Source organism: Sceloporus occidentalis, unplaced genomic scaffold (assembly GCF_023333645.1).
Source record: "Sceloporus occidentalis isolate IW3139 unplaced genomic scaffold, rSceOcc1.0.p SCAF_113, whole genome shotgun sequence".
Classification (NCBI taxonomy): domain Eukaryota; kingdom Metazoa; phylum Chordata; class Lepidosauria; order Squamata; family Phrynosomatidae; genus Sceloporus; species Sceloporus occidentalis.
This window is the reverse complement of record NW_028317093.1, coordinates 7,831-152,009: the sequence shown is the minus strand read 5'-3', so window position 1 is coordinate 152,009 and position 144,179 is coordinate 7,831. Positions and strand designations below refer to the sequence as shown.

General features: G+C 40.0%; 4 protein-coding genes across 4 annotated transcripts in view; 2 read left to right on the top strand and 2 right to left on the bottom strand.

Moving 5' to 3' along the window:
* The window catches only part of LOC149282505 (ficolin-1-like), a 14,937-nt gene extending 5,907 nt beyond the window's left edge, over positions 1-9,030 (top strand). The window contains exons 3-6 of the mRNA XM_089498095.1: positions 6,970-7,097; positions 7,732-7,856; positions 8,068-8,207; positions 8,789-9,030. Of these exons, the coding sequence (XP_089354221.1) occupies positions 6,970-7,097; positions 7,732-7,856; positions 8,068-8,207; positions 8,789-9,030 (635 nt within the window). The remainder of the gene's footprint in view (positions 1-6,969; positions 7,098-7,731; positions 7,857-8,067; positions 8,208-8,788) is intronic.
* Positions 9,031-10,899: 1,869 nt separating this feature from the next.
* On the bottom strand, positions 10,900-29,433 carry LOC149282504 (E3 ubiquitin-protein ligase HUWE1-like). Its single transcript, XM_089498094.1, has 14 exons — positions 29,350-29,433; positions 28,094-28,139; positions 18,063-18,190; positions 17,595-17,676; positions 17,351-17,506; positions 17,014-17,259; positions 16,776-16,893; positions 14,919-15,059; positions 14,469-14,756; positions 14,175-14,280; positions 13,892-14,009; positions 13,610-13,791; positions 11,155-11,345; positions 10,900-11,002 (listed from the first exon to the last, which is right to left on the bottom strand). Exons 1-14 carry the CDS (start codon positions 29,431-29,433, stop codon positions 10,900-10,902), a joined length of 1,989 nt encoding a protein of 662 aa, XP_089354220.1.
* A 25,002-nt stretch (positions 29,434-54,435) lies between these two features.
* LOC149282503 (BET1 homolog) lies at positions 54,436-56,155 on the top strand. The gene is made up of 3 exons (XM_089498134.1): positions 54,436-54,564; positions 55,125-55,181; positions 56,000-56,155. The coding sequence occupies exons 1-3, from the start codon at positions 54,436-54,438 to the stop codon at positions 56,153-56,155; spliced, it is 342 nt and encodes a 113-aa protein (XP_089354260.1).
* An 8,988-nt stretch (positions 56,156-65,143) lies between these two features.
* On the bottom strand, positions 65,144-131,198 carry LOC149282502 (putative acyl-CoA dehydrogenase 6). Its single transcript, XM_089498085.1, has 9 exons — positions 131,148-131,198; positions 114,400-114,520; positions 85,674-85,803; positions 81,016-81,122; positions 79,226-79,393; positions 77,529-77,702; positions 74,884-75,045; positions 74,153-74,303; positions 65,144-65,237 (listed from the first exon to the last, which is right to left on the bottom strand). The coding sequence occupies exons 1-9, from the start codon at positions 131,196-131,198 to the stop codon at positions 65,144-65,146; spliced, it is 1,158 nt and encodes a 385-aa protein (XP_089354211.1).
* Between the last annotated feature and the right edge of the window lie 12,981 nt (positions 131,199-144,179).

Below are 144,179 nucleotides of genomic sequence, written 5' to 3'. Positions count from 1 at the left end.
ATCTTCCGGGTACCGCTGGGGAGTTATGTCTCCTGCATCCCCTCCCTGGTGCTCCTGCTGCCGTTGAGGAGGGAGGTCAGGTTCCTCCTGTCCCGGAATTAGGTTCTGCCGCTGGGGAGATGGACCGGCTGTTCCACCTCCCTGCTTCTGCTGCTGAGGCGGGTCGGCCGCTGTATCTCCCTGAATTCCTGCAGCTTTGGTGTGTGCTGGGCAGAGGCCAGCGATGCCCTGCCCTGTTGCCAGCGCTTCAGCTGGGGTTAGGGCATCTTCTGAATCCGCCACTCCGCTGTACTTCCGAAGTCCGGATCCTGAAGACTATCCCATAATAATCCTGGGCCACCAAAGTCATAGCCCTCTGGAGAACATTCTTCTCTGTATACCACTGCAGAGCCCTATAGTAATTTTCCAGCTCTACCTCCTGTTGGACCAGCTTGTCCAATTCGGATACCCATTGCTCCTGGGGTTGCTGTCCCAGGAATGACATGCGTAGTTCCCGCTGGTCTCTAATCTTTTGTTCGGAGCTTGGAAGACACTGACCCCGGCATATAACAGCCCTCTGCCATAGTGACTGTCGAACCAGTTGCCTCAGATTCTGGTATTGTTCTGTAGGCAGAGTAGTGGTGTAGCAAGAGAGGATGACCCACAGCAGCCCCTGGTAAAGCTTGTTCACAGATCTCCAGGTCTTCATTTCTGATTATATTGCCATTAGAGGTAATAACACAATCAAAGGAAAGGTTATCTGTGGTGCAATCATAGGCCAAATTAGGACTGGATGCTGAAGAAGTTGATGAGAAGGTATGATTCAGTGCTTTCTCTTTCCATGTACCAGGGGTCACATAGCTGCCCTGTACCCAGGGCACTACTGGGGGCAGGGGGGTAGTACCAGAACTGCACTGGTTCAAAACAGGAGAAGCAGACTTGGTATGGGAAGCACTGATGGAAGGCCCCTTCCTCCTCAGAGATGGAATAGGGTCATGCATCTTTGCTATCAGTCCAGAGGAGATATTAGGGGCTATGGTAGTCTATGGTGCATCACACTTTGCTGAGGTAAGAGTGATAGGAGTTGCAATCATGGCTGAACAGAAAGCAATAGGAAGTTCATCCATATGGGAGCAACCCACACTGCCACAGACTGTAGAATCACAGAAGCTGCATTCCATCACAGAACAGTCATCAGGCTTCAGCTGGACATCCACTGGAGTTTGAGAAGCATCAGGAATCACCAGGGGTGGTATATACTCCATGGGTTCACTGTCCTGGGGAATAAAGCTACTTCCCCTTTTAGGAGAGCTCTGTGCTTGTGACGTAGACTGTTCAATCAGTACAGAGGGTTTGGGAGGTTTCAGAGGACATTGGGTGATCCAGTGTCCCTTTTTGCCACAGTAAAAGCAAGCCTCATCATCACGCCTTTGTTGCAATTCGGTTGTGGTAAGGGGTTCACGTTTCCTAGAAGATTCCTTTTTCATACTGGTAACAGGCTTGTTGGATTTCTCAGGTGATGTAACAGATGTAGGTGAATGGTCTTCATGGGGACGCAAAGCAGGGAGTCTGCTTGGAAGGACGCAAAGCAGGGAGTCCGCTTGATCAGGACACACAGCAGGGAGTCCGCTTGATCAGGACACACAGCAGGGAGTCCGCTTGATCAGGACACACAGCAGGGAGTCCGCTTGATCAGGACACACAGCAGGGAGTCCGCTTGATCAGGACACACAGCAGGGAGTCCGCTTGATCAGGACACACAGCAGGGAGTCCGCTTGATCAGGACACAAAGCAGGGAACCAGGAACAGTACAGGTGCCGAGCCACAGCAGGAAGATCCATAGACTTCAATACAAAGGCCCTGACTGAAGTGCAGGGCAGGTTCATAAAGGCAGGGTAATCACAGGTAACAAGGCCCAGCTGGATGTATTGGCTAGGGCTCAACCCAGGTAACAAGGCACACCTGAGTTCTGAGTGCTCCAGAGGGCGGCCACTAGTGGTAGCGGATTTAAACACCACAGGTATAAAAAAAGCCATGGTTCAGGCAGAGAAAAAGTGGTTCCTGACAATAGCATTAAACATGGACATAGCATTGCACATAGAGATAACATTAAACATGGAGATACCATTAAACATTGACACTGCCTTATACATGGATAAAGCATTAAACATGGACATAGCATTTGTGACAGTGTAAACCCCAGGGAGATGCTTAGTGTGGCATTTGGGTACAGGTGCTATCCAGATTGTAAATATGGGTCCCTGGGGTGGAGCAATTGGAGAGCAGGGTGGGCCAATGCTCCGTTTCCCCATGCTGTGGAAATTCCATGCCGAGTTTTCCAGGAGGCAAGAAATCTGCAGGATCCGGTCCGGGATTCCTATGGGGCCGGCATCAGGCACAGGTGCTGGACATTAAAAGCCCCTGGAGCTGGACACTCAGAGAGACTGTTGGGGGAAGAGGTAGTTCCCTGTGCTCCTAGGGCAAGGAGAGGCCCTGAAGAAGACAATCCCTGAGCCAAGTGAGGCAATACCTGCCTGGACGTTTTGTGTGTTGTCTGGGGGAGGTTTTCCAGAGCCTGGCGTAGCTGGGTCTGGCTGGGAGGTTGAGGTAGTGGGTGATTAGGCTGGTCAGTCTGGACCAGCATAGTTCAGTTAGAGAGGGCTCCAATTGGGAGCTAGGTTTTCTTTTGCAGGTTTCACAGATATGCAATACTTTTATCCAGCAAAAAGAAACTTCACGTCCTGATCATCAATAAGTCGTCACAAACACATCAAGGCCATCCTCCATAAGCATATGTATTTCAGCCAGCAATACACAAGGGCACATACCATGCAACAGTCAAACAGTGGTTTTTGGGGATTAAGCGGTTAAAAATAAGGCGTGTTTTTTATTTTTTTTTCGTTTTTTTTTTTGGTTCCTGCTTTCTGCCCACAGACCATAGCAGTGCTTTGCCCGCATCCTCCACCATATGTGACAAACCCTATAGCATGAGGGCCATACATGTCACTTTTAGGGGTCCTAAGCACAGTCCTCTAGGGCAATTAGAGCCAGGAACAGCAGCTCATTTTTTTTTGTTGGTTCCTGCTTTCTGCCCACAGACCATAGCAGTGCTTTGCCCGCATCCTCCACCATATGTGACAAACCCTATAGCATGAGGGCCATACATGTCACTTTTAGGGGTCCTAAGCACAGTCCTCTAGGGCAATTAGAGCCAGGAACAGCAGCTCATTTTTTTTTTGTTGGTTCCTGCTTTCTGCCCACAGACCATAGCAGTGCTTTGCCCGCATCCTCCACCATATGTGACAAACCCTATAGCATGAGGGCCATACATGTCACTTTTAGGGGTCCTAAGCACAGTCCTCTAGGGCAATTAGAGCCAGGAACAGCAGCTCATTTTTTTGTTTGTTTTTTTTTCTTTTTTTTTCCTCCTTATTTTAACCGCTTAAACCCCAAAAACCGCTGTTTGACTGTTGCACGGTATGTGCCCTTGTGTATTGCTGGCTGAAATACATATGCTTATGGAGGATGGCCTTGATGTGTTTGTGACGACTTATTGATGATCCGGACGTGAAGTTTCTTTTTGCTGGATAAAAGTATTGCATATCTGTGAAACCCGCAAAAGAAAACCTAGCTCCCTATTGGAGCCCTCTCTAACTGAACTATGCTGGTGCAGACTGACCAGCCTAATCACCCACTACCTCAACCTCCCAGCCAGACCCAGCTACGCCAGGCTCTGGAAAACCTCCCCTAGACAACACACAAAACGTCCAGGCAGGTATTGCCTCACTTGGCTCAGGGACTGTCTTCTTCAGGGCCTCTCGTTGCCCTGGGAGCACAGGGAACTTCCTCTTCCCCCAACAGTCTCTCTGAGTATCAAGCTCCAGGGGTTTTTAATGTCCAGCACCTGTGCCTAATGCCGGCCCCATTGGAATCCCGGACCGGATCCTGCAGATTTCTTGCCTACTGGAAAACTCGGCATGGCATTTCCACAGCATGGGGAAACGGAGCATTGGCCCACCCTGCTCTCCAATTGCTCCACCCCAGGGACCCATATTTACGATCTGGATAGCACCTGTACCCAAATGCCACACTAAGCATCTCCCTGGGGTTTACACTGTCACACATTACACATAGAGATAACATTAAATATGGACATAGCATTAAACATGGACATAACACTACTCATTGAGATAGCATTAAACATGGAGATAACATGCAACACATCGGAAGGATTTTATTTTGAAATATAACTATTTCTGGTGTGAACACCAGTTTTACCGCCATTCATGCGGGACAGCCAGGCTCGTGCCGAGTTACGCCAACCTTTTCGTAGCCGAATGGGAAGCAGAACAGATATGGCACAACAATCCATTTGAAGCAGACCTGGTGCTGTGGAAGAGATATATATCGATGATGTGTTAATTATATGGAGGGGAACACTGGATAAATTACATCAATTTATAGAATACATCAACTAGAACCAATACAACCTAAAATTTACTTTCAACATACTAAAGCAAAGTGTTGAATTCTTGGATGTGGAACTATTCACAGAAGGCAATGCTCCAGAAATTATAAAAATGCTACCGATGCCAATGGTTTCATTGATTACACAAGCTGTCATTACCCAGCATGGTTAGATAACATCCCCACGGCACAGATGATGAGAATAAGGAGGAACTGTACACGGGACCAGGACTTTATTAAACACACCACAGATATTAAAAGTAAATTTAGGGAGAAACACTATCCAATAGAGTTATTAGCGAGAAGTCAACAGAAAGTGGAACAAATGGATAGATCTCATCTACTAAAAGGAAAGCCCAAACATAATATGAACAAGAAAGATTTAAGTTTTTCATTCATTAAGGAATATAATACTAAGGCTCACCACATTAAAAAGATATTGCGGAAACACTGGCATGTCCTGAAGAGCGATGACATTTTAGGTCCCCTCTTACTGGAAAAACCTCAAATCATATACAAAAAAACACAAATAATTTGAAAAACATTTTCCTCCCAACAAAGAAAACAGAAATTAATTTTAATACCTGTGACGGCCCCGGGTGTGACGGCCCCGGGTTAATCGGTACCGTCTGTAATAATTATTACAGACGGTACCGATTAACCCGGGGCTGTCACAATACCTTTCTGGGCAAGAAACCCATTGTTTTTTTCCCATGCGGTAGGTGCAAGATGTGCACCTACCTACCAAGGAAAACGAACAGTTTTATCAGTAATAGGACAGGGACTACATACGAAATTAAGAAATTCATCACCTGCACCACCAAATTTGTAATTTATTTATTACAATGTCCATGTGGTGCACAGTATGGGGGAAGAACAATCAGACCACTTAAAGGAAGAATTTAGGAACATCTTGGGAACATTAAGAATTCAAGCATTAAACACGGTGTCCCGCGATACTGTAATTCATGTCCTGTTTTCTCAATTAATCAATTTTGAATCATGGGAATAGACATTGTATATGTATTATTTGTATTATACATAATTCCAATATTTCGTATTTTGTATTATTGTTTGGCACTTTTCCACCCTTATTGCTCTCTTTTCCCTGGATTCATATAGACATTTATGTATAAACAAAACCCATAGTATGTTTAGTTATAGTTCATATATCCACGTTTAATGTTTTCTCATTCATGCAATCAAATACTTAAACGTTTACATCCTATAGCGTTTATACTACCTTCATGTTAATCCGTCTTCAAATGTCATTGCTTAACATCTGCACTTCACAGCACAGCAGGACACTAGGACCCGATGCAACACCAAGAAAAGAGACAGCCCTACGGAGAAGGAGAAGCCGTTTCTATGGGGACGCGTATAAACAGAATGACGCCAGTACGCACATCCAGCCTCCAATACGTCCTCACGTATTGTGGAATGACGTAACAGCGCCACCTAGTGTACATGTGCGTACAACACGTCCTCATGTTCTGGGACACAACGTTGCACCGCCATCTAGCGTACATGGAAGAAAATACAACGAATTAACACATAAAAAGAGTGGAAGAAGCGATCAAATACTTTTTTCCTGAGGAAGCCATTAAAGCCGAAACGCGTTGAGGAAAGACTTTTTATTTCACTTAATCGTTTGAATTTTACAGATTTATATTTTATATATCTTAAAGTACTTTTTTAAAATTTAAATAAAAGGGATATTCCCATAATAAATCTATATTTTTAAATATAAGCAGCAGTTGTTTATTCTCTGGGGGTGGTTTTCCCGCTCCCTGGCTGGAAGAAGTTGCCGCACTGTATCACAGCGTTCGGGGGATTGGACCTGAAATTCCACGACATTTGGAGAAGGGATCCTGGACACCGTGGGCTTCCCCTACCCCCCCTCCCTGAGTGCACCTTGCACATAATTGTATGTGCATTGGATTCCGTGAGTGCAACCATTTACTACCTTTTTCACGAGCTGCTATGAGACGGGAATGAGAAACAGACACAAATCTTCAGCACTGTTGTGAGTGCAACTAACGCAATATAATTAACACCGTATCGTCTGAACGGTCTACACTATTGTTGTTTCGTTTGTTTTTCTTACATGAGCGCCCCCTATTGAAATTGAACCTATACTTTACAACACCTGGAGAGAGTTGTTTTTAAGGAGGCAGCTGTGAGAAAACAAAAGGGAAGTATTTTTAGAGATTTCCTTATTTAGCACACACTATTTTTGGGACACACCGGTTCTCCTCACAATCTTTTTACTAAAGCACACACACCCAGGCACTCACACTAACACAACCAGACAATCAGAGTGTTTTAATGCCCGTTCATTGGATCCGTTTTATCGTTATTTTATTGTTTATTGGATGAATCCACGTAACGTACTTATTACCTCTGTATTCTATATTCTTCCTGTTATACAGCAAACTCACCGTTATTATTGCTTACTTATTGGGTTTGAATCCAAATAAATGCAACTATTTGACGTATTGTGTTTTTAATTCTCGCTTTTAGCTCCGAGGAACTGTAAGGAGGTTCTGGATCAGGGAAGCGTTCTAAGCGACTGGTACGCAATATACCCGGATGGCAACCGGCCCCTGAAGGTGTTGTGTGATATGCACACCGACGGCGGAGGCTGGATCGTAAGTGCTCAGCAGGGAAGATGAAATATGTAGAAAATATCTTTACAATATATATTCCATTTACCGTTTGATCCAATGCTCTTCATTCATAAAAATCTCACAATGGTATATAATCAGTACGAAAATTTAACGTATTTAATAAATATAATATTATAATGTAATATATATTAATAAATATATTCTATTTAATATATGAAGTGTGTCAAATATCATATAGATATAAAACATATTTGTATAATAAATCGTCAATATGTGACCCCCCCCAAAAACACAATTGTGATGTAAAAAAAAAAAAAAAAGGAAAGTGATAAAAGCCAAGAAATAGTTATACTTATATCTATATGTCCATCCTTCTTTGAAGATAGACAATTCCCTCTAGGAATATATGTATATATAGGGGAGAAAAATGTTTTAGCACAAAAATAAAAAAAAAATAATAAATCTGGTTCTACAATGGTCATTGTCGGTGATTAAAAAAAAATTTTTTTCATGACAGTTTTCAAGATACTTGGGGGAAAAAATAATTAAAGTAAAAAAATATATACCGTATTGCTTTTCCGGTTGGCATGTTAATGAATGTATTTATAAACGGGGGATGTCTGATCTCAGTGTTTTGTTTTTTTATTTTGTGCAGGTTTTCCAGAGACGGTGGGACAGCTCGGTGGATTTTTTCGGGGACTGGTATTCCTATAAGATGGGGTTTGGCAGCACTTTGAACGAGTTTTGGTTGGGAAATGATAATCTTCATATGCTGACCAGGTGATCTTTTTACATAAAATTTTAGGCCTATGATTTCTTCTGTACATCTCGTTTTTGGCACCTGAAGCGTTCTGTACATTTCCCGGGCTCTCCCGTTTAACGGATAGATGTCGGCTCAATTACCTATTCACAGACAAAATATGCTTTAATATACATCAGTTATATTTTTTTTAGTAGCTTATTTTAACACGGCTCCCGTTTCCACCTTTTTTTCAGGCACGTGGGAATTACGCATCGACCTACAGGACTTTGAAGCGAAAAAATATTTTGCCAAATACGCGTCTTTCAAAATTTTAGGAGAGTCTGAACATTACAAATTGCTATTAGGAGCTTACACCACGGGTAACGCAGGTATGGCACGACCCTGTATAACACCACGGGTAACGCAGGTACGGCACGGCCCTGTATAACACCACGGGTAACGCAGGTACGGCACGGCCCTGTATAACACCACGGGTAACGCAGGTACGCCACAGCCCTGTATAACACCATGGGTAACGCAGGTACAGCATGGCCCGGTATAACACCACGGGTAACGCAGGTACGCCACAGCCCGTATAACACCATGGCCCGGTATAACACCATGGGCAACGCAGGAACGCTACGGCCCGGTATAACACCATGGGTAACGCAGGCATCGCCCGGCCCAGCGCTACAGGTAACGCAGGTACGCCACGGCCAGGCATTTAAGGACATGCGCTGCCATAAAGCAGGTCGCACCTTAATTCAAACACTTGCTTTAGGTAAATATCATGATCTCCTACAATGGCGACCTTCAAGTGGGTGTCTCCATCGCTGTAGGAGAATAAATGATGCGCTGCATCTGTTTTACGGGAATCCCTCATGTATCTTCCCCAAGATCATTGATCTCCGGATGATGATATTCTTTGGTTCCAGCACCTGGTTAAATGGTTTTGTTTTACCTGCTTTAGGAAACTCCCTGGATGTTCATGCCGACATGCCCTTCTCCACCAAGGACAGAGATTCCAGTCCAGGCAAACGTGCGAATACGTATTACGGAGGCTGGTGGTATAACAGCTGCCATCACTCAAACCTGAACGGACGGTATCTGCAGGGGCAGCACAGCAGCTACACCCACGGCATCGACTGGGTACAAGCTAAAGGCTTTCATTACTCATTCAAATATTCAGAAATGAAGGCTAGGCCCGTATAACGCAGGAGGAGACGGACAGAACCAAGTCCTACACGCATCGTCTATTTTAAGCCTTTCGCCTATCCACCTACACTAAAAAGTATATGTAACTACAGCACAACATGGCCCCCCTGTGCCCCTGCCTATCCGAGTTTACATTTCTTCAATGTATTAATCTTTACTGGGAGGCATTTCCACGTACCTACCACATTCTCACTACATGAAAGACTCCAGCAACACAACAAATCTCAAAATAAACGTCTGGTGCGTTAGAAGCATGACTTTTGTTTTGTTTTTTTCTCAACTGTACCCATAGAGGGGATAGGAAAAAATGTTTTGGCTATAAAATGTCCATTTGTCACTTTTAGTCCTGTAGAAGGTTTAAGCACCCCCCCATAGTTATACAGGCGCATGCACTCTACACAGAACGGCTGACGGAGGAGAGCATTAAATGTAACCATTTCACAGATCTAGCTCAGGTTTTCCCGTAGAACTTGGTCCCGTGTAACACCGGAGGAGGGATATCACGGAGCCGGGGATTGCAGAGCTCATGTATAGTCCCAGGTTAAAAGGCATTACAATAAAGCCCTTTAGAAAATCGTGGCTTTCGACATGGAGTTTTTAAGTTTAAACGATTGTGGCAGACTTAAAAATTCTCTGCACACGACATCAGAAAATACTTTAAACGATAGCACGGAAATAAGGGGGCTGGAGATGGCACGATACGTTTATTCCAACAAAGACAAAACATAACCTGTTGGTTTTCAAACTAAACCTTTATTCAAACACTTGCTTTAATTACTCCTGAATGGTCTAGTTGACACAAGTGCTTAATCCCTATATCTTGTGCACAGCGTGTGAGATGTGTACCAGGAACGACAGGCTGAGAATAAGGTCTGGCAGAACTGCCGGGTTTGCTCAATCCGACCACTACCTGCAACCTCCTTCCCTAATCACAGCGCAGCCCCCCCTTTAACAGTCTCGGCCTTCCTAGTATCTGAAGACTTACAGAGAAACCTTGTATTAGGTTTAAAAATTTTCTTCATTTTTATTTTGATTTCAGAAAATAAAAAAAAAAATAAAAAAATCCCAACACAAAAAATAAGTCTAGCAATCCAAACTCAAAATCCAATTAGAAGGGAAAAGACTGAATAAATATAACGGGGAGAAACAAAATGGGGGGGGGTATTGAACAGAATTAACTTGGGCTGAACCGATTCAAAATTTTGATTTTTCCCATGACTTGCTGTGCCTTTTAAACTCTTTCGTCTGCCCGCCATCTTTTCCGCCCCATCCAATACTCTGAGCACCAACCGAAAGAGGGGCATTAAGAAAAACTGTATCAATAAGGTTCAGTGGTTTATTTACAGGTAAACACCTCTGTATTTTATTTGAAGCTGAAAAGAAAAAAAAATAGCGTTGGAAATAGTGGCTATTTCTTAACGAGAGTGCTCTAGGTTTCCGATTTGCGTCTTTCCCCCCCCCTCCATTCACATCTTTATTTTAACGTTTCCACCAGCTTCTTTTTACCCTGCTATCTGAACTTTACTTTTTGAAAAAGTTGAGCATCACAACTCATCCTTAAGCAAACTGAAAAGCAAAACAGAAAAAAATATATATTTATATACTTATATATAATTTCCCCCCTGCTTCTCTCCGTTCTCCGTGTCCTTCAGAGCGGCATTTTTATTCATTTTTTTTTTTTAATTATTTTTCCCAAATCTCAGCGCAACAAGTTCACCATCGGAAGGGATCTGAGACAGGCGGCATCTTCAGAAGGCAAGTTCCTCTTCGTGGTGCCAGCAGGGTGAGCAAGATTGATGCATGGCTTGAATTTTTTTTTCTCTCACTAAAGTCCAGTAATAGAAAAGAATGCACGGTAAGGGCGTCCTAAGCCAGGCCAAATCCTTCTGAGCACTCCTGGATGGCCAACAGCAGCATGTGACGTAACTTTTCATAGCTTTCGTACGCTGGGAGGTCCAGCTGGTTGAAACTAAGAAAATATGGATAATTTAAAGCCAGACGTACAACATATATCGTGAAAAGTTAAAATTAATAACGGTCAAAATTAATAATGTATACGATTACAGAGTCACCCACGGACATTCTAGAATACAGATGAGTAGTCCCTCATTTTTCTCTTACCAAGTATGGGCAGAAGGCAGTCTATCTGTAGATCGATCATCCCGGTGTATTTGGAATTTCTGGATGCCGTTCATTCCTTCTAGAGCAGCGAAGCCCTGCAGGGGAACTTTAGAGGTTCCAGTTACAAACTGAAGGAACTTGGCCCGGTCAGCCTGGTCGAAGGAGCGCAGCGCTCTCCAAAACCACTGAATCTGTGAGAGAAGACAGCACAGAATAGTTTGACATTTACAACCGTACCATAAAATACACGAGAGGAAAAGCTTCGAACGTCTAGAACCAGTTTTAATAGCAGCCAGGATTGAGCATCGACAGTAATTTGGGTCACTTCCACATCCCTGGCGATAAGATTGGCTCAAGATAACGGCGAGTTCAGATGAACCTGACTTTAAAGACTTCAGGTGGTTTCCTGGCTTGACTAACCTTCAGGAAGATACTAAAGTACTGAAAGCGGAAGAGCATTAAACTAAAGAGTCGTTGCTGATTTATGGCAGAATTTCAACAAATCGGCACAGATTACCGTATTTGCTCGATTATAAGACGACCCTGATTATAAGACGACCCCCCAAAATCTGAATATTAACTTAGGAAAAAAAGAAAAAGCCTGAATATAAGACGACCCTAAAGGAAAAAAGTTTTACCAGTAAATGTTAATTCATGTAAACTATTTTTTTTAATAAAAGCTATGATTGAGAAAAATATTTTTTTTGTTTTTATTTCTTGTATTTTCCAACCTGTCCCCCAGTTACGCACATCTGCCCCCAGGCTTGCCACTCCAATATGGCACTGTGGCCCATGATATGCCTTTTAACCCTCTATATGCCACTGTGCCCCATGGTATGCCTTTTGACCCCCTATGTGCCACTCTGCCTCCAGAAATGCCTTATACCCCTATATGCCACTCTGCCTCCAGAAATGCCTTATACCCCTATATCCCATTCTGGCATTTAGGGGGTTAAAATGCATATTATGGGGCAGAGTGGCATATAGGGAGGTATAAGGCATTTCAGGAGGCAGAGTGGCATTAAGGGAGTTAAAAGGCATTGTATAGAGCACTCTGCCTCCAGAAATGCCTTATACCCCTATATGCCACTCTGGCATTTAGGGGGTTAAAATGCATATTATGGGGCAGAGTGGCATATAGGTGTATAAGGCATTTCAGGAGGCAGAGTGCTCTATTAAATGCCCCCTTAACGCCACTCCAGAAATGCCCTATGCCCCCATTTAACACACACACACACACACACACACACACCCTATACCCCCATTTAACTAACACACACACACACACACACTCTCCCCTCCCCTCCCCTCTCAGCCCTCTCTTACCGGTGCTTCCAGCCGGGGCAGCGGGTTGACGTCGCCTTCTGCTGCAGCCGGAAGGAGGTGGAGTTGGCAGCGGGGGTTTGTATGCGTCCGTCGCGTATACTTTCCCCGGCTGTCAGAGATCAGAGTTCCCCGCACCGGTGCGGGGAACTCTGATCTCTGACAGTCGGGGAAGGTTTGCGCGACGGACGCAGACAACCCCCGCTGCTAGCCACACCTCCTTCCGGCTGCAGCGGACGTTGTCTACGCGGATCGCGTAGACGTCAACCCGCTGCCCCGGCAATACAGCAGGAAGCACCGGTAAGTGTGTGTATGATGGGGGGGGGGGTGAGACAGGAGGATCCAGGTCCCCTGCAGCGGTGCGGGGGATCTGGATCTTAGTCTCCTAATCATACTCTATTTGAGGTCTGATTAGAAGACGACCCCGATTAGAAGACGAGGGGTATTTTTCAGAGCATTTGCTCTGAAAAAAACCTCGTCTTATAATCGAGCAAATACGGTAATAAAGGCTTGTGTTTCCAAAGCAGTATGAAAACTTGCATTACTGGTGTTAGGGACAGACCTCGGACATATGACTAGTGAATACGATCAATGTTCCATCTAATTTTTCTTAGTTGGCGTGCGCAGAAAATTTCTCTTGTGCAAAAATTTTCACAGAGCAAAAATTTTGTGCGCACAATATCTGTGCCGCATAAAGTTTCAAAAAATATATTATTTTTTTCTTTTTATATACTTTTGTACGCACAATTTTTGGACGTGTGCGCTCTCTTAAAAAGCTATGTGCGCGCGCACAAGCGCACGGCTTAGAGGGAACACTGAATACGACAGACAGAAAGTCTCTAGTTCTGTACTGCCACCGACAGCCTAAGCAGCAATCTGTGTCAGGTAGGTTTATCATCCCCTCGTTGGAAGAATGTATAAAAAAGTACTCAGAGGGTTAGGGTTACTCAGAGTACTTTAATATGCTTTTATTATCATAGGGGTGTCAGTGATACTGTCCCTTTAAGCAGACCATAACTAAGGCAACATGCTGCTTACTAAGGGAGCTTTAAATTAATTTCCCAGACCAATCATGAATACAAAAATAGTTAATTTGTCAAACATATCTCAATCACTGGAACTCAGTTCTTACCTGGATGGAGTTGGACTGGTACTTGTGATACTCTGTATTGGATTTCAGATCGTCAATGTCTATTGTGGGCAGGCCGGAAATAAGTAGCTCCAGTTCCTGCTCCGTGAAGATGGAGATAAGACATTTGGGAATGATCTCATAGAATCCTTCCAGGAAAGCGGCCAGCTGCTTGCGAATGGCACCTGACGCAGAAAGACATTGCCCAAGCCGATTACAAAAACAAGCAGCGGAGAAAGCATCAAGCTTAAACAATCACCAGGAAGCACAAAGCCATTGATGTACCTGTCATCTTCATCTGGCACACAAGGTGAACGTATTCCTTCTTGTTATCTTCAGTTACTAGAATGTTTGCCCCATTAGGCTTCAGATCACGAACTTCACATACTCCAAACTCTTGAACCTGGACAAACGGAGCAAAAAAACACCAAAAAGGGACACAATCAGCGCAGAATGTGAGGACAGAAAAAAGGATCTCACACGGTTGAAAATCATTTTAAAGACCAGTGCAGATAGCTGTTGAAGCGACACTTCCCACCATTGCATCTTTATCTGCATGCGCGCTTACCTCGGTGCTAAACGTCAAGTCATATCCCAGTGTGGAGACATAATTCTCGAGCAAGTAGACAAGACCTTGGTAGAAATGGTAATCTTCACTTTCCATGTCTGTGTACCTGGACCAAAGACACAGAACTGTAGATCACATTCAAATAGAACTCTCCGCTACGATGCGTTTGAGGGACGATACTCCACTTTTAATTTTAATGCCACAGTCCGTTTAAAAAGCTGCTTGGCGGACCCATCCTAACCCACCAGACACACTAATGCACAATGCGAGTTATGTGCAGATGGTCAAACTTACCGGACAGACTTGCCAAGGATGTGCTTGTAGAAGGACCACGTGAAGTAACACTCCAGCAGTCTATTGTCATATACTGCTTTAGCCACAATACGACCCACAAACTTGAAGTAGCTGAGGTGGTTGGGGTTACAGTGCGATGAAGGGTTGATGGTGTAAGTGACACGGTCACCAGGAGATGTGCGGAACAGTGCATACATGGGATTGAACATCTCTCTGGAGATGATCATATACCATTCCCGGAGCAGCCCACCGGCATCCTGACCTTCCTCACCTTCAAACACTATGTACCTACAAAGAGTAAAGAGGAAACTTTGCTGCAGGGTCCATTAGAATATAAACGGCAAATGAAAGATAAAAGCTCCCTACTAAGGGTCACCACCGCATTAGATGATGGTTATCAACCACGTCCCACAACAGAAATCCCCTCCATTTTCACACTAGGACACTTACAATCTGTTCTTCATTTCTTCAGGAGATTTTCGGTGAAGTTCTCTGTACGAGTCTTCAAACACATGGTCGAGTCGTACATGAACAGCCATGTCTTCTTTGCACAGCCCTTCATCGAGACGCTCAAGCTCCTGGCGGAAATATCTGTGCAGGGAAGCAGAAACATCTTGTAGCAGCTTAAGCTTCCACAATTATCAAATCAAACACTAAAGCTCACTATTTATATATCACATCAATGTAGCAGGTGTAATAATGAATTGTATAAATGTGGCATATTTACAAATAAATACAACTTTAAAGTAGGGCTGCAACTAACGATTATTTTCATAATCGATTAGTTGGCCGATTACTTTTTCGATTAATCGATTAATCGGATAAAAAAAAAATGTTTTCATTTATTTTAAATTATTTAATAAAGTAACATAGGATGTTAAAAACAAACGGCAGAATAATTTTTTTTTCTTGTTTTTATTTCCCCAACCTGCCCCCCAGTTATGCATATTTGAGCCCAGGATTGCCACACTGCCCTCCCCGACATGCCACACTGCACTCCCCACATATGCCTTATACCCCCAGATATGTAACTCCGTCCTCCTCAGGTATGCCGTATACCCCCCTGATATCTCATAGTGCCCTCATAGGATTTGCAGACTCGTTCACAGACAATACTTTTATAAATAAATACAGGATTAATCTTCACTGCCCCCAGGATTTAGATTCCCCTCAGTTTGCCCCCCTTTACCTCTAACTGCACCTTAAGTTAACTTTATTAAATTAATTAAATTAACCCTCAGTCCTCAGCATTAAATTAATCCTGAAGAGAAGACCCCATTAACCAAAACTACCCTAAATTAACCCTGAAGACCCCATCAACCACAACTGCCCCTAAATTAACCCATTAACTATAACTGCCCCTAAATTAACCCTAAACACCCCATCAACCACAACTGCCCCTAAATTAACCCTAAACACCCCATCAATCACCACTGCCCCTAAATTAACCCTAAACACCACATTAACTATAACTGCCCCTAAATTAACCCTAAACACCCCATTAACTATAACTGCCCCTAAATAAACCCTAAACACCCCATTAACTATAACTGCCCCTAAATTAACCCTAAACACCCCATTAACTATAACTGCCCCTAAGTTAACCCTAAACACCCCATTAACTATAACTGCCCCTAAGTTAACCCTAAACACCCCATTAACAATAACTGCCCCTAAGTTAACCCTAAACACCCCATTAACTATAACTGCCCCTAAGTTAACCCTAAACACCCCATTAACTATAACTGCCCCTAAGTTAACCCTAAACACCCCATTAACTATAACTGCCCCTAAATTAACCCCCACCTCCCCTAACTTTCAGCAGCCCAAATATTAATTTTATACTCACAGTTAGATGAGTGTCACAGCCATGGCGATGCTAAGGAAATGGGCGGAGCCAATCTGCCGTTTGGCTCCGCCCCTTTCTTCCCTGCAGTCACTGCCGATTGGCCCCGCCCCTTTCTTTCTCCAGCAGCGATTGCAGGGAGGGACTGGAAAAAGGAAGTGGGCGGGCCAATCGGCAGTGACTGCAGGGAGGAACTGTAAGTAGCAACTGCTGCTGTGACTCCTGTGAGTCACACTAACGGATTATAACGCGAGGGGTATTTTTCAGAGCATTTGCTCTGAAAAAACCCTCATTTTATAATAGATAAAAATCGATTCAACTAATCGATAATGAAATTCGTTGGCAACGAATTTCATTATCGATTATCATCGATTTTATCGATTAGTTGTTGCAACCCTACTTTAAAGCGCGTAAGACACTTCTTGCTAGTATTCTTAAAACCCAAGGTACGATATACTTACTTGTGTTTCACATCAAAGTCCAAAACTCTGATATAGTCCACCAGAACAGCAAAGGGACCATCGGCAAGGTGGGTGGTAGACTGTCGTAGGATCTGGTTTAACACAGTGCGATGGGTCTCTTTAAATAAATAAAGAAATAACGTTAGATCAGTATAAAAGGTATTTGGCTTTAAGTCTCAAATAACATCTAATAACCTTCTACCTTTTCTACCAAGTACATAAAACTTAAGGTTCTTACCTGCAAAGCGCAGAAACTTCTGTGTGTCAGGAGGCAGGCTGGATGAGATGTGCATAGATGAAGGTTCCCGAGAAAAAAAGGGGTCCAAGGAAGAAGGGGTTGCAGGCGTAAGCGGGGCCGGGGACAATGGAGGTGGCTCATCTTTAATGTGAGCTAGCTGGCTCTCCCTCGTGTCTCGTACTGGAGGCTTGCTTTCCCTTTCTGTTGCATGGACAAGGAAAAAGGCTTCTACTGCTGGTTGGAGGACTACAGAAGGAGAAAAACCAAGAACATGAACAATGAAGACTCATTCCATGGAAGAGAAATCGAAGAGTGTGAGCTGCGTAGCTTTGGTTACCCAGAACAGCATGCTGGTCATGAGACTCCTCCAGCTCTTTCAGGCACTCTCCCAGCATGTCCCACAACTCATCAAGGCTGAGCTGTTCACTCAGCAGCGGTAACTCTGGCAGCCGCTCTTCCTCTTTCTTCTCTGCAGCCTGAGAGCCTTCAGAAGCTAAAACAAGCACACAAGGTTACATTACATCGACTACCTGTTACACCCTGAACAAGTAAACATGGTTTGTCCCTGACCGCGCATTGACCAACTGACTGCGTGTCCTGTGTGGCCGGAGAGGGCTGGTCCACATCCATTGGAGACTCTTCTCTGCGAGCCGAACCCTCCGCCTGAACAAAATAAAGACTGATCACTTGGCTGACGAGGACAGCAAGCCTAGCCACATAAAATCAGGAGAGATGAGGCGGATGAAAAGTTTAGTTTAAAAACGCACAAGAATAAGCGGCAACTGATCACATGCATCCCACAAGAGGAACATCTCACATCGCCAGAAGCCGTGTACTAACCTGCTTCTGCTAAGCTTGGAAGAACATGCATAGGGCAAGCTAGGGATAAGCGTGACAAGGACAAGTCTCACGTGTACATAAAGATGGCGACAAACCAAGAGGCAGGAAAAAGGTGGGGTAGATTAAGGGATGAATAACAGCGTTCAAATTAAAAGGAGGGAGAAACAAACTAAAGGATGGATGTTCTGCCAGCCAGTCATCATGCTAACCGTTGCAGTTTGCAGCTGTCTTCGTGCCCTTTGACCCTCACGTACCATTTGCATAATGGCATCAGCCTCGGCCTCCAGCTGCTGCACAGCTGCCTGGATGCTGCTAGCCGAGGCCAGACTGGCAGCCCCTGCAAGAAGAGAAGAGCGGAGAGGTCATGCAGTGCCTTCTATATTAATCCGCCAGGTGCGTGAGAGACACCTCTACAAACACCTACTTTCCAGCAAAACAGAGTAAACGTGCCCACTGTTACAATACACAGTTTTTCATGACCTTTAAGGTTTGGTAACACATTATAGGCTTCTTATAACCCCTCAACTACTCCGGAATGCTTTATGAAAAAGCTCGGCCCATAGTTGCAGCTTGAGTTATTAGACCAATTACACTATGAAAAAACTGGATGAGGTTTTCCACATTTTTGTATAAGATGCCTGATGAAGGGAGAGGTCTTGAAAGCTTGCAATCTATATTTACTCAGTTAGCCAATAAAAGGCATCATTCAAAAACCACTTGTCTTCGATGATCCCTATGGTAACCCAACAAAAGTTGCCCTTGCTCATCCCCACTTTTTCTGATCCCTTGCGTCAGACACATGCAGGGCCGGCCCTACAATGGAGCCGACTGGGGCAATTGCCCCAGGCGGCACTTCAGAAGGGGCGGCACTTTGCCGCCCCAAGCGGTTTTTTTTTTTGTTTTTTTTGAAGCGGAGGAGAGAGAGAGGGGCACCGAGTGGTTTTCGCTTACCCGCTCGGCGCCCCTCTCTCTCTCCTCTGCGGCGAGTTTCCCTGTTCGGTCTCTGTGCCGGCTTGTAATGCAGAGCGCCGGAAGTGACGTGAATTTCCGGCGCTCAGCATTACAAGCCGGCACCGTGGCAGCACAGGGAGACTCGCCGCAGGACTGTTTAAGGGTAAGTACCGGTGGGGGGCGGGTAGATAATGCCGCCCCCCCTCGGCGGGGGGCGGCATTTTAAACTTCGCCCCAGGCGGCGTTAAGTCTTCGGCCGGCCCTGAATGTCAGTGCTCAGGATACAAAAAAAAATGAAAAGCTCTATCTTCATTGTGTATTTTTTTTTTTAACAGTTTTCGTTCCTAGTTGAATTGCGTTATTTTTTTTAAATTACATCTTCAGAAAATGTAATGTTGTGAAATGAGCTGTATCACATTAAACTAACTTCTGTACTTATAATACAGTTTCCAAATATTAAATGGACAAATAGTGGTTGTCCCTTTGCAATTAGCTTTTTGACTTTTCCATTATGCACCTAATTTGGTTTTTTTTTAATTAACACTTTCTGATTTATTTTTATTTTTGAAGCTCAATGATCATGAGTATGAATGCAATCTTATAATTAAGCTCCCCTTGAAGTTTGGTTTCTTTTGAAATATTCCAATTTATTTACTTATACTAACATCGGTGTGTTTAACAGTATGTTTGAATTAATTATGAAGACATTTTCTGTGTCTCATCCTTTTTTGTTTATGAAGTGTCCATTCTTAAATGACTTATGACTTATAAATGCCTTCAACTAAATCATTGTATGCATGCTTTCATAAATTATCCACTGATTATATATTGTTTGCATCAGAATTTATGCTCACATGTGCCGCTACAGTGGATATATCTTTATCAACATATGAAACCTATAATACCCATAAGGGCAATCCAGAACTGGAACATGAGAGATATCTTCTCAATACAAGAGAATCAAAACTCTAGGCATATATTTCAGCTTTTATGAGATGCAATGTGTGTCTCTCTAGGCCACTGAGCAATGAGGTCCCTAGCAGGACTACTCTTTTACAATTCCAGAGGGCCCCTAGAGTACTTAAAGGAATACAAATGACCATCATTCACTAAGCTTGAAGAATATTGCAGCAACAGCACTAAAAAAAAGGGGGTAATCATATAAAGTGGCGAATAACAGATAGGCAGACAGCACCAGTCTCAGTGCTGATCAAGAATATGGATCTCCATAATCTCCAGTCCTTTGTGAATTTGTCCCCTAATCCCAGATCCAGAATAAACAGCACTGATATATTCATAAATGTCTCCATCTCAGAATGTTAATAGAATTTATAAATATAAATATTAGTATATTTCATGTATATATTTGCATTCATATTGAACGTTGATAATACAGATTTTTAATATTGCTGTCATGGGGATTTATAAATGATTCATTCTTTATATGATTGTCAATATCAGCAGAAAGATGGCCAAAGGCAATGATACTTAATATTGGTCTCTTTTGCCACTGCTGGAGACCTTCTAAAGTGAAGACCAGTGATAGGCAGCAAGTGGAAAGCCTTGATAGGTACGTTTTCTTCTAAACTCTTAAGTAAACAATTCTGCAAATGTTACTTTTAATATAAGTAAGGTTTGCATAATCATTTTCTTAAGAATAAAAAAAAATAAACATTAACATGCAAGGATTTAGGAATTTAATGGCACATATATAAGTAATGACATAAAAGCTAGTTACTGTAATTTTTTTTTATTCCTTGCTATGAATACTTTTTATTTATTGCCTATATAAAGATTTATCAGCAGTTTTGCTCTTATCTTGCGCAGAATATGTTTCGCAAACAGCCTTCACAAGGTGACACAGAAAATAATATTTAGTTATTTTTACTTTTATTGTTGGTTCAAGCTGAAGTTTTTTTTTACTAAGACCATTCCAGGTCGAAAGGACCCTTTTCTAAACTATTCTGAACCGGTATGAGGAGACAGGAACGTATGGGGGTCACTTGACCCTGCAGTGAAACCGAGGCTGCCCGCACACTGTGGGCGAGCAGGCAGAGGAAAAGCTGCAGGAGGGGTGAGAGGTAAGCAGGACGGGAGGTGGGATGTATGTATATGTGTTTGTATATATGTATAATGTATATATGTATGTATGTGTACTTGTGTGTGTGTGTATGCATGTGTATATACGTGTGAGTGAGAGCATGGATGTGTAATTGTGTAAGTGGGGTGAGATGGAATGTGTTAGTGAGTAAGTGTGTTTAAATATGTTGTATGTTGGAAGGAGGTCAAGGGGCAAAGAAGGCACAGACAAGTTATGTGGGGGCAATGATTGCACAGACCAGCTGTTGAAGTTGGGGGGTCGGGGGCAATTGTTCGTACCAGGGCCCCGTTGGTTTCTAGTTACGCCCCTGGAACAATGGTTCTTTATTTTCTGACTACTACTAGATTTAGTCAGGTTCATTAAATCAAGGCCTAGGTTTTGTGCCTTTTACGCAAAATCATATTCTTTGACATATATTGGGTTTGAAAATGGCTCAAATGGTTCCAACCTTTATAATGCATATTGATAGAGACTCTGTAGAACGGGATCAGAAATTTTAATTTTAATGGTATTATTGAGGTTATGAGAAGCCAGATGAGGGACTGAGACAGTGGGGCAGCAGATGAAGATTAGAGAATTAGTCTGGCAGAGGTGTTCGCAATCGATTAGAGTGGTGAAAGGAAGCAGAGAAAGTAGATAGTAGCAATAATCCAGATGGAATATCACAAGAGAATGGATTAGTGTTTTAGTAGTGTCTTCAGTGAGGAAAGGACAAATTTGAGTTTTAGGATTCCTACGTCTCAAGGGTAAGTCACGTGCATACCTGGGAACTCTCCGGGTTTGACCCAGAGATTGCTGGGTGAAGCACTGCTTCTCCGGTTCTCCGGGTCAAGACCCAAATCCTCCGGGTCGCGGGAGCGGGGTCTTGACACACCCCGCTCCCCGCCCATTTTCCCTTTAAAAGGGGGTGTTTCCTTCTGCCATCAGCAGGACCGCCCCCAACATCAGTGGGACCGCCCCTGACATCAGCAGGAACTTCCACTGACGTCAGTGGGCAGTCCTGGCCGCGTCCTGCAAGGGAAGCCTCCCGGAGACCAGAAGTTCCCAGGTATGGTCACGTGTGTACGGCCATATTTGATATACATGCATGACTCGTTTCTCACAAGCTCATATCCAGTCACGCAGGAACCAATTTAATAACGCAGAGGCAGTATGAAACAACTGCATGAGATATGTCATGTACAAGGCGTCTTGGTTATTGTAAGACTTTCATTGTAAAACCCCATAGCTGGGACTTTTTTTGTATTAGATTTCTAGCACTATCTGACCTCCTCTTATTTTTTTCTTATAAAAACACAGTATATGAAGTATAAGTGGTACCCCATCCTGTTAAAACAAGTACCTATGGCACTCAAAGGTTCACCGTAACATAAATAAATAGCATTCTACCAGTTAAACCCATTTTCTTATTTCTGCTAATTGCTTTTGTCTGCCCATCTAATTATTCTGTCACCTTGTGCCTAAAATTTGCTTACAATTCAAAACCATTGCCTATTGTGACAAATAAATTGCTAATGTAGGAAGATGTTGCTGCAGTTGTCAGCAGTACGGTGCTATGGCTTTTTTGCAATGTAATTAGCTGTTAATGGGAAGAAAAATAAGAATATGTTGGATATTAGAATGTTTTTCAAGAGGTAACAATTAGTAAGTAATGTATTTTGATGTTTTATCTAAAGCCTATGTCTCCTTCTCCCCTCTGCCTCTGTCTCTTTCTACTCCTTCTTTATCTCGTCACTCTTTCCTTCAAACCAATTTCAACCTTTCCATAAGCATCAGAATATCTGTCTCACCCCGTGTCCACCTCTCCTCAAACATCACAGCATCTATTTCATCTCATGCTTGCCTCTCCTAAAACAATCTCTGCCTGCACTGTGCCCACACGTCAATAATTGCCTCCGATCTATACCCAGACAGACTGACTCCGCAGGTATGGGCTAAATCAGACCATGAGAAACAATCATAATGTAGCCCTGCTTTTTTTTGCACACATAATCCGGCCCATGGGACATCAATTGGCACAGGGCAACCTATGTGATGCCACTGATGCATCACCAGTAGGGTTCCCCTGTACTACAATCAGGGGAACCATCTTCTAAACAGAGGTTTGGGCATTTAAATTCCCTTTTGAACGCAACAGAGCTCAGTTAGAATGCCCCATCTGTTATGGGGAGACCAGGCATGGGAGGGCGAGGAGATGCTGCATTTTAACATATAGATACATAAAAAGAAAAAGGTAAAACTTACTTAACTTCAGAAACATTTTAAATAATACGGCATACACCTAAGGAGCAAACTAGTCTGTCCAGAGTCCTCTAGGGATGACAACTTCTTACTGCTTGTATAAACCAATTAGGAAAAAATTATTTCTTGTTGCTCCTCCAGTAATTGGTTATTACATTTTATTTACGTAGGGGAATGGTAACCTCCAACCTATCACTACATTTGTAAACAATGTTAAGAAGGGAGTCATCAGAAACAAACACGATTAATCTGGGAGATTGAGCTTTATTTCCAATACACACTTTTTTCTCTTTAAGTAAGACTAAGATGCTTTGCGTTGATCACAGGGGTTTTCTTTTAACACAATGATTTTAACCCCTTCGCGACCTTTGCCGGTTCAGGACCGTCATGACATGAAGGTCACTAAATGACCTTTGACGGTCCTGAACCGTCAAAAAGTAAAATAAGCTTAGAAAGTGATCAACGATCACTTTCTTCGCTTAAACGGCGTTACTGTAATGCCTCGATGTCGAGGCATTCAGCAAGGCCGAGATCGGCATCGGGGGCCATGTCTGGCCCCTCCCGGAGGCGTCAACAGCCGCCATACACAAACGTACATTGTACGTTTTAAAAGCGTTTAGGAGGCGATCAACGATCACAGCCGCCGCTGCCGGTGATCTTCGCCATCAAGCAAGATGGCGGCGGCCCGGGAAATAAAACAATAAAGACGAAAAAGTTCGCTAGAGGGTCTCCAGACCCTCTAGAGAACTGGCTCCACTTGCTGGTTGAATACAGGTACTGCATTCAACCATGCAAGTCAATGGAGCCCAGCTTTCTAATCACTATGTGATTAGTAAAATATTCAAAAAAAATAAAAAAAAAATAAAAAATGGAAAAAAAAATAAAAAAAATGTGCTAACATTTAAAAATTATTATGCAGTGATGTCACTAGATGAACCATCCAGTACCAGAAAAATGTGTAAAAAAAAATATAAAAAAAGTATTAAAAAAATAAAATAAAATTAAAAAATAAAGTTTATTATTTTGAGCAAGTGCTAAAATTTCTCAAAAATCTCAACAAAGAGTTAAAAAAAAAGCACTTCAAATACCCAAGGGGTGTCTAATATATAAAAAAAATGGCTGATGGGGTAAATTGGAGTGGCCTAGCTCAAAGATAGGGCATAGGTACAGACTGACCAAAATGGAGAAAAAAAGCGCACTTCCCAAATGTGGCATTTTAAATCTGAAACAACCCGACAAACCCATGCATGTCGGGTATCACTGCACTCAGGAGATGTTCCTGAACACACATTGGGGTGTTGTTTGACAGTGGCATATACCAGGACCTGTATATCTATAACTAAAGTACAATCTGTGTGAAAAAAAAATAAAAAAAATTACTATTACAAAGTTTGGCAAAGTGTAGTTCTATAATTGGTGCATGGAAAGGGTTAAAATAACAGCATTTGGAATACCCTGGGGTGTCTAGTTTTCAAAAATATATGGTTTGAATGGGTTAAATTGAGTTAACCGGCTTCAAAGATATTCCAAAGAGTAGAGGGAGGCACAATGACCAAATGACCACCTGAATTACGCATGCCCCAAAAGTAGCCTTTTACCAGCCAAACAATCTGACAAACCCATGCATGTGGGGTATCGCTGTACTCAGGAGATGTTGCTGAACACATATTGGGGTGTTGTTTGACAGTGACATATACCAGCACCTGTATATCTATAACTAAAGTACAATTTGTGTGGAAAAAAAAATAAAAAAAATTACTATTACAAAGTTTGACAAAGTGTAGTTGTATAATTGGTGCATGGAAAGGGTTAAAATAACAGCATTTGGAATACCCTGGGGTGTCTAGTTTTCAAAAATATATGGTTTGAATGGGTTAAATTGAGTTAACCGGCTTCAAAGATGTTCCAAAGAGGAGATGGAGGCAGACTGACCAGATTTGTTAAAAAAGATTTGGAAATCATAAAACGCTGCTTGTACTTATTGCCCTATAACTTACAAAAAACAGCAAAAAAACATAAAAACATTGGGTATTTCTAAACTCAGGACAAGTAGTAGAATCTATTTAGCTAGTTTTTTTACTTGCTTTTTTAGGTGAGTAAAAGATTTTTCAAATAAAAGTCATAAAATGTTTTTTTTTCAATTTTTCACCATGTTTTTTTAATTTTTTTATAGTAAATAAGATGATACGATCAAAATAATGGTATCTGAAGAAAGCCCATCTTGTCCTGAAAAAAACAATATATAACTTATGTGGGTACACTAAATGGGTGAGGAGAAAATTACAGCTGAACACAAGCACCACAAAAGTGTCAAAACAGCCTCGGTCCCACAGGGTACAAAACGAAAAATGAGCCCGGTCCTTAAGGGGTTAAATGAACATATATCTGAAAAAGAAAACAGATAATGCGCTTTTGTGAAATATGTTTTTCTTCTATTTTTAAAGGAACAATTATATATCAAGAGCAGACAACGTATTTTAGCTTAGGGTTTTCAGTAAAATAATGTCTTCACTGCGCACAGAGAATACTTTTGTCCAAACCCATAGCAAAAGTGAGTTCTGTGAGCTGCTTTTTATCATGAAAGCTTGTAAACATTGGCTCCTGCAGCCTTTTATGCAGCTTTCTTAGTGAGAAAAAAATAATAGAATGTATTAACAAATGTGCAGGTATTTGTTGTTTAAAATTAATATGACTCAATGAATATTGTACTTAGAAAAGTATCCCATAAATTGTAACTTTTATTGATTGATATAAATGTAAACACCCCAAATAAGTCCTTTTAAACTATTATTTCTCATCTTGCCTCTCCTTCACTTGTTTTGTATTCTTTTTTCGATCTTCTTTCTTGATCCGCATCTCTACATTATCCATGCCTGCTTGCACACAGAAACCCTTCTCTTTCTCCATGGATCCATCTGCACACATGGGGACAGCCTCTCTCCCACTCCTCTAATCAGGGGAGAGGGTGAGTGTGGACGCTTTACCCTGTGGCTGAACCACTCTAGGAGGCCTGGATAACACAACAAATAACAGAGAGAAGCAGATCAAGAAAGAAGAAAGGAGAAGTGTAGTTGCGGAAAAAGAGACAGGGACACGGAAGTGGATGGCAAAGAAGTTAGGGAGACATTGAGAGACAGCGTGAGAAAGTGAAAGAGGTGTGAAAGAAGGTGATTGAGAGTACATTAGGGTGAGTGACAACGAATCTTGTTTCCGAATGGAAAACGCCCTCTAAACTTTGTCCAAACCAGGCAGGAAATGAAAGTCATTGTCTGAAAACAAATGCACCAAAAAAATAATGAAAATTTTTTTCTTGTCATTTTGATTTTTTCAATACTACAAAACTTTAATCAAGAAGGGTTGCCCTGTTGGTAAGTTCTTACGTGATGAGCAATGGTAGTATCCTTTTTGTCATTCCTAAGGTACTGTATGTCCTCTAAATTCTAGAATTCTTTATCCCATGTACTTTAATTTGCAACTTCAGTCAATGTTATAGACAATACCAGTACATGTACAGTTAATGAAAAACTTGTACAATTTTCATCTGCATTTCTATCCTTAAAGGTTTTTGTTGGACCAATAAATCTTTACCTATAATATCCCTTAAAGTTTAGCGATAACCATATCTTTTTAGAAGGTCTATTTAATGCTTTGTGCCATTAGGTCACAGTGGTTCAGACCACGTCCGGTTGTATAAGTAATTTTTCGCAAGAGAACTAAAGTCAAACGAATGAACCATACCACGCTGAACCAAAGGTACCTATGCAATGTATGATTTTATTATTTTGGTTCCTCTTTCTTGGTTCTAACAATAATTTCTGTTGAGTATTCAGAGTGTTTTCAGAATGAAATCATCTGTGCTGGAGCAATGCCGACGAAGTCTAAGATATTTGCCAGTATTAATGCATTTTTTGAGACAGCGTTACTTAACTCAATGTGTCATATAACCCCACTGCACTCCTGCCTCTTCTTATAGCCTAGGCCATCTTTATGTAGAGCAACAATTCTTTTTTTCAGATCCTCAGAGAGTTCTTTGCCATGAGGAGCCATACTGAACTTCCAGTGACCAGTATGAGAGAGTGTGAGAGCGAAAACACCAAATTCTACACACCTGCTCCCCATTCACACCTGAGATCTTGTAAGACTAACGAGTCATGTGACCCCGGGGAGGGGAAATGGCTAATTGGGGCCAATTTGGACATTTCCACTTAGGGGTGTACTCACTTTTGTTGCCAAGGTTTAGACATTAATGACTGTGTGTTAAGTTATTTTTAAGGGAACAGTACATTTACACCGCTATACAGGCTGTACGCTTTACATTGCAGCAGAGGGTCATTTCTTCAGTGTTGTCACATGAAAAGATATAATAAAATATTTACAAAAATGTGAGGGTTGTACTCACTTTTGTGAGATACTGTAAAAAGAAATTCAAAAAGAAAGGAAACCGGAACCTTATCGCTATGCTTTAAAATTCCATGTTCAAATCCCAAAGGACACTGAAATATCACTCTGACAGTTCAGTGTGAACCAAATCTAATATTTCTCAACCTTAGTAGAAAGGGAGAATATGAAATATCAGTAGCATTATATTAACACCTCATAAAATATTTCTTTTGTCTTAAGATGAAAACCTCTCTGCACAAGTCACTGCTTGCATAATTGCAATTCATTTTAACAATCCATATGGCATACAAAAGTGATGTTGCTTATTGCTTAATGAAAAATAAATGATGTGATTCATAGATGATAAATTGATGTTGCGATCTGAGTCACTCTAGAACCACTAAAGAAAAAACATATTATGAAAACACATAACACATGAACCGATAGATAAAAAGTACTATTCCAGTCAATATCACAATATATATATATATATATATAAATGTATATATTAAAATACTTTCTTAGTACTTTAATATACATAAAAAATAGAAAAAATAAACCACTTACCTTTGGTCGGATGATTCTCGTCACTGATTGGCTGCTTGAAGCGCTCCTATTGATTCAATTTGATGGCAGAAAAGAACTATTCAGCTCATCTAGTCTTTCCGTTTTTTCCTGCTGGACTCTTAATCAATCCTTGTTCTCATATTAGATTGGGAATAGCCAAATGCATGTTCTACTTTCCTTACTGTGTTAATTTCTACCACTTTTGCTGGGAGGCATTTCCACTTATCTACCACCTTCTCAGTAAGCGTAAAACTGGGTGATAGAAATTGGGACACCAAAAGAGTTCATCAAAGAGGTATATCTATTTAAAAAGACCCTAAAGCTGGCCTGAAATGCCCATAGAGCATTGAAAGCTCTGGTTCTTGGCCTCCTTGGCCTCTCTTTGGCTGAGGTTTTTTAAACGCCAGGGACTTTGATCCCAGTCTGGCAATGCCACGCAGAATATACTGAAAGCATTTCAGCCTTTCACAGTTATTGTTGTATGTTGTAACTTTTCTACTGATTCGTTATCGCCCAAGTGTTCAATATTTTCAGTTATATGTAGTCTGTGAATTTTATTTATTTGTGACTATGGCTTTTATTCTGTATGTATTGCGTGTTAAATAATTACTAAAATGTTTTGGGACTTTCACGTTTTCCGTCATCCATCAATCTGTAAACTTGTAGCTTTTGATATCTGAGTTGCTGGAAAAATCCTATGTTTCATTTAACTAATATAGGGAAAAAATAACTATTTACCTGTGGGATAAGCTGCAGGGCTCCGCTGTCTCAGTTTGTGGCAATTGGAAAATGTTTTTAATTCAATGGGAGCTCTTCATGCGCATGAACACAGGGGATTTGTTAGACCCTTCGAGACATGCTAGCAGGAGACATGTTCAGCCAATATCTCCTTCAAGCCTATGAATTAGAGGGTAAGGAAAGAATAAACTGCATACGATGGATTCTACAGAAACCCTTCATGCATTTGCAATGGGGAGAAAAGTATGTCTGAAAAAGGGAATGTCAGCTACCGAATGGATTAAAGTGCTGGAGTGTCGCTGTAAGAATTACTTAACCTAATTCCAATTTCTTGTATGAGCTGAAGTAGGCATTTGGACAGCCTATTTAATTTAAAAGCAGAAACATAGAAACTGACGGCAGATAAGAACCACTCGGTCCATCTCATTTACTTCACAACTCTAAGATGAAACATTTTTATTTAGCCTGTGGTCATCCAATTTCATATTATTTGAATACTGGGACACATACATCGGTACCCCAAACAAAATAACACTGATTCTTGTGGATTGTGCATCTTGTTTAATGACAATGTATTGCGATAAAGCTGCTTGTGCAGTCATTTTCGTACAAACTATTTTTAAGGAAAATTGCAAGTTTCTTGTTTTTCAAAACGAGGGCGATCTCCAACAAGACTTAAGTGCTGAAAATTTGTCATGAGTCGTACATACATCGCCACGCGTAGCCACCATTTTTTCTCCATTACAAGCCGGTTTGGAGCTCATTGGAGAGGTAAAGTGTGTGTGTGGGTACATATCAATGGCTGATGGGTTGAAGTAGCCAAAAAAACAAAGGATGATCTCATTGATGGCAATGGCTGTGATTGAAGGCTCCAACAACCTGTGGGAGTTTTTACTTACTTTTTTCACTCTGGCCAAGTTAATTTTTATAATCTAGCATATCATCTATTATTAATCAATGATAAATGAGTATTGGTAACAATAAATAATGGTGACAATATAATAGGTATATATAATATTGGGGAACTTCAGTCCTGCTTCACAGGGCTGCATGTGCCTATTATCTGCCAGCGTCTGCCTACCTAGGACCAGTCCCATAATATGACTGCCTTGGGGAACCTTTTTTTGAGTCCAGGAGGTGTCAGGGTCGACATCCCCCAAATGTTGTTCCAAATCAAAAAAGGTCCACGAGTTTCATCTGAACCAAACATTTGGGGAACAAAATTCAAACAAACTCGACAAAAATGAAACAAAAATTTAATCCAAAGAGATTTTGCTTGACTACTGTCTGGTGTATACACCACGCAAAGTGTATTTTTCTTTGGTTCTTTGTTATATAATATAATAAGCCATTACTGACATCATTTGTCAACAATTAATGAACAATTCTATTTCAAATATGCTAGAATATATTACACAAGCCTAATTGATACAGTTTTCTGGTAGATCCATTCCACCAAAATATTTATTTAGAGTTAATCAGTGGGGAAAAAAATGAAATAATTATACGGGGATCATTTCTGGGAAAATAATCTAATCATTATGCATCTAATGTTTCTTTTCATTTTAATTAAATTACTTTCATACTGAATTTCATATCACAACTCCAAGATTTACATATCACTGTACCTTTCAGAAGTGTATGAAAGTATGTAAATTTATTTAATTTACTCTTGTTAATTAAAAAGCATTTTCCAAACACTAATCTTCACATGGAGTCGCACTGTTAGGTAAAGTAGATGATTTCTGTCTATATTGAGCTGTTGGCCACGAGGCTGAAATGGCATTCATTTATGGGGATTCATGTTGTATATAGAATGGCTTACAGGCAAAAGAGAAAATTCTTACTATTTGCAGGACCTTACAGCTGTGTTATATACAGTACTTTCTTCTATAAAATAAGGTGGTGGTGGTGCTCAAGTTTGGTGGCTGTGGAGAGGTTTATTTTGTTGATGGCAAAGCAGGAGGCAAAGGTGCATGTGTATATGGGTAAAGGATAGTTAGTGTATAAGTATGGGTAAGTATGTGTGTGTATAAGTATGGGTATTTTTTTTAAAGCAACATGAGTACTGGCATTATATATTTAAACCTCTCATTCTGTTCCTCCCATATATCTCAATTCCCCTCCAAGCGTTGCACCAGAATAGTTACCGGAATAGGATGTATAGGTTAGTAAACTCAGTGTGTTCTATTGATTATGTTGGACTTCTCTCCGCCTATACATTTTCTTAGATAGTGTGGACGCGTACCTTTTATACACAGCTCAACTTTTTACTTTTTTCTTTTTTGTTGGTCATTCAACTTTCACAGTGCCCTCATTTTCATTTCACCTCCTTGTTAATTCATTGTTTAGTGATCCTTGATAAATTGAACCTGATGTGCTATGTTATCTCATTTGTGGAGCTATTTTGACTGAAGAATCTTTGTAAGCGTTTTAAAAAATAGTACTATAAAACAGGAAGGTGCGAGCAGATGACCCAGTATAATTCATAAGCTTCACAAAAAAAGGCAAACTATGCCTTTGCTGTTATGAGAGTTTCAAAAAGCTCTTCTTGCATCGCCTTCTTCAACGTATTTATATATTTAATGGGCTCATTATCAGCGATTGCACAGTCACAAGGGGCAACATTATATCACACCCAACACTCATAGGGATATAATGTTGTCTTCAGTGACTGGACAATATTATATCACAAAAATATATAAATGACAAGAGGCACCCAATAAAGACAAACAATAGTCAAACAAATAAAGATAATATGTATTTGGTGCAAACCACTCCAACAGGCATCAAAACAATGCAATAGATAATGTAGGAGGTGAGATCCCTTTCACTGTCCGCTAATCCGGCAAGGTTATTTATCTCTATGTATCTGTACCACCATGCTTTTTTCAGTAAATGAATACTATATTTAATTAAAAAAAAATTTTTTTGCATATCTAGTATGTGTGGATACAAATATTATTGCTTTTACTGAGTGCACCTCCAACATTATCTACAACATTATATCACACCCGTCACTCATAGAGGTGTACGATTCAGTGATTACGTCAATGACTTTACAAAGTGGGGAAGAAACGTCAGTGAGGTAAATGATTCCAAAATCTTATATCTATGCAAATCTGTTTAATCCCGCCATCCTTCACATAGCCAGCCAGATAGGGTTAGCGAGCAGTGGTAGGCCGCAACGGGCTTTATAGCTTTCATCTAAATCAATGCAAAGGGATAAACGTTAAGGCGTAGCTCCACCTACTTTACAGAATTTAACACTTTTAGATCTCAATGCAGCATTAGAAACATTGTTCCAGTTGAACCTTTGAACAATTTCCATAACTAACTATGTAATCATGTGAACATTTCCAAGGAATTCATTATTGTCATGTAAAGCCAAAACCAATAGGTTGTTGCCATAGAAACTGAAAAGTTGTCTAAGGATTCTGCGTTATTTTTGATGTGACTAATTCTTCAGAACCAAGAATCAAATACCATGAGAAGCAATGTTAATGTTATTACTAAGTGGACAGCACTTCTTTATTTCCCGTAGGCACAAATAATTTCTACAAAGCCTTGTCTCATAAACAGGTGTGTTAGGGTCCATGCAACGGAGAAAAAGAGAGAGAGAGAGAGACAGACTTATTCCAATTCCCATTATTCATGGATAGAAGAGAACTTATGGAAAGAAAATGAACAGCGTCTTTTGCTGTTGTTCCAAGAACCTTGAAATAATTAAATATGTTTCAAGTATATGTGCTCCAGTGAGTTAGTGAAACAACATTTCTTAGACAAAGATAGTTACAAAATAATTTGTCTTTGTGTGTCAGGTTTCTCTTTGAAGCTGTAGCTTTTTGAAAGGCCATTATCTGGCTTTTCTTAGGCTTGATTCCCATTCTTTTATCATATGATTTTCTTCAAATCACATCCACAAAATATCATTTTGCCATACTCTATAAAGCAAATCATTTTCCTGTAATTAATTGTGGCGAATGTAACATTTTCTTAATGTGTCTTAAAGTGACACAATGGCGTTTCATTTGAAGCAATATTCTCATGTTAATTAAAACAGTGATTAAAATTTAGTGAATTCTATCTTTAATCTTAACCAGTAATTAACATCATTTATATTCAAGCTGAAATATATTATGCAGAAGGAAATGAAGCGTACGTGGCCTGCATAGCTCCCTACACACACCATCAATTAATTAATAAAGCCCAACATTTTTATTAAACAATCCCTTCTTTGTATTAATAATGTATGAATATTTAATGACTGATGTCCTAATAAGGTAAAAACTACCTTAAAATATATAGCAGGAAAGATACTAGAGATATTTCTCTCCATTATGAAATACTATTAAAACAAGGGTGTTGCATTTAGTACCCCATAAAAGGTATTCTATATACATTTGGTCAATTAAGTCTTTAAACTTAAGTTTAAGAGTATTTGAAATTCTTTTTTTTATTTGCAATATATCATTCTGTTTATACCGCTAACCCCTCAAACACCCCCTGGCATGTGAGCCAGAAACTATAGTGCAGGGACAGAAGCCTTGGATAATTCCAAATCATTAAAAACGGCTTTAATAAACACAAAGATGATCATGAAAATAATAAACCTCTACATATAGTTGAACTTGATGTAGTGGTATATTTATGTGGGTTGCTGCCCTAGGTCTAACCCAGGGCAGCTTCCCCATTCTCCCTCCCCATGACCTACCTCAAGGTATTATATCCTCTGTGCAGAATTGAGGAAGCACGCTACAGAGGTGGTCTGGCTAGGCACAATACAAATAGGTCGGTTACAAGGGAGATTTTTGATTTCCCCAACCAGCTCCTAAGTGATGCACCAGGGAAACCATCGAGAAAGTGACGCACCAGGGAGCGGATTGCTAAGTAGGGCAATTTGCCCTCTGGTAACGTGCCACATTGGCTGCCACCCTCCAGACATACCTCACTTTACATAGGTCTTGTTGGCTTAGATCAGAATAAGTCATTGGCCTGACTCACTAAGCTACTTTTAAACTCATGTTGAAAGTCAGCTCCACTGACAGCTCAAATGGTTTAGTTTGAAGGGCATTACGGATGTGTGGGCAAACTAACATTTATTTTCCATTAACAAACATGTGTTGGGCTTTCTGAAGCTTTATCATTTATAGGTACCATGTCCACTGCAAAGATAACCTTTTATAATTTTGGTGTGTGCCATATGAATGTCTGTTTACAATGTATTCAAATATTCTTATCTTTTTTATTTCCAGGGAGTAATACTCAAGTGCATTCGCCTGTTATGAAAGAAGACACCAGTGTTCAGCGTTCACCAAGCAAAAGACATTTTGTAATGTCGAGAGCTCCACTTAAAATACATTCCTTGAGACAATAATTTTCCAGTTGGACAAATATTATTAGTTTAATGTGATCTGGAATGAATCCTTATAATAGAAATTCAGCTGCACACATGCCAAATATGCCTCAAAGGATATTTTAACTGTATAATCAGACCTATGAGATTGCTGTGCCTGATGAATAAGCTTGTTTAATGTGAGCACTTAAGGATCAGAAAAATCATGGTTATTATTCTTCAAAACGAATCATTAATGGAAACTTTAATGAGAAAAAAATCTTAAGAGGCTTCTAATAGCTTACCTAAATTCCGAAAATACCATATGGGATAATTCTGCAGAAAAAAAATATTGTGAACACAATTCCAAATAAATGTATTATAACAAATTAGTTCATAGGAACTCTGCAGATCTGTCCCATAGGTTATGGGTGTGTCGGCTGTTTGACGTCTACCAGTATAGTGCCTTGTTCTTTGGGGGTGGCAAGTGGAGTTAAAAAATTTTCTTTTATTTTTCAAACAGTCCTATTTTTTGTAAATATATAGTATTTTCAGGTGTCTGTATATTAGTCGTTTGTATGTGTTCTAGGTAAGTTAGCCAAATCTACTAGACAAACACCCTGACACCTTATCATACTGCCTGTCGTAAACAGTAGAATGGCTCAAGTTTAATCACCCAGTAATACACAGGAAGAGACTTTATTAGCATTGGCATAAACCATGTGAAAACAATCAACACAGAACTGTATTTTATGCTCAAGGAGAAAAATGTTTTTCATGGTACTTCCCCTTAAACCATTAGCCTAATTAGCTGTCAGCCCTCAAATTAGAAAGGCTGCATGAGTAATACTTCATTCTAGCCTCACCTGTAAATCTGGATACACTCTTTGAGTTTAGCAACAATCATCTGATTTTGCCTGCCTTGATTCCAAACATTGGAAAGCCGCTGCCTGAAAAGTTGTTGGAGAAGGAAATAGAATGAAAACACAAGACTACATACAGTATGTCATGGTTAGAACAATAGGCAACCTTCTGTTGCACCTTGTAATGCATAATGAAAGATAAAGGTTGCATAAATAATTGTTTATTTTTTCATTGACCTTTTCAGTAACCATGAATGTTACAATATTTGTTACAATAATGGATATTTCTTTGCGTGACTACAGAAGCGCAGAAAGCGATGCTGCTTTCCTAAAATTCAAAATACACATACGTTGTTTAGTTCATTACATTATTATGTATCAAATTACCCCTAGGTTTCATTTATGTGCTATCCATACATTCCAAAGAGTGAATGAAGCTTCTAGATAAACCAGTTATAAGAAATATCTCTGTGAAAAATTACAATTTGATACACCAGTTGGAAATACCAGTGAAACAGACATTCGATTTACTATCGATTTACTACAGGGTGGCCCTGGCACTTCAAGGATAGTGGCTGCCTGATGACGTAAGTAAGACTGACAGCTGAATGTGTGTAGTCGCATGCTATGTTTTTATGCTCATGTAGTGTGTAGGCAGGCATATTCACCCCATTTACCTATGGATATAAATTAAAGTGTGTACAATTAAATAGCAGTTACATCAAACTAATAGCTCTCTATTAAGAGTGTTTAATTCACATGTTTTTGAGGAACGTATCTGTTACTAAGAATAAGTAATATAGTAATGAAACCAATGTCTCTAAAAAATACATTATTGGTATTCTTCTAAATGATACTGTAAGTTGTCAAGTGTTATGAATAAACTATTGTATTTCAGATACTACAGAAGGGAAAATAAAGAGATAGTAAAAAAGTTAACATTAAAAGACATTATGGATGGTTACAGGTTTTTGCCATATACATAATAAGCCATGCACGGGGTATAGGCTATACTACTTTTGGACAACTCCTTGTTTCCCTTTGAACCCCAAAAAAGAGCCTTGTATTTAAGTTGCATAATGGATTATATGATATTGATGAATACAAGTCATCTGCATAACTAAGGATTTTAGCATGGAAATGAAATATAACTTGTGAGCTCCTGCCCCACACAGTGTTGGCCCCAGGCCCGGATTGGGACAAAAAATAGGCCCGGGCATTTAAGCCTGAGCAGCCCATATTTATTTATTTATTTATTGTTAAAGCCCACCCTTCATGTACCATCTTTGCATTTAATCATTCACACAAATCATTAACACATTCATTAATGCAGTCTCACAAATCATTCAAGCAATTCATCCACACATGAATTCATTAATTGTCATACGCATTCACACAATTCATCCACACATTTATTCATTCATTCTCATACGCATTCACACTACCCCCTCTCATCATCTTATCTGCCCCTTCTCACTATGTTCCCCCTTTTCACTATGTAACCCCCTTCCCCACTTCTCAATATGTACCGCCTCTATCTATCCCCTCTCCCCCTTTCTCACTACCTAACCCCCCTCTGCCCCTTCTCACTGCAGCCCCTTCCCTCACCCTATTTACCTTGTTGCCAGAGCAAGCAGCAACTGCGACCGCGCCTGTGGCAGGGCAGGATTGACTTAGGGGCTGATGGAGCTGCAGCTCCAGGCTCCTACCTTAAAATAGGCCCAGTCAGGACCGGATTGACTGGGCCTATATGGCCGCATTAAGGCAGAGCCCCTTAAGCCCGCCGCAACTGCAACCGGGTCCGCCACTCTAAGGCAGAGCCGGCCTTAGGTGTTCTGGCGCCCTGTGCGGACTACTCCTCTGGTGCCCCCCCATCCCAAAAAAAGAAAGGAATAAAAACTTGTAACAAAACTCCCCTTTCTCACTATCTATCCCCCTGTATCACTATCTACCACCTCTGCCTCTTCTCACTGTTATCATTATATACTGAGGCAGACATTGACGGTGGTACAGCATAATACTTATCACTATATACTGAGGCAGAAATTGACGGTGGTACAGCATAACACCTACCACTATATACTGAGGCAGACAATGACGGTGGTACAGCATAACACCTATTACTATATACTGAGGCACACATTGACAGTGGTACAGCGTAATCCCTATCACTATACATTGAGCCAGACATTGACAATAGTGCAGCATAACCCCAATCACTATATACTACGCCAAACATTGTTGTGGTGTAGGCCTACCACTTCATTGTCTGGCTTAGTAGTAGGGATGCACCGAAACGAATTCTGGACTGAAACCGAAAATGCAGCATTTACCTGTCCGAAACCGAATATGACCTCCCCACACCATAAAAAAAACCCTTTTATTTAAAGTAAGTAACACACCAAAATAGGACAAAACAATTAAAAAACAATATTATATGTATATATATATATGATTGTTAACAGCAATCACATTCCTATCATGCCCAGGCATACCCAGATTCCAGGATGTACTCGCAGACTTGGCATGATAGGAGTATGATTGCCCTATCTACCCCTTCTCACTCCCTTCTGCCCCATCTACCCCTTCTCACTCCCTTCTCCCCTATCTACCCCCTTTCCCCCTATCTACCCCCTTTCCCCCGTCTCACACCCTTCTCCCTATCTACCCCCTCCTAACTATCTACCCTCTCCCTCTTTGAAGTTCACTTACCTTTCAGGAGTCCTGCGGTGAGGGTGCAAGGCCTCTGCCTCCCAGCTCTGCCACTGTATGGAACAGTATAGAGTGATGGGAGTTATGATGTACTTTTAGAGCATAATTAGATCATGAAAAAGACATTGGAAATGGTACAGCATAACACCCATCACTCTCACACACTTACCAATCCACACATATATACCAATCCACACATATATACCAATCCACACCTATACCAAACCACACGTATATACCAATCCACACGTATATACCAATCCACACATATATACCAATCCACACGTATATACCAATCCACACGTATATACCAATCCACACATACATACCAATCCACACATATATACCAATCCACACATATATACCAATCCACACATATATACTAATCCACTCTCACTAAATATTTTCCTACCTTTCCTCTTTTCTCCTTACAGCTCCTTTTCCTCCTCTTCGCTCCTCTTCTTCAGTTCTTCTGTCTTCTCTGTCTTCTTCCGGGTCAGAGGGCACGGACAGCGGTGGGCGCGGCTTCAGTGTTGTGCGCCGGGATCTAACAACAAACCCCGGCGCACAGCAGCTGTTGCCGCGCGGATCACAAGGGAGCGGTATCGGAGGTCTTTAGCAGACCTCCGGCTCCCTTGAGTGATTTTAAGCCGGGTTGAACCTTAGGGGTTTGCGGCCGCACAGGGTTTAAATTAAAACATCGGGGGTTTTTTTCAACTTTATTTAACATCCTCCATGTTAAATAAAGTTAAAAAAAACTTTATTTAACATGGAGGATGTTAAATAAAGTTAAAAAAAACCCGATGTTTTAATTTAAACCCTGTGCGGCCGCAGACCCGTAAGGCCGGCCTTGGTGGGGACTTCCCTGCGTTAATGCGGCCGTAGGTAGGGTAGGGGCCTGGAGCTGCAGCTCCATCAGCCCCTAAGTCAATGCGGCCCTGCCGTGGCCCGGCCCACCGGGCAAACGCCCGGTGTGCCCGATGGCCAGTCCGGGCCTGGTTGGCCCCATTCGAATGGGTCCTGGTTACCTGGCTGCAATCAACTCTAATTGCTTCCATTGCAGGTTAAGAAGAATAGCTATGTGCTAAGATACACTAATGGCAAGCAAGGTGCAAGCATTTGTAGAAGTAAAAATAAAAAAACAGTTTTCACTGTCAAACATTTATTGGAAAATCTGCACCATAAATATTGAAGCGAATCGAAAGTAAAACCTCTACAAATTAACTTGCAAGCTCCCTGCACAGAAACCACTAATTTGCAGCAGCTATGTAAGACTGTCACGATGATTGCTATATTCTAGATATGAATTTATTTCCATAGCTTATTTGTATGTATTAAGTTTCATTAAAATACTGAATTAAGAATATGTATTTATAAAGCTCTTAAAACTATAATAATAATAATAATAGTGATCATCACTGTTTGTGATGTCAAAAAATCATAATTAGGAGCATGAGATTAAAGGAAACAGTAAATGGACATTTTTATTTACAAGTATACAGTATATGTAGATTATTATGTGCATGTTATGGATGGAAAATCAGCTATTTGTTTTTCTGTTTCAACTAAAAAGCAGCGGCATCACTAGTGGGGAGCAAGAAAAAGGGGAGAGATAAGAGAAAGAGGGAGGTGGGAAGAAAAGGGATATATAAAGACAAAGAAGAGGAGAGGTAAAGAGTAAGTGTGAAGGTAAAGAGAACAAAGAGGTAAAAAAGAGGGACAAAGGAAGGGGACTGATTAAAAGAAGATATAAAGAGGATTAAGGAGAGGGATAATGAAAAGTGGGGGTCAAAGAGAAATGGAAGAGATAAAGAGAAATGGGAAAGATAAAGAGAAATGGGAGAGATAGGAAGAAAACAGAGATAACAAGATTGGAGGATAATATAGAGAAAAGGGAAAGATGAGATAAAGAGAAATTGGAGAAATAATGCTAAAAGGGAGAATCAAAGAGAGGGGATAAATAGAAATAATAAATAGAAAGGGAAGACATAATAAGAAAAAGGAAAAGAAATAGATATGAGAGAAAAATGAGAGTGAAAGAGAAAGGTGAGAGAGAAAAATGAGGAGAGATAAAAAGAAAGGGGGTAGATGAAGAGAAAGGGGGGAGATAGAGAGGGGGATAAAAGATCTTCATGCTCAAATTTTCAAACCTGGCACACAACAGAAACCCGACAACTTCAACATTGCTCAGTAAGGAAACCAGCTTACAAAAGGTAATAATAATTAGACTTGGGCACCAGGGGACTCTTCGTCTTCGTATTCGTGCTCGTCTTCGGCAAAAAAAAATCTTCGTATTCCATGAATATTCGCCCGTTCCTGTCTTCTCTTCGGGCGAATATTTGTGGACATTCTTCGTTTTCGTTTTTTTCTTCGTTTTTTCCGGTTAAGGGGTTAATACGGGGTTAACGCATATCGCAGCAGCTCTGGCGCCAGTAGTTTAAATATCCGTAAGAGCGACTCTATTGGTCGCCAGCAGGGGGCCTCCTGCTGGCGACCAATGAGCACACTACCATATATGGCTAATATATTCTCTGGCAGAATGGTGCCCTCTATTGGTAAGATACATTGAGTAGCATTGTTCCATATGCTTGAAATCCAAAGTTATTATGCTACTCAATGTATAACCAACAGAGGGCAGCAGAGGGCGAAGATATATTAGCCAAATGTGGCAGTGTGCTCATTTTAATTTATTAATTATTTAAATAAAATATATTCCCATGATCCCCTGGTCTCCCCACTGCAACAGTTAAATGTCTGCACTCTATTTATTTTGGGTTTTTTTTGGGATTATGGGAATATATTTTATTTGAATAAATGCAAATGAGTACACTAGCATATATGGCTATAATATATGTTCGGACAGAATGCTGCCCTCTGTTGGTTATATACAATGTATAACCAACAGAGGGCAGCATTCTGTCCGAACATATATTATAGCCATATATGTTAGTGTACTCATTTGCATTTATTTAAATAAAATATATTCCCATGATCCTTTCGTCTTACAGTTTAATACAAAACCCCCCCAAAATAAATAGGAAAAAAAAAGTTTGCAAGTTCGACAGAATTAATGTCTGCGAGTGCGGACATTAATTCTGGCTGGGAGACTGTCACTGCCCGGTGTCCTGCCCTTCCTGAAGGATTTGGTCACCTGCAGGGTCTTCCTCTGGCATCAACCAATTGGTTGATGCCAGAGGAGGTCCCTGCAGGTGACCAATAAGCTCACTCGCACTGCCCTGTAACCCCTGACGGCGAACCTGTGGATTTCCGCTTCCGTCAACTCTTGCGATGCCGTGAATTTTAGGTAGGCTAGATGGGGAAGGGACCGGGGAGATTAGTAGACGAAGATGATCACAAAGATTCTTCGTGTGTGTGTGTCTTCGCCTGCGTTTTACCGCCACTGTCTTCTCTTCTTCGTGTCTTCGGAACGAACACGAAAACGCACTCTTCGTGTTCGTTTTCATGTTCACCCGAAGACGAATGCACAAGTCTAATAATAATAATAATAATAACTTCAAATACCTTACCTCCTCCCTGTCTCATAACCCTAAACGCCTTTTTAGTACTCTCAATTCCCTTCTTTACCCTATGATAACTATAAAGCCCTCCCTGAACACAACTGATCTGGAACTACCGTCCCATCTTTCAACTTCACCTTTCACCACCAAGTTTCTTGAAAGAATTGTTTACACCCAACTAAGTGTCTAGACTGTTATACACTCAACATTCTAAAGTTAGGCACATGCAATAGCCAGATCACCACTCATGGATAGCTGTTTTGTCCTTAATGGGACTCATCAGCATGAGGTTGTGATACTGGCTGAATACTTAAGACTTGGTCGGTAGCCAAGCCTCAAGTATTAAGTATTAAATACCATTACATAAGTTATGGTGGGTAAAGGCGAACGGTGATAAACCTTATTTGCATGTACCTACCCAGAATCCCTTGTGGTTGTGGCAGCACCATGAGATTTCTGAGGGAAAAACAAGCCTTCTGGCTTGTCTGGTGTCTGTAGATGAGTGTTTAATAATGCTTCTACTACCCCCTTAATTTTAGTAGAAGGGGTTTTTCATCACCTTTACCCACCATAACTTATGTAATGGTATTTCTTGGCTACCACAAGCCTCAACTATTAAGCCAGTATCACAACCTCAAGCTGATGAGTCTCATTAAGGACAAAACAGTCTATTGCTTTTTGGCCTCTTGGCTAAGATCAAGGGAAAGGTTGGTCCTCCGGAATGAATCCCTGAGGCTGTTTTTAGGTTCCTGGTCCTTGGTCCAGAACTGGGAGCTGTGTACTGGGTGTAAGTATGAGGTTAAGCACACTGCATTCTTTCACATGTCACATGCTGGTAAGCACTTTTAGCACCTTGGACCCCTACATGCATGTTTTATTTTTATGTGCAGTAGCCTCACCCTTCTGGTTTGGTGTTCGTTGTGTACGGAAATTTTTTATCACACCAGCTGGTGAGGCTGGGCCTTCCACTGGGAGCATTTTGTATATAGTTTTGCCCCATGATTGCACTCTTTTTTTTCACAGCACATGTGTGTCTTTACTTTTTGTAAAAAAATGTTGTATTTGAGATTTATACAAGCTGATTGTGATGGCCCGACACGAAAACTGAAAAGCCATGGTGGAGCCTGGTCCCCTAAAGGTCTGGCTTTTCTGGTGAGGCAGGGATTTAGGTAGCTCTTCTGAGCAGCCCCCCTCCTCCAAACGAACGCCCCCCGAAGAAAACAAAGAAGGAGACCTGGTGTCCACTGTGGCCTTATGGCACTTTGGCACTGGCACTTTTTACTGTTTTTTTTTTCACAACGAACCTCGAACTTCGGGGCTTCAATAAAAAAGCTGTCCATGAGTGGTGATCTGGCTATTGCACCTCTTCCCGAGTTTTGTCTAAAGGCTGTCTTGTACAGGGGGCAATTACTTTCAAGGAATCCATGTATAAAGTGGATATAGAGGCAAAAGGTGATAATTATTGACCTTATTTGCATGTGCCTACCCAGAATCCCTTGTGGTTGTGGCAGCACCATGAGATTTCTGAGGGACAAACAAGCTGTTTAATAATACTTCTACTATCCCCTTAATTTTAGTGGAAGGATTTTCAATCACCTTTACCCACCATAACTTATGTAATGATAAAGACGGATGGAAATGGACATGAAGTAAAGTCAGGCTACAGACAAAGTAGAAGGAAATCATTCCACAATTAGCATATATGAATATCTCCAACACTATTAAAATTAGTTAAAAAAAATACACTTCAGGAAGAGACATAAGATGTTTTTCTTTAGGTAAAGATTGTTGAGCATTTAGAAAAGGACTGCATTATGACCTTGGTAATTAACTTAAGTATCAAAGTATGTGAGATGGATCTCTTGAGAATTGCTTAAAGGAAGTTAATCAAGGAGTCACAGCACTTACAAACACTTCACAACAGCTAAAAAAAAACCTTATAAGATAAAGTTTTTTATGCATAAAGAATTATTTCTGTCAATTCTCAAGAGTAGGTGGCACAGCATCTTTAATGCCTGGCATCTGCCCTCGCAAGTGTTTACCTTCTGATAACCAAGTTCATGTTAACAAATTTACTATAAAAGCAGCCATGGTTATAATCAGTTGTATTTTCCCATAGTCAGAGCCGGCCTTAGGTGTTCTGGCGCCCTGTGCGGACTACTCCTCTGGCGCCCCCCATCCCAAAAAAAGAAAGGAATAAAAACTTGTAACAAAACTTGTAACAAAACCCCAATCACTATATACTACGCCAAACATTGATGTGGTCTAGGCCTACCACTTAATTGTCTGGCTTAGTAGTAGGGATGCACCGAAACGAATTCTGGACTGAAACCGAAAGTGCAGCATTTACCTGGCCAAAACCGAATTTGACCCCCCCAACACCATAAAAAATCTAACACTTTTATTTAAAGTAAGTAACACACCAAAATAGGAGAAAACAATTAAATAATATTATATAAGTCCGGCACTCCAGGGACTTTCCAAATAACCACACAAACAACTTCGGTTTTCAAGTCTATATATATCATATATATATATGATTAACAGCAATCACATTCCTATCATGCCCAGGCATACCCAGATTCCAGGATTTACTCGCAGACTTGGCATGATAGGAGTATGATTGCCCTATCTACCCCTTCTCACTCTCTTCTGCCGTATCTACCCCTTCTCACTCCCTTCTCCCTATCTACCCCCTTTCCCCTGTCTCACTCCCTTCTCCCTATATACGCCCTCCTAACTATCTACCCTTTCCCTCTTTGAAGTTCACTTACCTTTCAGGAGTCCTGCGGTGGGGGTGCAAGGCCTCTGCCTCCCAGCTCTGCCACTGTATGGAACAGTATAGAATGATGGGAGTTATGATGTACTTTTAGAGCATAATTAGATCATGAAAAAGACATTGGAAATGGTACAGCATAACACCCATCACTCTCACACACTTACCAATCCACACATATATTAATCCACACGCATACCAATCCACACGCATACCAATCCACACGCATACCAATCCACACGTATACCAATCTACACGTATACCAATCCACACGTATACCAATCCACACGTATACCAATCCACACGTATACCAATCCACACATATACCAATCCACACATATATACCAATCCACACGTATACACTAATCCACACATATATACCAATCCACACATATACACTAATCCACACATATATACCAATCCACACATATATACCAATCCACACATATACACTAATCCACACATATATACCAATCCACACACATACCAATCCACACATATACCAATCCACTCTCACTGAATGCTTTCCTACCTTTCCTCTTTTCTCCTTACAGCTCCTTTTCCTCCTCTTCGTTCTTCTTCTTCAGTTCTTCTGTCTTATTCCGGGTCAGAGGGCACGGACAGCGGTGGGCGCGGCTTCAGTGTTGCGCGCGGCTTCAGTGTTGTGCGCCGGGATCTGACAACAAACCCCGGCGCACAGCAGCTGTTGCCGCGCGGATCACAAGGGAGCGGTATCGGAGGTCTTTGGCAGACCTCCGGCTCCCTTGAGTGATGTTAAGCTGGGTTCAAGGGAGATCCTTGAACCGGCTTAAAATCACTCAAGGGAGCCGGAGGTCTGTTAAAGACCTCCGATACCGCTCCCTTGCGAGCCTGCTCCTCCAGCGGCGGACATTACTGTCCGTCTCTGGAGGGGTGCCGGGTGCCCCCCTGATGAGCGGCACCGGGTGCCGCTCGCCCCCCCCCGCTAGGTACGCTGCTGGCGGCAGCGGTACGCTACGGTGGCGGCGGCGCCCCCTGGAGTGTGGCGCCCTGTGCGGTCGCACAGGTCGCACACCCCAAAGACCGGCCCTGCCCATAGTTATACTCATATTTCAGCCGCTGTGAATGAGAAGACGGAAACAGTATTTTTTTCAGAAGAGTCTCAATCATTTTATTGTGGTTTGCATGAGACTGTATGATATTATGCTAATGGATGGATACTTCAAATTAAACCTTCAATATATAAATAGATTGCAATCAAGTCTGGAGTATTTCTTTATATTAATTACATGTGCATGTTATCTCTAATGATTTTATGGCACTTCTATTTTATATCTATTATAGTATTCGAAAATGTATCTTAAGGGCAGGTAATAAGAAAGTCATATCCCTTGGGATGATTGGCTCTTTCTTAGTTTTATGAGGTTGTGATTAGATCATTAATATCTTAGTAGTTATTTAGAATATATTCCTGGAAGGCAGCAGTTTAACTTGAGATTTTCATTAATGGTCTGTGCACATGAATATACCCCTTTCCATCAAACAGCTGCTGTCAACAGAGGTAGCGTTCAAGGTTGCCGTTATTAAATGTTCCTATAAAGCCTTGATTGACATTACTTTTACTAACACCAGGTTTTCTAATGACGCCAATACCATTTTCCTTACTTTTTAATAACATTTGCTATTATTATTTTCTTTTTTCCTTTGAGAACAAAAACATTTAAGATATTAGCTTTTGTTTATTGAAGTAGATTATGCACATGCTGTTTTATTTTCTTTACTTAATTTATTTTATGCATCATGTGTTATGTTGCTCTGTGTAATTTATTTTGTAGCACACAACAGTAGTTCCAAAGGTGAGGCAAAAAAAGATATTCATCAAAACCCTGTGTTTCACAATACAAGTCTGATATATTTTCGCTATACAAGTAAATTTCACATGCGTTTGAAGAGGTAAGACTAAACATGGCAAAGATATTTACATTGGGTTCAGTTCAGTGATAATTCTAATCCTTTACTTTATTTATGATGAAAAAAAGAAAATTAGAAAAAGATTCTGCTAAGCAATTCAGAGGGGAGCCTGGAGAGTATTAAATACATCAAACACACATATTCATAGAGGTAAGCAGAGAGAAATTATTTCCGAGGACTTAAAAGTAAGCAGACAATGCAATAACACATCTGAAAAAGCAAGCAGGGTGCTGAGTTGTATAGCTAAAGGCATTAATAACAGGATGAGTGCGATGATCTCTGGTTATACCTCACCGTGTAGAGTTCTGGAGAACCCATCTCCAGAATGATATTAATATGTTAAGAGTTCAAAGAATGGCTACTAAAATGGTAAATGGTTTGCCAGATAGAAAACATCAGGAAAGACTAAGTGATTTTACTATGTATAGCATGGAGAATAAAAGTGAGAGGGAAGATGTGATGGACCAAACGATGCTTATGGATCATCAAGTTCTATTTTTCTATTAAGATTCTATTAAACACTAATCTGCAACCACCAGACAAGCCCGGTGACCTGCTGTTCCCACAGAAATCTTGTACTGCTGCAACCACTGCAAGGGATTCTGGGTAAAGTGTGTCCATATTAGATTAACAACAATCACCTTTTTGACTCTATATCCACTTGATACATGGACCCCTTGAAGCAAATGTACTAGATAGCCTTTAATCATAGCTTAGGCAAGAGGAGCAGTAATGGACAGTTGTTGTAAGTTCTTTTCCGTGTTGTACATGTATCAAAAAAAGAATCACACAAATCTGTTTATAAAACTCGTAGTCAGATGTGATCACAAACAAATGCAATTCATGAGGTAAGTGAAAAAAAGTGTCCATTAGCTGCAGCCACCCAATCTTCACTGTATTTAAAAAATAAATATCACACTCCAAGCCCATAAGGGCTAGGCAATAGCGAAAGAAAGTATAACTCCAAGTGATCCTCATGCACTTATTTGTTCCTTACAATTCATAGCACAATACTGTAAACACACCCAGGGATGATCTAGGGCAGGACTACATCTCCGATACTCCTCAGCCAGCCCCTTAGCTGAAGGAGCATCATGGGCAATGTAGTCCTGCAGCAGCTGGAGGGCCACAGTTTGGACACCCCTGGTCTAGGGGCTCAAGAGGTCACTTCAGACCAGAGGACCAAGCTTTCCCCTCATCCTCTTAGTCAAAAGGCAGCCACTTCATTCTTGACAGCACTCATCAGCATGAAGTGTATATTGCACACACCGCATAAGTTGCGGTGGGGTAAAAGTGAAGGAAAACCACTCCACTTAAAATTAAAGGGGTCGCAGAAGCATTTTTTTTTAACACTAATTGGCAACCACCAGATAAGCCCAGAGACCTGCTGTTCCTACAAAAATCCTGTAGTGCTTCCACCACTGCATGGGATTCTGGATAGGTATATGCAGATTAGGTTAACAACAAATATCTTTTAGCCTTATACATGGACCTCTTAGCGCAAATGTATGCCTTTACGCAGAGGCGCAATCGCTAGATCACCACTCATGGACAGCTGTTTCATCCTTAACAGGGCTCACCAACATGATGCGCCTTCTACTTCCCACAGAGGCACTTATCTCACTACACTTCTAGCAGGGCTTTTGCTGAGACAGCTTTTAGCATAAATCACTTAATTTATTAAAACAATCTACACTTTTCTGTGCCTTTTGTTTGACAACTCTTTTGGAGACAGAGAGATCTGTGTTCAAACGTGGCACACCTGGCGCTTTATAGTCTACTGTCCTTAAGTCATCACCCTTTTTTTCCCCCTCCTTACCCTATAGAAGACTGTGTGAACTAATCAACAGCTGTGTGAGAAATAATTATGTAGATCGTGAGAACAAGGACTTCCAGCTTCTCCCATTGTAAATACATAATCTGTTTAATATATATATTTGGATTATATATTTATATATATATATTTGGATTATATGAAATATGAATTTGGGGGATAAAGCAGCTTCAAGTGGTGAAATTTAAAATCATCATTATCATCGCATCAATACAGATAGTCTGATTGACACAGGAATTCTGGAGGTCAGGCACCACCTTGACCTGCATTTGGTAACGTAATATAACTTCGAAGGAGATTGCAGATTTTATTTTTTATGCAGTTCAAACAGGAACCTGTGAGGGTTAATGAAAATATAACATGCTGTTACAATATCTTTACAACTGAAGGACCATTCAAAAATGAAATCACGTTAGTAGGAGATTTTTGTTTTCGGCTGATTATATTTATTAGATTTAACCCCTTCACGACAAAGCCCGTACATGTACAGGCTCACAATGCATAGTCATTAATGGGTTGAAGGACAACCCGTTGTCCTTAAGGGGTTAAAGCACATCCATGTACATTGTCAGCCTGTACGAAGACAAAACATTTCAACAAGGTAAATATAAAACGCAGCGAAAGCTATTAGTGAATACAACGTTTTCAAGCACTCAAAGAACTAGGCTCCGCAAAATAAATAAAAATTGGAAACGTTTTTTCCGACAGTAGTTTCCTCTGTACTTGGGATAGAAATGTTATTTTGCTTCTAGATGAAAGCACATATAAAATAGGCGACTATTTTCATATCATATGATGAAAATATACAGTTTTACAGTCTATATTTGTGAAAGCATTAGAAACTATGTTTTCTCATTTAACATTTAAAGTAAATGGTAGATGAAAGCAGAAAATTTGAAAAGCTTTTTTTTATTTTTACAAATCAAAAGATTGGAAAAACTGGGATTATTCGTTGCCATAGATGTGTACTTAGTAATTGAAAGGCTTTTTTAAAAAAGAAAATCCAAATTATGATACTATCTTGATGAAAGGAAGCAAGAAAGACGGATTTTATTTTTAATACGGCCACATATGGCTAAGCTAATCAAAATAGTTTTATGAACAATATAACATTTAATAACCTACATATCATGATAAAACTGTCCATAAAAATACCTAAGAGAACAGCACTGAACACAAGAAGTAGATACTTTCTTTAAATTACATTTAAAACTCCAAAGACATGGTAAGAGTAACTCTAAATTTATATGTGTCTCTAAAAATATTTAAACACTTTTTATAGTCTTTAAACAAGTTTTATAATCTTCGCAATTTCAGGGGAATGAACAAAGAAGGATTTAGCAAACCTCACATTATTATAGGTTGCTTAAATTTGTTGCTGCCTACATGTATATTACAAGTTGTTAAGCATGCCGTTTTTCCTATTTTATAAATTAAAATTTTGTGCTACTAAATTTAGATGAACACCAAACCGATAAAAAAAAAAGGTAATTTTTCTTCTCATGCTGCTTGTTTGTTGAATAAAGTATTATTCTGGACTTTGAATGCATCTGGCCAGGAGCTGCACCAGGGCAAGTAGTTATTATCAATTTATGAAAGCTGAGTGCAAGCCTTGTGGACTGTATATATATATATATATATATATATATATATATATATATATATGTATATATATATACACACATACAATGAATATGTTTAGGTACATACTTATTCTGGAGGGGGCCACTTGTAACAGTTTTCAAACCTTGATTCACACCTGAATACATAGTATTGTTTTTAAAATTATTGATTTTTAAAAGTTACTTTATTGGTTAAGGGTGAAAAGCTACATGTCTTCTTTGTACTGAAATCACCCTCTTCTTCATAATTCTTGTAAGGCAGTAGGAGCAAATCAACTTTCAAAGTGGAAGGATAAATGAGTAAGTCAAATCATGTGAGTATTTAAGGAGCATTCCACAATAGAAAAAAAACCATTTCTACTAAATGTTCAACTTGATACGTTATTTTTAAACACATTTTCATCTTTTTATTAAGTTTACTGCTGAAAAAGATTGGGGAAAGTTACAGGTGGATGCTAAGAAGACACCACTGCAGACAGCTATTTAAACAATTAGAGACAATCTATCACCAGCTCCATCATGACCTCATATTTGTGAGGTTTGTCCAGAACTCAAGTTTGTCTTAATTGCCAAAAACAACTATTGTTTCAGTTTCTTAATACTGGGGTCATTGGCAACCAGTTTGTCACACAATCTCACATCCATTTAGATACCAACGTGGGTTTTACTTCAGACTGATCACAAAGAATCTTTTCTCCGGTACATGGTTTACATAGAAACATGGAATCTGACAACAGATTTTCAGTCATTCTAATCTCCACTTTTCCTGCTGTAAAATATGGACAATTTCTGTGTTTTCGGCATTGAAAGGAGTCCGTAAGTATCAATCCCACCTGACTGCAGTTCATGGTTTGGTCAACAAAAAGTGAGCTCTAGGTTAGTTGTGGTGCGTTACAAAGTCTATTCTCTTGCAAAAAGACCAACATAATGCATACTTATACTAAGTTCAAATTCATTCTCTCACCTCAGCTCATCTACAACTCACTACCCAATATTTTGGTAGTAGTGACAAAAGTTGAAAATATTGTTGGGGAAGACACTATTTAGGCAGTCTTTATGCTCATTCTACATGTCAAAGGGAAAAGGTTTTGAGTCTTACTAGATAGGAATATCTGTTCTGAACCCTTACTATACATTAGAATTATTTGCCGCACGCTCACACACCTGTTTGGTAGGCCTCATTTTATACATTTGTATTATTTGAGCCTGTGCATAGCTTTTAGGGTCTCCAGCCCTATCCCTATTACATCCAGTCTTTAATGTCTCCTTTGTTATAATGGTAAGTAGCCAAGATGTGTATTGCTTATTCAACTGGTCCATATAAAACATTAACCTTACTGCGCTTGTTTCGGTTAGACACAATCAGTAGAGTGCTGTGGCCCTTATGGGCCAGGCAACATTTTGTTGTTCAGCAGTGCGTCTGCTACACCACTGCAGTAGTGTAGACGCCAGCCGGAGATATATTTACGTCTGACGGGGCGTAGTAGTAGTACCGTAGGTTGTGCTCATATTTCAAGCGCATTTAAAAATTCGGCCCTGGAGTACATTCCAGATATAATGAGTTTCATTCAATAGGTGCCAGTACTTTGAAAGAAGAAAATAAAAATGGGAAAATAGTAATGTTAACACTAAATAAAAATGTATAGTTAATTGTGTGAAATAACATCTAATGTTAAGTCAGGAAATCAATAAATGCTTTTCTCATATATAATGTCTAAAGCTGTTAAAACCTTGTTTACGAGTGCAATCATTAATACAAGCCTTTGGAAAGAATAGTATAGAGGTGGGGTACACTATATGGTTTCCTAAATATGATTGACAGGTTTGTTAGACTTAACTCTGCTGCATTTATAAAAACAAATTTCACCTGTCTGAGCCACCAAAATGTATTCAGCTGCATCTCTGGATTACAAAAATGCATAGGTTTTTTTATATATTTTTTACTGGGCATTCTTCATTTCATTGCATAAGAGTGCACACCGTTACTTTCTTCATGATGTTCCATTACGTCATGATAGGTTTTTGGGCTACTTTTTTCATCATGGAACGTCATGAGGGTTTTAAGGGGTTAACTGCAGTTTCTTTAATCATCATTTTCCTCCCATTTCTTTGTTGTTGGAGGCAACCAGTGTATTAGTGTATTATTTCCACATACTATATTTTGCTCTTGGTGAAAGAGAATAGCAGGTTAAAAAGGAAAAGAAAACATAAATTGATAGATTAATAGATTAAATCAAAGATGTAGAATAATTCTGCCTATTACAATACCAGTAAGTTTGTATTTAAATTTACACTTTTCAAATAATTGTGGAATTCCAGCAGTTGATAGGATTTGCCTTGCTGCATCTTTATCAAAGAACAAATCGTACTGAAGATAAGATGTAGTTTCTGAAATGCGTCATGGATATACCTGTGGGAATACAAATTATTAGCACTTCTATACATTTTTCATGAATGTGTGGGCATGTAAGATTTTAATACAGTGATAAATGACTGTAAGTTAATTTATCTGTAGTTATTTTTGCCAAAAGGTTCTTTTTTAGACTTAAAGACTTAGCACAGAGCAATTGAACCTCTGCGGTGACAGTAATGGGACCACAGAGGAGGAAACCCTGAGCTTTTTGCGCTTCGAGCTATCGCTCCATCACTTCATTTTTAATAGATCCCGATGCCGCTGCATCTTCCTGTGATGTACTCTTACACTTAATTCATAATATCGCATCCTGGAGCTAATGATTTATACACTTTCATACTATAGGCAAATATAGATCAAGGCAGAATGCTTCTATTGACTTCACTACTTGGTCATGTAATATTAACCCTATTAAGTCAAAGTATTTAATGAGATGAATTGGGGATGACTAAAGGTTCATTTGCACAGAATAGGTCAATAAAAATACATAATGATAATATGACTGAGCATCTATATGCACACCTTGTAATTCCTCAGTAAAGAACAATGCAGGACCATTTGTCTGCACACTATGCATTAGGCCATGAGCATTTTGCAATGACTGACATGAAAAGGACCCCCTTGGGCCATTCTGTGTCCCAGATGTAATATGCGCAGTATGGCTGATAGGAGAGTGGGAGCAAAACATGCAATGAAAAGGGATAGGGGTGATAATAAAGAGGCATTAAAGTGGGGATATTCCTGAGCAACTGGGGAGTACATTGATATGGTGATGACAAATAGTTATCCTCTCCTATTGTTTCACTTCCCCCTCAATCACCGAGTAGATTGTAAGCTCACAAGAGCAGGGCCCTCTTGTACCTTTTGTGTGATTTTAAATTATTTTATTAACTCTTTTGTAACTAGTACTTAACCTAATCATTACAGTAAAAAAGGGAAGTCTGTATGAGGAAGTTATATAATAAGACACTGACAATGAATGATGGCGGTACTGTGCTCCACTTTACGTATTTATACAGCCAATAAGGGCTTTAAGATTTCTGATGACGGCCCTGCAGCCAATCACATGCACAGATACAGTCAGATGGCAAATGCTTGTAAGCACTGCCTTTGTCTCTGTTCTCTGTCTTATTCTTCCTCATTGTGAACGTGAGCTGGAAAGGGGAAAGAGAACAGCAACAAACAGTTATTCAGTTTTTTTTTACGTACTGTATATGAATATGGTTTCAAAAAGGCTCTACTTGTCCTCCAAATAAATAATTTTTGTATTTTGATTTATGAAATACGTTACAAGCTTTGTATATTAACACTCCTTTTTTTATATCACTTCCCGGTGAGATTGATATTTCCATGAAACTAAATATATAAAGTCTTGCAGTTGTATGATTGACCTTTGCCGGTCCAGTCCTTAGAAGCCGCTCAATGCAGAATGCAGAAGAATTGCTGGAAAAAGTATGAAGTGGGACTAAGTTATGCTTTATAACTATTGGGCTTTCACAGTACACACATATGTTACACTATGTATTAATGATACTAGATATTAGATAAAATGTACAAAGTGTCTTGTATTTCATTTTTGTTTGGGCATGTGTATGGAGAGCTTAGAAATGATAGCAGTTTTTCATCAAGTAAATATTCTATATATAGATTATATCACCTTAAAATAGGCGAAGATCTGCAAATTTGGGGGCTGTGGATAACACTCAAAACAGTAATGCAAAGCTACCTCAGTGTATCAAATTAACCTCTTTACTGGGAAGTTTAAAAAAAAAAATAAAGCTCATGGAGCAGCCAGCCTATATGCCTGCTTGTTACCATGGTAATCTAATGTGTCACATGTAACACCCCCCCACACACACTAACCCATTCACCTAGAAAATAAAATGTAAAAAGAATTAAAACAAAACCAACACACATTCATTTATTAAAAACAAATATATTGTTTTCAAATTGATAGATAAGCTTTTTTTATCTTGAACTCCCATCACTCCCAGCCCACACTGGAATTTTCTAACTATCTTGTGCTATATTGTACTATTTTGTTTTGAAATTATGGGGGAATAATTGGGGGGTTAAGGGGGTTCGTATTTTTACTGATATAACATCTGATATGATTTTGGTTACTACATACACCCATATAATATTATTCAAAAAGTGACCATATAAAAGTAACAAAATAACATAAATGAACGAGTATTAGTTATTTTAGCCAAATATGACCCGCAAACCTGGCCCTATTACAATAATGTTTGAATTAGATTAAAATAATGTATTGTGTTAAATAAAGCACAATTACAGGCTTTGCATGACTGAGTTAAGTACATTTTGGAACATATACCGGTAATCCTATACGGGCCACTACATTGCATCTCTGGGCTGTACGGTAGTAGCAAACCTGAAGCACAGTACGGACAAAACGAGTTTCAACGAGTTTGTCCCTCGCCGGTAGCCGTACTGTTACGTTGCCGCTTTCGTTTTTGACGGAGGCTGAAGTTCAGTACACGTAATCAGTGTATCCTGGAACCGGAGCCGGTGGTTTCTGTCTGGCTGTGTGTGGGGTACGGAGAGCCCGGCTGACAGGATGGCTCGGGATGGGATGAAGCACCGAGACGGGGCTCCGCGCCACGAAATGAGCGGCTACAGCATGCATGAGGAGGAGAACGAGAGGCTGACTGAGAGCCTGAGGATGAAAGCCAGCGCGTTAAAATCTGTGAGCATCCACTGACAAGTTATCCTTCCTGCCGGCCACCGTACTCGGTAGCTGTGAGAGGTTGACAGGTGACCACAGTGCAGCTTACCCTGTATACTCGGTGCTGTGCATCTTACCCTGTATACCCGGTGCTGTGCATTGTAGAGCTGGGTTAGGGATACACATTAACTGGGTGTACGATTCCCGTGATGTCCAGCACAGCTATATGGTAATGGCAGGACCACCAGGGAGGGCAGCTAAAGACCCTCAGCTGGCTTAGAACCTCCTGAGAAGCTGAGCTGGCACCAGAGGGGCATTTTAGGATGTTTTATGCTTTAGTATTATATATATAGCAATCTTCTGCGTTCAAAACCTTAAGTGATGATCAATCAGCCAGACTACAAGATTACTACATGTTTGGACCAGAAATAAGGCCCAGTGATTCTAAGTGTTGGTCAGTTAAGATGAAGTTAGGTTATTATCAGTAAAATCAGATGTTTCAAACATCTGATGCACTTGCTGGTAACAATGTGCAATTTAAAAAAATGATTTAATATCAATTTTTTTTTCTTTTTTTATAGCTATCCATTGATATTGGAACCGAAGTTAAATATCACAATAAATTGCTAGGAGAAATGGTAAGACGTTTGCGTTACAAAGATTCTGCGTTGTACGTTCAACACAGAAGTGTCGTCACAAGTTTCTGAAAATCCGTAATACTGTTTGCAGTTCTCCAGAGCAGCCTGATTAAGCCCTCGGCCATTTAACAGCATTATATTTGCTTACTGAGTGAATTATTTATTAAAAATGCTGTTTTATTATAATTACTAATGCAACCTCATTGAAATATACCTATGTATGTATGTATGTATGTATGTATGTATGTATATATATATATATATATATATATATGTGTGGGTTTGCATTAGAGCCCCAGGAAGTCTGATAAGAGACATCTGCAGTGCAAATGTATGGGGGTCTGGTGAATCCCTCCATGCATGTGCAAGAAAAAAATATTAATTTAATGACACTGCACTGTTAGTCTTTAAACTGCATACGATGGCTTTAGTGGCCCTTTACCGTATTATTTTGTTGTTTTGGTAGGATTCACCCCTTTTTTTTTTGCGGAAATTATATACAAGCCATGTGCTCCTAATGTGTTCTGCCTTTGTAGTTGAGGGTTGAACCCAAATGAGACCCCCCACTTAGTATGTGGGATCAGTGAAATAGGAGGGTCCGAGCACCCCTGTAGAGTTTTTCGGAAGTCAAGTCTTGTAGGGAGTATGGGGGACACTTCCATTAATAACGTAGGGTAGATTTTAAATGACATATGTTAGTTTGCTGAGATGCTGAAGAACAACAGCCTTTACTGTATGAAGTATAGCATCGGTAATATGTGTGTGTCTACCCTACTCTTATTATACTCCTGCTAACCTTAAAATCTTTTCTTTTGCAGGATTCGGATTTTGACTCTGCAGGTGGAATTTTAGGGGCTACGATGGGCAGACTGAAAGTTTTATCAAGAGGCAGCCAGACTAAGCTTCTTTGCTACATGATGTTGTTTTCATTATTTGTTTTCTTTGTAATTTACTGGTTTCTCAAACTCAGGTGATAAGATGTTGTGTTTATTGGATAATGTGCCATTCCCATATGGTTTGTTCTGTGTAGTATGCCAGTCAGTGCCTGTACTTGGAGTCCGTTATTTAATTAGACATCTAATATATTTAAATTGGGAAACGTTGTTTGGCTCGGCCAGTTGGTAAAATTTGCTCTCTTTTTATTAGAATTGTAACCACTTACTAAAGGAAGCGCCTGAGTGCCCTACCTTTTCCAAATTGGAATAAATATTAAGATAACCTCTTCCACTTGCACATTAGAGAACTTTCAATCCAGGCACTGCATCAAAAACCTGTAGGATGTTGTTTTTTGGACATTCTTATGGAAATGCCCTAGTTTTTTTCGGTGTCCATTATGTTCTACAAGTAAACAAATAGTTATATTGATGAGACAGTTTTACATAATAGCATTGGATTTTTAGAACTTTTCTTACCTGAGAATATGATTAAGGTTTGCATACTATAGCATTTTATATATTGATGAAGCAATGATACGCAAGTTGAAGATATGCATTTTGTTCCACCCTGATGTACCTTTGCATTGCTAATTGTGCACCAAAATAATGTGCCTACATGTTACACCATTGTTATGCACAAATCGGGCTCATACGAATCCTTTTAAAATGCCAACTTTGTCTTTCGTTACTTATGCTTAATCGTTACAACACCTATGTTGCAGGATTTTATCATGTCATAAATACTACATATTTTTCTACTTGACATGTTCAACAACAGGTGGATTAACGTCAATTGTATAACAAAACAATAAAGATATTACCGGAGGTCCACTCAAAGAACTTTTCAAATGAGTTGCTTGAGAATCTGTTTGATGTTGAGTTGTGTCTGAGGTTTACGGAACAAATAAACAGTTTTTTATTTCCTGTCAAAATATTTTTTCTACTATATTCTATGGCACCGTATAAATTCTGTCAGCCACCATTGGCTTACATTTCCCAGTGCTTGGACACACAATATCAGACCTTATTGTTTAAATATTAAAGGGCTACTTTATTAACACACGATTGAAATAATTCAACTCAATGAGAAATGTCATAAGTGTAACTTTGGAGGTGGTCCGCGACAGTAGGTGTGCCAGTCATAGTGTGGCATAAACCTGAGCCAGGTGAATTGCCCCCTGTGCATACATCCACCATGAACACAGAACCAACAAAGGAAGAGGTAGAGTCATTTTAGTTGTTTCCATCTTGTGACTCATGACCTTCACCTCCTAAGGAGTGTGTAAAATACCTGCTGAGATTCATAGTACTATGTTTAATACACTTCTTTTAAAATTATTTGTAATAATGGTTTGGTACAAACAGTAGTGTGTATTTCCACAGTTACTCTGATTTACTTATTACCGGTAACTATGTCCTACACCCAACGTGTGCAGCTTTCTATACTATGGAGAACTACTAGCATTTTTTTTTTATCTCCTGGAAATACATCTTGACAATTACAAAGAAAATACCAAAAGAGGTGTAAAATGTGTTTACACTTGACCTATGTGAAATGCTGCCCCCAACAGCCCTCTAATGCCGATTTTCTTCTGGTGAAACCATGATGTGATCCGGAGAAACGTGTTAAGAGGCTGTGAAAGCACCTATCCAATTCTTTTATCTGCTGTTTTGCTGCTTTCTGTTGCTTTATGTGCTGGATCCTATTACGTTGGCTATTGCCTTTAATGCACTCATTAACTAAGGGTGCAATAACATCCAATATTCGGGGGACTTTCCATGTATAACTGATCCTGCACTGTATGTGTACTTTTATGTGTTTGTTGTTAAACTGATTTGCATAACCCTAGCCAGAATCCCTTGCACTATAGACTTTCTGTCGGAAAAAGTCTTTAGGCTTGCCTGGCGGGTGTAAGTTAATGTTTGGCAATGCTTCCTTATTTCTTAGCTTTAAGTGGAGGGATTTATCATCACCTTTCTTGTCCCCCACCATAACATACTTTGAGTGTGGTCCACATACCACCTTAAGCAGTAAGCCACATAATTTCCCCTCCCCTTGAGGGAAAGCCAGCTTCTTCGGCTAAGATCAAGTGAGTACCTATGAGAGAGGGAAAGCGTGAAGCCCTGAGCTTCTGCTTGGACGTGGGCAAATTTGTGAGGGAGTTAAACCAGACCTGTGGTTACCCCGTGTGATCCACAAGCTCATCAGAGCCAAAGACACTATCGAGAACATCCCAGGGCTCCCCGACGCCACAGCCGTCTTGGCTGAACAAGTGAAGTCTCCTCCTCCACAATGCACTATGGGCACTATATCTGCACAGCCCCCTGGCATGCATAAATGTCCTTAGGGGGAGGCCTCCCTGAATGGCCATCCATGCAATGTCTTTATACCTGTTGGTTAGCCTGCTCGACGTTAGCCTGTTTGGGCTAACGTGGCGTCGAGCAGGCTAACCAACAGGTATAAAATAAATAAAAAACTTTATACAAAGTGCCCCCAAAAGAAGCCCCAGCTTTTCTGTATTGTGTGTTAACAAAATTCTCCACATATACTGCACACCTATCCTAAAAGGCTGGGGCTAGTGTATGCAAAAATAAAAAGTACATGAGGGGATCCAAGGTGCAAAAATCTGCTGATGAGCGTGTGGCAGAAACCCCCCCCATACAGGTATATGGCTGGATACTATTTTATTTATGGTTCTCATGATTTGCACTGATTCAATTTCTTTTTTGATTTCACTGTGTTGTTTGAAAATGGTAAGAATAGTGGCATTGACTTGTTTTTACATTGGATCACTGCACCCTGGTGATGCTGGATTCCAGTTCTTTGTTGGGAGAGATAGTGGATGCCTTTTGACTCCCTACCTCTTCCTTACAGTGGTCCTCCTCTTCGGCTGGGGACCAAGAAGATCTGGCCCTCCAGCAGGCCTTCTGGCGGGAAGAAAGACTTGGCGTATCCCTTCGAGGAGTGCCAAGTCAGAAGAATTTATGAAGGATCAGGCCTCTTCTGCGGCTTCTCACGAAGAACACAGAGTACCTCACGAGAAGCACGACGCCTCGGGCTTCCAAAAGAAAAAAAATAAATATAGCTTCTTGGCCTTTTGGCTAAGATCAAGTGAGTACTTGTGAGAGAGGGACAAGCTTGATCCTCTGGCCTTATGGCTGGGGTAGCTTGAAGCCCTGAAATTGCAATTTGTCCTTAGTATTTGGTCCAAGACTGGGTGCTATGCACGATAGTGATGTGTGAGGTTAAGCACACTTAAACTTAATTGTTGCACATGCTGGGAAGCACTTTTTGTGTGCTAGTCCCAGCCTTTATGGCAAGGTGTGCGGTTGATATGGGATACATTTTTTATCACACCAGTCTAAGGCTGGGGTTTCCTTGGGGAGCACCTTGTATATAGTTTCCCCCCAAATGATTGCACAGATGTTTTTGTTTATTTTGAATATTTTATTTTTAATAAATTATAATGGGTACATAGATTTTATCCACTGAAAAGCCAAGGTGGGTCCCATAAAAAGGTCTACTTTGTTTTGATGAGGAGGGGAGTTAGGTAGCTTTTTTGAGCATCCCTCCTCTCGTAACTGTTCCAGTGGTCCCAACCCTTTCCAGAAGAGACCAAGAAGATCTGGCCCTCCTGCAGGCCTTATGGCCGGGGAGGGAAGGAATGGGGGGGGGGCCTAGTGCCCACCGTGGTCTTAGGGCACGCTCGGCACTAGTCACCTTTTTCTGTTTTTCTTCACTGCAGAGCCACTGACTTTAGGGTTTCAACAACAACAACAAAAAAATAATAAAATAAAAAAAATATTGCTTCTCAATCTCTTGGCTATGATTAAGTGCCTTTTTGTAATAGACAGTAAGCTTCGTACTCTGAACTTAAAGTTATCACCTCACCTTTTAGTAGCGCATGACGAAGCAAGTTTTACACCTCACAACCTTTCATGCATTTTTTTTATTTTTCATTAGCCCCGGCATTTTTAGGCTAGGTGTGCGGTGCATACAGAGAAATCTTTATCACACCAGCCTAAATAAACTGGGTGTTCGGCTGGGGCTTTTTGTTAAAAATCTTGTTAAAGGCATATTCAAAAGACTTTTACAAACAGGCCAACAGACAATACAATCAAAAAGCCAACTACAAGGAAAAGTACGTTATATTATAATCTCTGAAGTAGAACACAGTAAAAAATGTTTTACAACATGAAACAAACGGTCGGATGAGGTCTTCTGCACTGAATCTCCAACATATACCAGAAGGGGGCATGATTGGTCAGTATTCACTCTGCTTCATCCTACTGCACAGGCATGTGGGACAATAAGAGGCTAGTTGATCATATTTTAGCACAATTTGCACTAATTGTATATAAAAATAATAAAAACGGTGTGAGAAAACCACCAAAACCTCCTCAGAAGTATGACAGTAATAAATCACAGTTCCAGTCTTTACCTAAATATCAACAGAAGTGTTTTGCTGATGATAAGTGTTTGTTGAATTAGAGTATGGTGTCTAGGACGTTTCTGGGACATACCTTCTTAAGATATCCCTCTCATTTAGTGAATGGCATCCAGCTCTGTGCATGCAGAAAACATTTGCCTGGTTTGCCCGATGGCCAGTCTGGGCCTGATTATATGGGCATTATCAGCTAAATACAAAAGAAGGATTTTATTTTATTACTGTACCAGAAATGTACCAAACTGAGTAGTTATCCAATTTTTTAAGAGATGTTACGTTTAAAAGTAACTTTGCCTTCTATGGAAGTAACCAATGCCATTTTAAGATACCTACAATCTGTTAGGAAGTGGCAGGATAAATTTTCCTGCTGTAGGAAATAAAGTTTTCCACCTCAGACAGGTAGAGAAGGTCTAGGCAGCTGCCTATGCAGTGGAGCTGATTTTCTCCCTTTTTAGGATGTAAGTGCATGCAGAAGAGGGCACTAAAGGTATAGTTTGCAGAGGGAACTAGAAGCCCCAGGGCTTATAGCCTGTTAATCTAAGGTAAAACTGAAAAGGTGGAATCGTCAACAACTGTATTGCTGCATCTATCAGATAAAACAACCTGCAACTTCTAGCATACAATATTTCTCCCATGCATTTCTCCTCTTCTCGAGGAGAGTGGCGCATCGGCGAGTATCTCTCAGGAGTCTGTTGCAGTTAAATCCCTGGCTAAGAAATACTTTTCATACTTTTAGAGGGTCTAAAGTGACAGGAGCTTCTGTGCCCAGTCACTGTGGCTGGTGACTATGGAGCTGTTTAACAGAAGACTTTGCTATCAGATGCAGGACCTGTAGTGCAATGGGCTTGCTGCTCCAGTAGACATGCAAAGGAGAAATATACTCTACAGCATTTCAGAGCTGGGATTTACCCATACTGGTACAAAAATGTGGCTGCAAATTTTCTGAGAAAGTTTCTTTCCTGGACCAATTGGCCAATCTTTTTCTTTAGTAAGTAAAATAAAGCCCTTACGGTTATCTCCAGTGTCAAATGCTGCTCAATAAATATAGTTACTTAGCTATCCATCTCATGACTGTCAGCAAGGCTATCTGTACACGTACATGTATAAGAAAGCATATTTGTGTTCTTATATTCCTTTTATTTCCATGACGGTAGCAAGGAAGCCTTTTCAGCGCCCATGTTTAGGATTCCAATACCTCTGCATAATGTTTGTTCCAAAAGCTAAACATATTCTGCAGGGTATAGAATGGATTGATCCTTTACCATAAAACAAGAAATTAAAAAGTGGCCAAGAGCCAAAGAATTGATCTGTCGACAAAAGTTTTTTTTTTAGTTATTTACATCTAGCCTGATTTTAGAAGAAATCCTATTGATCAAATAAAAGACTGACGATTGAATAGGTGGAAATGTCCCATCTAAATGATCCCTCATCTCTTCCAATCCAGTAATGACAATATCAGAGGCTGTTAAAATAATGTAGCCAGTGATTAACTCAAGATGCTTTCATTTTTATCACTTGGGTAAAACCTTCTCCAAGCTGACCATGAAACAGTGGTCTGAGGGTCGCATGTGGCTTCCTATGTATACAGGAAAAGCAAGGCTAGAACCAGATGCTAATGTTCAGTATAACATCAAAGCACATATAATGCTGTGTTACAGGAATATTAAAGATAATCGCATGAATTCAACATCCTTACAACATTGAGGGTTACCACACCACTGAATTTAAGTTTCCCTGTGTTTAATTTAGAACATTGCTCCCTTTGCCTCAAATACAATAAATTCTTCAAAATGCTTTGTTGGGTTGTTTTAGTTTGCATTGTATATTGGAGATACTTGTAAACTTCACCGATCAGAAGATCTTCATCGTGTAAAAAGGCCTCTATTTCAAACTTCTATTAATTTAGTTCTAAAAGAAGATCTAACATAAGCAAATCATATTCAGGATACAAGATAGTTACATATCCCAGAAATATATAATTGCACACCAAGATATTTCACTGCCTGATAGAGAGCGAAACAATCTCTAAGGACCTTTCACTTCCAATCAAAAGATTATAACTGGTTTGACTCTCCATAGAGGGCTTAATATGTAACAGTTAAAATGAAATGTTTCAAACAATCTCGCTCAATTTCCCCTATTGAAATTCTATTCCTTTTGACTATTAGACCAGGTTTGCATTGAAACATTGTTTTTTTTCTGACAGTAGATTCAGTGTTTAAAGGAACACTCGTAGCCCCTTTCTCGACCAATGCCGTACCAGGAACATTATAAAATGATGTACCTGAAACATCATTGGTGAAAATACAGACCCATGTCACTGTCATCGTGGTGACCATGTGGTCACTGCTGTAGCTGATCACTCCATGGCTGGAGTGGCCATTCTACAGCAGCTCCTCTAAACTTTAATGCATGTGATCACTTTTACAGCCAACCAAATGCACATACATATTGATGAGCTAGAGAGAGAGATAGAAACAGTAAGAAAAATATATGCTGTATATACCTTTTTATATTTCATCGTTAATGTATATTAGGTAGTTAGTGAGGCTGGAGTTAGTGAGTATAGTTAGATAGGGTTATGTTTAGGGTTAAGTAGGGATTAAAATAAACTAGAATACCATTTAAAATTATGTTGGAATACATAAAATCAGGATCAGAGGATAATTCTCTAAAACTTGTCTTTTCAATATCATGTTAGTCCATTTTTTGGCCTTTTTGTCCACTGGACTAATACCGCTAAACCCATTTACTTTTTATATATATTTGTGTGGGTAAATATCAGTTGAAGACAGACATTCAGTAGCAAAAACACAAAAAATGCTCTGTAGTCCTGTAGGGTAAAAAGCCCTAGTCCTTAAGGGATTAAAGCAAAAGGTGCAATATTTGTACATAATATTTTCTGGAGTTCAGCCAGGGCATTTCTATCCAGTGCAGTAATATCGTGCTGACTGAAGCGGCACTCCTAAGTATACCCTTGTGCACGTTATTTAGGCTATAACTCTAATAGAATTGCAAGTCCGATCCAGCATGGCATCTTGCAGCAATCAGACATATTTCTTTAAGACTATTGTTCCCTTCTATATTATGAATAAAATACCCACTTGAGATTTACATGAAGGTGAACCTTTTGTTTCATGCTAGTAAATGTAGTATATCTCAAGATCACTTACGACTACCATATAATGTGTTTTTTTTGTATAACAGTATAGAATACAGTATAATGAAAAAAATCAAACAAATCATAAATTGTTAGTAAAAAACTATGCTGCAAGAAACACTACCTTACTAAGACTGTCCTAAGTTTGTTGGGAAAGATCTATAAAACATCTTTTATTACTGAAAATCTAGTATGATGTCAGAATATTTCAGGAGACATCCAGATATTAAAAAGAAATCCTTTAAGTGTTACTGGAACTTGCAATAAACAACTAACTTCCATTGTTAAAGTTGAAGTAATAATAGCATTTTTTGTGTGACTATGTACCCTAGGTTTATGGAATTGTCAGAAGAATAAGCTTACAGAGTAAAAACACGACTATGTAATTACTTAAAAGAGTGATTATACTTATTTTATTTTACCATTTCCATTGTGTCTTTGTATGCTTTTCAAGAATGTATCAGATACATTTCAAAGGATTGATAATCAAGATGGATATCACCCAGTAGAGTGGATGTATGGGAAGAGGTCACATCTCATTGGCTGTTAACATTTTCCATGAAAAACATGGCTGCTCTATTTTCTTTCAGAGCGACATGGTTTAACTGGTAAAAATTTTAAATTTCTCATGATTATCTATTTCGAGAATCAATGTCCCCTCCTCCAGTGACTTTACAGAAAGCAGTGTGTACTTTAGAAGTTACAAGCTGTTTTCTCTGGGCTATAACAGTCTCTGGCTGCTCCTGTGGGATGCAGCGGCTTGTTGACATGAATCAATTGAGGCGATCTTAACTGGACCCCTCTGTACCAATTTATAACAAATAAAAAAAAAGTATTTTTAATTCAGGAAAGTTGCAAGAGGTTTGCTTGATCTGCATCTGGTCTTGGTCGATTAGCCAAGATGTGCATTGACAGCATCAGCTTGTGTCTGCAGCTATCAGTAATGCAGCTGTAGAAAATAAAGTGTATATCAGTAATTTCTAGCACCAAAAAAATAACATTAGCTTCCATAACAAAGTTTTTTCTTTTGGGGCAAATGTCAATTTAAGGTTTTGTTTATTGAAAGAGAGAGAAAATCAACAATATAATCCAGGTGGTTCCCAGTTTTTGACATTCTGATTTTTTTCTATTTATTTTAACTGTCTCACCCTAGATCTTTTAAATGTCCAAAACAGAAAGAAATGCATCTTCCTAAGAAACATTACAATTTATAAGTAATTGTTTATTCAAATCCATTTTATTCCAAAACAATATTAATATCAATATCAAACCACAAGAAATAGAGAACAATATTTTGTTGACATACTGAAAATTATCTTAAATTACATTTGTATTGGATTTTTTGTTATAGCATTTTGGTAATTGCATAAAGTTGATCTTGTAACTTTTCTGTTAGGATTTTAACAATATTCCAAGGATTTATTTTTTGCTTGGAAGCGTTCCCATAAATTTGCATATGATTGAGAGCATGACTTCATCTGCTCCAGCTCCTATGGACAAAAGTCTTGAGTCTCTGTAGAGGGGAGAGAAAAAAATTAGATTGCTTTTTAATTAAAACAAAAGCGCAGTCATTTCATTTTTTTACAGAAATTATTTTAAAGTACATCTATAAATTTTACTAACTCCCACCTTTCACACTTATATACACCAAACCAATGTAATACAGTCCAAGACATAGTGCCGCCTAGGACGAAGTATAAAATGCCGCCCCTGCCAACGCCACTGCTCATTATCTACCCTTCCTCTCCCTACCTTCTCATTATCTACCCTCCTCCCTCCCTATTATCTACCCTATCCCCCCCCTTTGTACTTCACTTACCTTCTAGCAGTCCTGCAGCGAGTCTCTCTGTTCTGCCGCGGTGCGCGCTGCTTTACTGCTGAGCGCCGGAAATGACGTCATATTCCGGCGCTAAGCATTACAACCCGCCACCGAGACCAAGCTAGAGGGCTTGCAGAGGAGAGAGAGGGGCACCGAGCGGGTACTGAAAACTTGATAAGTGAAAACCACTCGGTGTCCCTCTCTCCTCCGTGCCGTCTGGTGCAATTGCCCCACTGTGCTCCATGGCAGGGCTGGCCCTGTGTATGCCATTATTACCCCACTGGGCTATCTGCGGCATATTATTAAATTGCTGATTGTTCATTAGTTCAGGCAGCCAGTATAAGAATATGCAAGGCAAACAGAAAGGACACTTTGGTGTCTCATCCAGCCCTAGCAAAATAGAATGAATATTTGAACTACTTTAACCTATTTGGCAAAAGGATGTATACATACACTCTATAAAGCATGGTCCTTGAGGACCATATGGACGTATTTATACGTTCTGTATTAAAATGTAGTGTGTGCACCAGGGTCGTAGGAAGAATGAGGCGAGAGAGGGCAGCTGCACCCTCTAGGACTGGTTGGGGAGATCACGGATCCCTCTAACCAGCTCAACAGGGCCCCAGCAATGTGATTTACCACAAAGCATTAGCGTATCTATAGGGGAGGGGTGAGCAGAGAGGCCACCTCTGGAGTGCTTGATAAATTGATAAGAACATGTCAGTTCCCTGTAATCCAAAAAGAGAAATCAACTAAGCATGACAACTCTATTCTTTTTTGTTATTAAACATTATAGGGTATACTTTTTAAGGTTCATTTTAGGACATGTTCCTACACCCTGTCTTCAAAAAACAGTAACTAATTTCCATATGACCCAGGGCCTGACTTCATCTGCTCCAACGCCTTTGGACAAAAGGGCATAGGGCACCCCCACTATCATAGCCTCATCATTTTCCTCATAGTTATTTTTATTTTTCTCTCCCATTCCTGGGAGCTAGGTCAAGGATAGAACTGACGGCGCCATCTGCTTTTTCTATGTTTGGCAGTTGGCACTGTAATATAAACTAAATTCCCCTAGCTTTCTCTTTATTATCTGCATTAAAGAATGAATCATCTTTATGTTTTATAGCATAGATTATATGTCTTGTTACACACTGGTATGAATCCTTTAAAAAATGTATTAAAGTGTACATTTTAATAAAAACTGATACCAAACAACAGTATCATAGATTCCTTGATAATATTCATATTATTCAGAGCAGAATCAGTATGTTTGTGTTGCACAGCACAAATACTTAATGCATTACAGAATCTAAACACGTAATATGATTTATCCAGGAACTATTTCATGGTGGGAGAGGAAGGCAGGTGAGACCCCTTGTCTATTTCAAGAGACGCCCTGTAGAGAGCACACCCAAAGGGCAGCCAAACTTGGATTTTCCCACTGTAAGAATGAGAATAATGTAACTGGGCTCACAAATTCTATTACAATGGAAGGAATGTTGAGCACAAACATGGATGTTTAATTTGTAGTAGACTTAAAGGGTAATAAGAGCTGTGTTTAATTCATAAACAAAAATCTTATTGTGTTTTATTTTATTTTTATTTTCAGCAGGTACCATACTCAATTTCTGCTCAATTCTCCAAATTTAGCATTTTGCACAAGAATTGTACCTGTTTGCCTTCTGTAAGGTCCAGGGACACATTAAATACTGAACAAATAAGGGAAGCTTACTTCAGGTAAACACAGCAGCTATCTCTTTAGACCCCTCAACATTCGGGACGTAAAGATGAAAGCGGGGGACTGCCAGCACAGACCTCAGCAAGAGTGTTCCTTCATGCTCTACACACTACCTGATGTTTTAGAGTACAACATGGGGCACAGAAGATAGGGCACTGCTAGTTGAGAAGTCTGTGTTGGCGACTGCACACACATCCATCTTCACCGTGTTGCACCACGACTGTACCCAAATAGAAGGGGGTTATGGAGCAGATATGACAGGGGTGGAGGAGATTACCAGGTGGCAATAACTATATGAGTACAAATATCTTGTAACTCTCACCTATACCACAAACAAAGCCCAGATCATTTTACACTATTTTTTTTGACAAACAGTAATATAAATCTGTAAAAAAGTTATTTAATAGGTGATTGCTTTAAAGAAAGTTTACTGATTCTGTGATTCTGCTTTTTTGTTTAGATCTTCTAAACGCCCCTGGAAGGGCAACAGTGCCTCGGCGGGCAAGGGCAAGGCTCCTGCCAAACGCCCGAAAATTCCTGCCCCTTCCCTGCTCTCCGTGCACCATACTGCTGGGGAAGAGGATTCCCTCCAACTCCCCCTCTCCATCTTAGATGAATGGCAGGCAGAGGGTTCTGATAATTCTGAGGCTTCACTTAACCTGGCCTCGTCCAGGACTCTAGACTCGCGATACGTTCGTGAGTGTTTGGTGGAGGAACCCCTTCTTAATGAACCCCATCATTCCGGAGGCCCCTCGGTTACCCCCACTCTGCCTCTACTTCTACGGACCTACCGGTCTTAGACCCCTCCGGTACTGCCCTATTTGACACCACCACAATGCGCCATCCCAGAGCCACTGAATGGGCTCCTCCTGAGCACATTGCTTTATATATTCACAAATGGCTGCGCAAGCCCTTATCTAAAGAGGTGCGCAATAAGCTACGGGCTGAATGTCCCCGTCCCTGCATCCCCAACAAGGTGGCGCTCACTCCTAATGACCCTAATGTGGTCGCCCTTTTGTCCGCTTCGCGCTACCCTAGGAAGGGCTTGGAACAGGGTCTTAAATCCGCCCAGGATAAGATCCTGGATCTTATTGGCCCCATTACCCAAATTTTGTCTTTAGCGGACAAGGCTTATCTCCAGGCTTCTCCCCTTGATCCCAAGCTTGTCCGGGAATGGGCTCTCCGGACTGTTTGCCTTCTGGGGAACGCAAACATCGCCGTTGCCACAGAACGACGTAAGGCGGTCCTACTCCGTATGGATCCTCGGCTGGCAGAACTGGGCTCCAAAGATATGGGGGCAGCCGCCAACGGAATGCTCTTTGACGATGCCTTTGTCAAAGAGCTCAATCGTCATGTTTCCCTTCTGTCTTCGTGGAATAAAGCCAAGCTCTCCATGAGCAAGGTTTTCCAGCCAGCCCCTCGTTTTTCCTCCAGGGCTGGACGACCGCGGGGCCAGGTCGCCAGCCGTTACTCTTTCCAAGGCTCCAGATACCCCCAGCAGCCTCAACCGTCCTACCGTGGGGCTTTTCAGCAGCGACCCTTTCCACATCGTGGAGGCAGCAGAGGCAGAGTTTCTACTGGCTTCCCCAGAGGACGCTCAGGGTTCGGTGAGTACAGATGTTTCCTGTCTCTCTTCCCATCCACAGGTCGCTGGCAGGATCTCCCGTTTTTTCCGCAACTGGGTGCGGATTACGTCAGACCCTTGGATCCTCCAGACGGTTCGCGGGTATCTGATAGACTTCGTGTCTCCCCCCTTCCAGGTAAGCAAACCTCCTCCGGCGGTCAGATCTGTGTCCGACCAACATCTCATAGAGTTAGAACTCCGGTCTCTACAGGCCAAGGGGGCTATCGAACGGTCCAGGGGTCCCGTCTCTTTCCTCAGCTCTGTGTTCCTAGTCCGGAAACGCTCCGGAGAATTTCGCCCCGTAATAAATCTCCGGTCCCTCAACGCATTTGTGGCTTACCGTCACTTCAAGATGGAGGGTATTTACCTCTTACAGGACCTTATGTCCGAAGGGGATTGGTTCACGAGGTTGGACCTCAAGGACGCCTATCTCTCCGTCCCTATCCACCCGGATCACAGGCAGTTCCTTCAGTTTCTCTGGGGCGATCAACTTTGTCAGTTCCGCTCTCTTCCGTTCGGCCTCAGTTCGGCCCCCTGGTGCTTCACGAAGCTCCTCAAGCCGGTGATGCCTTTCTTCCGCTCTCAGGGGATTACGTGTATTGTTTACCTCGACGACATTCTTCTTTTCTCCAGGTGTCGGACTCTCCTCCAGGGACAGACGGATTTCGTGGTCCGGTCGCTACATCAGTTGGGCTTCATCGTCAACACGCTCAAGTCCGAGTTGGTTCCTCGTCAGCGGATTCAGTTCCTGGGGTTCATCATAGACTCCAAGGCTGCGTCTGCCGAGATCAAAGATGGTGACGATTCGGAAGGAGATCCGCGTCCTTTTGCGGAAGGAGGTTTGCTCACTTCGCATGCTAGCTCGAGTGGTGGGTCTGCTTTCGGCGTCCATCCAGGCCATTTTTCCGGCTCCTTTGCACTACCGGGCTCTCCAGCGCTTGAAGGCGCGACACCTTCGCTCTCTCCCTTCCTACGATCAGCCGATCCGGCTCGATCAAGAAGCTCGCCAGGAGTTGAATTGGTGGCTTCGTCATATGGAGGCCTGGAACGGCCGGGCCATATTCGGGTCCCAGCCCGATTTCATCCTGGAGTCTGACGCCAGTTCGCTAGGCTGGGGCGCAGCATCCCTCACCGAGGCAACGGGAGGCTCCTGGTCGCTGGAGGAGCGATCCATATCAACTGTCTGGAGCTGATTGCGGGGTCGTTCGCTATCCGCAGCTTGGCAAGGGACCGTTCCGATTGCTGTCTCCTTCTCCGTATGGGCAACATCTCGGCGGTGCGGTACATCAACCGTCTAGGAGGTACGCGCTCCAAGCTTCTCGCAGAACTGACGAAAGGCATCTTCGATTTTTGTCTCCCTCGCAACATCACCTTGCAGGCGGAATACCTTCTGGGTCCGGAGAACCTGTTAGCAGACTGGTTCTCGAGACATTGGAGAGATGCAAGCGACTGGAGGCTTCACCCGAGGGTCTTCCAGGACATCCTGCGTCTCCGAGGGCCTCTACACCTAGACCTCTTCGCGTCGAGGACGAATCGCCAGCTCCGGGAGTTCTTCAGCTGGCTTCCAGATCCGAAAGCCCTGGCGACGGACGCCTTCACTCAGGTTTGGCCGGTGTCCGGCGCTTATGCCTTTCCCCCCTTCGCCCTGATTCCTCGGGTCGTCCACTTTCTTCGGCGTGCAGGTGGCTCCTTGGTTCTGGTGACTCCGCTCTGGCATGCGCAGCCCTGGTTCCCGGCTCTGCTGGAACTGTCGGTTCAGGATCCGTTGGCCCTTCCGGTTTTTCCGTCTCTTCTGACGGACCAGGAGGGGCGGTTTCACCCTCTCCTCCTAGAGGGACGCCTATCTCTGGTCCTGTGGACGATCTCGGGGGACCCCAGCTTGTCCAGGGCCTATCGGAGGTCACTCAGTCCCGGCTCCGAGAGTCTTGGGCTCCGGGCACCCGGAAGTCTTACCGGGCGGCTTGGGGACGATGGGCTTCTTGGTGTTTGGGACAACAAATGGATCCCTATTCGGCCCCTATAGAGGGTGTTCTTAATTTCCTGGCCGGCTTGTTTCAGGAAGGTAAGTCTTATAGGACTATTAACCTTTTTCGGTCAGCCGTTTCTGTTGGCCATGTGGGTTTTTCGGGTGAGCCTGTGGGTAAGGCTCCTTTGGTGTGCAGTTTGCTACGGGGCATTCGATTGTCCAGGCCTCCGGCCCCTCGGTATGACTCCCTGTGGGATGTGGCCCTGGTCCTGGATTTCCTTCGGGCCTGGCCCGATAACGATTCCCTGTCTTTACGTCAGTTGTCAGCTAAACTTACCTTGCTCTTATGTCTTTTGTCTTTTCGCAGGGTCTCTGACGTTCGGGCTTTCGATGCCTCGGCTATCTCCTTTTCGCCTGACGGTATTCGCTTCTCCATTCACAGGAGGACTAAGTCTCTGTCCTCTTCGGTAGCTTACCCTTACCTGTCTGACGATCCTAAACTTTGCGTTGCCAGATGTGTTCAGGCTTACCTGGCTCGTACGTCGGCCTTTCGGTCTCCCTCTTCTTCTCGGTTGCTCATCTCGTATGTTCGGCCTTTTCAGCCGGTCTCCAGCCCTACCTTAGCCAGGTGGGTTCGTTGGTTGCTCTCCCTGGCGGGTGTAGCGACCTCTTTTGGAGCCCACTCGGTCAGGGGTGCGGCGGCCTCAGGCGCCCTTCGGGCCGGGGGGGCCTTGAGCGATATTTTGTCGGCGGCGGACTGGTCTCGTGCTGCTACCTTTCGCACCTTTTATTTTCGTCCGCTATCCTCTGCAGTTCCCGCGTTGGTGTCGGGCGTTAAAACTGCAAAATAGGAAGCCTCCTGTCTTGCCTTAAAATTGGAAATTATTCTAGCCTGGGTGCCCGAATAATTATAATTTTAATAAAGACAGGAGGCGAGTATTTTCCCTCCCTTCCCTCCCGTTTAGCTTCGGGATCCATGGTGAGGTAATTTTTCGTTTGCGGAGTCTTTTACTCCTGTTATTGTCATTAGTGCATTTCGGCGTTTTTATTTTAGTGGTGGTTGTTGCCTCTGCTATTGCAGCTTTTGTGTACCTGTGTTCTCCCTTACCATATCATTGGTATCTGGTACTGTTACGTGTTCTCTTTGCTTTTCAGCTTGATGCCCTGTCCGGGTGGTGCCCCTCCGGGTTGAGATCCTTCGTTACCTGCTGTTGAGGTTCTTTCTCATGCGGACTTCCCTGTTCCTGTTTGGAGCCTGCCATGGATCCAGTCTTCTCGTTGTTGGAGGTCGTCGGCTGCTCTTTGCCTTCTTCCGACTTCTGGTTGGAGTTCCAGTTCGTGTCCGGTGTTTGTCGCCGGTGTTTGGATGTTCTTCGTAGGTTCCGGTTCGCATCGGTCGCAAGAGGAAGTGGAAGGACTGGCTAGGGTTTATATACCTTGTGTAGGATGCCTATTGGTTGTTTTTTCTTTTTCAATGTTTCTTTCTTTGCTGCTATTGGTGAGAAGTAAAGGAAGATATGCAAAATACTCGCCTCCTGTCTTTATTAAAATTATAATTATTCGGGCACCCAGGCTAGAATAATTTCCAATTGTACATGGTGTCCCCTTCATATTCCACAGAGCTGTACAATGGCTAAACAGTGGGTAGATGTAACAAGCAGTGCATCACAGAACAAGTTAGACTTGCTCAAACAATCTAACAATCTCTCAATGTTATGTGGAAAACGCAAAACTTTCAAAGTTGTACAAAGGGATCTTGCAAAAAACATCAGTATGTCTATTAATTATTTAGAGCACAGCTTTCACCAGAGTAAAGAAAGACAGAGTATCCAAGCCAGAAGGTAAAATGTCTAGCAGGTGTCACTTATAGCATTTTAAAATTGTACAAAAGGTGGAAAGCACATCAGAACTTTTCATTATAAGAGCAGAATAGCTTTCAACTCTCAGTTCTGTCTCTATCTGGCTGAAAACCACAAAAAACACAACACATATTTAATGGTTATCGATGTTATTGCCAAATCCTCCCTATCGGGCCAGGCACCATGAAGTCAAAAAATATTATAAATTATTCTTGAAATCAGGGGAATGTTAAAAACACACAAAATGAGAAATCGAGAAATATACCAAAGAACTAAAAAAAAAACACACATAAATAAACATATTTATGGGGAAACACAGGCAAAACTAGAACGCAATAGTATAAAGCTTACTAAACTAATTTATGAACAGAATGAAAATGCAAAAACATGCGGACAGACTCATAAATTTATATTAAAAATTGTTACTGAAAAGGTCATTACTGTAACTTTCTGTAACAAGTGTACCATTCAGAATTCCTAACAGGTAAGACTACCGTACTTTTAGGTTTAGGGGAAATCAGTAAAGCTCTAAGTACGCAAGAGGAGAGGATGATGAATGCATTCTGACATCTATAGCAACCCTGTGCCAGGCACTAACTGTGCTGGGGAATTTACAAATGCGTTATAAGGCAAAATATCTTTTTACTGAAGAGTTGAAAAAAATCCAAACAAATAAGATACGCGTGTTCTATGAATCCCAAACCGAAACCACAGCAAGACTCCTAACCAAAACCAATTAACTGCTAGATGATTTGTGGACAAAGGTTAGATTCTTGTACAATCCTAAATAACAAACCAGGAAAACGTATTTTAATGTTGCAATAATTAATTATGCGCTTGTTCTGATAACTTTCCAGGCATTGTACTCTAGAGTATTCCCTCTGAACTTTTTATGGTAATCTGTACACCAAATGCATTATAGTCGGTATTTGGATACTCTATAGGGTTTGCCCTTGTCATAAAAATGACCAATCCCATACTTAAAACACACTCACATTTACCATTTTTTGTTACTGCTAAAATCTCTTTTAGCCCTGGGTGGTAATGGCTCTGTTCTGTTTAGGAACTGCCGTAGAAAAACATGGCAATGGACAAATTATTATTTTGGGTAATTCAAAGAATTATTTAGGACAATGACAATGACTGAATGTTTAATATTTGGGGTATCTTTTGTTTCCTCTATGAATCTTCTAAATTTTGTATCAATAAGAGCTTATTATATTTCCCTTATTTTCAGAAAATAGATTTTTATAATTATGCCAAGTGTACCGAACCATAAAAGCCACAACCCATGCAATTATAGGCTACTGAACTACCCCAAAAATGGGCTGCCCTAGCCAACAACAGAAACACAAATGGTCTCCTTGAAATGGAAATCCTCAGCTATATTGTCCAAGGTCAGACTCATTGGTTACTTACCTATAAAATCTGCTTACAAGGACTTCATCTGTGAAACCCATTCCTCCCCAGAACTGGAGGCAGCTATCACTTACTTCCCGCACTAGCCGACCAGCTTTTAATTTGGCCATAGAGGCAAATTTGGTTACATCATTTCCTTCAATGTACATCCCTATAGAAAACAAAATACATTTTTTGTGAGAAAACTGAAATATTTAAATCAACCCTTTCCTACAATACAGTCAAATACAGACCTGTATTTATATAGAACAAGAGGGTATAGTGGAAGACTGGTGGAATTACTCGCCAAACCATGAATGAGCTAAAATAAATCAACACCCTGATTCAGCAATGCAATAATGAATAATCCTTTGTTACATTAGTGAAATCTCATAAAAGCCACCTCAGCGATTGAAATATGCTTCATACAGGGCCAGAACAGCCCTTCTTGGATGAGAAGCTCACTACGATTGGTCCTTCATAATGCATATTAAAGTCATGGAGCTGGACTGCTACATTTCACATCTTCTCACTCACAGACTCAGGGATGGGTGAATAAACCCCAGCATGGTTATTCACAAAAGAAAACAACTGGGATCATGGCTCACACAGTAAAAAAATACAAGAGTGCGCAAAAATACTGTGAAAATCAAACTAAATAAGACAAGGATTTTTTTAATAGACATACAAATGTTCAAACCTACAGTCACATTTATCACCCAGATTGTATGGTTTTAATGTCAAAAACTTACCAACTGTACGGTGCAACAATGACCGAAGTAGCTCAACCTCTGTTGCCAGTTCTGCTAAGCGAAAATGAACAACTTGATTGTTTAATACTGGTTGATTGAAGATCTTTCTGTCTCTTGTGTATTTGATGGTTTCTTCTATGACGTTTTCCATTGGAGTAAGAACTAACAATGGAAAAACATACACATTACATTAACAAGCTACCTCGTCATTAGAAATACAAACAGCGGAAATGAGCAAAGCATTAAAAATATATATATTTCAGGTACAACATGCAGGTATAATTTCCTTCTTCTGTCTTTCATAAGCACAGATCAGAGTTTACAGCATACAGAGTTATGAAGATTGCAAAATGTACAATTTTTTGGGGGGTGGAATTTACAAAAATCTCACAGGTGGTTATGTGGAATTTTGGTTGAAATGTCAGTGTTTTTTCCATCTTTGGAAAGTCAAAGGGATCATAAGAATTGTAAAAACATTCAACTTGTGTGGGATATTTCGGAACTACAATTATTTTTTGGTACCACAGAAAGTTAAAGAGGCAAAAATAACTATAATTATAATGTTAAATGTCATTTAAAAAATGTTTGTACATATTGTGGTGGCAAGTTACAGAGATGGACTTGACTGTACTACTATAGTTTGTGACTATATCAAAATTTTCTTAATCGTCATTAACAGAATCTGCAAGAAAAGATCTATTTGATTAATAGATCCACATTGCAGGACTGTACAGATTCATTTAATCCATTTTCCTCCTTTTTTAACGCATTCCACTGTTTTACATAGTGATTTCCCCATATTTTATTCAGTTGAGCACTTTAGACCAGAATGTTTGTGTTTTTCAAATGTATAGCAGAGTTTATCCACCCCTGAGTTAAAAAGGAGGAAAATTTATTAAATTGATTAAATGTTAGATCACAGATACAACCCTATTCCAGTAGTGTTGGCAATGTCTCTGCTAGGACGTTGCCTATTGCCGTATTTGCTCGATTATAAGACAAGGTTTTTTCAGAGCAAATGCTCTGAAAAATACCCCTTGTCTTATAATCGGGGTCGTCTTATAATCAGACCTCAAATAGGTCTGACTATGAGACGACTAAGATCCAGATCCCCTGCAGCTGCAGGGGACCTGGATCCTCCTGGCTGCCCCCCCCCCGCCCCACTTACCGGTGCTTCTGAGTCCCAGGTGTGTAGCCGGGGCAGTGTGTAGATGTCTACGCGATTCACGTAGACAACTTACGCTGCAGCCGAAAGGAGGTGTGGCTAGCAGCGGGGGTTGTCTGCGTCCATCGCACAGACCTTCCCCGGCTGTCAGAGATCAGAGTTCCCCGCACCGGCATGACAGGGGAGTCAGAAGCACCGGTAAGTTGGGGGAGTGTTAAATGGGGGGCATAAGGCATTTCTGGAGGCAGAGTATTCTATGAAATGCCTTTTAACCCCAGAAATGCCTTTTTTACTCTCTATACGCAACTCTGCCTCCTGAAATGCCTTAAACCTCCCTATATGCCACTCTGCCCCATAATATGCCTTTTAACCTAAATGCCAGAGGGCATTTCTGGAGGCAGAGTGGCACATAGGGGGTCAAAAGGCATATCATGGGACACAGTGGCATATAGGGTTAAAAGGCATATCATGGGGCACAGTGGCATATAGGGGGTATAAGGCATTTCTGGGGCAGATGTGAATTTCTGGGGGGGGGGGGAAATAGAAGGCAATAAAACCAAAATATTTTTCTCAATCATAGCTTTTATTAAAAAAAATAGTTTACATGAATTAACATTTACTGGTAACACTTTTTTCCTATAGGGTCGTCTTATATTCAGGCTTTTTCTTTTTTTCCTAAATTAATATTCAGATTTGGGGGGTCGTCTTATAATCAGGGTCGTCTTATAATCGAGCAAATACGGTATGTCTATGTTTTAATCAGATCCATCCAAAGGACCAACATTACTCTCACATATACGGAGTGCCATATGAAAGCCACTAACGTAAGGTTGTTTTTCGTATAACTTATTTTTATAGGGTCAATAGACCCTATATATTGCTTTCTGTAATCTTTTACCGAGCTTATATTTGAGCTCCTAAATAGTAAATTTTTATACTTTCTATAGTCATGCATGTTGACCAATTTTGAGTATATTGCCAAATATATACCGGTATTTGGGTGATTCCCTTTCCCACCTACTCCATGCAGATCCCAGAGTCTAAGGAGTCTTCTTGCAAACTGATGGGTATTGCTCATTATTTTCTTGAATATTATGTCATGTAAAATCATAGGATATTAGCTCAGATGTAATGCTAAGGAACCTTTAATATTTCACTGTGCTGTTTTTGTTTCCTACTTAATCACCCTGATGTTTCCTAGTCACTGTCTAACAGAACTGTGAAAAAACAGTCATGCACGTCATTGCTGGTAAGGGACACCGCAATGTCTTTATAACCCGCCTACAACAGGAAGCCACGGCTTGCAGACTAACATTTGTTTCGGTGTTACATTGCAAGACTCAAGTCAAAATAAACTCAAGCAAGCCAGAGAAAAGTGGGTATAAGATACAAGTATATTTTCCTTTTCTTTTAGTTAATAAAGTCCTTTTTGGTTTCCAGCCAAAGGCATGTGGGAAAAAGAGGAAAGAAATGAACTTACCATTGGCTACTCCCCACATGCGTTCCTCCTGGAATTGCAACATCTGATACATGAAACCCATTCCTTCCTCCCCAATCAAATATTTACTTGGAACTCTGACATCTTCAAAGAATATCTGAGCTGTGTCGGATGACTTCATTCCAATCTTTTTGATTTTCTTGGTAATTTGGACACCTAAAAAATTAATGTACATTTGTGTCCATGAGAATATAAATAGCTAAACGAACTGTCAGGTTTAACAGTTAAAAATTAACATGTAATGGTGAGAAATTGCTGTTACTAACAGAAAATTACTAATCGGAATGTGACACTCTAAACTGTATTCCACAAACACAATTTACCATCAGGCATTAAAAAGACGGGTCTGTCTGAATACATTTAATCATTTTCAGTAAAAGCAAATTAAGCATTCTTATTGAATACCTGGTGCCCAGTGGGTTAGATAAGGGAAAATAAGATTTATTACCAAACAATTAGTCATGTTATCGCTAATGAAATGGGCAAGTGACATAAATGAATAGAATATATTACAGTTCTGTTTGGGATGAGCAACTCGCTGAAGTCAACAATTGCCCCAGAAAGAATGTATTGATTCACAACGAGAATCATGGCAGGCACATAACAGATTATATCTTGTGTATTACAAAGAATGAAATGACTCGTTAATTATTCCCCCAGCAATCAAGTGTTATCGGGTCTATTACAGAATCCACTATACTTTATTGTTTAACATAGAACCGTTTTATTATTTTACAAAGTATAAGCAGAATGTGTTACTTCCAAAATAGAATAAGTCTTCCTCCATAGGCCCATTATACTCCCTTATCCAGATCCATTAAATAACCTATGTCACCAGAAATTTGTAATAGCAGTATTAATCCAAGTGCAGACTGAGATTTTAATTGAAGTAGATAACTTTTAATCGGCCATCATAGAAAAAGTTGTAGATGTCACATAAGCTTTCAGGACCTCAAATGGAAAGATAGGACCTCAGAGGTCCCGTATATTATTTGTATATTGAAATAATTTGCGAACTCTAGAAACTGGTAAAGTGAGACTACTGATGGCTTTTTAATAGAACAAGGTTGTTTGAAAAGCTACTATCATTGCAGGAAAACTAGATTTAAAGAATACCGACCGTCAAAAATCTGAAAGGTTTTTATGGTTAATGGTCAGGACTCTACCATCAGTTACGGTTTCATTAATGACAGATCCTCTGGTCCCTTAGGTTTTTTATCTAAACTGGCACCAATATGAGGCAGAAAATGAAACTGCAGTACAAATGATTGAAGGATTATACTTTTTACATGGAAAATAAAAATGTTATGTCATAGTAACACTACACGAGGAACCTTTTTGTGACAGTGCCAGAATATTGACATTGACGGGCATCACAAGCTCTTATGCCTACTGGGCACATGTCCAGGACTGGCAATCCCTCCAGCATAAGGTCCTAATCTGACGTGGTGAAATCCACCTGCCGTCTGAAGAACATCTTAGAACAACAACTGTCAATCACTGTCACAGCCATGCTACGCAAAGCTTGGCGATAGAAAAGTGTAAGGCATGTTTCAGTTCTTCCATTACCATTCAGTACATGCTTTACGAACAGATGTGTAACTATAAAATAGCCACAAAACTCATAATTTATAAAAGTATGATCCAAGGCAGCTACTATGTATGTGTATCAAACTCACCAGGTGTTTTCATGGGTAGGCAGATTAGCGATTTATTTTTATGAGAAGGCCCAGTATTTGTATTGGCAAGCAAACACATCCAATCGGCTTGGCAACCGTTCGTGATCCACATCTTGCTACCATTAATGACATAATCATCACCCTTTTTAACAGCATTGGTCTTGATACCTACTCAAACAAAAATACAATAAAATGACTGCATTATGAACAACATGGCAATAAACAAATATATTTAGCCCTTGTACTAATATACTTGAAACAATATTGTGTAGTATATAGCTCAATATTATAATGGTAATTTACATATCTATATCCTAATAGTATTTAATGGATTTTATGTTTATTATTTATGTATATGAGAGCTTTTCTGAAGTAGTAATTGAGAAAGGAAAGTGCATAAACTACAAGAATATATGACTACAAAGAAAAATATACTAATATGATTAGATAATTGACTAAATGTGGAAGGGTGGGGAGGGAAGACTATATCAATAATGACACCAACCTTTCTAATTATGGTTTGAACAACATACTGTACAGAAAATGTTACATTGGTGATTATATCAGTTGGAAGGAAAAAAAAGACATTGGTTGACAACATGGAGGACAACCTCGAGAGGACAACTAGAGATCGAGATAGACATTTTGTATAATCATCTGAGTTTATGAAATGAAAGTGGAAACGTAAACTGGAAGAAGCAGCAAAAAAGCTATACTTCATAGGTGGCAGAGGACCTGGTGGCGGAGTTAGGGAGGTGAGGAGACAGAAGAATTGGGGATCTTCTGGGACAAAACTGGTCAAAGCACGCCAAAATACCAAAAACATTACTAGTGGTGAGTGACTCTTAGATTTAGCTGTCGTTTGTGGCCTTGGCACCTTGTTTTAAGAGTGAAACAGAGTATCGTAATAGAAAAAGTAAGGTTACAAACACTTTTGCCATATGTATTTACAAAGGTAAAACTAAATATGGTAGAATATATGACATATACTTTGAAGAGTGATGAGCAAGACTACTGAGGCCAAAGTTGACTTTTAGTAAAAGCTCAGTGTTTTATAAACACGTTCAATTAATGTCTTGGCAAGCTATTCTTTTCACATGGCGCCTCTACTCCAAACATACTGTATATGGTGCACAATAATCCATTTTCTTTAACAATAACATTTCTGTAGCATTACAACTTAAGGTTCATAGACATGATTGAACAGAATCATTCTTTTACAGAGTGTTCTTTGGGTCTCTCAGTTTAAATTGTGTGTATTTGCAAAGGCAAGGAAGCATTTCTCTCTGTTAAGTCTTGCACCAGTTTATAACATTTGAAAAATACACAAAGTCTGCAACTGAATAGTAGAAGATGATCTGGGGAGGGTTTGGGTGTTCTTCTATTAGCTCAACTTATTGGATGCCTAAGAAAGTGAACAGAAAATGTTGTACATGTAAACATTACATGCGGGCATTATTTTGTGTAGTGTGGTTTTCACTGTATAAGTTTAATTCTAACACTGATGGTGTCTTCTATATGAGAATTATTTGCAATTCCTTTGAGTATGAATACTATAATAACAATAACTGGAAACGCTCTGGGATTGACCGAGTTCCTCCAAGTGAAGCACTGATTCCCAAGATTCCCAGGTCACGTTGCTTTTTCTCTGAGCATGGAGAGATGTTTGGCCATGTCCACTCTTTGTCCTCTCCCCCTCCTACTCCTCGCACACGGCAGTGCTCAAAAACCTTTAGTTACATGTATTAGGCCTTCTGCTTTAATAATATAAGCTGTGTTGTGTTACTTACTTGCCACGTCAGATCCTGCTCCTGCTTCACTAACTCCAAGACATGCAACAAGATCGCCTGTTATAGTCGGTGCTAAGAACTGACGTTTTAGTTCATCACTGCCAAACCTTTGATTTAAAGAAGCAAGTAATCAATTCATTAAGTAGTGTTTCCTTCAGAATCTGTTCGTTTGTGTATTTTCATTACTTATTTAAAAAAACAGTATTGTTGTAATGTTTCATGTTTTCATTGCTCTTAAAAATCGCAACCTTCAAACCTTTAGACTGCCCCAGATAAGGAATTCTTAGGAAGTGTTGGCTACTCCAGTTAATGCCTTAGGACAAAGCTTATATTACAGGTTTCAAGGTTCATAACATGATATTTCTAAGGAGCACGTGCCTCGTAACAGCATAAAACAAGCACAAAGCATTCATTTTACTAAGGTGTCCCAAAATGCCCTACATGTGCCAATATGAAATACCTACTCTGATTGTAAAGCGCTACGGAAACGGCTGGCACTATATAAATAAATGTAATGTAATGAAAGCTCCCACCACCATGCTTGACTGTAGGCAAGACAAAGTTGTCTTTGTACTCCTCACCCAGTTGCCGCCACACACGCTTGACACCATCTGAACCAAATAAGTTTATCTTGGTCTCATCGGACCACAGGACATGGTTCTAGTAATCCATGTCCTTAGTCTGCTTGTCTTCAGCAAACTGTTTGCAGGCTTTCTTGTGCGGAGCTTGGACCGGGGAGACCATTGGTCTCATCCCTCCAAGAGTTAAAGGTCTTTAACTCCTGACGGCGAACCTATGGATTTCCGCTACTGTTAACCCCTGTGATGCTGCGTAGATAAGGTAGGCTAGATGGGGAAGGGACCAGGTATATCAGTAAACGAAGACGAACACGAAGATTCTTCGTGTTGTGTGTCTTTGTCTTCGTATACGTTTTGCCACCACCATGTTCGTTTGTTCGGTATTCGCGCTGAACAGCGAAAACGCACCCTTCCTGTTCGTTTTCATGTTCACCCGAATAGGAATGCACAAGTCTAGTCCCAGTTAGCTTACTTTTGTATATTTGCTAATTAAAATATGGGGATCGTTTCCTAACCACCTTCTGTATCATCATGTAAAAATAGAGTTGCAGTCGCTGCATTCATCATAAATACATTTATTCATGAAAACCATCTCCGTTATTTCTTTATCCATCAACTATTTTACCTCAGGCAGGCTGACATCCATGTGACAGGTTAATAACTAGTACAAATGAGCAGGAGCTATATGCTTTTCCTCCCTTACCATGACAAAGGCTACCTGAACCCATCATCGACTTAATAACAGGGTAGAGATAACTTAATGAGGAAGAATAACCATGCAGATCTAAGAACAGGAGTTAAAGAGAAATACCAACCATTGTATGCTCTTTAGTTCAGATGATAGCGGAATGGTCCCTCTTGCAAATACAGATCCCCCCCAGGTGCATTTGCCCCTTTCCTCACCCTTCATCTATTTGCTGTGCAGGAGATATCTTAGGCTGAACACTGGAGTGTCCCTTTAAAATAGGTGATTATGTGGTTCACACATTGCGGGGTTTCTAATTATATATATATATATATACATATAGTATATTGTGTAATGGTAAAAAACATTAGCTTTATGTACTGTACAGAAATCCAAAAGGATGGATTTGGGAAAAGTATTTATGTGCACGTCATTTTAGTGGAATAAAAAAGGAGTTTGTCTAAAAGTACAAGGATATTAAATTAAGAAAACAAAAAATGAAGTTTAAGCGATTACCAGGTTGTTATTCCTCTCTATACTTACAATGTAATTATCTATTGTTTGATTTTATATGCAAAATATGCTAATATAGTGTCAACCTGCCTATTCACTAACCATAATTTCCATAGCCCCCTTCTGTAAGTATCAAACCATCAACAGTATTCTAGTCCATGTCAATGTCACGAAACACTGTTAAAATTCATTATAATGTTATTATAAATACATACATGGGAATCAGACTCAATTATATCATCTTCCCACAACATACACAAACACACACATACTGTGTATATCGTATATATATATAATGTGACAAGCCCTTATTGCTGAGGGCCACTAAAGTCAATTTTCAGATCTTAAAGCACGGTCTTCTAGGGCAATAAGCCTGAGGAACAGCATATTTCAAGCAAACTGGTATACAAATACTCCAAAACAAAATCATACTAAGTCTAGCTCCCTCCTGGAGTCCTCTTTGGCCTTTATACTTTGCTGACCAGCTTTAACAGTCTCTAAATTTAATCTCCCTGCCAGACCCAGTTAAACCAGGCTCTGGAAATCCTCCCCCAGACTACACACACAGGTCCAGAAAGGTAAAGACTCGTTCTGGCCCAGGGATCTTCTTCAGGGCTGCTCCTTGGCCTGAGAACCAAGGAGTTCTCATAAACTACTTACTACTGCTTAATGACCCAGGATCCTAACATCAGAGCAGCCCAGGGGGCAATTGCCCTCCGGCAACCCCTGATCAGCCTTTTTCCTAGCACTGGCCGAGGTTGAAGGTCATTGAGAAACAACTCGAGATGCTACACGTTGGCTCCTTCTGGGACATAAACTTTTTTGGTTATTTTCAAGTGCTTCTCTTTTGCCAGTCCCATAAATATGCTGATGCACTCGGGGGATGAGGTCAAATAAAATATTTATTCTATACAATATTAAGAGTACATTTACAGTATATTTATAATTGTCATGGAAACCGTTTTGTTTAGTAACTCTTTTTCCTTTCCTATAATCTGACTCCTTTGCCATGGCAAACACAGGAAGAAAGACCTTATTTTTACAAAGTAAAATGGCGTCAGTCGTTGTAAATTGTATTTCCTTTTTGTAGTCTTATTGGGTCTCCAGGTAGGGAAGTGGTTTTTGGTTACACTCACTGCCATTTCTCAAATGCGGTCCAGGGCTAGACGCTTCATGAAGCCACTTGCCCAGAAGAGGGAGATCTCTGGGCAGTCTACCCTGGGGAAGTTTCTAGGTATGCTCGCCAGGATGCTTATAAAAACTGTATGTTTTTTGAGGGACAATAGCGCCACAACTCCACGATTGGAAATTTCGTAAAATGTAATTCCTTTATTACCAACACACTTCTTAGGGGCATTTTAGCTCCATGGCATGAATTATTTTTTTCCTATACCAATATCTCCTCTGCAAAGGACTGTTCTATAACAATGTACTTCTTCTGTAATATATTAAAAGACATTTTTCTGGCATTAACAGGGTAAAAGGTAATGTTCACTTACTCCGCAGTGGCACTGGCATTATGCAAATGATGCTGCAGATGTGACCTTTAAAGGAAGTTAAAGGATGGCCAACATCTACATTACAGGATCCGAGTTGTCAGCTCTTTTACATAGAGTTTCAGCTCATAGATGGAGAGGATAGAAAATGTCATTTTGTCTATCTTGCTCAAATCTCTTCAATTTATTTTCACATTTCACATTCTTTATGGCGCGTGAATTAGCTGGATTTACTGACAAAAGAGCAGATTATTTGGTGTTAGCGTTTTTCAAATCATATTAACAGCTCGAAATGTGTCATTATTTCTGGGACAATAATTCACTTACTGCAGTACGAAGTGTGTACTCAGTAAACTGTGTGGGGGGGGGAAGTTTCTTCAAACTAATGTTATATAAAACTTTAGGAGGAAATTGGTCATACGTTGTCATCGCTACGAGACATGCACCCTCTATAAATGAAACCAATAAGGTTAAACAGCTTTTTTGGCAGTCTTTCCAGAAACTGTGGAACAATCCCTTAATGCACCACACCAATTCCTACGCTAATATCATTATTCAATCGTCCTTTCAAGTTCCACTTTCCATTCAAATTTTCCTGGTGATCATCACTAGAAAGATAGGTTTTAGAGTTGAAGACATTGGCAACATTCTCTGTCTGCGCAATTGATTTATTTTCTTGAAAAACCATTACTTTAAATACACATCAAGCCAAATAAAGGTTTCAATACTTTAAAGAGAGAATCCATGTTTACTTTATGGCAAGTACCTTCTTATTTGCCGTAACGTCAACTGAAGTGGCCCCCACTCTTCTGTATAAAATTCCCTTTATACATTTGGCATATATAATCTCCCAGCGCTCCAGTTCCATTGCAGGAGATCAAACATGTTTAACAGTGCATAAGAGCAAGATATTTTCAGAGGGTCTAATGAGTGGTATCTCCAATGAGTTCAAAGGACTTTTCTTGCGTAAAGCACTCAAAACCAGATGAAATTTGGGAGAGCTGAGCAGGTGTTACTTTGTGGTTTTGAATCTGCTTTAATTTGAGCACGGTTTAAAGGAAAAACCTCTAATCATATACATGTTAATGCATTTGATAGGTTGGTGGTCCCTTTATATTTTCATGGTATTCCCTTGCCAAATGCAGGGAGGGATTCTGCAGAATATCCCTATAATAGAATTCCCCTATGCGCATGCAGAGATATTGCTCTCGTGTATTACAGTGGGAGTGCTTTCATGCCATTGATTGGCTGAGCGAAACATCACACCATAAGAGGCATTCCACTGCAGCTTCTCCTAAAGTAAGTCATTTCTTTGCAGGTTTAATGAATGCCAAATAATTACAATATTTATTTTCATAATTATGTATTTAAAATTCAGTAAGTTACCTTGCAAGAGCTGGTGTAGCCATATCAGACTGGACTCCGATAGCCATAGGTATTCCCCCACAACGTATGTGTCCAAGTTCCTCAGCCACTGCAATACTATAGGAGAAATCCAAACCCATTCCACCATATTCTAAAAGAAAATAACATTTAAAAATATTATTTAGTATTTATAGGACTTTGTTTTCTTTCAAAAAATCACAGCAGTTTTATAACCTGCCCATAGGCTTACCTTAAGTAGGTAAGAAAAAAAAAAGACTGGAAACAAGGGTTTGGGTAAGCTGGGGCATTCCAAAAGCTAGCTGCAGCCCTTGAGAAGTATTGTATATGTGGATGAGAGGTGGAAATCAGAGTAGAGTAAAGGCAATGATCATCAGATAAGCCGACAGAGAAGATGTAGGTTGAGGAACCACTGTGAAGAACTTTGTAGGTAAGAGTCAAACTGGGGCCTCCTCTCTTTCTGTACCAGTATGTTTTAACGTTAGTTAATGTTTTCAATTGTCTTAATTATTTTCACTGTCCCTTATTATAACAGCACTACCGAATATGTGGGTGAAGTCTGGAGAGCATCCAGGTACGGGCATAATCTGCTAACATCTAATTTCCACTAACCCCACATTTGTCCAGCTGATGCAAAGACCTACCAGCTTCCACTAAAATTATACAACAGAACAGTGCTAAATATTTAAGCAATTTATTTAAGAACTATTTGTCCAAGATGTACACTTTCCCTGCCAAAGAGAGGAGGCATGTTTCTAATGGTTCTCGTTGGATATTTCAATTTTGGATATGTAAGTATGGTCCTCCAGCCAAATGTTTTACAACAAATTTCATGGCTGCCAACAGTCTCGACCTATTACCTACTAGTCAACTGCTCATGTGGAATTCTTTAATAGGGTTTGATAACATGTTCTAGGTGAGCTGGGAACACTTTTACATGTTTTACCAACATATTTTGTTGCAATCTCTAAATGAAAACCTTGGTCATATTAATCCCCTTTAGATAATTATCAGATATGAGATGTTAAAATAACACTTAGGTGGCACAAAATCTCTGCAAACACTGATTTTTGTAGTGCTTTCCAGCCCTATTTCAGTCCAGTTCCTGTGTTTTCATGAATAGTTGAATTGCTTGAACTTGTTTGCAAGTCGGAGGTATGGCTTTTTGGCCACAAGTATTCCATACAGACCACTTCTAGCCAGACTTCTCTGGATAGTAAATGGGTGTACCAGGGTCCCACTGTTTTCTGCCAATGCGTAGCTGATGGCACTGCTGAACATCTACCGATTGCGTAAGAAAGTTGCTGTTGCCATGGCTTATGACATTATCCCCTAAATTTTTGCACAGTACAGTGTTTTGGAACAGGTCAGATATATAATGTTTGTTGTTTTTCCCTCAAGAACACATGTCAAATCTCTGTTTTCTTCTTTTTAAAAACAGGGCCGTTTATTTTCTTTGCTACATCTCTGTAGTATATTCATAATTGAACTATACAAATACGGTAACTGCCTTTAGGGTGAAAGCAAAAAGAGCAGGTCATGGCTTTTTCAAAACACGGCATAAAGAAAAACAGAGTGTGAAGGAATATGACTGCCTGTTCTATTTAATCATCTTTTTTCATGCTGAGGTCAGGTCAGGAAGCCCCAGAGATACTTACTTTTGCTGGAATCAGCACGGCACCTGCTGCCCTTAGATCTGGACATGCATCAAGATGACAGATTCAGAAGTGCCTACTATTTTAATTAGAGCTATTTAATCTAGCTCTCAAAAGATGAGACTTCCGTCTAAATCACTGCCAACCAGTTAAAGATTATTATAAGTCAGGGAGTATTCAAATTAAAATAATTGACTGAGAAACCAGTTAATTAACCCTGCCTGTGCATTCATAGCAATAGCTTTTAAGTTTAACTACCAAAAATTAGTTATTAAATAGCAGTTTGGTAATTAAATTAAAAGAGGATCAATTAACCTGGAATCCTTTAGACCAAATTAAATACATGAAAGAAGGATAAATAAATGTCTTGAAGTGTTTATGTTAAGGGCTGACATCTTAAGTCTGGCCAATAACTTTAGAGCCGTTATTAAAAATGTAGAAAGAGGCTCTGGGTATGTGACAAATGAAATTATGAGCCCTTGAGGCTGACACCAGGATTAGCGACTGTACCTGGAACCAGCTAGAATGAATGGCCCAGAACAGAGGACTCTGGAGATCTGTAGTTGATGGTGTTTCATAAAACCAAAACATGGCATAAGGTTACCATCTACCTGACCCAGGTTGCCATGTTCCACACATATGTGCTGTACAAGAAATGTGGGACTGGAAAGACCTATACAAAATTTAAGAGACATCCTGTTTGAGGAGTCCGCTTCAAAATTGCATTTTACTGGTAGGCACTTTTCTTGCGCAATCCCCCCCCAGCGGTGCCAAACAAAAGGTTTAAGAAAGACGCAGAGTCTGTTAGAAAAAAAGGTATTATGAAGAACTCCAAATACCACTGCCCCTCCTGTCCCCTAAAACCTAATAATGTACATTGGTATGATAGACCATGAAACAGTGATCAATGCAGAGTCCTGGCAAAAAGCCAGGACTCTGCATTGATCACTGTTTCATGGTCTATCATACCAATGTACATTATTAGGTTTTTTTATATATCATACATTTGTTTTCTGTTATGTTCAGTTAGGGTGAGCTGCAAGGAGAAAGGGGTGTGTGTGTGAGGGGGGGGGTAGTTCCAATTGATACAAATACATTGTTGACCTGCAAATTCTAAAATCCAAAAACAGCAAAAAAACACCCTTGTATTTGGGGTATTTCCATAATCTGAAGATGCATCTGAAAATTGTGGCTGGATATCCCTGTGATGATACATAATCTATGCAAAAAATCCTAAAATACACAGAAGTTGTGGGGAAAATGACTTGTAAACTCAATTCAGTGTCAGTAGTGGGTGAAAGAAGCCACACATCACAGATATTTCTCATTTTATAGAAGTATAGATATGTTAAATGTGCCCATACAGGCCAGCCATTCAGGGAACTCTTTTCTGGCCTTTGGAATAATTATTTCATATTAGACCATGATTATGATTTGAAAGAGATTCAATGCTAACTCTGTAAGAAATGCTTTAGTTGCTTATCTGATATGTCACATGTCAGGAACAGTTAAATCACAGTTAGATGATGCTTAGCCAGTTGTGTTCTACATTAGATTCTAACAGCGCATATCATCTTTCTACCAACTCCTGGTTTGACAAATAGATGAAAGCTCCCTATTTATAATTTACAATGGCTAATGTGCATGTGTTAACAAATGACCTAAATTCAGAAAATGACAATTAACCAAAGCAAATTTGATCATAATTATTTATTTGGTATCTGCAAAAAGACAGCAACTCACATGTCAATTCAGATTGTATTTTGCTCAACTTTCTAAATATTCTATCAAAGCCATGCACATGAGACCTTATCCTCACATGCTCATTGTAAGCGTTTTTGGCAGTGGACAGGGGTCAGCATGAGCACCCTGACTGGTCTGCAGCTACGCAGCCCCATACACAACAAACTGCGATGCACTGTGTGTTCTGAACATCTTTCTATCATTAACTTTTTCAGCACTTTGAGCTACAGTAGCATGTCTGTTGGATTTAACCATACGGGCCTTCACCCCCACGTGCATCAAAGACCCTTGGCTGCCCATTACCGGTTCACTGAATTTTCTTGCTTGGACCACTTTTGATAGGTACTGACCACTGCAGACCGGGAACTCCCCACAAGAGCTGCAGTTTTGGAGATGCCCTGACCCAGTCGTCTAGCCATCACAATTCAGCCTTTGTCCCTCAGATCCTTACGCCTGACCATTTTTCCTGCTTCTAACACATCAACTCTGAGGACGAAATGTTTACTTGCTGCCTAATATATCCCGCCTACTGACAGGTACCATGAAAATCATTGAAATAGATCAATTCTCAAGATGAATTTGTCATCAGGACAAATAAGATGTGGAGGACTCTGGTTCCTTAATTTATCCAATCTCTCCGGAAATGCAGATACACAATGTGGCAACAAATGAAAAGAACCGATAGTATAATTGGCCTGTGCGGTGTCAAAATTTATTTATCAAAGCTAACTTTAATGTTCAGATGCTGTGATGGACAAGTACTTTTTTTTAGGACTCCTTTAACAATGATATATGCCCGCTTTGTTAACTCAGTAAAGTTGCTGGAAAACGCGTCCTTCAAACAAAGTGACAAGGGCTTTGTTCTACTATCAAATCTTTTACAGAGTAAATGTCACAGACAATGTCTTTATATTAGAAGCTCAAATCAATGAGATATGAAATTGGTATTTTGCAGGACTTCACGTTTACAAATAACTAACACAGGTCAAAAATTGTTAAAATTCCCATAGTAAAATACTTTGGGATGTCAACGTTCAAAAGATATATACTTTAGTTTAGCAGTTTTTGTAAAGCCCTGCTGCCTAAATAAGCACAGGGCAGCACAGGCGGTAGGGTTAAACTAGAGGTCCGCAATAGAGTTCAATGGAAAGTTGAAAAGTTCATGAGTGCTTCCTTAAAAAACAGATTCTCCTTGGTTATATAACTTTGAAAATGCTAGGTGCGCTCGCACTGTTAAGTGATTTGCTGCACAAAAGGGGCAATTAGCACTATAAATAGAAGGGGCAGAAGGGGTTCTAGTCATGCCGCAAGGCGAACTGCTGGCCGATTTTACTTACCTTTTAAAGCGGGTGAATCTGTGGCAGGACAGCCGCTGGCGAAATGAAACTGCTGCTTGAGAAACTGGCACCCCCCCGGAAGGAATGCAAAAAAACCCGTTTATATTTGTTGCGTATTTTTATTCTGGTTAAAGTTATGCTCTATACAGGGGATGAACTGGTCAAGTGATGGTTAGCCGTCTGGCTTTAGGGGCGGTCGGCTTGGTGTAAATGTTTTGTTTATTGATATGAAGTGAAACTCTGGGTTTGGGCCAAGATTTTCCGTTACAAAGTGTTATTGTTTAAACAATAAGTTTATGTTAAGCTAAATAAAAGTCCACAGCCTGTTTATTCCAACAATAAGTGGTTGTGTCTTTATTTCAAGATATATCGGTATGGTGGTTACAATATCCCTTACAACTACATGTATTTCTGGCTGCTATTGGGGCACAACTCCCAGCACACCACATTTTAAAAAAAATCTTGTTTAGAAAAACCTATGCACATCAATCATATTTAACCCTGTAAGTGCCAAAATAAATGAAAATACCAGGCATATGAGTACTTTCCAAAAACAAAACAAATACCTAAATACACTTGGAGGTTTTTTTCTCCCATTTGCACTGGTTAAATATAGTTTTTATAGGTCAAACTGTGAAATGTTTCCTTTTAATCCTAATTTTCCCCACATTTTAAGATATTTTTGATACTAAATGATGGTTTACTAAATGAGTTAGTGACCAATCACAGTTAAAAGAAGACATAACAAAAACTGCACTGGCTCTAGTGTAAACATGGTAAAATACCCCCATTCCTGAAGGTGTTAATAGTGCCAGAATTTTTTATGTCAACATCTGAACAGATTTTGAATCATATGTTTAAGAAGCCTTCCTAGCAGTAACAATATTATGTCGGCATAAAAGTGAACCAAGGTAAAATGTACACTGGTGATTGGCAAATGACTCATCATTGAAATAATGTGCATTTTTGGGGGGTTTATTTACAGTTTTATTAAATTTGTAGATGAAAATACTGAATAAGACATAGCATGAAGAAATATGTGGAGTTTCAATGAATTAGCTTTACATGTTGCTCCATGAAAATGTATATATATAGTTATACAATAAAGCTTACAGTACCCAAAGTCAAAAGAAAGCAGAAAGAAGAGAGGATGGGATAAAAAGCTTCCAGTACGACCAGTGGTGTAACTACAGGGTGAATGGCGCGGCCCTTTAAGGCAGGCTAGTCTTAATGTTCTATGACATAATTCCTTTGTGATGCAGGCATCCTTTTGCAACATAATGATGAACTGGTGTCTCTCAAAATCACTTCAAAGTGAAAGCAATGACAATGCAGGTCACTTCGATAATTTTCTTTGTAAACCTTTTCTGTTTGAGTCAAGAACCTTTGGTGATGGTAAGTAACCTCAAATATCATGTTTTTATCTTTCAAAGAAAACTATCCAGAACAAAACGATCCAAATACAACAACAGCAGAATTGTGATATGAATAGATTATCTCAGGCTCACACATAATGTAGTTTTATAACCTGATTTTGTTGCTGTCTAACACTGGTAAAGCATGGCCTTAATAGTTTATTTTAAATTGTTATAAATAGGAAAAAATAGTGTTACCATATGACCAAATTAAGATGCTTCCCCAATGTTCTAATAAACCCATTAAAGAATGAAGGGACAAAATAAGTAGGAAACATTCCTCACTCAGGTTTAGCCTGTTAATGTCTATATATAGTGATATAATGTCCTGGAAAGTCACTGCCTTCCAGATGCTGCCAGTTTAAGTGACCCTTACACTGCAAGAGACGAGAATGAGGAGGAAAACAAATACTTTAAAAAATCTCTATATGTGCCATAAAAAATGATGAAGTGTGCAATCAACAAGCTTTGCCCTCATTTTGCATGCATAGTAGGCTCTCGATTATATTTTTCAATAAAGAAAACATTAAGTTGCAATAGTTAATACTTAAAAAAGTCATGCAAAATGATTGGCTTTAGAACACTACATTTGTCTTGTGGGCAGCACTGACAGCTCTGTCTTATCTTCTATTTAGAGATTTCCTGACCTGGTAGAAGAATGTGCTCTCTGGCAGCACCTTGAATGTGCCCTTGTGGCAATCCCATCAGTAATTGTGCTGCTCTGGGTTGTGATGTCAGCTTTAGAGATGTACACATCTTCTCTGTTAAATTCTAAAAAGCAAGAATCTGCAACCATACAGAAGTCTTCACCAGAAATTAACGGCAAATGTGGATACCAGTCACCAATGCCGCTATTTCCATCGAGGCATGACCTGGCTCACAACATCAAGCAGGTCCAAGCTAAAAAAATGGAAGAAGCCACTGAGAAATTTCTCCTGAAAATACGGCAACAAGTGAGACTGTTGTCAACAAAGAGAAAAGTCACAAAAAGGCACAAGAAAACCATCCCCGAGCCTGTGCACATCTCATTGGAACAGTGCGCGCCAAAGGAAAACCAGAAGCAGCACAGTGAAAACTTAAGCGAAAACAAGAAACGTAAAGTAAGCTTCAGCAATGCTGTGACTGTGTGTTATATACCCCAGGAACCTGAAGACATCTCGTTTCTGAGCAGCAAGATTAAATCAACATTTAGATTCATCTTTCAGAAGCTCCTTTGCTGCTTTCTGTGCTGCAGAGCTTGCCAACAGCAGGAGCCACCAAGGTCCAGGATAGCCGTGATACCACTTTACAATGGAAAGTAATCACCTAAATGGAAGCCTACACCCTCTTCTCAATAGACTTCGTTATTTCTCCTTCCCTTCTAAAAATTCCTAAAATTTGCAAACAAAAAATCATACAACCTAAATGGTTTACTTTCCACAGATGTATCTTAATATAATTCAATAAAAAAAAAATAAAAAAAAAATGTCTGCCTGTATATCCTATTTTAATATTGGTTTGGATTTTATAAAAGGGAGGTTGATCTTCTCGTATCTTATGCTAAAACTAAATTATTGTCCAATAAAAGCAAACAACCTACCATTAAATAGTTTACTGTCCCTGCAAAGATTAATGCATAAGTATATCATGCCTTTTTAATGCAGTCAATTGAGGCTGAATTAATAGTCTCTTTTAAAGGGGGCATTCAGCAGCAACACTTTGTCAATGTTTGTGGTAGCAATTTGTTTTATAGTAACATAGTTACATAGGTTGAAAAAAGACATGCCTCCACCAGGTTCAGCCTTTCCCATGTGCGTTAATAGCTGTTGATCCAAAAGAAGGCAAAAGAAAATCCAGTTTGTAGCTCTTTCCAATTTTGTAACAAACTAGGAAAAAAAATCCTTCTTGACCCCAGAACGGCAGTCAGATCTCTCCTTGGATCAAGAAGCTGTTTCCCAATTTAAAAATTATATCCCTAAATATTATGTTTTTGCAAGTATTAATCCAGTTGCTGTTTAAATGTCTGTATAGACTCTGATAAAACTATCTCTGCAGGCAGAGAATCTCCTTTCCTCCAGTCTAAACGCGTGACCACGTGTCCTAAGCATAGTCCTGTTTATGGATAGGTTTCTAGACAATGGTTTGTATTGGCCCCAAATATATAAAGTATAACTGGCCTGTGCGGTGTCAAAATGTATTTATCAAAGCTAACTTTAATGTTCAGATGCTGTGATGGACAAGTACTTTTTTTAGGACTCCTTTAACAATGATATATGCCCGCTTTGTTACCTCAGTAAAGTTGCTGGAAAACGCGTCCTTCAAACAAAGTGACAAGGGCTTTGTTCTACTATCAAATCTTTTTAATGTCACAGACAATGTCTTTATATTAGAAGCTCAAATCAATGAGATATGAAATTGGTATTTTGCAGGACTTCACGTTTACAAATAACTAACACAGGTCAAAAATTGTTAAAATTCCCATAGTAAAATACTTTGGGATGTCAACGTTCAAAAGAGATATACTTTAGTTTAGCAGTTTTTGTAAAGCCCTGCTGCCTAAATAAGCACAGGGCAGCACAGGCGGTAGGGTTAAACTAGAGGTCAGCAATAGAGTTCAATGGAAAGTTGAAAAGTTCATGAGTGCGTCCTTAAAAAACAGATTCTCCTTGGTTATATAACTTTGAAAATGCTAGGTGCGCTTGCCCTGTTAAGTGATTTGCTGCACAAAAGGCGGGAATTAGCACTATAAATAGAAGGGGCAGAAGGGGTTCTAGTCATGCCGCAAGGCGAACTGCTGGCCGATTTTACTTACCTTTTAAAGCGGGTGAATCTGTGGCAGGACAGCCGCTGGCGAAATGAAACTGCTGCTTGAGAAACTGGCACCCCCCCGGAAGGAATGCAAAAAAACCCCGTTTATATTTGTATTTTTATTCTGGTTAAAGTTATGCTCTATACAGGGGATGAACTGGTCAAGTGATGGTTAGCCGTCTGGCTTTAGGGGCGGTCGGCTTGGTGTAAATGTTTTGTTTATTGATATGAAGTGAAACTCTGGGTTTGGGCCAAGATTTTCCGTTACAAAGTGTTATTGTTTAAACAATAAGTTTATGTTAAGCTAAATAAAAGTCCACAGCCTGTTTATTCCAACAATAAGTGGTTGTGTCTTTATTTCAAGATATATCGGTATGGTGGTTACAATATCCCTTACAACTACATGTATTTCTGGCTGCTATTGGGGCACAACTCCCAGCACACCACATTTAAAAAAAAATCTTGTTTAGAAAAACCTATGCACATCAATCATATTTAACCCTGTAAGTGCCAAAATAAATGAAAATACCAGGCATATGAGTACTTTCCAAAAACAAAACAAATACCTAAATACACTTGGAGGTTTTTTTCTCCCATTTGCACTGGTTAAATATAGTTTTTATAGGTCAAACTGTGAAATGTTTCCTTTTAATCCTAATTTTCCCCACATTTTAAGATATTTTTCATACTAAATGATGGTTTACTAAATGAGTTAGTGACCAATCACAGTTAAAAGAAGACATAACAAAAACTGCACTGGCTCTAGTGTAAACATGGTAAAATACCCCCATTCCTGAAGGTGTTAATAGTGCCAGAATTTTTTATGTCAACATCTGAACAGATTTTGAATCATATGTTTAAGAAGCCTTCCTAGCAGTAACAATATTATGTCGGCATAAAAGTGAACCAAGGTAAAATGTACACTGGTGATTGGCAAATGACTCATCATTGAAATAATGTGCATTTTTGGGGGGTTTATTTACAGTTTTATTAAATTTGTAGATGAAAATACTGAATAAGACATAGCATGAAGAAATATGTGGAGTTTCAATGAATTAGCTTTACATGTTGCTCCATGAAAATGTATATATATAGTTATACAATAAAGCTTACAGTACCCAAAGTCAAAAGAAAGCAGAAAGAAGAGAGGATGGGATAAAAAGCTTCCAGTACGACCAGTGGTGTAACTACAGGGTGAATGGCGCGGCCCTTTAAGGCAGGCTAGTCTTAATGTTCTATGACATAATTCCTTTGTGATGCAGGCATCCTTTTGCAACATAATGATGAACTGGTGTCTCTCAAAATCACTTCAAAGTGAAAGCAATGACAATGCAGGTCACTTCGATAATTTTCTTTGTAAACCTTTTCTGTTTGAGTCAAGAACCTTTGGTGATGGTAAGTAACCTCAAATATCATGTTTTTATCTTTCAAAGAAAACTATCCAGAACAAAACGATCCAAATACAACAGCAGCAGAATTGTGATATGAATAGATTATCTCAGGCTCACACATAATGTAGTTTTATAACCTGATTTTGTTGCTGTCTAACACTGGTAAAGCATGGCCTTAATAGTTTATTTTAAATTGTTATAAATAGGAAAAAATAGTGTTACCATATGACCAAATTAAGATGCTTCCCCAATGTTCTAATAAACCCATTAAAGAATGAAGGGACAAAATAAGTAGGAAACATTCCTCACTCAGGTTTAGCCTGTTAATGTCTATATATAGTGATATAATGTCCTGGAAAGTCACTGCCTTCCAGATGCTGCCAGTTTAAGTGACCCTTACACTGTAAGAGACGAGAATGAGGAGGAAAACAAATACTTTAAAAAATCTCTATATGTGCCATAAAAAATGATGAAGTGTGCAATCAACAAGCTTTGCCCTCATTTTGCATGCATAGTAGGCTCTCGATTATATTTTTCAATAAAGAAAACATTAAGTTGCAATAGTTAATACTTAAAAAAGTCATGCAAAATGATTGGCTTTAGAACACTACATTTGTCTTGTGGGCAGCACTGACAGCTCTGTCTTATCTTCTATTTAGAGATTTCCTGACCTGGTAGAAGAATGTGCTCTCTGGCAGCACCTTGAATGTGCCCTTGTGGCAATCCCATCAGTAATTGTGCTGCTCTGGGTTGTGATGTCAGCTTTAGAGATGTACACATCTTCTCTGTTAAATTCTAAAAAGCAAGAATCTGCAACCATACAGAAGTCTTCACCAGAAATTAACGGCAAATGTGGATACCAGTCACCAATGCCGCTATTTCCATCGAGGCATGACCTGGCTCACAACATCAAGCAGGTCCAAGCTAAAAAAATGGAAGAAGCCACTGAGAAATTTCTCCTGAAAATACGGCAACAAGTGAGACTGTTGTCAACAAAGAGAAAAGTCACAAAAAGGCACAAGAAAACCATCCCCGAGCCTGTGCACATCTCATTGGAACAGTGCGCGCCAAAGGAAAACCAGAAGCAGCACAGTGAAAACTTAAGTGAAAACTTAAGCGAAAACAAGAAACGTAAAGTAAGCTTCAGCAATGCTGTGACTGTGTGTTATATACCCCAGGAACCTGAAGACATCTCGTTTCTGAGCAGCAAGATTAAATCAACATTTAGATTCATCTTTCAGAAGCTCCTTTGCTGCTTTCTGTGCTGCAGAGCTTGCCAACAGCAGGAGCCACCAAGGTCCAGGATAGCCGTGATACCACTTTACAATGGAAAGTAATCACCTAAATGGAAGCCTACACCCTCTTCTCAATAGACTTCGTTATTTCTCCTTCCCTTCTAAAAATTCCTAAAATTTGCAAACAAAAAATCATACAACCTAAATGGTTTACTTTCCACAGATGTATCTTAATATAATTCAATAAAAAAAAAATAAAAAAAAAATGTCTGCCTGTATATCCTATTTTAATATTGGTTTGGATTTTATAAAAGGGAGGTTGATCTTCTCGTATCTTATGCTAAAACTAAATTATTGTCCAATAAAAGCAAACAACCTACCATTAAATAGTTTACTGTCCCTGCAAAGATTAATGCATAAGTATATCATGCCTTTTTAATGCAGTCAATTGAGGCTGAATTAATAGTCTCTTTTAAAGGGGGCATTCAGCAGCAACACTTTGTCAATGTTTGTGGTAGCAATTTGTTTTATAGTAACATAGTTACATAGGTTGAAAAAAGACATGCCTCCACCAGGTTCAGCCTTTCCCATGTGCGTTAATAGCTGTTGATCCAAAAGAAGGCAAAAGAAAATCCAGTTTGTAGCTCTTTCCAATTTTGTAACAAACTAGGAAAAAAAATCCTTCTTGACCCCAGAACGGCAGTCAGATCTCTCCTTGGATCAAGAAGCTGTTTCCCAAATTAAAAATTATATCCCTGAATATTATGTTTTTGCAAGTATTAATCCAGTTGCTGTTTAAATGTCTGTATAGACTCTGATAAAACTATCTCTGCAGGCAGAGAATCTCCTTTCCTCCAGTCTAAACGCGTGACCACGTGTCCTAAGCATAGTCCTGTTTATGGATAGGTTTCTAGACAATGGTTTGTATTGGCCCCAAATATATAAAGTATAACTGGCCTGTGCGGTGTCAAAATGTATTTATCAAAGCTAACTTTAATGTTCAGATGCTGTGATGGACAAGTACTTTTTTTAGGACTCCTTTAACAATGATATATGCCCGCTTTGTTACCTCAGTAAAGTTGCTGGAAAACGCGTCCTTCAAACAAAGTGACAAGGGCTTTGTTCTACTATCAAATCTTTTTAATGTCACAGACAATGTCTTTATATTAGAAGCTCAAATCAATGAGATATGAAATTGGTATTTTGCAGGACTTCACGTTTACAAATAACTAACACAGGTCAAAAATTGTTAAAATTCCCATAGTAAAATACTTTGGGATGTCAACGTTCAAAAGATATATACTTTAGTTTAGCAGTTTTTGTAAAGCCCTGCTGCCTAAATAAGCACAGGGCAGCACAGGCGGTAGGGTTAAACTAGAGGTCAGCAATAGAGTTCAATGGAAAGTTGAAAAGTTCATGAGTGCGTCCTTAAAAAACAGATTCTCCTTGGTTATATAACTTTGAAAATGCTAGGTGCGCTTGCCCTGTTAAGTGATTTGCTGCACAAAAGGCGGGAATTAGCACTATAAATAGAAGGGGCAGAAGGGGTTCTAGTCATGCCGCAAGGCGAACTGCTGGCCGATTTTACTTACCTTTTAAAGCGGGTGAATCTGTGGCAGGACAGCCGCTGGCGAAATGAAACTGCTGCTTGAGAAACTGGCACCCCCCCGGAAGGAATGCAAAAAACCCCGTTTATATTTGTATTTTTATTCTGGTTAAAGTTATGCTCTATACAGGGGATGAACTGGTCAAGTGATGGTTAGCCGTCTGGCTTTAGGGGCGGTCGGCTTGGTGTAAATGTTTTGTTTATTGATATGAAGTGAAACTCTGGGTTTGGGCCAAGATTTTCCGTTACAAAGTGTTATTGTTTAAACAATAAGTTTATGTTAAGCTAAATAAAAGTCCACGGCCTGTTTATTCCAACAATAAGTGGTTGTGTCTTTATTTCAAGATATATCGGTATGGTGGTTACAATATCCCTTACAACTACATGTATTTCTGGCTGCTATTGGGGCACAACTCCCAGCACACCACATTTTAAAAAAAATCTTGTTTAGAAAAACCTATGCACATCAATCATATTTAACCCTGTAAGTGCCAAAATAAATGAAAATACCAGGCATATGAGTACTTTCCAAAAACAAAACAAATACCTAAATACACTTGGAGGTTTTTTTCTCCCATTTGCACTGGTTAAATATAGTTTTTATAGGTCAAACTGTGAAATGTTTCCTTTTAATCCTAATTTTCCCCACATTTTAAGATATTTTTGATACTAAATGATGGTTTACTAAATGAGTTAGTGACCAATCACAGTTAAAAGAAGACATAACAAAAACTGCACTGGCTCTAGTGTAAACATGGTAAAATACCCCCATTCCTGAAGGTGTTAATAGTGCCAGAATTTTTTATGTCAACATCTGAACAGATTTTGAATCATATGTTTAAGAAGCCTTCCTAGCAGTAACAATATTATGTCGGCATAAAAGTGAACCAAGGTAAAATGTACACTGGTGATTGGCAAATGACTCATCATTGAAATAATGTGCATTTTTGGGGGGTTTATTTACAGTTTTATTAAATTTGTAGATGAAAATACTGAATAAGACATAGCATGAAGAAATATGTGGAGTTTCAATGAATTAGCTTTACATGTTGCTCCATGAAAATGTATATATATAGTTATACAATAAAGCTTACAGTACCCAAAGTCAAAAGAAAGCAGAAAGAAGAGAGGATGGGATAAAAAGCTTCCAGTACGACCAGTGGTGTAACTACAGGGTGAATGGCGCGGCCCTTTAAGGCAGGCTAGTCTTAATGTTCTATGACATAATTCCTTTGTGATGCAGGCATCCTTTTGCAACATAATGATGAACTGGTGTCTCTCAAAATCACTTCAAAGTGAAAGCAATGACAATGCAGGTCACTTCGATAATTTTCTTTGTAAACCTTTTCTGTTTGAGTCAAGAACCTTTGGTGATGGTAAGTAACCTCAAATATCATGTTTTTATCTTTCAAAGAAAACTATCCAGAACAAAACGATCCAAATACAACAGCAGCAGAATTGTGATATGAATAGATTATCTCAGGCTCACACATAATGTAGTTTTATAACCTGATTTTGTTGCTGTCTAACACTGGTAAAGCATGGCCTTAATAGTTTATTTTAAATTGTTATAAATAGGAAAAAATAGTGTTACCATATGACCAAATTAAGATGCTTCCCCAATGTTGTAATAAACCCATTAAAGAATGAAGGGACAAAATAAGTAGGAAACATTCCTCACTCAGGTTTAGCCTGTTAATGTCTATATATAGTGATATAATGTCCTGGAAAGTCACTGCCTTCCAGATGCTGCCAGTTTAAGTGACCCTTACACTGTAAGAGACGAGAATGAGGAGGAAAACAAATACTTTAAAAAATCTCTATATGTGCCATAAAAAATGATGAAGTGTGCAATCAACAAGCTTTGCCCTCATTTTGCATGCATAGTAGGCTCTCGATTATATTTTTCAATAAAGAAAACATTAAGTTGCAATAGTTAATACTTAAAAAAGTCATGCAAAATGATTGGCTTTAGAACACTACATTTGTCTTGTGGGCAGCACTGACAGCTCTGTCTTATCTTCTATTTAGAGATTTCCTGACCTGGTAGAAGAATGTGCTCTCTGGCAGCACCTTGAATGTGCCCTTGTGGCAATCCCATCAGTAATTGTGCTGCTCTGGGTTGTGATGTCAGCTTTAGAGATGTACACATCTTCTCTGTTAAATTCTAAAAAGCAAGAATCTGCAACCATACAGAAGTCTTCACCAGAAATTAACGGCAAATGTGGATACCAGTCACCAATGCCGCTATTTCCATCGAGGCATGACCTGGCTCACAACATCAAGCAGGTCCAAGCTAAAAAAATGGAAGAAGCCACTGAGAAATTTCTCCTGAAAATACGGCAACAAGTGAGACTGTTGTCAACAAAGAGAAAAGTCACAAAAAGGCACAAGAAAACCATCCCCGAGCCTGTGCACATCTCATTGGAACAGTGCGCGCCAAAGGAAAACCAGAAGCAGCACAGTGAAAACTTAAGTGAAAACTTAAGCGAAAACAAGAAACGTAAAGTAAGCTTCAGCAATGCTGTGACTGTGTGTTATATACCCCAGGAACCTGAAGACATCTCGTTTCTGAGCAGCAAGATTAAATCAACATTTAGATTCATCTTTCAGAAGCTCCTTTGCTGCTTTCTGTGCTGCAGAGCTTGCCAACAGCAGGAGCCACCAAGGTCCAGGATAGCCGTGATACCACTTTACAATGGAAAGTAATCACCTAAATGGAAGCCTACACCCTCTTCTCAATAGACTTCGTTATTTCTCCTTCCCTTCTAAAAATTCCTAAAATTTGCAAACAAAAAATCATACAACCTAAATGGTTTACTTTCCACAGATGTATCTTAATATAATTCAATAAAAAAAAAATAAAAAAAAAATGTCTGCCTGTATATCCTATTTTAATATTGGTTTGGATTTTATAAAAGGGAGGTTGATCTTCTCGTATCTTATGCTAAAACTAAATTATTGTCCAATAAAAGCAAACAACCTACCATTAAATAGATTACTGTCCCTGCAAAGATTAATGCATAAGTATATCATGCCTTTTTAATGCAGTCAATTGAGGCTGAATTAATAGTCTCTTTTAAAGGGGGCATTCAGCAGCAACACTTTGTCAATGTTTGTGGTAGCAATTTGTTTTATAGTAACATAGTTACATAGGTTGAAAAAAGACATTTTTTCAGCCTTTCCCATGTGCGTTAATAGCTGTTGATCCAAAAGAAGGCAAAAGAAAATCCAGTTTGTAGCTCTTTCTAATTTTGTAACAAACTAGGAAAAAAAATCCTTCTTGACCCCAGTCAGATCTCTCCTTGGATCAAGAAGCTGTTTCCCAATTTAAAAATTATATCCCTGAATATTATGTTTTTGCAAGTATTAATCCAGTTGCTGTTTAAATGTCTGTATAGACTCTGATAAAACTATCTCTGCAGGCGGAGAATCTCCTTTCCTCCAGTCTAAACGCGTGACCACGTGTCCTAAGCATAGTCCTGTTTATGGATAGGTTTCTAGACAATGGTTTGTATTGGCCCCAAATATATTTATATAATGCTATCATATCCCTTCTGATGTGCCGTTTTTCTAAACTAAACAGATTTAAATGTGTTGACCTTTCTTCATAACTAAAGTGTTCCATTCATTTTATTAATTTTGTAGCCCGCCTCTGCACCCTTTCCAGTGCTATTACATCCTTCTTTAGAATAGGTGGCCAAAATTGCACATCATGTTCAAGCTGTGATTTATAAAGAGGCAAAATTATATTTTCATCCTGCAAATTTATACATGATTATACCACCTTACTGGCCTTAGCAACTGCTGACTGACATTGCACATTGTTGCCTAGTTTGTTGTCTATAACAATTCCCAAATCCTTCTCATTTGTTGTTTTTCCTAATTCATTGCCATTTAGGATGTAAATTGCTTGTGCATTCTTTATCCCAAAGTGCATAACTTTGAATTTATCTACATTAAATTTCCCCAAAAATGCACACCTCTAAAATGCAGCCTTTTTACCAGGATGAAAAGATGTCAAAATTCCAAACTGAAAAATGTGCATGTCCCAACTGAGGCCATTTAGACCCTAAACAACTGAACAACCCTATGCATGGGTGGCATCACTGTACTCAGGACATGTTGCTGAACACATATTGATGGCAGTGACACATACCAGGAGCTGTAAATTTATACCTGAAGCACAATAAGTGTACTTAACTTGTGTTAAGCTTTTTTAGATGAGTAAAATACTTTACAAATAATAGGTTTTACATTTTACATTACAGACAGAGCTATTTTTTTGTACCTTTTGTGACAATGGATGTTTTTATGGTGTTTGTGTTTAAGTGTAATTTGTTATTATCCTAATTTTTTATCTCATTTACTGTACCCAAAATATATACAAAAAAAAACAAAGGGATCGATCCAGCATTTGAAAAAAAAAAAAACCTTCCAGCTTTATTTTACTCAATGATTAAAAAGCATAGTTCACACCTGTGCATCCAGTACACAGGAAACCCCAAATCTGACGTGTTTCAAGCGGTACCCCGCTCTTTATCACAGATAACTCACCACTGAATTTGTTTCCCTTAAGTAAGGCAACAAAAAGGGGGGAGTGGTGAGATTACTCGTCATCAACACATGTGCAATTAAAATCCAATTACAAAACAATTAGATGCAATAAGATGAAAAAGACTAATGTAAACAGCGTGAGCACAGCAACACAACCTACAGCAAATATATAAACACTATTGATCCACAAATAATATGTATATATGTCAATGAGGCTATTACATGTATATTGTGTGTTTTTTAACCTGCTCACAGTGCTTTAGTATCACAGGGAGGTGCATAAACATATAGGTAATATTTACCACTTGCATAATAATCTTAAATAATTTTTTAATAAAAATACCTGATTTGACCAAGACAAAATTGTATCAAATAAATCTTAATCATAATGTAACAATAATTCCTGTTTAATGTTAAGTCCCATTGGTATACAGGTATCAAGAGTAAACTGCCAAAAAGCTTCTCTATTTTGTAATCTTTTATGTAAATCTCCTCCTCTAAAACCAGATGTCACCTTTTCAATAGCATAGGCTACAAAAGAATTTTTTGAGCCCGCATGTTTATCCAAAAAGTGTGCAGAAGCCCCTGATTTTGATCGTATGGAATAGGGATTTATGTCATGGAGATGCTCCAGAATGCGAGTCTTAAATTGTCGTTTGGTACATCCTATGTATTTAACTTCACAGCTGGAACACTCAATGACATAAATTACATTGCTGCTACAACAGTTCAAATATTTTTTTATATGAAATTCCCTAGTGCCAATAGTATTAGTAAATTTATTAGTAACCTTAACATATCTGCATGTTTTACATGGATGACGACCACAGCGGAAAAAACCGTTGTGTTGTAGCCACATACTATCACTGAGATTTTGATTATTTAACATACTAGGAGCCAAATCATCTCTTAATGTGGGGGCCCGTTTGGGAACAATTGCACACCCTGCAGATAAAATCTGAGAAAGAATTGGATCTTCTTTTAATATATACAGATTCCTAGTAACTATGTTCTTAGCAATGTTGAAAAATGGTGAATAAGTTAATGCTAATACCGGTTTACTTTCTATCTTAGTACTTTTATTACTTTTGTTCAATAATAATTGTGAGCGATTTTTGCATCTAACTATATTCTCTGCTCGTTGGATTTGTCTAGAAGAATACCCCCTTTGTTTAAGTCGAGTGATTAACCCTTCATTTTGTGCTTGAAAATTAGACTCAGTGCTACTGTTCCTTTTAAGGCGTGTCATTTCGCCAACAGGAATGGCCCGTATGGTATGTTTTGGATGGTTACTATCCGCTCTCAGTAATGCATTTCCTGAAGTTGGTTTTCTATAAGTAACAGTATCTATAACTTGATCATTATTGGCAATAAGGCTTAAATCTAGGAATGAGACCGTCTTAGAAGAGAGTTCATGAGTGAATTTCAAATTATATGGATTGTCATTCATATAACCGATAAACAGTGGTACGGAAGACACATCTCCCTCCCAAATGAATAGGAGATCATCGATGTATCTTCCGTACCACTGTATAGAATCTAAAAAAGGGTTATGAACGTCAAAAATATAGATATGTTCCCAAAAAGACATCGTTAGATTTGCCAATGAAGGGGAATGTCTAGCACCCATACTAACACCACTACATTGCAGGTAGTACACTCGTTCAAAAGAAAAAAAGTTGTGAGACATAAGAAATTGGGTGACTAGTAATATAAATTCACTTAGATCAGGTGTGTACCTGCTATGAATTTTTAGGTGGAATTCTAATGCTCTAAGTGCAACATCCCATGGAATGCTGGTATACAGCGATGTTACATCGCATGTAAGCCAGTGCCAACCCTTTTTCCATTTAACATTGGCTAACTGAGCCAAAACATCCTTAGTGTCCCTAAGAAACCCTGGGACACGTTGCACTAAAGGTTGCAATAACTGATCAAGCCAAGAGGAAAGTCTTTCTAACAATGAACCCCTGGATGACACAATTGGTCGCATTTGGGAAGGAATAATACCTTTGTGTATTTTGGGTAAACCATATAACACTGGTGTCACAGGGGTTGCTACTAGTAGATATTCACTCTGACTGGCTGTAATGGCTCCTAATGTTACCCCATCCTCCAATAGTTTAGATCATTTTTTACTAAAATTCTCTGTGGGGTTACACTCTAGTTTTCTATATGTGGTAACATCATTAAGCATTATTTGCATCTGTTCTATATAGCAAGTAGTATCTATTACTGTTACCATACCGCCTTTATCGGACATTTTAATGGTTAATTCGGTATCCAGCTTTAGTGAGTGAACAGCTTCACGTTCAATTTTTGTTAGATTGTCACATACAGACTTACCGACATTAACCCTGTCCTCCAATGATATAAATTCCTTAATTACATTTTCTTGGAATCGAGTCATGCAATCAGCCCTGGACTGTACAGGGTAAAAATCTGGATTGCGATTAAAATGATATTCATTGGTATGAACGTCACGGATAGACGGTGATTGAGTAGAGTCTAAAGCTTGTAAAGCCACTAGGGATAGTTGCTCTCGGAAGTTCATACCTTTGAATTCATTTATAAACAGTAGTGATGCATGATTTATATTAGAATCTTGTGCATGAAAAAAATGTTTTTTAATTGTTAAATTACGCACAAATTTATTCACTTGGCAAATAGAGGCAAACGCATTAAACTTGTTAACTGGGGAAAAATTGAGTCCTTTTGCTAGCACTTCTATCTGCTCACTAGTCAATGTCTTTGAGGATAGATTTAAGACCCCTTGTGGGAATATTCCCGTTTCCTGAGTTGACGACTTGTTGCTGCACTTTCTTGAGTGTTTTCTGCCACCTCTGCGATACCTTTTAGTTTGTGCTTGTTGCGTTTGGGTTTTCGATAATATGACCCAAAATATATAAACTGAGGATTCCATCACAAGCATTTTAGCTATGGATTGGCACATGGAACCTAAACAATGTAAGACAGATAAAGGTTTCTCTGGATTGAAATTAAAGTGATATACACATTTAATACTGCACCATTTTTAATATCTCCTCTGTGCTTGGACTTTTTCTTTACTACTCGTTTTTACCTACACTTCCCCTAGGAAAACAAATCTCTTCTGGATTCCAGTAGCACATCACAGACTCAAATTAACCATTCCTCTCGGGATCTCTCACTCTCTCTTCTAATTCACCCCAGGAACTGCCTGGAAAATTCTGAATTTGCATACTGATCCCATCTCACAACTTGAAGTTCAATATATACATGGCTGTCTCCTCTATCCTCAATTCTTTATCACTGGCATAAAAAAACACCCACCTATTCTGGGACAGAGAGAAGGCATCCTGCAAGAAATTACACCTGGGAGGTAAATTAGTTTTTTTTAATTTAACTTGTAATATACAGAATTGTTAAAGCTAAATGTGATTAAGATTTTTAAACTAAGTAAAGTTTGCTTACTCATTTTCTAAAGATTTAAAAAAACCGATTTATTGCTTCTCTAAGGAAGTGTTGACTTTTTGTAACAGCACTGACAGCTTAGAGACCATCTGGTCCCCATTGCATGAGCACTGCTCTAAGAATTCTGTGAAGAACCCTAGGGAAACTCATTTATTGTGAGGACATGTTGGGCCCGGTGTCTGTGAACAATGTGTGAAAACTTCGGCCAAGCTACTTAAGTTATTATTATATTGAACCTTTAAAAAGTATTTTAGAAGAAAATAGTTGCTTTAAAGTACCGGTAACTATTTTTTCTTTTTTTTTTTTTCCCTGTGCCATGCAGGGCTTTGCTATGCATAGGGCTCTAGTGATTCCTTATAATACTAATAATTTTTTTTTTTTTTTTAAATAAAATTTTAATGGTTTTCTGCATAGAGAGTGATTAAAGTCCTATTACTTTGTATTGGTTGAAATAATATAAGTTTTCCCTTCAAGGTACAGCCTAACAGATAAAAATCACATTCTCTTTAAATCATATGCATTTTTAAAAAGGACTTTATTTACAAAACAGAACAGAAGTAAACTGTGACATTACCACCGAGGCAGGAATATCAATTAAGCTAGTAAATTACAAGACTTTAACATTAATCATCAATCTGAAATTCCTATAACAATTACTGCCCCGTGGGGCTTAATCTGATATGCTAGAGAATAATAAGCAATTAGCCTACAACTAAAGTGCACAAAAATAATTTTATGTTATTGTCTTCAGGGAGAGGTGATTTTGTAACTTGATTTATGTTGTTTTTATAGTGCTAGGTCTTGTTCCCAAAAGAATATGATCTTAGAAACGTATAACACTGGCAGAGTTCATAGAGGTAAACATCTAATAAAACATACTTAACTATATAATAAGATATAAAATCTGATTATATGTTGTTTCCTATAATATTAAATTATTAATAGCAAAATACTAAAAAGCTCAGGTATTACATGGCTTTCTGGAAAGTACAGGAACACCATAGGGAATTACCTTTATATAGACAAATAAGCAGTGACCAATTGGCCCATTTAGTGGTCTGCTCATTTTGAATCATGTTTACTTATACATTTTTTAGGATAGCTTCAGGCACATTTAAAGATTAATAATTTTTAACCTAACACTCCTTTTACCTAATGTCAAAAAAACAATAGCAATATATACATAAAGTGGACGGTGGTGGCAATAGGGGTAGTAGACACAATAGCCCCCTGGGTTGGCCTGAGTTAAAGCTTTGGGCCACTACTTGAAGCCTTTGTTTTGTGTTTTACTTGTAATTCCACATACAGCCACCAGGGTGACTGTTGGATCCTTTTATATGCTTTCTTTTCATGGAGTTTCCTATGAGTTACTTTTCTCTAAATGTGTTTTTGATGGGACTTGACGGCACATATACAGCATTTTGTCTGCCAAATACTTCTTTGTGCTGCTCTTCTACTGTCGTCACTTGACTGGACACATCTAGGAATATCTAGATCTTTGTGTATTTAAGACTTTAGGGAAAATGTAACTTTAAAAAAATATTTCATATAATGCAAATCCTTTATCATTAATCTCAGGATAAGTTATTAAAGGAAATTCCATTACTTGTTAATTGTTCTTTAACATTCAGATATAAGGGATTGCTACACAGACTCTTTATGCATGACTGGAAATTACCATATGTTCCTTATTACATACTGTTTTATTGTCAGGAACTATGGTTACCTATTTCATGCTTACTGCCCAAAATGTAAATCAGCTCTAAGTGAACTGAGCCCTAGTTATACAACGACAACAAACAAGGCTTTCCATTTTAACCAGTTAATGGTCAATGGAATTAAGGAGGAAATATCATTTTAGATAAAATTGTCAGCAAGTATTCCATTAAGTAGATTTAATACTACTTTAAGTGATTTTCTTCAGAAACTGTCCTTTTCCCCAACAGTGAAAGTAGTTGAGGCCTGTACTGTAAATATAATATTTTATGATATTAGAGGTCTGCAGATAGTAGATTTCCAGCAACTATATCACACTTCAAATATCTGTAATTTCTGCTACTTTTCCCATTGCCATTTCTGTCACAAGTTATTGGTAGTTTACATAAATAAACCTATTCATATTAAAGCTGCGATGGTGACAATTCTCTATTTAAATCTACCGTGTTTAGAGGGGCAAATGTGACCTTTATCTTATCGTCTTTATCGAGGTAGGGAAATTCAACGAGCTTATAATTACTGAAGTATTGTTTGAGTGATATTATAATCACACCAGACAGCAACTCAATAATTACAACTCGTTTAACAAAAACAGATTAAGAACACTTTTTCTTTTCATTAAGAAATGATCTAACTAATTCCCTGTTTATAAAGACTGCTGATTATATGACAAAATAAAAGTGGTCACACTGCCTGATAATTTTACCTGTTTAAAGAAAAATTGCTGATTCACATTTTTCTAAAAAAAAGTTCCTTTCAATTTTGAAAGCGTGCTCCCATAAAAATTAACTATTAATTATTACAAAATAAATTTGTCTGTTTTTAATGTTACCGGAATATCCACTTTGCAGCATGAGGTGGTCAAATGACAGCTGCGACAGAGGTCCATGGTGCAGCTCCCAGGGCTGGTCAGGGAAGATCAGATGATCTCAACAAAGTAACACTTATTGAAAACAACCCAACAAAAGTAAACAAAAGATGATGTGCAGAATAGATCATTCTTTTGGCTTAAGGTTTAGCCATCTGCTGACACAGTTTGGAACGCTAACACATTTATGTACAATTTTTTTTTTTTTACCGTCAACAAGCTTAGTGTCCATTACATTAACAACATTAACGTGAACCTGCGCTCATATTGTAAATTTTATTTTTATATGAAAAAAACAACAGAACATAAGAGGCAAGAACAAGATACGCCACAAAAGCATCAAAGCATTTTTTCAATTCATATTTTGCGGAACTATTCATGTATGCAAGTCAGAATTTTGTTAAAGGAACAGTCATGTATTATATATATATAACTGGCTGAGGCCAATCGGTTGCTTAGTCAATGTCGACCATCCCATAGACTTAAACATGGTTTTGGATGAGAAGGTGGGAGGTTAGAGGTCAGTGCATGAGAGGAAAGTAACATAGTAGCAAAGCTCTTAGCTAGGACCAAAGTGAATCCGGACTATATGATATTGGAGACCCTTGGAGAAGCTCGAGAAAGTGAAAAATGCTCCCAAACGGCCTCCACACGAAGCTGTGCCTCAGAATATGATATCATGTCCCAGTGTTCTGTTTCAATGCGTCACCAGGTTCTGCTCCAGCCCCCGCCTGTGAGTGGTAGACCAGCCATTGCCCTGATACCTTTGTCCTTATACACCCCCTGTCCTTCAGGAGCACTGCATGCAAGCCTTAAGAAGAACTTTGTACGCTTACATTTAGGTACAACCTAATCCATCCTGCTCCTACAATTGCTGGAGAGAGGGTTGGGGTGGTTTGAGAGGGGTATTGTGTTTATTATTACTGTACATGTTATAACTCTTTTACTACTGCTGGCTTTAATACACATGGGTATCTAATCTTGCATCTGACTGTCACTAATATTTTAAAGGCCCTGGTTGGGGAATTATATAACCTATATTCTATGTTTCTAGCCAGATGGACATATCTCCATCAGTTAAAGAACCCCAATCTCGCTAAGGCGGTGACCACAGAAGAGCTGTGACACATCCAGCTGTAAAGCGGTTACATATATATCTGCATATACTGTCCTCCCTATGGGAAATACTCTACCATGAAGTCCTTCGCTGATCTCAAGAAGCAGGTATGACCATATTATACAAAATAAGGTCACACAAATACTAATCAGTTACCATGAAAAACTGAATTAAATGACATGCATAAGCTTGAAAACTTTGAATTACAGATTCTAGTAATTATTTTCATAATTTCAGAAGCTATTGCAGGTTTTTTTCACAGCTTTGCCATTTGGGGCACATGCAGAGTCATAGATTTTACATATACATTTATCGCTATGGAGGCAGATTTTCCTGGCTCTTAATTTGTTCCAGTGCCTTATGTCCTTACTTACATGTCTCTGCCTGGAATTGAAACTAGGATTGTTTTGACATCAGAGTATTTATGTATATAAAACTTCACATGACATCATATATAACATTATTAAGAAGAAGGCTCATTATTTTCTCTCCATGATGGAAACTGTGCCAAGACATTAAAATGAAATAGGTCATAAACCCTACAGAGTTTATGGGTGAGTGTGCAGCTTTGGTAACCCACTTTCATATATGAGATCAATGGGGAAAATGGCATTTGAGCTTTTTATAGGACTAACTCTTTAAAGGAGCAGTTAAAGACCAATTTAAAGCGCTCTGTTACATAGATCACTATAATTTAGGACGCTGTGTCTGGGAAATCATTTTCAGACAGCATTTTATGTCACCAGCATGAAGTTACTTAACTGAACTAAATATGTGTTTAGAGCACATTTAGAAAATGCTTCGGCGCAACACACATTTCTAACACTGAAACAAATAATATCTTCGATATTAAAATTATAAACCAAAGCATTCAAATAAAACATAACATAAAAATGTACTTAACATTAGTGTAATAATTGCAAACTTAAATTACACCCCTCTTTGTGTATAGATCACATAGTGATGGTTTCTGACAAACATCTACACGTAGTAGCAAATGTGGTTATATATACACCAGCGGTCAAAAGTTTGGAGTCACTTAAAAATTGCCTTGTTTTTGAAAGAAAAGCAAATTTTTCTGTTAAAATAACATGAAATGGATCAGAAATACAGTGCAGACGGTGTTAATGTTGTAAATGACTACTGTAGCTGGAAACGGCTGTTTTTTAATGGAATATCTTCATAGACATACAGAGGCCCTTTATCACTCCTGTGTTCCAATGGCATGCTGCGTTGGCTAATCCAAGTTTAAGTTTAAAAGGCTAATTGATCATTAGAAAACCCTTTTGCAATTATGCTACAGCTAGAAATTTCCTTGCTTTCCACGGTTAAGTGACCCCAAACTTGTGATCCAAATATTTGTAAATAACATGCTATGCTGTATGCATTTTGGTAACACATGTTAAATACTGAACAGAGGGCAGACATATAATTTGACTTTTTGATTAAAGGGACAGTTCAGCCCCTACATTTTTTAAGATACACTGAAGTTAATTTCGTATAGTTAGAAAATGAGACTAGATAGATAGATTTAGATTTTCTTCCAAAAATGTTTCGGAGACAAGAGTGATTTCAATCCTGCTTATCATTCTATTTAGGATTCTGCCCTGCGTGTGATCCTCTTTCATCTGTAATCCGATGCACACTTAGCCTTGTCAGCATTTTCTAAACCACCAGCAGATGGGTTCTGGAATATAACTGGGTTAGACTTCTGTGTTCCTGCAATATTTCTAGGGCCTTAGAATAAACTATTCATATTGGTAACAGCAGTTGACTAATCTGGATATTTGGATTAAACTTTTAACAATCAGTAACAGCATGTACTATTCGGTGTATGTGTAATAATCAGTGTGAATCAATGGTGTCTCAACAGACCCTCGACTGCAGGATTCACCAAGCCAACACTTAAGCTAATTAAGAGTACCGTATTGGCCAAAATTTAGGCCGCACTTTGCCCCCCTATACTGGGGGTCTAGCGCCCGACGCCCGGGACATGCAGTTCCGGGGGCCGGGTAGGCAGCAGGGTTAGGATACAGATCCCCCGCAACGCTGCAGGGGACCTGCATCCTACTCTGATACCCTGAGACAGCCTCCCCTCTCAGCACTTTTCACGGGGGGAGTGCCAGCGCGGAAGGTTGTCTAAGCGCATCGCCTCCGCTGCCGGCACGTCTGCACGATGTGTTTAACAATCTCCCTTGCCGGTACTTCCCACGGGGGAGTCCCTGCAAGGGAGATTGTTAAAGCACATCGTGCAGACGTGTCCAGTGCAGAGGTTGTTTATGCTTGCATCGCCACAGCCGGTGAACGTCTGCGCGATGTACGTTAACAATCTTCCTTGACAGTACTTCCCACGGCGGAAGTGCCGGGACCGGAAGTTGAATATGCGTTATGCGTAGATGTCCCCTGTCGGCTCTGCAAGACCCCGTGGAGTCTGCACCAGTAAGTCTGGCGGGGGGGGGGGGACATCTTGGGGACAGAGTGGCAACATATCCCGGGGGGATAGAGTGGCAGCATATCTCGGGGGGGGGTAGAGTGGCAGCATATCTCGGGGGGCACATCTTGGGGGCAGAGTGGCAGCATATCTCGGGTGCAGCATATCATAACTTTTAGGGTGCGGCCTATATTCGGGTGCGGCCTATATTCCAGCCAATACAGTATATCACGGTTAAACATATCGCCTGCTTGGAAAATAGGTGGGGGTAGGCAGTGGACCAAATATGCAAGGGGGACACCACATGAACTTAAAGCTGTCACATATGACATATGAAGGCTGGGTAGGCATAGCCTCCAACAGTCCTGACAACTGGGTTTATATTCCTGATGCTGGCCATTTCTCAACAAAAGATATCATTTTTAGCTCGTACAGTGCCCAATTAGGTGGAGTATTATAATAATAATGTTTAATCACAATTCAATACATAGGTAAAAAGTCCTATACAATCGTGTGTGTTTAGGGGATGTGCCATGCATTCAGGGGGTGTTTAGTGTACATATGGGGTGCATGAGTACTGAATATAGAACACATGTTGGAGATGTACAGTATTTATGCTCTGTGTAAATAAGAGAAATGTAAAAGTTTTGTAGAAGCTCTGGTATCAGATGCTGTATAATCCAATGCTCCTGTGCCTTACTAGTTAGTGATCCCAAAGTTTGAAAAGACTCTTACATATGAGCTGGGTAAAAGGGTTATAACACATGTGGTATAGATAACTTTGGTATTATAGAAAAACAGCTCAAAGACTTACTTTGCAGAGAAGCTATCACCAGAAACATATGTTTTAGTTTTTTTTTTTCTTAAAACATACTTCGCATAGTGTAGTATACCATTTTATTTCATTTAAGTTCCTATTGTGTACTTACAAAAGAAAAAGAATATGGCTTGTGATAAGCCTACAATTAAGTCTACACTTGGCCTGCAAAGAACCCTATAATACTAATATAATGATATTTTTTTTTTTACCTGAAACACATCTGTAACAGCTTTCAAGCCACTTTCTGTAACATAATGAATTGATGATGCCACTGTTTTTTTGTTTTTTTCCTGGCTGTGAAGTGTTCACAGACAGCCGGAATTCTGAAATCCTGTTGTAACTGTATTTATGTGTTATAAGCATTTGTGTGTTTATCATTGTGTCTAAATACATGCAGTTGTTCCACTCAGTGAACATCATCAGGATGCTCGTAGACAGAGAGCTTCTCATTTAAAGTCTATACATGGTAGGTGTTTACGATTGCCTCATGTCTCTAAACATATGGTATATATGCTTTTTATACTTATAACATTAAGTGACATGTCTCCAATTGTGTGATCTATGCTGGAAATCACTGAAAAGCGAGGTCATGTCTTACCTGTCGGTTTACTCACGCCTAAAATCCCAGCCTGGCCAAGTATCTTGAAGACATGGTGTGCTGGAAACTGTTCAGCTTCTTCCCATTGCTCCACATAAGGGTTAATTTCAGTGTCTATAATCTACAAAATAAGATGAGATTAGACACCACACACATTAATTCAATTCCTTTATCATACAATATATAGACATAAATACTGGGACACCCGACCATTACACCAACAGGGACTTCTATGTCATCCTTATTCTAAATACATAGACATTAATATGTAGTTGGCCCCCCCTTTGCAGCTATAATTATATATATATATATATATATATATATATATATTATTCCATATATTTTAGATAATTAATGCCATGAACAGCCTTTATGGCACTGTCCATGTGTCTGGAATTCTATGTGCATATATTTGTTTCCTTCTTTTAGGTGGTATGCAGTGCACATACATCATCATCCACTATAAGGCTTTAAGAAGTATATTGTCTGTATGAGGTACATATATTTAATTGTCCTTCGTTGAGCCTGACGGACAATTATCTCTGAGAATTATCAGTGATACACTAAACAAGTAGTACACAAGGAAACTTAGATCCCGCACATTCTCTTTTTTATGTCTATTTTAATCAACGTGACATCCTATTACAGTAATGCCCTTTTCTATCCTCTTATTGCTGAAGAAATTCTATTACTACAACGGAAGGTAATTGCAATGGACCAAGGTTCAGAGTGCATGAAGCAAGTATGATTTGGAGCATTTCTCAGAGAAGACGACATACCACAGAGATTTTCACAGACAATTGTCTACAAAGACACCTTAATGGCTGTTTTTAGTTTGTAGTGTTTTTTCCCAAACACTGCCATGTGATATTCATTATAATCATGAATATATACATAGTTGTTAAAATATGTTGCGCCCTTACACATACAACTTCAACATAAGGTCCCCTAACATGTCATTGAGAATACAAACAAAGAATTTGTAATGAGGAAATAAAAGAAAAAGGACCGTTAGGGACAATCAGCGGAAGCATTTTTTAAATTTCATGTTGATTGTTTCACATTTACAATTTTGCTTTTCATTATACGGCCCTTTATCTGATAAAGCGCCAGCAAAATAATCAGTATGTGTCATGATCCTACCCAGGCTGCGGAGCTGCATATCTCACTCTTGTTTCAGTTTCCCTGTTTTGCTTGAATCCATTCCTGGATTTCCTTTTTCTGTGTTCTGATCTCCCATTCCTTGCTTCTGCTTCAGCTCTTTGCTTTTGCTTTGTATCCTTTATAAGGTGTGTCCCTCCTGTGTGTTCTGTTTGTCTCAGTCTGCAGTCTAAAGGTATGTCTCAGTGCTATGTGTTTGGTTTACATGTTTAGTTTGTTTCGTACCTCTGTCTGCAGGGATTAGCGTTAGGACCCACAGTCATTGGAGTACTTTGGCGTAGTGGTGGGCTAAGCATACTATGGCCATAAGATGTGACGGAATCTCCAATAGTTATCATACAGTCCTAGGCTAGTTTCTGTATTTGTGTATCAGTCTGTCCCTTATCCCCGGTAGAGGGGTGTCCTGTCCTGTTCATGTCTTGTTCCATGTAGTGCCCTGTACATGTATCTTGTCTATTATGTTTCTTGCCTGGTCTCCCTATTCCTTGCTTGTTATGTTTCTTCTATAACCTCTGCTTAGCTTCCACACTCCCAGCCTGCAGCATCCTGCACATGAGTCTTGTGTAATGTATCATGCCTGTTCCAGGGAGCCTGCAGGATTTAACTTCGTTCTGGACTACATCCGCTGCTATATCTGGGCGCTGGTGTGTGGCTGCACAACCCTAGATGCTCATCACCCGTGTGAGTGCAGTCGCCCCGCACCAGGCCCTGTCCTGAGACTCCGCTACGGCATACTGAACTCCTGAACTCCATCTTTGGGCGCGCTGGGTCATTATAGTCGTCCGTATGGACCCAGTTTCCTGACAGTATGAAACAAAAGCTGCCCTGCACATGGGAAAATGTATGTCGTCAAAGATTATTCGATATAAATAATTCTCTGTTATGTTTAGGGCTGCAACTAACGATTATTTTAATAATCGATTAGTTGGCCGATTATTTTGTCGATTAATCGATTAATCGGATAAAAAAATACATTATTTTAAATTGAAGAAAAATTGCAATAAAAAACGTACAATTTACACTTTCATCTCTTTATTGTAATGGCCTCTCTCTCTCTATTCACCTTCTTATTTTACTGACATAATAATAAAAGCTACAAGAACCCAAACAGTGTTTCTCAAACTAGGTTTTAATACAAAGTTATTAGTAAATATTAATGTTAACTATTTTTCATATTTAATAAAAACTGAGAAAAAAGCCTTGTTTACATTTTTTTTATTTACCAAACTGCCCCCAGTTATGCACATCTGACCCCCAGCTTGCCACTCTGCCCCCATATATGCCTTATACCTCTTATATGCCAGATTCCGCTGTGCCCCTGATATGCCTTATACTCCTTATATGCCAGTGATATGCAACTGAGCCTTCTGATATACCTTTTACCCCCAGATTTGTTTTATGCCCCCCTGATATGCCTAATATCGATATGCCTTATACCCCCTATATGCCACTGAGCCCCCTGATACCTTTTACCCCAGATATGTTTATGCCCCCTGATATGCCTATATGCCCTGAAATTCATAATACCCCCCATACACCACTATAACTCACCCATACACCACTCTGCCTCCTCCCCCTCCCATACACCACTCTGGCTCCTCCCCCCTCTCATACTCCACTCTGCCTCCTCCCCCCTCCCATACATGACTTTGGCTCCTCCCCTCCCATACATCACTTTGCCTCCTCCCCCTCCCATACTCCACTCTGCCTCCTCCCCCTCCCATACTCCACTCTGCCTCCTCCCCTCCCATACATCACTTTGGCTCCTCCCCTTCCCATACTCCACTCTGCCTCCTCCCCCCTCCCATACTCCACTCTGCCTCCTCCCATACACCACTCTGGCTCCTCTCCCTCCCATACTCCACTCTGCCTCCTCCCCCCCTCCCATACTTCACTCTGCCTCCTGTGAACCTCCGTTGCTGACAAGACACCAGGGAGCCGGGTAGAGAGGCAGAGTGGCGTATGGGAGGGGGAGGAGCCAGAGTGGTGTATGGGAGGGTGGCTCCCATACACCGCTCTGCCTCTCTACCCGGCTCCGTTACTGAAGGCACTTTCCCTGCAGCTTCATAGAAGCCTCAGTGTAAGTGAAGGTGAGTAACGGAGGCTGTCAGTAATGGAGCCGGGTAGAGAGGCAGAGTGATGTATGGGAGGGGGGAGGAGGCAGATGGGAGGGGGGAGAGAGACGGAAGTGAGAGACCGGCCGACAGTGAGGAGAATCCAGGTCCCCTGCAGCGTTGCGGGGGATCTGGATTCTAGTGTTATAATCCGATCTCTATTTGAGGTCGGATTATATAAGGAGAGGAGTTTTTCAGAGCATTTGCTCTGAAAAAAACCTCTTTTTTTAATCGATAAAAATCTATTCGATTAATCGATAATGAAAATCGTTGACAACGATTTTCATTATCGATTATTATCGATTTTATCGATTAGTTGTTTCAGCCCTAGTTATGTTCACAGTGTAATAATCAACATAAATATAAACACAGCAGCCCCTCATATTAATATATCCCCGGGATCACTGTGTTTGTATAAAAAACAAACAAAAGAAAACCAAAACAGTAAAAATTCAACAAAAAGATTTGACTTCTTTGCTTGTTGTTGAAATTGAATAATACAAAATATATATAGTCTGTGAACTCTAATGGTACAGATCGTACGTCTTTATGCCCTTTGGTGCATTCAATTTGCCACCTATAAATGTATATCAAAAACAATATGTCGGTACCATTATATGTCTGACCACTACTGCAGTATATTGTGGCATTAGAAGGAAGCATATTTTGCCAGTACATTTATTTTAGGCAGTGGTCAAAATAAAGAATAAACCTCTAGACAGGGTTCAATATTTAACAGTGAAGCAGGTTATGTTGATTATTACTTGCTCTTCAACCCCGGATGATTAACCCTCAACTACTTCTACTCATCCCTACATCTTAGCTTTGCTCCCAGTCTAATACCACTTTATTTATTCAGTGTATAAATATCTGTATTATATATGAATACATCTTGAGAAGCTGATGAAAAAAAACATAGGGGGTCTCTAACGGGTGAAGCTTGTGATCTACTAGAAGTTTAAAGAATAGAAATAACCCCGTAAGGATGGCGGAAGGAGAAGGGAGAGAATATAACGAAAAGAAAATGGTCAGCTAATGCTGGCTCAGCCACAAGCTGACGCTCATCTCAGCTCCTGTGGACAAACTAAATAAACAATAAACAATGGTTTTTATTGACAAACAAAACACAGTTTTAATAAATGCATGTATTCTAAATACTATAACGGTGCAAGCAGCAGTTAAATGAATCAATGACAAAAAGGTACAGAGGTTGTTAGACCAGCAGAAGATTTGCCTGCATTACAGAATAAAATAAAATGTTTGACACCAAAATGTTCTAAACTCGTTTGCCTAAAGGCAACTTCAGCTTAATATGATGTAATATGCTCCTATACATTGTCTAATCTATAATCTTCCCACGTTACAATTAGATCGCAAAGCTCTTCTGTCTATTACTTCAGTTCCTCTGCAGCTAAAATAAAGATGTACTTACAATACGCAACACATAAATGCATAGAATACATTAAGTATGAATACACATAGTGTACATGTGTATCTCACACTCCAACTGTAGCTTCCCTACATAATTCAATTTCAGACTCCTCACTCTTTCTTCTTTTAAATCACTTTCAAATATAACGCAGTTATAGCCTAATCAGGGAACCTCCCAAGGTAGACTACGCAAAGCTGTCCCTCCTCTGGGAGTTAGCTTTATGAATGGTAGGGCTAGCCATGTGCATAACTGATGTCATTGGGTGGTCCCGCTGATGCCACTGGCAGTCCCTCTGTAAGGGGGAAATGGGCAGGGAGTGGGGTGTGCCAGGACCCCGCTCCCGTGACCCAGAGGTGTTCACGTATTACCCTGTGGAAGGTAGTGTTAGTGCGTTCCACCAAACATTGCTTCCCTGCCCAGAGAAAGGTGAAACTAACCCAGAGACCATGGAAAGCAAGGCTTCACCCACAGACTCTGGGTCAAACCTGATATGGTTTTACTCAACATCAGGAAAAAAGTAAATTATATATATATATATAAACACTATAGGTCCACATTATTCTCAGGTAGTACAACACAAATACAATTGTATTTTCACAGTTTTTGTACAAAGCAAACAAGCACCTTGACCAACATGCTTTCCTGAAAATGAAAATTGAACATGATTTATTGATAAATGATATCGCAAACAGTCCGCTTCATAAATCCATTGTAAATCGTGTTGTTCTCTATAGCATTCCATCCCAGTGACCTCCTGGCTTTTTCATTGACCCTGCATTATGTCTGGGAAGTAGAATTAGGAACCAGGTGATAAATTGATGTTATTCTGGTGGCCAAACGGGTCGACCCTGTTCAGGCAGATAAATAGAAAAATATCCGCCACGAGTTTCGTGTGATCTGTTTTATAAGTCTACTTTAGCACTGAAAAAGTCAGAATAAGGAGCCCAATCATACATATCTTTCATTATAGATACAGCTGGAGACCCCTGTGTTAAGAGTTTTGTTAATACGCCTGAATTGTATGTTTCAGTCTTCTTCCTACCCTTTTCTGTTTAGGTGTATACAGATTTACCCACTAAAGGACTGGTCATTTTTAATTTGGGTACCAACATTTATCATCTGCAACACTTTTATCAGCACAACTTTGCAAATATGCCTTATCATTCCACGTATTTTGATGTGCGATATTTTCAACAGGGCTAAACGAGACACTAACCCTATCCTGTCTGAGGAGCATGCGGCTTAATCATTACATAGCGTTACTGGGAGAAATGTAAATGTAATTTCTCTATAGTTAAAAACAGATTAAAAGAAAGAAAAATAGCTATCACTCAAAGCAGCTCTAGCGGGTGGTTTCATCACTAAAACATTTATCCAATTATGCTTGTACAGGATTCTAAGCCCGTGTTTCACTAATTCCAAATTGGAGGATTATCCTCAAAAGGTCAAAATTTTTTCAGAACAACACATTTTCAGCAAAACACAAAGAAGAAACGGCTCAAAACACAATGAGGTAATTTTGTGAGCTATATGCAGGCAATTAGAACAAAAGTAGACAGCTATGACGAGTTAATTGTTAAAGGGACATTCTAGCAACCATATACACTTTAATGCATATGATAGCTGAGTGGTCCCTTTAAATTTTTTAATGGTTTTTATAGGGTTCCTCCTGCGAATGCATGAAGGGATTCTGTTCGGCCAATGGGGTGTTCAACACCCGTGAGTTCCAGCAACGGCTCAGCAGGGGCTCGGAGTGCCACTGATTGGCTACATCAACATGTTAAGAGCAAACTAACACATATTTAGTAAAATTATAACATTCTGTGCCACTGCCTCTATGCTAAAACATGCCCCCTAACTGTGCCGATTTGAGTAGGACAGTCACGATTTTGGGACTTTGTCCCGCTTTGCAGGGGTGGAGGATGGGTGAGGGGAGAGCGGTACTCGCCTTGAGCACAGCTGCGAGGGGGCGCACAGCAAGCATGACTGTGCTGAGAAAAATGAAGTGGCGATGCAAGCGCGATGTAAAGTGCAATTGCTTGTATTGGTGAGTTCCGCAGGAGTTGGGAGGTATGCCATAAGAAAGTAAAATGTAAAAAAGGTATGAGTGTAATACATGTTCGAAGCACCTTCCAGCAATAACGGTAGAAAACAAAATGGTACTTTATATACACTATTCACACTGAGATACTGTAAAATTTAGCACTTTTCCCTATTGGCGGGGGTACAGAATTGTATGGCCTCTAAAGTTTCCTAAAATGTATATCTACATTGGTAGAATATATTTCTACATTAGTACATATACCTGGAGTTTTAAGGAAACCTTACGAGTTTCTAACACTAGAAGAGTAAGAGTTGCAATGGTGGCAAGAATGTTGGAAGGTAAGCGTTATATTTTTTGATTTCTACTAATTTTGACTTTGGTGAGTACATATAAGTATCATTCTACTAATAACGTCTGTTTCATTGTCTTTGTTTCTTTCTCGTTTCATAGGAATGAGTGATTAAGTGTGTTATATTAGGAGCAACAGTAAAGGAAAGAGATCATCATTTTAAAATATTTAATGGGAAAATGCAAAATGGCAAATAGGAAAAATCATGCCGGACATAAGGATTAAGATTAACAGGGAAAAAAGGCGCTCACATGGGATTGTTAATTCATCTTGAATCATTTCCTGGAAATATGATTTGTTACAATTATTAATGACTGATTATAATGATAGGATGTTTTTATATTTACATTGTTATATTATTTGCAATGATTTAAAGGACACTCACTCCATCCTATGCACTTTAATGCATTTGATAGCTGTGTGGTCCCTTTAAATTTTCACAAAAGCTTGGGGGTATTGTGCAGAATTACTACCAGTCAGCCCCGGTGCTGGCTCGACAAATGCTGGCCCTGTGTGCATGCACGACAAGCACTCCCATTGATTTCAATTTCAAGTAGCAAATCAATGGCAAGAAATCTCAGAAGAAGGGCGGATGCAGAAACAAGGATGCAGCTTCTAGGTAAGGTAAGTCCTTTTTTTCATTTTGAAGAATACATATTAAAGTACTCCCACAGTTTAAAGGGGGTGTTAGGGACATTAAACTGTCCCTTTAACATTCCAGTCACCATCCTGCGTCCCATCCCGGGTATTCTGCACATACATACATACCTGGGAAGGTCTCGGCTCCGGCTACCCGGAGCCTTCCCTTGCGGGACGCGGCCAGGACTGCACACTGACGTCGGCGGCGTTCCCACTGACGGCAGCGGGAAACACCCCCATGTAAAGAAAAAAAATGAGCCGGGAGCGGGGTGTGTCAAGACCCCGATCCCGTAAACCCGGAGAAGCAGCGCTCAACCGGTCAAACCCGGAGAGCTCCCAGGTAGGTGCACATACCGGCTCATACACAAATACTAGGCCCAGTTTTGCCATCTTCTGGCAGGCAGCAAGCCTGTGTCCATGCAAAATTATATGACGTGTGTATTACTGACCCTTGATGAAACAAAAGGAAATTAGATTTGAGAGTTAAATTTGAGTTACATTCTTAACACATAAATTTCCTCTAGGTTGCTTGACTATCACTTTTAAGAAAATCCACCAGGCCATTAAAATGCTTGGTTAAAGTTTAGAATCTGTCAGTAAAATTTTTGTTATAGTTTGAAATTGTGACATTAATTATGCATAGCACAAAGTTCAAAATCAAAACTGGCAATTTAGTGAATAAATCCCACAAATTTATTTTTTGTTTCCAAACTATCATAGGCATTGCTATATGAATTATTTTATGGTACTTTATGATGTGCTTAAACAGTAAATAGGATAATAAAAATGCCCATGCTCGCATGCCTTTAATATTTTTTATAATGTCACCAACATTTGAAGGTGAGATGAAGCAGACAGGATTAATACATATCACAGCAAAAGCTTTTCAAGACCACTTGCAGAACCTGGAGGATCAGCTGAATATGTAATCTTATTTTCTGTTTAGTCGATCCTATTTGGCATTTTCCACATTCTTGACTTTGTTTCTTCGAGAGATACCATTACATAAGTTATGGTGGGTAAAAGGTGATGGAAACCCTTCCACTTAAATTTAAGGGGTAGTAGAAGTATTATTAAACACTCATTAAACACTCATCTACAGACACCAGACAAGCCAGAAGGCTTGTTTTTCCCTCAGAAATCTCATGGTGCTTTCACAAGGGATTCTGGGTAGGCACATGCAAATAAGGTTAACAATTATCACCTTTGCCTCTATATCCACTTTATACACGGATCTAGGGCTGCAACAACTAATCGATAAAATCGATAATGAAAATCGTTGCCAACGAATTTCATTATCGATTAGTTGAATCGATTTTTATCGATTATTAAATGAGGGTTTTTTCAGAGCAAACGCTCTGAAAAATACCCCTCATTATATAATCCGTTTCAGTGACTCACAGCAGCAGCTCCTACTTACCAGCCCCTCCCTGTAATCACTGTGACAACTGGCCCCGCCCCTTCCTTCTCCCAGAAGGCCAGAACCACATGGCTGTGACCCTCATCTAACTGTAAGTATAAAATTAATATTTGGGCTGCTGAAAGTTAGGGGAGGTGGGGGTTAATTTAGGGGCAGTTATGGTTAATGGGGTGTTTAGGGTTAATTTAGGGGCAGTTATGGTTAATGGGGTGTTTAGTGTTAATTTAGGGACAGTTATGGTTAATAGGGTGTTTAGGGTTAATTTAGGGGCAGCTATGGTTAATAGGGTGTTTAGGGTTAATTTAGGGGCAGCTATGGTTAATGGTGTGTTTAGGGTTAATTTAGGGGCAGCTATGGTTAATGGTGTGTTTAGGGTTAATTTAGGAGCAGCTGTGGTTAATGGGTGTTTGGGGTTAATTTGAGGCAGTTTTGGTTAATGGTATGTTTAGGGTTAATTTAGGGGCAGTTGTGGTTAATGGGGTGTTTAGGGTTAATTTAATGATGAGGACTGAGGGTTAATTTTATTAATTTGTTAAAGTTAACTTAAGGTGCAGTTAGAGATAAAGGGGGGCAAACTAAGGGGAATCTAAATCCTGGGGCAGTGAAGATTAACCCAGTACTTATTTATAAAAGTATGGTCTGTGACTCTATGAGGGGACTATGAGATATCTGGGGGGTATAAGGCATATCTGGGGAGGACGGAGTGAGATATCTGGGGGTATAAGGCATATAGGGTATATAAGGCATATGTGGGGAGGGCAGTGTGGCATGTCTGGGGAGGACAGAGTGGTGTATCAGGGTGTATAAGGCAGATCTGGGGCCACAGTGGCATATCTGGGGGTAGAGTGGAGTGGCTTATCTGGGGGTAGAGTGGAGTGGCATATGTGGGGAGGGCAGTGTGGCATGTCTGGGAGGCAGTGTGGCATGTCTAGGGAGGATGGAGTGGTGTATTGGGGTATAAGGTGTATCAGGCACAGTGGCATATGTGGGGGTAGAGTGGAGTGACATGTGGGATGCAGCGTGGAGTGGCATATGTGGGAGGCAGCGTGGAGTGGCATATGTGGGAGGCAGCGTGGAGTGACATATGTGGGAGGCAGAGTGGAGTGGCATATGTGGGAGGCAGCGTGGAGTTGCATATGTGGGAGGCAGCGTGGAGTGGCATATGTGGGAGGCAGCGTGGAGTGGTATATTTGGGAGGCAGAGTGGCATATGTGGGAGGCAGAGTGGAGTGGTATATGTGGGGGGCAGCGTGGAGTGGCATATGTGGGAGGCAGCGTGGCAAGCCTGGGCTCAAACGTGCATAAATTGGGGGGGGGCTGGTTGCGAAATAAAGGCAAGAAATGCATTTTATCAAAGTTTTTTTATTATGCTGTTTGTATTTAATATAATTTGTTTATTACATTATTTTAAATAAATGAAAAATTTACATTCATTTTTTTTATCCGATTAATCGAAAAAATAATCGGCCAACTAATCGATTATGAAAATAATCGTTAGTTAGCAGCCCTACACGGATCCCTCTAAGGTAATTGCCCGCTGTACAAGACAGCCTTTAGACAAAACTCGGGAAGAGGTACAATAGCCAGATCACCACTCATGGACAACTCTTTCGTCCTTCATGGGATTCGTCAGCATGAGGTTGTGATACTGGCTTAATAGTTGAGGCTTGGGGTAGCTAAGAAATACCATTACATAAGTTATGGTGGGTAAAAGGTGATGGAAACCCTTCCACTTAAATTTAAGGGGTAGTAGAAGTATTATTAAACACTCATCTACAGACACCAGACAAGCCAGAAGGCTTGTTTTTCCCTCAGAAATCTCATGGTGCTGCCACAACCACAAGGGATTCTGGGTAGGCACATGTCTTGTACAGCGGGCAATTACTTTCAAGGGATCCATGTATAAAGTGGATATAGAGGCAAAGGTGAAAATTGTTAAACTTATTTGCATGTGCCTACCCAGAATCCCTTGTGGTTGTGAAAGCACCATGAGATTTCTGAGGGGAAAACAAGCCGTCTGGTGTCTTTAGATGAGTGTTTAATAATACTTCTTCTACCCTTTCATCGAGAGATAATGTCAGGGTCCATCATATCATATTCATCTGGCTGCACACAAAAATCTTACGAAGAAACAGCCAGTAAGCCGGTGTCTGTTGTATTCCTTGGATGTTTTTAACACATTTCCAAGTGTTTGTTACGTTCTACCTGTTTTTTTAAGGCCACAGATTTTGAAAAATACATGATTTATTTGCCATAGGTGTCATTGTGATGCTAGCTATACATTATATACTATTTTATAATAGAAAAATGTATACAGTCCAATTTGCCCAAGAGAAAAACATTGATACCTTTAATTCAGCCAATACAGAAAAATACAGGTATGTTCATTCCATTTGGCAAAGAGACCTCTGAGGTCAGAAAAGTTTACATATCTGTACGTATTTTTTTTTCCTTTTGGCACAATAAAAAGTTATCAACTGTGACTGAATGTTATTTATTGATTTATATAGCGCCATCATATTCCGCAGTGAATAGAATATAACAAGTACCACATCACATAACAACAATTTGGACTTACAGAAACAAAAGGCGAATACAGATGTGCTTTAATGAGCTTACAACCTAGAAGATACCACTGTGTTTTCTGACTTTGTTAATGTCCAGAAGGTGATTTGCATCTAATCAATGGAAAATATTATAATTTCATTTGGGTAAGATATGGATTATAACACGCAAAATGTCTTGCAGATCTGATATGGCAGAAAGTAACATATGTCCATTCAAGCTTCAGTAAATCCTAGTGATTAACAAGCTGATCCTGATTTATCAAGGAACAGGGGACGAGTGAAAATAATAAAATTAAGATATATCTACATTAAAGCATTTTCTTCAGTGTTGTAATACAACAACTACAAAAAAAACTAATCAGACACAATTACTATGAACATATTTAATAAAAAAAATAATGAGAAAGTACTAAACATGTCTTGGTCGTAAATATAAAACAAGAAAAGGGGGATAAGTATAAAAAGGTAACTGCTTGAAAGATAGTCATCACCTCACAAACCAATAGAATGTTCCTGCTCCTTGGACCATTTCATTAGTATCTATGGTGATATAACCTTCAATGCATTATAGATGCCACAAAATTCAAGATGGACATATCTTTTCTAAAAGGTTTTAGTTAGGGCTGAAACAACGAATCGATAAAATCGATAATAATCGATAACGGAAATCGTTGTCAACGATTTCCGTTATCGATTAATCGAGCGATCGATTCGTCGTTGGAGCACTCGGCTCCTTTTACTTACCTCCGCGAGCGTTGCCCCGTTTCTGCAGTCTCCGCCTTCTGCATACGTACGTGACGGATGTGACGCGCATCAAGAGTTTAATAAAGTTGTAGACTTGAAGCTTGAAAGTGGAACGAGTCCGTAGCGGAGGTAAGTATTCTTCATGTCTGTGGGAATGTCTGTGCGAATCGCTCTGTGCGAGTGGCTCTATTCGCACAGAGCGGCTCACCCTGCCCTGCATCCCCTGAAACCCCACCCCCACCCTGCCGTGGACCCCCACTCCGCCGTGGACCCCCACCCCCAGAATCGCTCTGTGCGAATAGAGCCACTCGCACAGAGCGAACCGCTCTGTGCGAATAGAACCGCTCTGTGCGAGTGGCTCCATTCGCACAGAGCGATTCTGGGGGTGGGGGTCCACGGCGGAGTGGGGGTCCACGGCAGGGTGGGGGTGGGGTTTCAGGGGATGCAGGGCAGGGTGAGTGTGGGTGCAGGGCAGAGTGGGGGTGGGGGGGCAGGCCAGGGTAGGAGACTGAGTGCAGGGCAGAGTGGGGGTGGGGATGCAGGGCAGGGTGTGAGTGGGGGTGGGGGGGGCAGGAGACTGGGTGCAGGGCAGAGTGGGGGTGGGGATGCAGGGCAGGGTGTGAGTGGGGGGGCAGGGCAGAGTGGGGGGGGCAGGAGACTGGGTGCAGGGCAGAGTGGGGGTGGGGATGCAGAGTGGGAGACTGGGTGCAGGGCAGAGTGGGGGTGGGGATGCAGGGTGTGAGTGTGGGTGCAGGGCAGAGTGGGGGTGGGGATGCAGGGTGTGGGTGCAGGGCAGAGTGGGAGACTGGGTGCAGGGCAGAGTGGGGGTGGGGATGCAGGGTGTGAGTGTGGGTGCAGGGCAGAGTGGGTGCAGGGTGTGAGTGTGGGGGTAGGGTGTGAGTGTGGGGGCAGGGCAGAATGTGGGGGCAGGGCAGAGTTGGAGACTGGGTGCAGGGGCACAGTGCAAAGTGCTGGGTGCGAAGTGCCAGGGCTGGGGCAAAGTGCTGGGTGCAAAGTGCCAGGGCTGGGGCAAAGTTTCTTGAACAGTAATAGTCCACCTCTTTTCAGAATGTTTGGGGTTATTTTGTTTCATAAATATTGTGTTTGGGTTTTTGTACTTTGAAAATATTGTTTTTTTATTACATCATAACAAAATAAGAATGTTAATGTAAATTTTAAGTTGTTTTTTAACATCCAGTTCATTAAATTATTTTAAATAAACTAAAAATTTGCATATTGTTTTTTTTATCCGATTAATCGATTAATCGAAAAAATAATCGGCCAACTAATCAATTATTAAAATAATCGTTAGTTGCAGCCCTAGTTTTATTACTACAAAGATGCGGGGTAGCAGAAATAAAAGCGAATGGACAAATCAATGAAGAACTAAGGAACCTATTTTTGTTTTTATGAATACAATTCATATGTATGGAGTTGCGTAATACCTGCAGCTAGTGGCACGGAGACTGTACAGATCCTCTGATCGTATGATCTCTCATACTCACCCTGCACGCTGTGTCTGACATCACTTCCTGTATGCTGGATCAGTCTGAACACTACAGGGAGGAAGAGAAAGAGCCCACTCTTACAGGTAAGTGGTGTGGACAGGGGCACAGGAAAGCCGTTTGCACTGGAAACCTGTTTTGGGGCAAAGATGGCAGGTTGTTTGGGGGCACTGGCGATCTCAGGATAAAAGATGGCACAAACAAGCTGTTTGGGGGCACTGACAAACTGATGCAAAGATTGGACAGACAGGCTGTTTGGGGGCACTGGCAATCTCTTTTGGGACAAAAGATCGCACAAACAAGCTGCTTGGGGACAGGAATAGCACTCACAAGCTGTATGGGGCAAAGCTAGCACTGTGGGACATGTTTCTTTGGGAAGTCAGGGGGGCGAGTTTTGCACCAGGTCCCTGTGGTTTCTAGCTACGCCCCTGGTCGCATAGAATTTCAGGTACATTCTTCCCTGGTTCAAAAAATAAAGTTTAAACTAATTAGAAGGATGGCTTTGATAGAAAATGGATGGACAGTTTGAGGGCCTTTTTTCTGACCACAAGTAACATGTCACATTAGAATATTTCTGATCTTAATTGTAAGAATACTGTGTAATATGAAGTGTTTTACAATTACATCAAACTTCATGGTTGATAAAAGATAACAGTGTGAACACATTATGTTCGAAAAAGTGTTATACAGATGCTCATTTTAATTTAGCATTTTTTCACATGTTATGGTCACCTTGCTTTTATGGCTAGTAGCCTTCGACTCTACAAACATCTATCTGAAGCTATTTCAGTAGCATTTGTAAGATATGAGGAAGATTACTGGAAAAATAATTTCACTTAACATATTCTCTATATGCATACTTCTGTTTCATATTCTATATTCATCATATTCTATATTCATCATTCTATAATATACTTCTGTGTGGTAGATTTTATTGTATTATTGAATTGTGTGTTTAAATGATTATTGTATTGAATATTTGTATTTGGACATTACAGACTTTTATATACCATTCCTTGTCAGACATTCAGATTCATAATTATTTCTCATTAACTGATTATAACACAGACCATCCAATAAACCGAGTGTGCATCCAGGTACATCAGTCAAACACCTGGGAGCCTGGGCCTGGGACAGCTGCCTCTTTTGCCTAGAGTTCCAAACTGGGTCAATTTGGCAGCCTGGAAATATAACTTACTGTTATGGTTCTTTGTGACAGTAGTGCTGTTTTTTTGCCTAAAAAACTTCTACTTCCAATTATCTTGATTGCGGCCATTCCCAGGAACCCTCTGGGTTTGCCTCGGAATCTTCGGGTGAATAGTTCCTTCCCTGGGTCTCTCGGTTACTTTCCTTCTTCTCTGAGCATGGGAGTGACATTTTGCTCATGCTCGTTCCCTGCCAGTTATGGCTAGTTCCCAGGTATTTCGGTAACCTTTTCTACTTATATACAGGTTTTAAGTATGTCAGTCTATGAACCTAACTTGATCATTAATGCTTGAGATTTGTTTCAATTGGATGTATCTGTTTAATTATTCTAAAACTGATCAAAACAAGCAACTAGGTTTTATAAAAAAAATGTACTATAAATAACTGCAAACACTAAAAGGGTATGTGATCTTATAGTTGCAAAATGATCATCTCCTGAATCCCAAAGGTCCCTGCACTTCATAGGTTCTCCAAGACAGGCTCTCCTGCAGATATTGCTAGAGTAGGTGCGACCGATAAATATAGCATATTTCTATTGTTTGCTGTCCAATTACTTTTATTATTAGACAGGAAATTCCACTAGAATCACAGGGAACTTCAGCAATGCTTCCAATATGAGTCATATCCCTTTATCTAAGCTTAACATACCACCAAAGCCTATCATTTTGAGCATCAGGAAAATGACGTACGACAGAAGCAGGCACTATAAAAACCAGCTGATGGCAATTTTTGCTAAAAGCTAACATTATTTATTACATTTATTTATCTGAAACATACCGTATTGGCTCGAATATAAGCCGCACCCGAATATAGGCCGCACCCTAAAAGTTAGGTGCTTTTTTAACCCCATCAATCCCCTATAAAAAAACGCCCACTAAGAAACCCCTATGGACGTCCTGGTACGTCCAGCCCTTCGTTTGACAGCCTGGACTCCCCCCTGGCAGCAGAAGCTTGCATCGTCGGCTTTCTGCTGCCCGATCTCCCGTAACAGCTTCCGGCATGAAAGCCGGTAAATTGTTACATTTGAAAGTGCCCGATCGCGTGATCGCGCAGTTGCAAACGCGCGATCGGGCATTTCCTTCCGGGTTGCGTCACTGCAGACGTAACCCGGAAGGTCATCGGAGGACAGGATATCCCCTGCGGGGATATCCTGCCCTCCGATGAGGCACAGAGACGCTGCGATCTCTATGCAGGTCTGTGAGGACCTGCATAGAGATCACAGTGTGATCGTGCAGGGGGATCGCGGGGAGGGGAGTGAGAAACCATCTCTCTCACTCCCCCTCCCGTCCTGAAAGAGAAAAGCAGAAAAAAATAAAAGTTAATTCATTTAAAAAATAATATTAAATAAATCATTAAAATAATGATATAAATAATACTAAAAAAAATTATAATGTGAGCTGTGATGTCATTGTGACATCACTGGCATGTTCAGGAGGTCCCTAGGAGGAACTCTAACCATTACCGAGATATGCTGCCACTCTATCCCCCCTGAGATATGCTGCCACTCTACCCCCCCCCGATATATGCTGCCACTCTGTCCCCAAGATGTCCCCCCCCATCAGACTTACCGGTGCAGACTCCACGGGGTCTTCCGGTGCCGACGGGGGACATCTACGCATAATGCGTATTCAACTTCCGGTGCCGGCACTTCCGCCGTGGGAAGTACCGGCAAGGAAGATTGTTCACGCAGACGTTCACCGGCAGCGGCTATGCGAGCAGAAACAACCTCCGCTGCCGGCACGTCTGCAAGATGTGCTTTAAAATCTCCCTTGCTGGGACTCCCCCCGTGGGAATTCCCGGCAAGGGAGATTGTTAAAGCACATCGTGCAAACGTGCCGGCAGCGGAGGTCATTCACGCTCATCGCCGCTGCTGGTGAACGTCTGCGCAATGCGCCTAGACAACCTCCCGTGCCGGCACTCCCCCCGTGGGGTATACCTTTTTTCTGCAAGGGACATCAGCACTGAACTGGAACAGCTATATACTTCACTTTATTATTTTGTAAAAGGACCCACCGATTTCAGGGTCTAAAAAAAAAAAAAAGATGCTTCACCCGCCTGAGGATGAATCGGATGAATTCCCAGTCTGAATTCACTTAGGATAATGAAGAACCAACCCCAGTTGGCCCTGCATAAAGAATTGTTATTGCGGAGAGGTTCTTGAAGGTCATCTCACCAGTTTATCTATGAATTATGCCGGGCAAGCTCAGACGCTTGGGTGAGGAGTCTGGCATGGCTTGGGCGTTTCACAGTGTCAACACTGACATTTTAGCAGTGCTCAAGATAGTGGGGGCACAGTTTATAGGTGATTGGTCTGCACGTAAGAAGTACCTACAGACTTGGGGCAGGCATCTCAAATGCCCAAAAAGGGACACTTCTGTTTAGTGGTATGGCTGGGGACAGGGCTTTTACAAGACTTTGTCACGCATTGATTTACGCAATCAAGTAAGGCATTAAAAAGAAGAATTATATATTGTATTTACATGCAGTACTTCCAAAATGACACGCATTGACTGCAGTTATAGACATTGCAACTTTTGGGGCTGCAGAAAACTGATACACGAACACCCAGCAATCGTTCAAAGCTTCTATAAAAGAGGGGCATCAGAAAAGAAAGGATGGACAGAGAGATTTAGGTCTTAAAGAAGAACACTAGAAAAGTATGGATAGTGTGATTGAATAGTTGCTAGAAGAGGGGTATACATTATATAAATTCATACAAGACCTGCAAATTTCGGTCACTCAAAGAGAAAGACATCGCGATTACGCTTTCATAATGCATGTTACGGCCAGTGAATTGAAACATTAAACATTACTGGGTTATTGAGTATGTCTCTTTTGTCTGGTTGTCTTGTTACGAGATTTTTAAAATCTATCAATATTAAGATTTTTCTGTTGGGTAAAAGAGACAATGCTTTGTGTTTTCTATTTTCCACCTAGACTCATATATTTTCATCCATTTCCATACAGGAAAGACTTTCTGAAGCATCAATGTCTGTAACACTTCAAAATGAGCTTTTACTAAAACCTAACATAGTTTGTTGCCCCAAAAAATCAATATGGCTTTTTCTCTTAAAATAAAGATATTCAATCAAACTAATGTCTCACTGCTGTATCAGACAGTTAAAAAGATCTACAGAAAAGGAAATCATTATCTAAATGAATCCAAGCATTAACAGAAAAAATGGAAATGTCATGGAACTAAAAGAATACAAAAAAAGAAATAAAACTGTAATCTGAGATACAATGTTCTAAAACCTTTAATTTTAAATTACCGGTATATTTATGGGTCAATGTATAAGCAAAATAGCATTGATCAATATGTGTGTGAGCCAAAAATGAAAAATAAAAATAACAGTGAGAGTCTAGTATTACTTCTTTAAAGGAACACTCATCCTCGTCTTTTCACACAACCTGAGGCCAACTTTTGTTATACCCGTTTGGTGGTTCTCTACATTCTCTAAATATGTAAATATGATGAGTTGTTTGGAGAGAAATCCCAGTTAACGCCAAATAGACAGATATTTCTTTCTGCTACAGTTGTCTTGGAAATATTATTTCATAGAACTAGGATCCATTACAGATCTTCAGATAGCACTACTAAACAGCGAACAATAGGGAAGACACCATACTTTGTTTACTGTAAGATGGGGGGTCATTACAGAAGCCTTCCTATGTACCTTATGTTGTTGATGGGTGGTAGTATGATGTTAATTCTCATGCCACCTTTATAATGTGCCAAGCATTGTTTTTTTGCGAATCACAGGACCACAGATGAGCTATTCTTCTGCAGCTCTGGAGATGCAGTTTCTCCATAAGGTAAATCATTCATTTACTTCCATTTTAAAGAATGCATAATACCTCCTTCATGACAGAGGATGTATTTTTACAAGCAAATTTCTACTCAAATCTGCCATAATATTAACTTTCTTTGGTTTTCTTAACAAAAGCTTGTGTGTTACAATGTTACTTGTGTGTTACAATGTGATCAGCAAGCAGGGCTCCAACAATTGCAATCAGCCAGCAAAGGGGAGCAGTGTCTGGCCTCAAGTAAACTTCCAGTGGTTGTCAGCAATAACACCTACCGGAAGGGAAGATGTTCCTGCCGCTGCAACAAAGTAAGGACATACAGGTACATCCTAAGGGGACTCAATGGGTTAAAAATCAAGAAGCAGTAAATACATTTTGGAATTTTTACAAACTGAAGGGTCTACACCTACTTAGGTTTTACCATGGTTAAACTTATTTAATTCAACTACAATAGCTATAGCTTCAGGTTTTTCAATTCTGTAATTCTTTTGAGGATATTTGCTTTCAAAGTAAGGGGTCATGTTACTAAAGTAGTGTTCATTTACGAATGATGCCAAGACATAATTCACAGGTTATGCTGCCCCTGCTTTTAACTCAACTCCCTTCTCACCCTCTCACAAGGGCTGCTACTTAGAGGAAGTCAAGACCATTGATGCCGATACTATAAACATAAAGCTAATATCAAGTCCACAAATTTGATTTACAAAGAATACAGAATCTTGAAATGTTAGCATTTAGGAAAGTGATATGTATGTTCTTTATATTAAAGACTGTTGGTGCTCCACCGTTTTGGCATGATTTTCACATTTAGAAAACAAAAAGGTTGTTATTAGAATTACTTGAAAATCATGTGGCAACTCTCGATGCTAAATTATAGCCAAGAAATGAAATAAATAATAAACATCTCAAACGGTAAATGCTGCCACTAAGAGGTTAACCGTGAAGAAATAAATGATACAGAAGAGCCAGCAAACTACCTTTTCTGGTTCGACTGTATCATTTATTGTTTTCAATGATTCAGAAAGTGAAGTTTGCTTCAATCTAGCTGTCATTCACAGTGGCTTAGTTTAGAAGAGGTATATAAAAATTTCTGGCACACAGCCCAGTGATACCATCATAGGACTTGGCTGTAAAATTGAGGTACAATGTAACAACTCGGTAATAAGCCAGAATGGGAGCTAAAGTGGATATGATGCTAAAGATCAATATGCTGCTAACCAAGTAGTCTGTAACTGAGCGAGGGGAAATGCAGAATACAAATGGGTGTGGATAGTGTACAAGTAGAGTATCCCTTATCCAAATGGTTTTTTTCAGGTAAAGTATATTCAGGACTGGGGGGGGGCAGGGAAGAGATGATCTCTCCTGCAGTCAGTAGATCCTTTCTCCCGCTCCTTTTCAGCTTCTGCCTGCTGTCCACTAGGTTGTTGAGGCTTCTCCCTGCAGTCTCAGAGCGCTTCCGTTCCGTTGTTTAGGCCTCCCCAGAGAACTTCTGCTCCCTTTTTCGCACCAGAAGCGATCTGGAGAAGCCTGATCAACAGAGGTCGGGGGGGGGGGGGGCCTGAACAACAGAGCAAACACAGGTGAGAAGACTCATCCATTATCCGAAATGACCCCTTATCTGAAATACTTCTGGTCCCAAGAAATGAGGATAATGTGAATTATGACTGAAGAATAGATCTCAGTTCCTACACATATGATGCAGCACGATTCAGAGATAACATATAAACCAGCGTGTTGTTAAGATAATCCTTACCCAAGATCACTATGCTGCCCAATTTATCAATTGGTTTAATAATCTCTTTATCAGAACCCAGCTATATTGCTTAGATTTTGTGATAATACTATGGGCTCTAATGATGTTGAAAACATGTTTATACTCTCAAATTACCATGACGATTAGTAAATCCATTGTACACATATTACCGTATTTGCTCGATTATAAGACGAGGTTTTTTTCAGAGCAAATGCTCTGAAAAATACCCCTCGTCTTCTAATCGGGGTCGTCTTCTAATCAGACCTCAAATAGAGTCTGATTAGGAGACTAAGATCCAGATCCCCCGCACCGCTGCAGGGGACCTGGATCCTCCTGTCTCACCCCCCCCATCATACACACTTACCGGTGCCTCCTGCTGTATTGCCGGGGCAGCGGGTTGACGTCTACGCGATCCGCGTAGACAACGTCCGCTGCAGCCGGAAGGAGGTGTGGCTAGCAGCGGGGGTTGTCTGCGTCCGTCGCGTAGACCTTCCCCGACTGTCAGAGATCTCTGATCTCTGACAGCCGGGGAAAGTATACGCGACGGACGCATACAAACCCCCGCTGCCAACTCCACCTCCTTCCGGCTGCAGCAGAAGGCGACGTCAACCCGCTGCCCCGGCTGGAAGCACCGGTAAGAGAGGGCTGAGAGGGGAGAGAGGAGAGAGGAGAGGGGAGGGGAGAGGAGAGGGGAGGGGAGGGGGGGGGAGAGAGTGTGTGTGTGTGTGTTAGTTAAATGGGGGCATAGGGCATTTCTGGAGGAGGCGTTAAGGGGGCATTTAATAGAGCACTCTGCCTCCTGAAATGCCTTATACCTCCCTATATGCCACTCTGCCCCATAATATGCCTTTTAACCCCCTAAATGCCAGAGTGGCATATAGGGGTATAAGGCATTTCTGGAGGCAGAGTGCTCTATACAATGCCTTTTAACTCCCTTAATGCCACTCTGCCTCCTGAAATGCCTTATACCTCCCTATATGCCACTCTGCCCCATAATATGCATTTTAACCCCCTAAATGCCAGAATGGGATATAGGGGTATAAGGCATTTCTGGAGGCAGAGTGGCATATAGGGGGTCAAAAGGCATACCATGGGGCACAGTGGCATATAGAGGGTTAAAAGGCATATCATGGGCCACAGTGCCATATTGGTGTGGCAAGCCTGGGGGCAGATGTGCGTAACTGGGGGACAGGCTGGAAAATACAAGAAATAAAAACAAAAAAAATATTTTTCTCAATCATAGCTTTTATTAAAAAAAATAGTTTACATGAATTAACATTTACTGGTAAAACTTTTTTCCTTTAGGGTCGTCTTATATTCAGGCTTTTTCTTTTTTTCCTAAGTTAATATTCAGATTTTGGGGGGTCGTCTTATAATCAGGGTCGTCTTATAATCGAGCAAATACGGTAATATGCAATGATTATGGGAAAAGTAGATACAACGCAGAATGTTCCCTTTAAGACTTGAACTGTTTTATACCTTCCAAATAGAAAAGGCATGCAGGACAGAATGATCAAAAATGAAAGGTAATATGAAGGTCTCTAGCTAATAATAACCAATATGAATCAGGCAGTGTTAGATAAGGCAGACCACTATTTTGATGAAGTTGTAAGAGAATTTCATAACAATGATGAAACACTGCCTTTATAACTTCAGAAACTTGATATGTGTGATGGCGGTGACCTCTTTGCCGAATTAGATCTTCTGCTGTCTCTCAGATAATATGCTACATAGAAGGAGACTTAATAGAAGTTTAGCCCTTATATATTAAAGGAACACTCCAGTCCCTAAGTATAGATGTCTTATTTTCCAACTCTAGATAGAAAGGAATGCTTACATGTATTTGTATGCCATGAAATACACTGTGGCCAATCCAAAATTGACTCCAAAGTCCATTTTACTATTAATGATATTAGAGTGTTCCCTGAAAAGGTTCTTGGACCACTAAAATGGAGAGGAAGCCAACAACTGCTTTTCTTCAGCTCTGCAGTACAGTGTGCACGTTAAAGTATTTACAACTTATTTAATGGGAATTCTTCTGGTACAAAGACTGCCTTAAGGTTTGGCTGCATTTTACCAAAAAAAATTTGGCCCATAACGACAGACATTCAATCCATCTTATCTGCCTACTTTTACATGTGAGATTGCAACCTAATGGGTGCCTAAACTGTTCAGATTATTTCGAATGAATAGAAACTGCCAAGTATTTTCCTTGAACCGAGCTATTCCCTATAAAATGATCAGAAGATTCTCCCAGCTGAATGCATCTCAGAATGCATCTCCCTGCACGTGGTATACTCATCTTCCACCAGCTCCAGCAGGGGTCTAGATCCCAGGGCGCATGTGTAAAATTTTCCCATTGAGTTAATTGAAAGCACTTTCCAGCCACTGATTGGCAGCTTCAAGAAGCCAATCAGTGGCATGAAAAGTTGGAGGAAGAAGGCAGTTTTGCAGCATGGCTGCGAATTCCGTGTCAGTTAAGTTGCTTATTTTTTTATTCACAGAGTACTTCAATATGCAATATTCTATGGTAGGGGTGTCAGGGACTGTCATTAGACTGTCCCTTTAAAATATATTTAGGCATCAGTTCTGAACCATTGAAATGTCCCAAAGGAAGGGTGGATAGTAGCAAAAATGAGAGGAAACGCTTTCACAAAAACTCCATCTGGAACAAAAATACTCCAATTAAAAACAACTTGGAAATACGTCAGCCCTTCTTTTATAAAAAAGAAAAAAACATCCTGTATGTAACAACTGGAAACTGACTTGTCTCTCACTAACAACGCAAGCTGGAGGAGCTGTGAGGACACAAAAGATTATAACAAAAACATTAAAATACATTTAAAAAAGGAGATTCCTCTTAGTGTGTGTTTATTAAGAGGGTAAGAGTTTATTGTGTACCACTAACACAATCCACACCACCAATTAACCATTAGCCACAACAAAACACCAGAACGCTTTACAATTTTACATAAAACTGTTCTACTGAGTGACCATTAAGTGGTACGTGGTTAAGCTGGAGGTAAATTGCGGATAATTCAGGTCATTCCCACAGCTATAATGTTAATAGTAAATAACATTTATTGACACATTAGAAGAATTTTATAAAATTAGTACTTTAAAGGGACATCCAGTGCCCCTATCCAGCCCAATCAACGATGAACTTATATTAAAGTACTTTAGATTGCATTCTCTAGCATCAAAAACACACACACACGTACATGAAGGAGCAAGTAAGTCCATATTGAATCAGTGTCGCTCCTGTTGGAATCAATGGAATCCTTCTCTGCGCATGCATGCAGGGGATCTCATTTGAAAACCTAGAACTCTTGCGGGAACTAGCACTGGAACTGGCTGGGAGTTGAGAATAGCTTTGGCGCTACCAAGCGAGTGATGTGTTCGGCTCGGCCAAGAAGTTGGGTGGGAAAAGAGGCAAATGCGTGGGGAAAATGATCATTTTAAGGGTACACTCAGCTATCATATGCATTCCTCCTCACCTAATGTTTCTGTAAGTCAATTATTTTACATCCTACTTGTTATGTCCTCTATACCCATTGTACAGCGCTACGGAATATAATGGTGCTATATTAAGCAATAAATAATTAAAGCTGGAGCCTCTAAAAGATAATCAGTCCAGCATAAATGTGCATACTATGTTGTCCTATACGTTATGGTGGCCTTCAGCTCAGAAACTAGAAGACATCACAAGCATGGACTACTGCTTTGTGAACGAGAAAAGCACTGCGGTGTCTACTAGTTCGCAGTTACTGCAGTATGTGCAGAAGTGTGGGAGAGGTACTTCCTTTATGATCATGGTTTCCTCTTCATAGAAAGTCAGGATATGTGATTAAACCGATAAGCCCCGGTCAAATTCCTGCATGGAAAGGCATCAAAGATGAAGCCGCCCAAATGCCCCAGGTGTGTTTACATTGAAGCATCTCTGCCCCCAGCATGTAAACCAGTCCAAATACACAGCCTAACTGGAACCAACAATACCAGTCTCCCAGGAATCTGAAAAGCTACATCATGTGATCACAGCTGCCACTGATTGGCTGCTCACAACAGGAAGTGCTGGCACACTGCTTACTAATAAACTACCCCTTGAAGGGCATTCACGTTTAGCAATGTACACAGAAGAGTTTATGGCGATTTTACACATTATTGCACAATTAAATAAGCACACCTTGTATGTCTGTTTTAACACATTGTGTCCCAGACGACCTAACGCATTCAAGGCATGTAACAAAATGAAGTGAGCAGCATATACCTTTCTCACGGACTCCCTTATTGCCTGGTGCTCTGGGGTGAATAATGAATGCCCCGTATGGCTGGCTAATTGACTGGCAGCTGCTGTCTGCGAGAAGAACCCGGTCACCGCTCCACAGCTCCTGCCAGCAAGCAGAGCTCCTTTTCCGGATAACCTCATCTGGAGGGAGCTGCACAGCCTCAGAGCCATAGTCCGCGAGTCTGCAAAAGTCACTGCAACCTGCAATGTGACAAGGACACGCTCACTGTAACCTGCCAGCGGCAACAACGTGGTTTTAAAGCTTCACTATTAAGCAACTGCAATTATTGCAGGATTATCAGCAAGCATAGGTAAGGATGATGGGAGTAGGAGTAAATTTTAGTCACCTACTTTTTTTGGATTAAAATGAACTCGATATACACTTCCAAAATATTTAATTACTTTCTGAGATCAAAACATGTTTATTTACAGGCAGAAAAGGAAAAATAAAGCCATTCACTCACAATGCCTGGGAGTAAATACTATAAGAAGTTTGGTTGCTGAAGGAGCAGGATCGCCTCCATGCACAGGGATTAAAAGGGCAAGTCAGTTCTGGTCACGTGACTGCGATGTCGCCCAGTTAAAATGCCGGTCTTTTAGAGACGGAGGCTTCTTACTTAGTATCTTACAAACACTGGGCAGGAGGTGCAAAGAGGGAAACAACGGACTTTACTAATTATGAAGTCAAAATCATAAAAGCATTATTAAATTGAACAAATCAATCAATTAATCCACTAAGATTTTTTAAAAACTTTAGTAGGATTTAATGAAACAGCAGACATATTTAGTAATATACTGTATACAAGCATGTGTATCATTTTATAACACACAAAACAAAAAACAAACACACAAAAACCATTAAAAGGAAGAAAGTTAAAAGAGTATGTAAACTCAAGGGCTTAGGATCCAGTATTTAGGGGTATATATATATATATATTTATATATACATATACATATATATACATGTCCTGATGAAAGTCTATAAATAAAAAGACTGAAACGTTGACTAGAAAATCGGAGTTTTGTGCAATAATTTAAGACAAGTCCCAGGAGTGCCGGTAACTATTATTGGAATTTATACATATATATATGAATATATATATATATATACACCCTCACTGGCCACTTTATTAGGTACACCTGTTCAATTGCAGAAGACCACACCGGGTGCCACTCCTGTCAGCCAAGAAGAGCGTTGCCTGGACTGATGAGCAGAGGCGTATCTACTGAAAATAGCGCCTATGGCAAGCGCTGAAATTGCACCCCTGTCCAAATATCTAAAACCCATTTACTAGCCCCTGCTGCCCATATATATATAAATATTAGTCCCTGCTGCCGATAGCAGGTATAGATCAAAACACAAACCCAGATCAATTGAAATTCACTTGTGATCTCAGCACTGAAGGTATATATCAAATAAACAGAATCAGACATACAAGTCCTGTATTTGCAGGTATGCAATAAATATATGAAACGTAGCATCGCAGGTGTAAATCAACTGAAAAAGACATATTAACCCTGTATTTGCAGGTACACATAAATAATGTATGGAAACATAGCATAGCAGATATGGATCTACAGAATAACACAAAAACCCAGCTTTGCAGGTAAAAATCAATTGGAATTGGCATTAAAGGTATATTTTAAACCCCCTAAATTACAGGCATAGATCACAGGTTGCACCCCAAAGCCAGCCCTGGCGTCCACACTGCCCACATAGAACCTGGCCAGCACCCAGATTACACACATAAGATTTGCAATCTTTGTCCCCAAACAGTCCGGCCAGTGCCATCTTTGTGCCATATACACCCTGCCTGTGCCATCTTGGTCCCCAAGGCTCAAACCTCCTGCTAGTGCCATCTTTGCCCTTCCACAATTATACATCTATGATACACAAACACTTTTACAGTCACTCACTAATTCACACTTTAATTCAGACAACTCATCCACACATTAACTCATGCTCTCAATGCATCCACACATTAACTCATGCTCTCCCTCATTCAGACAATTCATCCACCCATTAACTCATGCTCTCCCTCATTCAGACAATACATTCACATATTAACTCATGCTGTCTCTCATTCACTCAATGCATCCACACATTAATGCACACTCTTTACTTATATCTACCCCCTCTCCCTCCCCTATCACTTTCTACCCCCCCATCTCCCTCCCTTATCACTTTCTACCCCCCATCTCCCTCCCTTATCACTTTCTACCCCCCATCTCCCTCCCTTATCACTTTCTACCCCCCTCTCCCTCCCTTATCACTTTCTACCCCCCTCTCCCTCCCTTATCACTTTTTACCCCCCTCTCCCTCCCTTATCACTTTTTACCCCCTCTCCGTCCCTTATCACTTTTTACCCCCCTCTCCCTCTCTTATCACTTTTTACCCCCCTCTCCCTCCCTTATCACTTTTTAACCCCCTCTCCCTCCCTTATCACTTTTTAACCCCCTCTCCCTCCCTTATCACTTTCTAACCCCTCTCCCCCCCTTACCCACTATATACCCCCTCTCCCCCCCTTACCCACTATATACCCCCCCTCTCACCTTGAAGTTCAGCGACGGGAGCACGATGCTGCTGTCATCCTGCACCGCTCGCTGGTGCCCGCTGCTTCACTGCTGAGCGCCGTAATATGACGTCATATTTCTGCACCCAGCAGTGAAGCAGCGGGCACCAGCAAGCGGCTTTTAAACGCTGTCTTCTTTTTTTTGATGCGGGGGAGAACGAGGGGCGCCGAGCGGTTGCTAGGCGCCCCTCTCTCTCGCCCACATCAGTGTTTAAAAGCCGCTCGCTGGTGCCGGCATTTCATGCTGAGCGCCGCAATATGCCGGCATATTGCGGCGCTCTGCATGAAATACCGGGACGGGGGTAGAGGGCTCGTGGAGGAGAATGAGGGGAGCCGAGCGATTACTAGGCGCCCCTCTCTCTCCTCCGCATCAAAAAAAAAAACGGCATTTAAAAGCCGCTCACCGGCGCCCCCCTTGAGATGGCGCCCATGGCACGTGCCATGGCTGCCATACCCTATATACGCCTCTGCTGATGAGTCTCGATTCCAGCTGCAACATTAAGATGGCAGGGTCAAACTGGTGTAAACAACATGAAGGCATGGATCCATCCTGCCTTGTATCAACTGTTCAGGCTGGTGGTGGTGGTGGTGGTGTAATGGTGTGGGGGACATTTTCTTAGCGCACTTTGAGTCCCTTAGTACCAATTTGTGCATCGTTTAAACGTGACAGCCTAGCTGAGTATTGTTGCTGACCATGTCCATCCGTTAATGACCACAGTGTACCCATCTTCTGACGGCTGCTTCCAGCCGCACCATGTCACACATCATCTCAAACTTGTTTCTTGAACATGACAATGAATTCACTGAACCAATGGCCTCTGCAGTCACCAGATCTCAATCCAATAGAGCACCTTTGGGACATGGTAGAACGGGAGAATGTCTTGGCATGTCCCTTTCAGCATACCCTTGGGTTAATAAAATGTATCCCCTTCAGCATCACTTGCATTATCTGTATAATTAAACGGATTATGATAAATATGTAGAATAGTATTTAAGAAAAAGGCATTTAAACTATAAATTGGTTTTAGAATAAATATGGTTTCAGGGGACATGCTTTCCAGCCTAGCCTTACTAAAAACATTGCTGAAAATAATAGGAATGTGCAAACGCTATCCTCTTTTAAATGAATTTACGTGTTTGCGGCAATCACTTATTCCTGGGAACGTTTAATATTTGATAGTTTGTCTAATGTGAGAAGTTATAGTTTCTATCTTTGGGACTGGACTTAAATGTGCTGTAAATAGAAGGCATGTCTCCTGGAAATGAAAACACAGCACACTTTCTAATGACAAGCATCAGGAAATGTCGGCAAAAGAAACACATTCATAGAGAAGACAAATAAAGGAAGTGGTACATGGACTATTTAAGGGGAGCTACTTCTGCTTATTAGTCACACATGCCACATTGCATGGACTCACCTAATGGAAAATGCATTCAGCAAAGTGTTTTGGCTTTTTGTACCCATCCCCTGGGTCCTTCATGCAAGCTCCAAGCATTCTTTTACTTGTCAGAGTAATCTTATGACTGACATGAGCTACGGAGGAAAACTGGGTTTGCACAATTAGGAACAGAATAATTCTATTATTTACTTTTAAGATTTTTCTTTCATTAACACTTAAATCGAAGGGTTAAAAAATACCATTTACGCTGCTGAATTTCACACTTGTATAACTAAATGCAGCAACAAAAACATCATTCCTAGTTCATTGGGATACCCAAACCCTACCCAGAAATCGTTCCTAAATCATGTCATGATTTTTTTTTTTTAGCTGGGAACAGTTATTTGTCATGTGACACAAAAGTGGTACTGATATGTTGTTGCCATAGAAATTGAAAGAGATAAAAATATTTTTTCTGTTGTTTTTATGCGACTCAACTATGTGAGTGAAGAATAACATGCTAGATCATGTAAGTTTTTTATTTCCTTAATGTACTAGCAATTGGGATACCGTGCCAAATGATTATTCACGCAGTCAGAACTCGTGAAACTGTACAGCATTTATTCTATGGTCAGCCAAATGTACCGCTTCTTTAAAAAAGATGAAATGACTTTTCTTGCACGATAAAGGCTGCAATCTACTGGGTACCCAGATGTTAACCTCACATGGTAACACCTACGGTTTATTATCATTTATTGATTTATCTGGCAGAAAACAAACTGGACCCTGTGCAAATTGTGACT

Bases quoted from the DNA above. Each gene is read 5' to 3' on its own strand.
- LOC149282504 (XM_089498094.1), bottom strand. From the start codon at position 29,433: ATGACTGCACAAGCAGCTTTATCGCAATACATTGTCATTAAACAAGAT. The intron at 17,260-17,350 runs GTAACCAAAGCT...CTCCTTCTGTAG, and splicing joins TGACCAGCATGCTGTTCTGG to TCCTCCAACCAGCAGTAGAA. The intron at 11,346-13,609 runs GTAAGAACTGAG...CTTCTCTCACAG, and splicing joins ACCAGTCCAACTCCATCCAG to ATTCAGTGGTTTTGGAGAGC.
- LOC149282503 (XM_089498134.1), top strand. From the start codon at position 54,436: ATGGCTCGGGATGGGATGAAGCACCGAGACGGGGCTCCGCGCCACGAA. The intron at 54,565-55,124 runs GTGAGCATCCAC...CTTTTTTTATAG, and splicing joins AAGCCAGCGCGTTAAAATCT to CTATCCATTGATATTGGAAC. The intron at 55,182-55,999 runs GTAAGACGTTTG...TTTCTTTTGCAG, and splicing joins ATAAATTGCTAGGAGAAATG to GATTCGGATTTTGACTCTGC.
- LOC149282502 (XM_089498085.1), bottom strand. From the start codon at position 131,198: ATGCGTAGATGTCCCCCGTCGGCACCGGAAGACCCCGTGGAGTCTGCA. The intron at 114,521-131,147 runs GTAAGTCTGATG...CTTATTTTGTAG, and splicing joins ACCCCGTGGAGTCTGCACCG to ATTATAGACACTGAAATTAA. The intron at 75,046-77,528 runs GTAAGTTCATTT...TTCCATTGTTAG, and splicing joins CATGTGGGGAGTAGCCAATG to TTCTTACTCCAATGGAAAAC.